This window comes from Megascapheus bottae, chromosome 19, assembly GCF_031878675.1.
Source record: "Megascapheus bottae isolate mThoBot1 chromosome 19, mThoBot2.hap1, whole genome shotgun sequence".
Classification (NCBI taxonomy): domain Eukaryota; kingdom Metazoa; phylum Chordata; class Mammalia; order Rodentia; family Geomyidae; genus Megascapheus; species Megascapheus bottae.
The window spans coordinates 41146310-41290488 of NC_143527.1; the positions used below are offsets into that span (position 1 = coordinate 41146310).

Here is a 144179-nt window from a genome sequence, read left to right on the forward strand (position 1 = left end):
ACGGATATCAAAATCAGCCAAAATTTTGGTGAACGAATTTGGCTAGGGAGATAAACTATTAGGGATCAGGGGTGCCAAACCTATCAGTTAGGGTAGAACTCTAATACAAAGGGCATGGAAGAAAGTGGTTCTGGCATCTATTACTCCTTGAGTTATTCAAAGCAGCAAGGCAAAAAACTAGGTAGGAAACTAATTAATAGTTGCTTCCACAACAAAGACAAAAATTCAATTTCTTTCAAGGTAAATAAGCCCTGATTCATCTCAAAACATTGAAAAATACAAGCTAATAGCAAATGTGAACTAAATGTGATTTTTACAGTCTTACATAAGCTGCATCTAATACAGATCTAACTCAGATAAAATTCTGACAATAGCCCACAAATCAAAGTAATCCCTGGTTACTCCTCTCTGGAAGAAGATAAGATCACTAAGGTCCTTTATAATTTATCATACACAATGCCCAGCATTAGAGTATGAATTAGGGGACTTTCAAGAAGCAAAGTAAGCTGGGAGCTGATGATTCATGCCAATAGTAGGCTGAGATGTGAAGACAGCAGTTGAAGGCTAGCTAAGCCAGAAAAGAATTGTGAGATTCTAATCTCAATTAACCACAAAAATTGAAAATGAAGCTGTGGCTCAAGTGATAGAGTACTTGCCTTGGGTACAAGTTCAAAGGCAATGCCCAGGACCCAAGTTCAAGGCTCAGTACAGACAGAAAAAAAAAAGAAGCAAATTGAAAAGACATACAACAAAAATTCCTATGTAGTTTCTTTGAGGATGGGCTTTTGGAGATTTTTAATTTTTGAACTCAGTATATTTTAGATATGAGGCCCTTATCTGATGCCTAGCTAATAAAAATCTCTTATTCTGTGGGCTTTATATTTATCTTGTTAGCTACTTCCTTTGTCACAGAGAAACTCTTCCTTTTGATGCAATCCCATTTATCTAGTCTTTCTTTGATTTGTTGTGATTCTGGATCTTTACTTAGGAAGCTTCAACTTGGATCAAGGAGCCCAGTACTTCCCCATCTCTTCACATAATATTTTCAGGATATCTGCTGAGGTCTTGGAATTGATTTGGTGCAAGGTAACGGATACGGATCTACCTTCAGTTTTCTGCACATATATTCCTATTATTTTTGTGTTTTTATTTGAATTCATATAATGCTTTTCTTTGCTATCTGCTTCATGTTTTTTTCATATATTTTTATTTTAATTAATAGAAGGGTTACATTATATACACCAGCTAGAAGGTGCATTACTTCACATTGATACCCTTTCTCATGACTGATCCCCATTTCTCTCCCCCCACCCCCGCCCCTCATCTTGTTTTCCTCCCTACCCTATCCAACTTCAAATAACCAAATATATACAATATGTCAGATAACAAGGTGTAATACTATAACAATATGAGATAAACAAGGGACAGCAAAAGAGAGGAGAGATAACATAGTACATTAAGGACAACAATCACTCATTATATGGCTTTTGTTTGGAAGCTCATTAGTAGGGCAACTAGCTGAGTGCATTGTGTCACTCAGTCTCATGTCCCTTGGTAAGGTCTGAGATTAGGGCCAGCAATGGACCTAGCAGGTTCCTCCCTGAGTTTCCTGGAGGTGAGTTTCCAGGGAGCGGAGCTCTGTGAGGGCAGACTGGGCAGGAGATACTGAGGACTCACCCTGCCTGCCTGATGTTTTTAACCTTACTTTCCTGCTTTCTTTTGAAACAAAGAGATATTTTAAATTCAATTTTTACACGCCATTGAATTTATAGCTACCTATTTTACTAATATTTTGTGATTGCCCCAAAGCATAAACAATTTTTGATATTGTTGTTTCATAAAAGTTACCACTCTTCTTACTTAGCAAGAAACTCTAGGATATTAAAACACTTTGAATAAATTGTTCCCCATTTTGTGTGTCATTATTTAGTGTCAAAATTTAGTTCTGTATCTATACCCACTGATCCGTTTCTCTCAAATTTTAGGAAGACCCTCCTGACTCCCTGTAGACTGAACCTCAAATTTGGTCTAAACTACTTGACCAAATACTAGCATCATTTGTAAAAGTTCAAAGCCTTATTTCTAGGATGACCCCACGTCCCTTTAAATGCCTGTCTGAGAAATCATGAGAATGTCAAATAGATTTACCTTGTTTCATCAATCCCAAAAGGATTGAGATTGCTGGCTCTGTGACTCTGTGGAAGATAGAGTTCAAACTCACAGTTCCCAGCTAGCAATACAGCCAACTTGATCACATTTACGCTCACTAACTTCAATTTCCAGTTCACTGGGGCTACTGACCTCCTGCTCAGACCCCTTTTGTTCCCTCAGTCTCCCACTACAATGCCCAGTTACCTCTGAATTCAGGCTGGACCCCCTGCCCCACTGCAACAGCCATTACCAATTGCAATAGGTTCTAACCACTTTCAGTAGCATCTGGCATAATCTCTGATACCACAAGGCATGCCAGCCATGATTGAAAAAGGCAGTTTGGAGAGTCTTTGAGGAAGTAAACATAGAACTATTTGCTATGATACATTCATAGAACTCTTGGCATTTATCCAAAAGATTATAAATCAGGCTACAGTAAAGACATTTGCACATCTATGGTTACTGCCTCACACTGTTCACTATAGCCAAGTTATAGAAACAGCCCAGATGCCCTACAGTGAATGAGTGGAGACTATATACATATATATGTGTATATATATATATATCTCATAATGACTATATATTTATATTATAAAAATATAATTATAAAAGTTATCATGTTAGCTGGGCTCCAGTGGCTCATGCCTGTAATCCTAGCTACTCAGGAGGCTGAGATCTGTAGATCACAGTTCAAAGCCAGCCCAGGCACAAAAATACGTAAGACTCTTATCTCCACTTAATCACCAGAGAACTAAAGTGGTACTGTGGCTCAAAGTGGTAGAGTGCCTGCCTAGTAAACATGGGACTCTGAGTTCAAGCCCCAGTATAGCCAAAGAAGAAAAACATGATTCAGTCATTTGGTTGATCAAGACATACTGTACTCATAAATTGTTACACTGAATTAAATCCTTTTGGTACACTAAAGATAATTTTAAAAGCACATTAATTTTTTAAAAAGAAGTGAGATATGTTCCTACAGTACAGGAAATGTTTTATAACACAGTGGCAGAATTGCAAATATAGATAAATGACCTAACTGTACAGAATAAAGCCCCAAATTAGACATTTGCATAAGTCTAAACCTGTTATATTGCAGTGCTGTTATGTCAGGCTATGGAAGATTAAAACATTTTAAAGTGTTAAAGGATAGTAATAATTTACTATCCTTTCAAGAAAATGGAATGAGATGAATATCTGAGCCAGGTGTCACTGACTCAGACCTGTGATGCTAGCTATTTAGGAGATTGAGATCTGAGAATTACCGGTCGAAGCCAGCCCAAACAGGAAAGTCCAGGATACGCTTATCTACTGTTAACCACCATTTTATAGCAGTTAGTGTAATCTCTCTGACATTAGAGTAACTTTGAGGATGTGAATGTGATTGTTCATTTAGGAACCACAAGTTACAAGTTATCTATAATCATATCAGAGAAGGTATCAGAGTCTGATGGTCAATATACCCACCTCTGCACATGTTTTATGACATTTGCCTTCTTCAAAGGTTGCATTGATGCAATAATGTTGCATTAGAACATGGCAGCATTGGGCCGAGAGTTTAGCCTATTGGTAGAGTACTCGCCTAGCATGCACAAAGACTGAGATTCAATTCCTCGGTACCACATACATAGAAAAAAGCCAGAAGTGGTGCTGAGGCTCAAGTGGTAGAGCTCTAGCCTTGCAAAAGTTCAAGGACAGTGCTCAGGCCCTGAGCTCATGGCCCAGGACTAGCAAAACAAACAAACAAACAAACATGGCATCACAAAACAGGGGACTTTATAAGAACATACATCACAACTGGTGGAGAACTGGCATTTTCCATGATGTCTCCTTCTTGTATGTGATTTGCAAATGCTGATTCACTTCAGTCTTTTATGCTTATCTCCATCTTACCATTGGAGAACTAGATACAGAAAGAGATTGAGCAGTCAAGATGTATCACGTGTCTGTTAGATAGCTCAGCAAGAATTCAAACTGTGGACTAACTCACTACTACATAAGAAAGACTATGTCTCCAAGTACATTGCTCCATCTACATTTAAAATGATAAAAATTAAATCTGACAGCTTTCTGATGTGCATATTCAACATACCTTGGTTGAATATTTTGTCTACTGGCCTGCTCTATAGATTTCAGGCTTCTCCACATTTCACCCAGTAATATACGTGCAAATGTTTAACAGTATAGTATTATACTGTGTATTTGATTCTGTTTTCTTTTGTTCTACAGAAAGCTGACATCTACCAATTTTCAATAAGGAAAAATCACTGCAAGTTAAAGCTGAATTTCACTAAATATCTTTGGAATAGATTCAAATTTTAGGTGATTAAATGTAAATTCTTGTGGATACATAATACTCATAAATTGGCACCACAGGATATTAGAGAATAATAGTTCTGCATTTTGTGCACTGTAATAAACTTTTTTTCCTCTGGTCAATTCCAAGGAAAAGACATTTTGGGTAACCATCACACTTACTAAATCATATTTACGTCTTTCTTAATACTTTTTTATTAAATATGATTGCTCCAGTGATAACACTGGCTTTCTGTGGTTAACATTCTCCATTAACATAAGATTGCACTCACAGTGGGATAATACTAACATGGCCTAGATCAGTAATGGAGCTCAATTATGATTGTACCGATTGTTTTTAATGATACCTCTACTAATCTATGAAATAATAGCACCGGACCTCTGCCAGGAAAAGTAAATCTCAATTTTGGAGAATATGCATGGAAAGGATATCCATATTTCAGGGTCTTTGCTAGATGAACGAGTTCAATAATAAACCCCAACTTCCACAAAAATAAAATATGCAGTCATCTTAAGAATTTACCACCTGTTTATAGATTAACAGTGAAACAGATCATGAGTCTTTCCTCCATGTTCCATAATTACATACCACAATTGTGGAATATATTAAAAGAAGAAGTGATACTATGATTAATGTTCTATATTTGAAAATGCTAGAAAAATAATTTAAAAGGTATTCAAAATTATAAGCTTCTTTGGAATAATAAAGTTCCCAGAGGCATTAACTTGTATATGTGATCTCAATTATTTCCCTATCATTTTAACATTAAAGTTGATTTCACCTAAGAAATATCAATATATTCTAGTTATGATAATTTTCTGTATGATTATGAATAGAAAAATAATAAATCTTTTACTACTCATTCTAAATTGAAAGCTGTGGATGTTATTGTAGTCACTATCACCCAGTTCTTTCACATCCTTAGTTCAGATTTTCCCTTCCAATCCATCCTTTCTCTCTAGAAGTTCTTTCCTTTTCCCAAGTCTCAGGCAGAATCATCTCATCCATTTCCTGTTCTACTTCAAGCCTACTTCTGTATCCATGTGACCAGAATAGAGGGTTCAGGTCATAGTGACAGTGTGGTGTATTCTCCCTTCTCCCTTTCTTCTTAGCGAGTCACAGGAATCACTGTCAAAGGTTTGACACAGTCCCTTTAAATACATCTCCATGGAAAAACCACATTCACTTTTTTTTTTTTTTGCCAATCCTGAGGCTTGAACTCCAGGCCTACTCTGTTCCTGAGCTTTGGTACTCCAGGCTAGTGCTATTTCCATTGAGCCACATCTCCACTCCTACTCCCAGCTGTTTGTAAATAATTGGATAAGAATCTTAGACTTTCTTTCTTTTTTTTTTTTTTGCCAGTCCTGGGATTGAGCTCAAGGCCTGGGCATTGTCCTTGGACTTTCTCAAGGCTAGAGCTCTACTGCTGGAGCCACAGCACCACTCCTGGATTTTTTTTCTCTATGTATGTGGTACCAAGGAATCTAACCTGCGTCTTTGTGCATGCTAGGCAAGTGCTCTACCACTAGGCTGAACTCTTGGCCCAAGAATCTTAGACTTTCAAACAAGAGGTTTATCTTTGTGATTGCTGTTCTTAATGTACTATGTGTATTCCTTTTCTCTTTTTTTCCACTTATGATTAATCTCATGAGGTTACTATATCTGAATTTTCATACTGGCATACTCTATATACATTTATTTGTTTATTTGAAATAGGGAAAGGAAGGGAAAACAAGATGACTGGGAGGGAGTAGGGGGAGGGAAAGGGGGACAAAAACATGAGAAGGAGTATCAAGTTTCGAGAAATAATGCACCTACTACCTGACGAATGTAACTGTAACCCGTTTATACATTATCCTGACAATAAAATACAAATAAAAATATTCAACACAATAAAAATAAAAGAATCTTAGACTTTCTTGCTTGGGCTGACTTTGAACAACAGTCCTTAGATCTCATCATCCTGAGAAGCTAGGATAACAGTTGTGAGCCACAGTCTCCCAGCTTTACATTCATCCTTCTAAATCATTATTTATAATGGTAGTCCAACATTATTTCACATCAACTTGCTTTTGTCAAAGAAAGTTCAGATGATCTTTAAGGAATTGTACTTTTTTAGAAAACATCTCCTATTACATATACATATGCCGGATATGAATGTTCCCAAGTAATATGTTTATGGGTTGGTTTGGGTGGGTGTTTTTTTTTTATTTTTTGAGGCAAGGTCTTGCTATGTGGTCCAGGCTGGTTTCAAATTCATGATTCTTCTGCCTCAGTCTTCCTAGTGCTGGGTTTTCAGGTCTGTACACACTCAGCTTACAAATGCATACTTGTATTTTGCCAATTGTGGGGCTTGAACTCATGGCCTGAGCACTGTCCTTGGACTTCTCTCAAAGCTAGAGCTCTACCATGTGAGCCTCAGCACCACTTCCAGCTTTTTTCTCTGTATGTGGTGCTGAGGAATCGAACCCGGGTTTTTGTGCATGCTAGGCAAGCACTCTACCACTAGGCCAAACTCCAACCCCTACAAATGCCTGCTTTTTTAAAAAAAGCATTTTAAGAAATGGTGTATAAAAGGGATTTTTTTTTGCTCTGAATGATTGCCATAGTTTCTCATGAACTTTGTGAAGTTAAATGAAAAACAAAGAAAAGGAAGGTATTTAGTTTCATAAACACCTCAATTCTGACTCTGCGCTTCCTGAACAAGCTCATTTTCTAGTTGATGACGCCTGCTGGTAGGAAGTAAATACTCTATATGAGATGGATGGAAATTTCTGATAAGAGATGATTGCCACATAAATGCTATTCAAAGGCCTAAAATGTAACATACACTAAACACAAAGGCTTCTTAGAGGACTGGAAATTCCTGGACACTTTTCCATGAACTGAACGGATCATCACTGTAGCCCTCCAGGTGTCCTGTGAAATCACATTTCTTTCTCGTTTCTATTAGACCCAGAATACATCCATAAGAACCAAAGTCAGAAAACTAAGAACCCAGTGATGTTCTATATGAAGTCTGTGATTTTTATTTTCTTTCGTTTTATTACTTAAGACATTATAGGCATAGTCTGTGGTTTTGTATTACTGAATGCAATTTTCACACAGGTGTGGGAGACACAGTATTAACAATTAGCTCCTGTTAGGGTGGAGATTTTCTAACAGCACGTTCTGATAGTCAGTGCGTACTGCTGCAGCTACTTAAGTGGACATGTGCAATGATGTTGATGTCTCAGAGAAAGAAAAGGACAATTGATTTAATTTTCTCAGACCTGATCATCCTTCACTCATGATCATGACAAATCCTCTGACATCTTTATGTCTTGTCTTTCTTCTTACAGAAAGAGCTAAATTACCTTCATTATATGATTTACATATTTGTGTAAGAACATAATATTAAGACATGAAGAGATGGAATATAAAGAGCTCTACAAAATGTCTAACTAATATATATATATATGTATGTGTGTATGAATATAAATTATTATCCTGGCTTCCTAGTATTCTAACTTAACTTATTTAATTTTTAGAAATAGTAAAGAAATTGCTTTGATGAATGCTGCTTGGAGATAGAGATTCAAATTTGATTAACAGAGTGTTGGTTTATGTTTTTAAAAGCCTATGAAGAGGTCAAAAGCAATGAGTCAATTAAAGCTAATTTGATCTCCTCCTTCCTGACTTGTCTAATGCCTACAAAGTCAGAGTCAAGCCTGAACATTATTCCCAAGGGAGCACTTCCTCTATTCATCATAATCAGTGAATTTTTATGAGTCTACACATGACAGTGGTGCCACAGCTGGCATCCTGAGGGTGGCTCATTAACCTATCACAAACTTGACACAGGCAGATGGGTGTTTTTGAAAAGTCTTTATTTGAAGAAACCAGGTCTCTGAACTTGGAGTTGTCAGATTCGTGTGTTCATTTAACACTTGTTACCCACCGTAGCTCTTAAAGTTCTCTAAGTGTTTCTATTGACTGTAGACTCACAGGGGGAACAAAATAGTGGGAAGGGAGTTGAATACAGGCACATTCTATGTGTAAAACTATGTACGTACGTATGTATGTATGTATGTATGTATGTATGTATGTATGTATGTATGTATGTCGATCCCAGGAGCATGGACATCTTCAGCGATACACATATTCCTGTGACATCACTTCCTCGTTCGGGGTGGGGCTTCCCAAGTGTGCTAGGGGAGATTGCCCCTTTTAACTGACACTCTGAATGGAGCTCAAGCCAACATGAAAATTGCTTTCTCTGACCATTCTCTCAGAAAAGTCTTCATTTTTTTATTACTCCTGAATTTTTTTAAAATTGTTTTCCCTTATGACTTCAACTGTCTCTGAGGCATTTAAAAAGCCTAAACTGTATAGGTTTAGGAAACACTATAATGATTATCTAAGTGAGTCATAGCTCACATGCAATGGTTTCCAGAAGCACTTGTTATCTAATAGCAACTTAGAATTGCTTTTCCTAGTAAGTCATCAATTATCTAACCAAAGTCCTTGGCCAGTCATCATCATGTTTTTTGAAAACATTCAATTACATAAAATTTTACGGGACACCAGGGTATATCTTATAGTTTTACTGATTGCACCATAATCCTAGATATTTACCACTATATTACAGCGAAAAAGATTAAGTTCAACACTATTCTCTGTTGTTTGTCCTTAATCCAAAGTCCTAGTAATAAATAACCCATAATATGTGGACATTTCTCCACAAATAATATGATAAATATTATAAATATGATAAATAATTGATAAAACAAAAGTTTTAACTCAATTTTCCAAATTAAACCTCTTGAATTATACCTTGCTACAAACTAATAATTATAGGTTAGTTCAATCTCAAGGCTTTAAGACTAAAAATAATTTTTAAATGCTGCAGGAATGATTATTTATAAATTAAAGTTCATGCCTGCTTCAGAGTGATTACTTTCTTAGCAGCCATTAGTAATAGCTGCTATTTCTGTGTGGGCAAATCTATGTATAAGACATTTGACTTTGTGAAAATTAAAACTATTTCAATGAATACTACCAAGAAAGTAATTTTAAGAGATCAGACAGTAAGAATCAGGGAACTTGAGCTGGCCTATGTTATACTTAATATCTATTCCAATTTGTATGGATGTGAATGGTGGATTCCAGCATTCAGAATCTTGTATCCTGAAGGTTCTTAGGAAGGCTAGAGTGGAGTTCAACTGGCATGCTCGTCAGAGATCCCAGCAGTGACCTATCTAATGTTATTACAAGTGCTACTGCTCGTGACAATGACTACACTACAGCTTTCCTTCAAGAAATTCACATTGGAGATGAGTGACTAAAAAACCTTCTGTAACAAGTTAATGACCATTTGAAAGAGGATTGTTCATTTGTATTTCGAGTAAGCAATGTTGCATGCCCAGACTAAGTGGCAGAAGTTTGGAAACAGTGCATAGCTTCTATGCTTTCTTTCATCATCTAAATACAACTACTCTTCCAGATTCATTTTGTCTGTTTATTAGTCCAGAATAGGTTGACAGAAACTTGCATTGGCTATTGCCTTAAGTTTTTTTTATAATAGTAAAGGTGGAATCATTCACATTTGTTGATATGGATGAATTTATTTATGGATATGAGACACAGGAGAGAATATTCATAAACTAACATTGAGGGCTCTAATTCTGAAAAGAACTGTTTTAGGTTTTTCAGGAGAATTATGAGTTATTTTACAAATCCCAAGGTAGATGATATACTCGTGTATGAGGGGTGTGTGTGTGCATATGTTTGTGTGTATGTGTGTGTGTGTGTGTGTTCTGGAATCCTCAAGAGAAAATTACTTTGCTTATTAGAGACAATTGTAGATCCACTTTTCTCATCTTCTTGTATCTTTGAATAGGACTTCTAATACTTGTCAAGCAATATTTTGGCATGGCAAGGAGGAGAAAATGATAAACTATATCTCATCACATTGTAGATGTGCCTATACAGACTCTTCTACTAATCCCTCATATAATTCTCACTCTAAATGTGATATCATAAAAAAGGAGTAAGTCCTTATTAGAACTGACTTTGAACAGAAAAAATTGTTAAAATGTGAAGAATTCCAAAGATAAGCTGGATATTTACCTACAGAAAGATGTTTAACAGAATTGTCAATGAGAGACAAAAGTTTAGGCTACATCTGAAGAATTGATCCATACCCCATATGTTTTAGCTTACAGGCAACTACAAGACTGTATAGAAGAGTTAATAATCTTTCTGACAGCAGCATAGAATTCCATTGTGTACAAATACCACATCTTGTTGATCCACTCATCAACGGAGGGACATCTAGGTTGGTTCTATATCTTTGCTATGGTAAATAGTGCTGCAATGAACATTGTTGTGCTAGTGGATTTAGTATGTCCTTGTTTCTGGATGATAGGGTAAATGCCAACTAGTGGAATTGCTGGGTCATTGGGGAGCTCTATGTTTAGTCTTTTGAGGAACTGCCATACTGCTTTCCATAGTGGTTGAACAAGTTTGCACTCCCACCAACAGTGTAGTAGTGATCCCTCCTGGCCACATCTCCTCCAGCATCGACATCGTCCCATTTGTTAGGAAATGGAAAAACTTAGAAAAATCATATTAAGTGAAGTAAGCCAGACTCAAAGGAACTTAGGCTCAATGGTTTCCCTCATTTGTCATAATCAGTAGAAACCTTGGGCTCTCCTAGCAGAGATTTGCAATAGAGCAAAACCTTGATACATAGGCCATATAGTATGATGCTATTTGAAAGGACCTCTAGGATATAGAAACAAAAGCCATATAATGAATAATTGTTGTCCTTAATGTACTATGTTATCTCTCAGCTCTTTTGCTGTCCCTTGGTTATCTCATACTGCTACAGTATCTCACTTTGTTATCTGATATATCGGATATATTTGTATTTGGTTATTTGAAATTGGATAGGAAAGGGGGGAAAACAAGATGAGGGGTGGAGGTGGGGAGGAGGGAAATGGGGACCAAGACATGTGAAAGGGTATCAATGTATGTGAATTAATGCACCTTCTATCTGGCAAATATCATGTAACCCTTCTATTAATTACAATAAAAAAATCTTAAAAAAGGAGTTAATAATCTAAGCTCAGAGACTCTAGCAAAGCCATAAAGAATCCCATTTATATATCCCTAACTATAATCTTTCTCAATAGTACCAAGAATATAATAGGGAAAAGATAGTCTCTTCAATAAACTAGTGAGAGAAATTAGATATTCCTACAAAACAATGAAATCTGGCTTTATCTTATTTAAATGTAAGACCTGAATCTACAAAGCTCCTAGAAAAGAAAAACTTCATGACAGTGTTCCTGGCAATGTTCTCTTAAATATCAAACTTGAAGCACAGTCAGAAACAGCAAAAATAGACCAAAGAAACTACTTCAAATTAAAAAGCTCCTATAGGCTGGCCGAGCACAGGAAAACAACCAAAACACAAAATTACCATTTGTTTGTGGCTAAAGGCCATGGTGATTCTATAGCATCGTGAATGTTTCAAGCTAGGAAGTAGAAATTGGAGCATTATATCCTTTTTTGTTTCCTCTTCACCTTTGCCAACCACAAGTGGAAAAACAAGGCTTAGAAAAGGATGTTCCTTCTGAAGCAAGCAGCATCAAAAGCACCCTGAGTCAAGATGAAAGGGAAACCATGCCAATAAGCACATTTTGGATATAAAAAATTTTAAAATCAAAACAAGCTCCTGCACAGGAAAATACATAACAGAGTGAAAGCATCCTCTAGAATGGCAAAAAAAATATATGCAAACTGATAAGAGGTTAAAATTCCTATAATTTAATGGCAAAAGCACAAATAACTCAATCTTAAAATGAACTTATGTTCAAAGGGTTTAAATAGCTATTTCTACAAAGGAGACATAGGAAAACAGCCAACAGATACATGTGAAACTAGTCAAAACTCACTAATCATCAGTAAGATGCAAATAAAAATTCACAGGGGGTATTAATTCATAACTTAGAAGACAACTATTATGGTTTTTAAGAGGATAGCACATTAACAAGATTGTGGAGAAATTCCAACTACAGTACACTAATGGTTTTAGATGGAATATCTGCTATGGAAAGCAGTATGGAGGGTCCTTGAAAAATTCAAAATAAAAATGATCAGGAGATTCATCAAGCCTGCTTCTTGAGACTTAACCAAAAGAACTGAAGTCATGATCTCAAAGAAGTATTTTCTTTTTCTTTTTTATTTTCTTTTTTTCTTTTTCTTTTTTGCCTTTCCCAGGCTTGAGCTCAGGGCCAGAGCACTGTCCTTGGGCTTTCTCAAGGTTAGAGCTCTACCACTTGAACCACAGCACCGCTTCCGGCTTTTTCTATGTATGTGGCACCGGTGGAAACATGCCAGGTCTTTGTGCCTGCTAGGAAAGCACTCTACCTCCTGACCTTACATTAATGTTTATCAGAGAACTCAAGCAATGAGGGGTATCAGAAGGAGGAATGTGGAAGGATATGGTAAGTGTCATGAAATGCTTTTGTTCACATTCTTCCAGCTCTTGATAAGAAGGCAAGATACAAGATTTTATTTACAATTTCACATATAAAACAAGATTCAGAGACCTTAAGTAAAATTTGCTATGATTATATGCTTATCGACAGACCTAGGGTTTCCAAAAATTGATTACACATCATCATTTTTATTTAAAAGCTTTCTCATCCCAGACAAGGATATACACAGGGGAACAAAAGCAACAAATCCTTTCTGTAAACACAAGAAAAACAATTTTTTTAATGAGGCCCACAGATTCCTAATGGAAAACTGTTTCCATTCATGCTTCTCTGATGAGGTGCAATATAGCCATGCCTGAAATAACTTTAGGTAATGAGACAACTTCCATTAATCTACTTATGAAAGAGTCTGTTCATTAATTAAGCTGGACAGCACAAAAGCAAAAACAATGACAGTCTTGTTTCAGAGTGTCAGCCAGAATCTAATTAGAAATTAGGGGCTGAAAGGACTCAAATATTTCCACTTACACTGATACTAGCTGAAAGTACTCAGGCATGATTATAAATCATTTCACGTGTGAGGCAGCTTTGCAAGACGGGAAAGAGGTGGCAGACCACACATCAACGTCAGGTACAGCTCTCAGACAGTCTCCTTTTAAGAGAATAAAAAATAACAAGGTTGTTCAGAAGGTAAAGCAACTTAAAATCACTACCCCACTTCTTGTCTCTAAGTACTTTCCCTATTTTTACACACACACACACACACACACACACACGTCTCTGTATGCTTAATAGAATACTTGTTTTTATTTTAATTTAGGTGGGATTTCTTTTTTCCAAGTTCTGATAAAATGGCTAGTCTTGAGTCCTTCCACTCATAATCATTTTTGTACATGCTACTCAAAAGAATCCTATCAATGATATTTCCTAAATACTCATTTTTCCCAAATTTCCAGATAAAAATGTAAGTCTTCTGAAGGCAGAGTAATTTCTCAGTGATTCTATAGATAACTCATGTGTAAGAGGGATACTCTGACAAATAAACACAAATATATTTGTTTCTCTTTAAAAAATATTATAGCTTTTAAGCCCCTTTCATGTAAATCTGCTTCGAATTATTTCCTTTTCTTTCAGATCTACATTTCCCTAGCTTCTGGATTCACACTTTCCTCTGAATAGTATTGGTTAAAGCAGTTCAGCTAAGTCTAGTTCTCAGTCTTCAACTTAAATTCTTAGTAGTACAGAGATTAGTGCTTTAACTTACATCCCATTTGAGAGTGTAAATTGATTTAAGAAGGCTCTCTGGAAGGAAAGGAGCTATCCTGCAACAATTTACTGCTTTCTAAAGAAAGGTGACATGTAAAATATCTAACCTTGATCGAGATAAAGTAAGCAATATATTGACTGAGTTGATATTTTGGTGTTCATTATTGTCATGAAACAAATATTTGACTACCCAAAACAATGCCCACTGATAGTTTTCCAATATGAGTCTGGTTCCAGATTTGCTTAGACGATTGAAAGCTATCTAGTGAGCAGAATGGCAGAAGGAAAAGGCAAATGAGAATGGAAGAAGATAAATACTATCCAAGAACATATAATATCTGAGAAATTGTTCATACAGACTTAGATGAGAGAAAGGGAGACAATATGTAAAGCAAAACTGACTCAGAGTAAATGCTGAATTTAAAGCCTAAGCTTAGATAAAATTTGAATTCCTATATATTCTCTAGAATTTGGAGGAAAAAATTCTATAATAGCTAATTACTTTTTTTTTGCCAGTCCTGGGCTTGATCTCAGGGCCTGAGCACTGTCCTTGGACTGTCTCAAGGTTAGAGCTCTACCACTTAAGACTCAGCACCACTTTTGCCTTTTTTCTATGTATGTGGTACCAAGGAATCGAACCCGGGTCTTCGTGCATGCTAGGCAAGCACTTTAACCACTAGGCCAAACTCCTGGCCCCTAGCTAATTACTCTTGATGCTTTGCCCTCTCTGCCCAAATATACCTTGATATAATTTGTATGAGTTCTTTTTACATTTTAATTATAAGGCTTCCTCTGTCATGTAAATGTATATGTATATGGAAAGAAAAAGAAAAGGGATTGTGTACATATATGTATGAATGCATGTATGTATGTGTATGCACATATATGTGTATGTATATATTTTTACTGGAACTAGGGCTTGAACTCAGGGCCTCATATCATATTCTGTTATGTTTTGTTGTTCATTTTGCTTCTTTAGTTGATGAGCTAGTTTGATAGATTTTTATAGCTGAACAGATTTAGAGTTGGAGGAAACCATATATTATTGTTATATAGTCTTTTATTAAACTCCAATGCAACCTAAACATGGAACTATAATGGCCTAATGAATAATTAATTACTCCTTAAAAGAATGCAAGGAGGAAGAAACAGAAAAAATAAAAATAAAACCACAAAGACAAAGTAGAGAGAAAAATCTTATAAGTAATTATTTAAGTGAAAATAAACACTCAGAATGTAAAGAACAAATAAATTAAATTAAATGACATAAAAGTAATTTAAAACGCTCAGAAGGAAAGAAATTCACTTTCTATTCAAAGAAACAAATAGATTGCAAGTACAAGAATGAAAACAGTATAACCCAAAATGAGCACCAATATTTGACAGAATAATAGATTTTATGACAAAATTGTTGATAACAAAAATTTACAATTGTAACGTGCTGGTGTCTCACACCTGGGCTCTGAGATCTAAGGATCACGGTTGAAAGCTAGCCCAAGCACGAAAGTTTGTGAGACTGTTATCTCAAAGTGACTACTGACTAGTAAATACCACCACCAACAACAGCAAACTCTCAACAATATCAAATGCTAATAATAATAATATAGATACGTTGGAATCTTCGCATATTAGGGGTAGAAATCCAGAGAAATGTATAGGTGACATTTTCAGAACAAATTTTATCACAGAGCTACCATAGACCAATGCTTCCACACCTAAATATTTACCCTAATAAGAAATAAAATCATATGCACCATGCAAAGGCTTGTACATGAATGATCAGAGGTGCATTATTCATGATAGCCAACAAATGGAAACTGAAATATTCATCCACTGATGACTAGATAAAGAATGTTAAGGCTATATGAAGTTATAACATTCAACACAAAAGAAGTGGAGGGATATTATTGAACATGACAGAAATGAAGTGACCATGCAAATAAACCTTGAAGCTAGATACAACAAGTCACATTTTGTTTGACTCCATTTATTCAGAACATTGAGAATAAGTGAATCTGTGGGAATACAAAGCAAATTAGTGGTTGCCAGGGGCTTGGAGAGGAGGACAGACAGTAATGTGACTGCTTAATAACACAGGGATCTTTGTGGAGCTGACGGAATGTTCTGGAATTAGGTTGTGGTCACGATAACAAACTCTGTCCATATGCCAGCAGTGGTTGGATTGCAAACATCAACAGTATGACTTTCATGACACATAAAAGGATGTATCAGCTCTGCCACAAACCAATGGCCCTATATTTAGTGATTAATTATATATAGTAAAATTTAAGATTGCTGTGTGTGGAGAAAACTGTTATACATTGAGAACTCAGAGTGTTTCCTGTCCAAGAGGTGAAATAAAGTGCCCTGCATCACACTAACAGTTCATGAAGACATGAACTCACACAAACTTGCTTGAGCAAAATTTCTGTTGTAGGTTTCCCAAATGTGTGTAACTGCTAATAAGCAATAATATAGGTAGGTCATTATTTGGACTAGTGGCCACAGATCTGGTTATTTGATATGAAAACTGAAATACATTCCATACATAATTTAAGATCGTTTTGTATTAGCCCAATTTGTTTCAACTATACCCTGAATGAGTCATTGTTCGTATTGGAACTTTCATCTACCGTCTTAAGGTCCCAAATGTGTTTTTATTAATTGTTGGATAATATATAGAGGAGTTACAGTTACATTCATCAGGTAGTAAGTGCATTACTTCTCACATATTGATACCACTTCTCATGCTTTTGTCCCCATTTTCCTCCCCCATCCCCTCCCAATCATCTTGTTTTCCCCCCTTCCCTTTCCTATTTCAAATAAACAAATAAACATATATACAATATACCAGGTAACAAACTCAGATACTGTAACAATATGAGACTGATCAAAGGACAACAAAAGAGAAGAGAAATAACATAGTACATTAAGAACAATAATCATACTAGGTAAGGCTCTTATTTCCATATCCTGGAGATTCTTTCATTTAGTCTCATCCTACATAACCTTATGTAGCTAGGTTTTGAGCTACTATAATCCTCTGCTAAAAGAGTTCTAGATGTATACTAATTATTACAAATGAGGGAAACCATTGAGCCTATGTTTCCTTTGGGTCTAGATTACTTCACTTAATATGATTTTTTCCAAGTCTTTCCATTTCCTTACAAATGAGATGATGCCATTCTTTCTGACAGCAGCATAGAATTCCATTGTGTATAAATACCACATCTTCTTGATCCAATCATCAACTGAGGGGCATCTGGATTGGTGCCATATCTTTGCTATGGTAAATAGTGCTGTGATGAACATCTCAGTTGTGCCAGTGGCTTTAGTATGTCCTTGTTTCTGGACAATTGGGTAAATGCCTAGTGGAATTGCTGGGTCATAGGGGAGCTCTATGTTTAATCTTTTGAGGAACTGCCATACTGCTTTCCATAGTGGTTGAACGAATTTACGCTCCCACCAACAGTGTAGTAGTGATCCCTCCTGGCCACATTCCTGCCAGAATCTGTTGTTATTAAATTTCTTGATCATGGCCATTCTAACTGGAGTGAGGTGGAATCTCAGAGTTGTTTTGATTTGCATTTCTTTTATGGCCAGAGATGTCAAGCATTTCATGTGTCTATAGGCCATTCTTATTTCCTCTTCAGAGAAGTCTCTCTTTAAGTCTTAGCCAGCCTTTTAATTGGATGGTTGTTTCTTTGAGGTTTTGTTTTTGAGAGATTCAAATTTTTGAGCTGTAGGTGTATTTTAGATGTGAGGCCTTTGTCTGTTGTTTGGCTAATGAAGATTTTCTCCCACTCTGAGGGCTTTCTGTTTAGCTTGCTAGCTATGTCCTTTGGCATTCAGAAGCTCTGTAGTTTAATGCAGTCCCATTTGTCCAAACTTTCTTTAATTTGATATGTTTCTGGGTTTTTATTAAAAAAGTTTTGACCTGTGCCAAGGATACCCAGTGTATTGCCTATTCCTTTTTGTAAAGTTTTCAAGGTCTTTGATTCATTTGGAATTAATCCTGTTGCACGGTGACAAAGAAAGATCCAACTTTAGTTTTCTGCAGGTGCTTAACCAGTTCTGCCAGCACCACTTATTGAAGAAGCTGTCTTTCTTCCATTCTATTTTGGCTCCCTTATCAAAGATTAGGTGGCCATAGATCTGTGGGTTAATATCTGGGTCCTCAGTTCTATTCCATTGGTCTTCAGGCCTGTTCTTGTGCCAGTACCAAGCTGTTTTGGTCACTATAGTTCTGTAATAGAGTCTAAAGTTTAATATTTAAAATCCTCCTGCACTGTTCTTTCTACTAAGAATTGTTTTTTGCTGTACGGGGTCTTTTATTATTCCATATGAAATTTTGGATTGCTTCTTCAACATTGGGATATTGATGGGTATTGCATTGAATCCTTCTCTTGGATTAAAAACAGATGCAATTCCTGGACCACTAAACCAGGCAACATTAACATCTTCACAGCCTGGATTATTTTACAGTCAATGCTCAGGCTCAGAAATCTGTGTGTTAGTTAGCTTATTATTATTTTTGTTGATAGCCATTATTTATAGATAGCCTTTGGCTATCTACAATGTCAGTTCTTTTCACAATGTCAATTCTTTTAATCCAGGAGCATGGGAGGTTTTTCCATTTCCTCAGTATGGCTTTGATTTCCTTTTTCAGGTTCTTAAAGTTTTCAGCATAAATGTCATTTACATTCTTAGTTAATTCCTAAATACTTTATTTTCTGTGAGGCTATTTCAAAAGGAGTTGCTTTCCTGATTTCTGCCTCGATCTTCTCATTGTTGGCATACAGGAAAGTAGTTGATTTTTTGAGGGTTAATTTTGTACCCTGATGCCTTGCCAAAGTTTCATATCAAGAGCTTTGGTATTCTTAAAGGCAATTCCATATTGGGGTTTTTAAGGCAAATGTATCCATAAAGACACACAACTACGTAAATATTCAGAATAACAATCTCTAGAATCCACTGCAAGTATTATGGAAATTCAGCTTAATTAAATTCTTGGAAATTTTTTTGGAACAAGTATAGGTAGAAAATATATTTATAGACATTTAACCATGTAAATATGATTGCTAGTATAAATAATATCCTGGTCCTCTGGGAGAATCTAGCCCTAAAAATGTTAAAGAAGATTATTACTTCATAAACATCTGGAGATTGGATTTTACTTGTCTGAGCTTTCCTTTTCCAAATAACATTTGAAAATATAGACAATCCCTGATGTATGACAGAATTGCATCCTGGTAAACTTATTGCAAATTAGAAACTTTTAAAAAGTTGTAAATGCATTTAATATACCAAATCTACCCAACACAGATTTTCATAACATGAAGGGTGTTCAGAACACTTCAATTAGCCTACAGGTAGGCAAAATCAACACAAAATCATTTATATAAAAATTACCCCCAAAATAAATGGAAACGAGGTTAGAGAATTCTCACCGCCTTTATTTAATTGCTGTGATTTTTTTACTTCTGTAGTCAAAAAGTATTTGTTTATTACTGTAGGAATAGCTTTCATTGCAGACTTTTTTCTCATTATGTGGACATATTTGTTGACCTAAAATAAAACATTGTCAGCTGGGATAACATTAAGTGCTACCAGTGTCAGAAGCAGAGAATCACCAAGGACTTTGGAAAGCAGATCTCTGGATGTCCATCACAGTTGGGAGAGGATCTCACTTGCAGCTACCACTGATGACCTTGACATTCACAGACAGGAGTCCCAATAGTATTCTACTCTTCAATTTGCATTGCAGCCAAAGCAATCCATGGATTTTCATTATTTATAAAGTAGTTAGTCATAGTAGAAATGCATCTTAGAGAAATAAATTTAAAATTAAAAGTCCTGAATTCTACAGACTACACCTGTTTGTGTGACAAGAGAAAAAAATGTCTTCTATCCTACAGACATTCCACTTCTAGTGGCAACACTAGAGAAACTGGGCTCTATCATAATTGTAAACAAGAAGAATTCACCTCTCGAATATTAGAGTGTCTCCAAAATTTTTCCTCCTGTCCTGGTTTATGATTGTTATTTTAGTGTCAGGACAATTTATAGGGTACATTGGACACACATGCCACACCTAGCATTAATAATAGATTTGTGACTGAATCTGGGATCTTTGGATAGTTCTGAAGGGAGACAAGTCATCAGTCACTTCTGACACCACTCCACAAATAAACACTGGATGTTTTCTCCACTTCTAACCAACTTTTCCTCACCAGAACACTCTTAAGTAGCTATCCCGCAACTACCATTGCTAACTTGCTAGCCCGCAGAGAGCACTTGTAATTTTCTAACATCACAGTCCACTAGAAAGGATTTGCAAAGCACCAGCCACATAAGAGAACTGAGGTGAGTCAAGTCCTGTCTCTCTGATGAAAGAACTTTGAGATCCCACCAGAATGTCCGAGACAAAGCAACAGCTGGAGCTCCAATCAAACCAACTCAGAGAGCAGAAATATTTTCTAAATTTGAATGCTTTTCGGTTAGGTGATGTCACACATTATTTCCCAGAGTTTCACTCTTTTTTCCCCATGGGCTCTTTCTACCTAAATTGTGCAAAATTATCTCTTGGCAGTTCTCCATACATCATGTAACCCTTTTGGAAAATTCCTATTATCTTCTGCCTCCACAGCAGATGCTTGATCAAGAAAAATGGTTGAAACTTTACCAATGAGGCACCAAAAAGAGAAAAATACCATTCCTCTATGAATAATAATGATGACGGGGTGTTACTTGTGAAAGCTGTTTATTTGCCAGAGAATGTGATCAGCAGTGCTTTTGTGGTCAAGGTAGATTTGCCTGGGAAAGGAGAGAATGGAGAAGACATGGAAGCAGGCATACTAGTATAGAAAAATACCAGTATCCAAGTGGACATCATTGGAGACTTTTCAGAAATGCAAGTTCCAAAAGCTGGAGTGTAGCATGCTGTGTAGGAAATTGCAGTATAGGAATGTAAATGACACATGTCTGTAGGACATGAAATACATTTCAGAAGCTTTGGTAAGATGATTATTGGGAAAAGTGTTCGCCCAGGACACACAAAATACCAGACTTGTGTTACCTCATAGTCTCTCATGTATTTTCTTTTAATTTTTGTGTCGATAAGGCCTTGAACTCGAGGCCTTATGCTCTCACTCAGTATGCTCTTGTATGGCACAGCTGGTGCTCTGCGACTTGAACCATGCTTCCTGCATTTTGCTCATTAATTGGAGATAGAGTCTTGCAGACTTTTTCTACCTGAATTGGCTTCACTTGATGAGCATCTAAGTCTACACTTCCTAAGAATCTAGGAGGATAGCTGTAAACCTATCAGCATTTGGCTCTATCATATATTTTTGACTAAAAACATAATACTAAAAGAGCTCAGTGAGATTTTTAAAATATAACTCCGTTTTAATTGGGCTTTCTCTCCCTCAGTTGAAGAAGCTATGTGCAGTAGCCCACATCTCTCAGCCTAGTGGCAAACCTAAGTTAGGTACCTCATAGACCAGGCATGTACCAGGGTAAAAATAAAGTTCTTATCTCCAAAAAGATTGCTAAAAACAGATCAAACACATGACAGGGTGGTATAGCACCTGCCTAGCCAATAAGAGGTCCTATGTTCAACTCCCAAGTACAAAATAAGTTTTCTGGGAAGAGAAGCATCAAATACTGCGATGATGGGGAAAAGTCAGGAAAGAAAGGAATGGCTCTATGAGTAACAGGAAGTGGGTGGCCAGATATGTCCTCTCTAAAATTGCTGACACTTGTTGAGTACCCAGTCAGGTTTAGTACCCACTCCTGGGTAGAGACTCTTCTCCATGGTTGACTGCTAACTTTAGTGGGACAGCCAGTAATTGAATGGTTTCCTGAGTGAATAAACTGGTATAGATTAAAAACAAAGTAAGTAACTTGTGGGATCAGAAGAGCAAAGAAACAGCAATAAACCACAGATTTTTATAGAACTAAAGACAAGTCAAGTGATGGATGAACAAAGACTAAATTCTGAAGATTACAAATAAAAGAGCTGAAAGTAGGGACATTTGATCAGCAAATCCCAAAGTTTAGTATTTCAGCACAAGGCCTGGATCTAGCCCCAGTGTAAAAAGTGTCATGAATTTAGTGGAATTGTGCCCTAGTACAGTGGCTCAAGTCTATAATCCAACCTACTTGGGAGATAGAGATTGGGAAATCACAGTTCTAGCACAGCCCATGGAGGAAAAAATAGTTTGTGAGACCCTCCACCCCCATTTCACTCAATGGCTTAATGGGGTTATATATGCATGTCGTTCCAAGCTATGTGCATAGCCATAGCTGGGCACACCTCTCATCTCAGCAATGCAAAGAAACACAATAGCATCATAGTCCAGGCATAAAGCAAGACTCTTTCTTGAAAATAACTAGCCTAAAAAGTGGCTCAGAAGTATGCACTGGGAGCTCACATCTACAACCCTAACCTACTCAAGAGGCAGAAATGTAAGGATCCAAGTTGGAAATCAGTCTGTAAGACTCTTATCTTCAAATAACTGGCAAAAGGCTAGAAATGGAGCTGTGGCTTAAGTAGTAGAGTACTGCCCTTGAACAAAAAAAAAAGCTGGATGAGAATGTGGGCCCCTGAATTCAAGCTCTAGTAACAGAACAAAAACAAGGGGATTACAAGAACAGCTCAAATGGTAGAACTTGCCTAGCAAGCTCCAGATTCTGAACAGAAACCGCAGTGCCAAGAACAACAATTATTAAAAAACAAAACAAAACTTTAGAACTGAAGAAACTTTGAATGTCCAGCAATGAACCAGATTTGATTTGAATAGATGCATTGCCCAGAATAATATGAAAATCTGGATTTTCCAGTTTGTGACTACAATGAATATTATTCATGTTGACATGGAATACATGCATGCGCGAACTACTCAATTCTGAGGGATGACTGCAAGAGAGATTATACTGAAGACACTGAGGGAGAAAAATCTACGTATTTACAGGGATTTTCAGAAAGGTTTGCCAAAGAGATGACATTTGATGTCAGCCTTGAAGCTTATTTTAGGACTCAACTACTGCCAGGTGCTGGTGGCTCACACCTGTAATCCTAGCTACTCAGAAGGTTGAAGTCTGTGGACCATAGTTCAAAGCCAGCCCACACAGGAAATTTCTGTGAGACTCTTATTTCCAATTAATCATCAGAAAACTGGAAGTGGAGCTGTGGCTTAAAGTGGTAGATTGCTAGCCTTAAGCAAAAGAGTTCAGGGATAGTGCTCCAGACCCATATTCAGGCCTCCAAACTGCCTAAATAAAAAAAAGTAGAATCAAAATGCTATATTAAAAAACACAGGAAAAACACATTACAGCCTGAGAGTAGAGTATGCTTTCTGATCTTTAGTCTGTGATTTACCTTGCTCAAAACTTGAGTTTTGAAAACTGTTGTTTTCATCTGCTCTATAAGCCAATATTGACGTTTCTTTTCATCCAGGCAAGGTCACTCCTTTTATGGAGCACATATTAACATGTTTGAATAGGCACTTCTGAGATCTACTCATGTTCCAATTATTTTTGTTTCTTTCCTCAAAAGGGAGTCGACATTAGCTTGGCCTAACAACTTTATGGAAAAATGCCTTTAAATGGCTTCAAATTATATAATAAGCATATTATAAATGTAATTCAAGTGATTAGAATTTGAGTTAATGTTGTTTTTTGGAAATTCAATATACAAGTTGTTCCCATTGGACTTGGGGGAAGCCAGTTGTTCAAACATCCCTGGGGAGAGACTTCATAGTGTACAGTCCAAAAGAAACTTGAAACTGAGGTATATGGTTTGAAGAACTGCTGTGAAGTTGGCAGACCAAAATAATTAGTAATTACTACTTGCAGCAACTTCTGTAAGTCAAGACAAATCACAGGGAGGTGAGTGCTTCAATATAGAAGGCTACAAAACCTTTGTTGAGATCATTTTGAATGCCAGTTTGGCATGCGATTGTTAGTTTATTTCATCTCATAACTAAAACCTTACACAATACATAAGTATAAACCCAGTCATACGTCACAGAACATTTTGACCAGTATGGTACCTCATATTCAACAGTGGTATTTAAGACTATACTGGATGAAGCAGACATGTTCAAGTGGTAGGATACTAGCTTTCAGGAAAATAGGTACACCAGAACGTGGAGCACTGATTTGAAGACTAGATAGCAAGCACATGCACACACACACACACACCACACACACACACACACACACACACACACACACACACACATTGATTGTAATTGCAATGGAGCTGATCAAGTCCTGTTTTCTTACACATACTACGGGGTGTTGAACAATATATTACTCATTATACTGATGCTAGTGTAATCAAAACCATTGCTATGCCAGTCATAGATAATATAACATAAATACAGCAGAAAACTTCACAGAAAATAATGCATGATAATCCTAGTGAATAACTGGTACTCATTTGTGTATTTACTATTTACTTTCATCCTTACATTCATCATCACTCTTTCTACTTGTAAAGAAAAGCGTTTCCAGGAAAAGAGCCTCAATCACACAGTGCAGGAGGACTGCTAGAAGGAAGCATTGAATCAGGCTTATTTCCCCAGAGATTTGCCAGAAATACAAGCCCTGGAGACAGAAGATTGATATTGATGTTTTTGAGCCTGGGTAAGCCTAAGCTAATATATGTTATTGTCTTAGATTTAACAAAGAAATGCAAAAAGCAAAATTTGAAAAATAGGCCATACTATGTACACCTGTGGAAGTGTCCATTCCCAGGCTTGTGAGAGAACTGTAGGTTATCGGCACAATGCTAAAAAATCACTCAACAAATGCGTGGGATACACAATGATATTGAAAAACTCAATATAGAAGTCCAGATGTGGGTCAATCAGACATACCTCTGTTCTGATCCCATCTCCCTTGCCCTTAAACACTGTGTTGATAAGAAAACAAAGTAAGATGAATTTTCTGTCACTTAATGCAATGTAAATTGTACCTTTCTCTGAAAAGTAAGCAGTGAGAACTCATTTTTAAAATTTATTAATTTCAAATACTTTGTAAGGATTAATTTTCTTTCTTTCTTTTGCCAGTCCTGAGGCTTGAACTCAGGGCCTGAGCACTGTTCTTCAAGGCTAGTGCTCTACCGCTTGAGCCATAGCACCATTTCTGATGTTTTCTGGGTAGGCAATACTGAGGAATCAAACCCAGGACTTCGTGCATCCTAGGCAAGCACTAGGCCACACTCCCAGCCCATGGATTAATTTTCTATACTTTTCTATACTAAAAAATGAAGCGACAACTCACTCCAGGTATCTCCTAAAGCAGCGGTGAATGTAATTCGAGGAAGACCTAGAAGACATAGCATAGCCTCCTACCTCAGAGTCTGGGAGTCTACCAGAAGGTCAACGTGACCTAGTTAGACAAGGGGAAGGTATAACCTAGCCTTGGTGACTCACATCTGCAATCATAGCTACTCAAAAGGCTGGTATCTGAGGATCATAGTTGGAAGCCAACCTGAGTAGGAAAGTCTGTGAGACCCTTCTCTACAATTAACCACCAAAAAGCTAGAAATGGAGCCTGGGTCATATGGTGAGCACCAGCTTTGAACAAAGAACAAAACCGTAAGTGATATTATTCAGACCTTGAGTTCAAATCCCACACGCATGCACACATGATATTGGTTTTTGTTAAATAAGTCTTCCTGTTTATTATGGAAATACATAATTTATACAAAACCAGAAAGAGAAAGGAATGACTGCCCTTGTACTTGTCACTGACCTCAATACCAGATCATATAAAAAGAAGCCAAACATCTGTATTTACAGTCATTCATCACCCCTTCTCAATCGACACTGAATGTTTTTAAATTGTGGCAATCCCACACCCCTAGAACATGAAAATCACCCAACTAATTTGTTATTTCGGCACCAATGTGAATGAGCACCTCACATCTGTGTGAAGGGAGCTCTCTGGGCTTTCTACTTTATCCTGTTTATTTGTAAGCCTTTATACAAATATCATACACTTTTGATTCCTGACATTTTGTAATGGTATGGTTTGAAAACACTAGGTATGAGGCCTCCAATCTTGTTCTTTCTTGGATTATTTTGGCTATTCAGGTTATTCATGGTCTGCTTGAAATCTGTTTGTAATTTCCAACTTGACTCATTGGCTATCCAAGAGTATAGTGGTTCATTTTCATATGTTTGAGGATGTTCCAGTTTTACTTTTGGTATTGGTTTCTATTTCATTCCACTGCAGTTAGAATAGATCCTTGATATGATTTCAGTCATCTTATATTGCTAACATTTTATTTACACACATGCTATTGTATATACAAGGTCAAAGAGTAACATAGAGGAAGGAGTATTGGATCATGGATTTGAGATTACTAAAGGTTTCTGGAAGCAGAGATATTCTGAAAAAAATTGAGAATAGGTATTTGCAGCAAAAGAAAGAGGGGAGAAATACTTCAAGCTCCCAACTCAGCATTGTTTAAGGACACAAGCACAAAATTATAGGCAATAGTGAGAAAATAGTAAGTGATGAGATCTCAGACTAGATTTTATTTTTAATAAAATATTATTGAATTTAGCTTGAAAATATATCAAGAAAGAAATTAAATACATTTCTGAAGAATGTAGACATTCAATATGAATATTGTAAATGAACACATAAACCTAGAGTGTAATACTTTGCATCACTTGGCAACTGGTAACTTGTTTGTGTTTTAGGAATTAGAAGGTTATTTAGATCATGAAGACCTGAAAACATGTTCAATGTTGCAGTAAGTCATTTGTAACAAGCAGCTACTGGAGTGTCTTAAGAGATTTTCAAGTTGGCTGTAGTGCAATAAAAGCTTGGGAAAATTCCTGGGATAAACTCCATATTGATATTTTTATATGTATATCTATTTTCTAAAGAATCATGTCCTTAAGAGGAGTCAGTCCTCCATGAGGCATAATAAAATTGGTAGCTTCAGTGCTTCAGATTTTCCAGTCTGGGTAACTTTAAAAGGCTCTTGAGTTAAGGGATTGTCCCAAATTATATGGTATCTGGGCTTAAGGGTAATCATTTACCAGGAGTTTGAGTGCAATAGCAGTGAAGGCTTGGCTTGGCTCTGGGGTCATTTTGCATATGTAAGTGAGCATAACTATGGTCACATCTGAGACATTTACTTTTTTAGACTACTTTTACCACAAAAGGAGTGATCTTTCCCTTATAAATGAAGCCCTAAATGGCAGTGCACAAGCAATACAGAAAAGTCAAACATATAGTTAATATACAGAGTACTTCAGAGTCACAAGGAGGGGAGCAAAGAAAACTTATTAGCCATAGCAAGATTTGAAAGTTTGGGGGTTTTTTGTTAGTGGTGTGGTGGTGGTTATTGTTTTCTTGTTTTTGTTTTTCTGTGCTGGTCCTGGGCTTTGAACTCAGGGCCTAGGTGATACTTGGAGCTTTTGTGTTCAAGGCAAGTACTCTACCACTTGAACTCCACTGTAGCTCCATTTCTGGCTTTTTTAGTGGTTAATTGGAAGTAAAAGTCTCAGAGACTTTCCTGTCTGGAATGTCTATGAATCTCAATACTTAGATTCCCCACCTCCTGAGTAGCTGGGATTTCAGTCAAGAGCCACCAGTAGTACCCAGCTAACAAGTTCTAAAGTACAATAAAAGAATCAGGCAGGGAAGCAGGCAAAAAGGCTGAATTCCAGTAAAGTCTTTCAGGGCACATTCCAGAAATTTCAAGAATGTGGGAGCATTTATCCAAGCAACTCCTGCTCTCTATTAGTCAAGGGTTTCCCTGGGGTCACTCACTTCTGAGATTCTCCAGAAATATAATACACAAATTGCTATTTGGAAAAGGTGTAAATGAAAGATATGAGACACATGTAATACTTAAATGGATAAGACCTAGATGAGAAGCAGGCTTGGGCAGAAAAGTCTACAAATTCCATCAACTTAGCAAAAAAAGTCAAACTAGAGACATGGCTCAAAAGGTAGAATGCCAGCCATGAGCAAGCAAGCCAGGCAAGTGTGAGGCCCTGAGTTCAAATCCCAGTACTGCCAAACAAAGACTTGAGATAGCCCACTGAGAATAAAACATGAACTTTGGCTTCCACAGAATCATCTGCTATAGTGGAACTTGAACTTGCTATTTGGGATGCCATGTAGGCTCTGGAGAGTTCTTAGTATAAGGTATGAGCTGATGGCTAAATGCACCCAGGTCCCCCAAGGGAAGTTCTGTGAGGCACTCACTGTGCTTTGAGAGAAGGCATAGAAATCACATCCCTTTGCCTACCACCACGGTGGGGCCTTCACAAAAGACAGTTGAAAGTCACTGACAGATATTTGGTTTGAGATTAGCCCCCCAAGTATGAAGGTCAAGTATGCACTGGGATATTCAAATCTGGAGTAGATGGAAATATGAATTTAAGAAGCGTTGTCAGCATATATAGCTTATATATAGAGAGAATACATACATACACATGTATATATACATATATACACACACACACACACACATATATATATATATATGTAGAAAGAGAGAGAGACAGAGAGACAGAGACAGAGAGGGGGGGAGACTAAAAATTAAACTTTGAAACACACCAAAATTTAAAGAAAGATGCTGAGGAGAAGAGGAAGAATCAGCAAGGAGAGGTGAGTGGTTACCTGTAAGTGACCAGCAGTCCAGGAGATTGTGAGGATATGGCCTAAATGCAAGTGAAGAAAGTATACCAAGGACAGGATAGATCGCCCGCCCTTGGGTTGAGGAAGACTAAAGCTAACTATATTGCAAGGTCACTGATGACTCCATGACATCACCAGAGTTCCCAACTTCCATTAATATTTCCTCTCAGTAATTTAAACACCATTAAGCCAGTGCTTGCCAGCTTTTCTAACACTGTTCGGTCAACTGTCCTTTCAAGCAATGATGAATCACAGAACACAGAGAAGACAATAATTCCTGTTAATATCAAAATGTTAGTTTGTTCCTCCATTTTAAAAAAAAACTACCTTATTTCTTTTAAGTGAAATGGTGATGTCTTTTTCTAGTAAAGTAACATCTGTATGCCTATATATATATAATATATGTGTATATGATATGTAATATATAAAATATGATATAGATGTATGTATCCTGTGTCTCTATATGTATAAGTGAAATCTAAACTCTAGGAGTGATTGTTTCTGCCTACAAAATGCTAACATCAGACAAAAGTAGTTGTACATGGTCAAATGATATCCCGGATAGCAGAAGATAGAAATGCAGCATAGTATATCTACTGATGAGGAAAGAGGACTGAAAATGGAAATATTCTTCCATTCTATTTCCCTGGATTTTAACTACAGTAGCGCGGTGTTTATTTGGTGTAATTTATAGTTCAGCTAAATAAAAAATGATTTTTCTGAAGTTTAAGCTGGCTCAAAGGTTTATTTTTCCAAAGATGTCAGAGAAGCCTGTGAAACACATGGACTTTCTCTGTTGCTTTGATCTTTTATTGCTCCCATTTCACAATTGCTTAAGGTTCTGTTCACTCCATTCTATTTTGCCTTTCTCTTCTAAATTATCCTACAACTTCAAGGATTTAAGAATCTCAATAAGCAGTTCCATAATGACAAGTTATTTCCCACATTCTCAGGTTTAGATCGCATTTTTATTCTAACTGTTTAGGATGGATGCATAGCATGACCCTGATTTTTAGATACACGGTTTTAAACTCCACATTTGTCTAACTTCTATATTTCAAGAGCAATAAACCATGTTAAACACTTAACCATTCAGTTACTATATTTTTCTAGTAGCAAATATATTTTAATAAACATATTGAGTTCAGCTACTAATTCTTGACAGTGTGGTCATCAGATAACATGCGATTGATGATCTCAGTCTCTTAAGATTAGTCATTTGATAATTATACTGTGAGGACAGACCTCCCTCGTGAGTGGAATGAGTGCTCACATACAAGAGGTCTGAAGGAAGCTTCCAGTCCTGTCTATGGAAGGTGAGTGCTAACACCGTTATCTGGGAAGCAGCGCTGAACTTTCACCAAACATCAAATCTACTGAAATCTAAGTATTGGCATTCTCATTGCAAGACTGTGAGAAGCCAAAAAAGAGAGGAACGGCAGCTGCATAGTGTCATAATACTCAATGTATACGTGGAAAAATAGAATCAGGTAACAAGAGGGAGTGGGTGGGACTGGAAAAGATGGGAGGGGCAAGGATGATGGCTGAGGTGACTTTGAGCAAGATGCATGGCCATAGTAGAATATGTTGATTGAAGTGCTTTTGCACGACTACTTAAATAGAATTTTATAAATCAAAATAAAATGTATGAACTTTTGTTGTTCATAAATATTCAGTATAAGTTATAGTAATAAATAAGTAGTAAGCAGAATAAGAGAGCAAGAGAGCAAACAACAATATTAGAAAAATAGCCCCAAGACAGAGAATTTGGAACTTGGGTTTTAATCTAAAAATCATTCAAAGTTCTTGCAGAACTTCAAGGAGAATCACGTGATTTTCTTTGACAGTTGTGGGGCTTGAACTCAGGGCCTGAGCACAGTCCTTGGATTTTTTCTCAAGGCTAGATAGAGCTCTACCACTTTAGCCACGGCACCACTTGCAGCTTTTTTCTATGTATGTGGTACCAAGGAATCGAATCCGGGCCTTCATGCATGCTAGGCAAGCACTCTACCACTAGGCCAAACTCCTGGCCCAGAGAATCACACGATTTTTAAAAACTACCCTGACTTTTAAAATGTTTACTCAGTTGAAAACAGACTTTCACATATAAGAAAAGAGTAGTAACTCTGGTAAAGGACATACTCACTTTAGACTATATTTGCTTTTGTATCCTTTGACATTGTCCTTTAGAACATCTGTTCTGGCCTTGGTTTTTATCTTGGCAAATAACTTTTCTGTTCCTCTAATTAATTCTGAGTCACAGCAACGGATTCACTTAACATGACAACTGATCAGCTGATCTCTTGTGTTCTCTTGTGATAGATCTTCAGCAAAGCTACTAGCCAACAGACTTTTACTCTCCATCGCTGTCCAGTCAGTCCACTGGGAAAGTAGCAAGGGTTGGATCAGGATTCCATCCTATACTGAGAAATTCTTAGCTTGCTGTTTTTCTGAGGATGAGCGGTAGCTTTAGTTATCCCTACCAGAGCCATATTGGTGACCCACCAGAGAGAGGACACAACTGCATGCTACTTTATGCCTGGACTCCAATGCATCTGTGCTTATGGAAAGTCCAGAACTGACTTTCTGCTTCTTTTGCAGCTCTTCTGCTTCTCACCTGTTCATCTTGGCACAGTAGAATAGATGCATTTCCTGTGAAGGAATCAGCTCAAAGAGCAACCTTCCTCCCTGCCTCTCCAATTTTCACTGAACCTGAACCCCTTGTCATTCAGAAGGAAGTATTTTATTCACCTGGATGTTACCTGATGGTGACTTCAACTCTGCCCTTCCAGCTCTCTGGAATAATCCTGGCATTTGACTAAGCAGGCAAAATCCCATTCCTCAATCTGTCCAGGAAAAGTCTTGGTTTTCAAAATATAGACAACTGAATGCAATAGTTCTGGGCATGGTCAAAAGAATGAATGACTGCTGCCTTCTTTGGTTATGCCCCCAAATCATGGATCTCATACCATATAGGATAGAGCAATGTTCTTCAACTGGGGTTCTACCACTCCAATAGATATTTTAGAAATGTGCAGAGGTATTTGTCAGAATCACAAAGGTGTAGGAGAGGGGTTCCTAACTGATGAGTATGGGAGTGGCTGATAAGGACACTTTATGAGATGTAGCCTGATATCTGCTTTATTGTGAATGCCTACACTATTTCCCAGTTGCATGACATTGTATTGACTTTTTGATCTATTTTTAATTATTATATGTGAATTGTGTTTGACAAAGCTAAGGGATTATGTTATAAAATACTAGCTATATTAATGAAGCTTTGTCTGATAAAACTGGAAACAAATTCCTAAGCACAAGGCTATCATTAAACAGACACAGGTGGCTGGATGAAAACTCTAAGCCCGACCTATCACTCAATATGTACTTCTAGTAAAGCCCATTTAGGGCAATACTATCACATACCAAACGTAAAGGGAATAACTTTTGGTAATGGAACATTTAATTTGTACTAGGCACTGTACTTTCAGTATATTGTATCTAATGTAGCATTTTTATTTTTGGTCAATCATGGGGCTTGAACTTTGGGCCTGGACGCTGTCCCTGAGCTTCTCAACTCAAGGCTACCACTCTACCTTTTGAGCCACTGTACCACTTCTGGTTTTCTGGTGGTTAATTGGAGATAATGTTTTGTGGTCAATCTTCTGTGCTCAGGCTAACTTTGAACCACGATCCTAAGATCTCAGCCTCCTGAGTAGCTAAGATTACAGGCATGAGCCACCAGTGCACAGTTAGAATGTAGTATTATTTAGTATTATTAAAGGAAATTGGGGGGGGTATAACTTGCGGTTATACCTTTTGTAGGTGATTTGACACAAATCTATCAAATCCTAAGGCCAGTGACTTTGTCAGCAGCAAAAATGGATGTAACTTAAAACTAAAGAAGCAAAGAAGTCAGTAAGAAGGGGAAACAGAGATAAAACTGAGTCCAGTGAAGTTGACAAGAGAGATTAATGACAATAATTTTTACCTCATACTTGTTAACCTACAAAAATGTCAAGAAAAGATGATAATAAAGTCCTATAGACAAAGTATGTACCTCATTTCAATTATTTATTAATGGAAGAATGAGCCACTGCTTAGGACATAGTGCTAAGATGAAATATTTTATGACCTGAAAACTCGAGTTGCTCATGATGCATGGCCATCTGTGATGGTTTCTCTTACCCTACTTCACAGCTCTGGAAGAAGCTCAGCCTATATGTTTGGCATGAAGACCTGGTCGTGCCAACAAAAACAGAGAGGAGCGCCTAACAATTGCATCTATGACAGTGCGAAGACTCTGTGGAAGAGCACTTGGCTCGAGTCTGTAAGCTCATTACTGGGCTTGTGAAGACCACTCCAGAGCCCTTCCAGTGGACACAGCCAAGTCACACAGAACTGAGAATCCACGCTGCATCATTTCTCTGGAAGAAATGAGGCAAAACACAGCCATATTTTGGAGACAGTTTAATTTCCAACTCAAATACAATCTAATTAAAAATACATTTCTGGAAGCCAGACATGGTAGTTAACACTGCAATCCTAGCACTGCGAGGCTAAAATTGAAAGACAGTTTGAGACAGGGGTGGCATAAGTTTCAGAAGTTATGGAGTGACAATCAATCTCCAAAACAAATAAATAAAAGGTCTCAAAACGCCCCCGAGAAAAAAAGTTCTTTCTGCTCCTGAAATAATTGTACTTAATTCTAATCATTAGGCATACACATACCTGTCTCCACACCTCTGTAAATTTCATAATGACAAAGAGTAGCCTCCATCACAAAATTCACCTCATAGGCTCTGTGACAGCCTTGCAAATCTAGCTATAGGACTATACAACTCCCATATGCCTTAAAACCCAGACAGGATCTCCCACAATGTCACACACCAGCATCACACCAAGGCACCTTGTCTCTAGGAGAGCTGTATCAAGGCACCGTCTTGAGGGGGACCCTTCCTATTGGAGCCTGAGGTGCTTGGGGTACTATGTGAACCAAGCTGCAGCCCCCAAAGACCCAAGATTCAGTTACCACCCAGGGCTTACAAATCAAGGGTATTGGGGTCCTAGGGAAAGACAGAGGCAGACCTAGACAGGAAGAGGTGATTCCGGATCAGAATGCCAGGTGAGAGAAGCTTCACACCAGAGGGCCATTTGAGAAAACAAAGCCTCCAGTCTCAGTGGAAAGCCTGATTACTGACTGATCTGCTTACAAGCTGCCTTCATCCAGGCAGCCTGGGAAGCTCAACCACACCCCAGGGGTGCTTGGAGGTCAGAGAACAATCTGAGATCAGGGTATTCTGGATCAGCTGCCACAGTGTTTGGGTTGGAGAGTGCCACCGGAGGCTGATAAGGAGAGGTAAAAGAGGTTTTAAGCACGCTAAGGGCTCCTGGCAAGAGCTAGAGAAGCAGTGAAAGAAGCCCAGAATTGAATAACCCTACCCAGAAGCAGTGAGAGGTTTCCTTGCCTGAAGGACATTCAAGAAACAAGATACTGACCTCTGCTGGTGGAGAGCTCAGATTGCAGAAGCTGCAGTTCTTTACAAGCAGCCTAAAACCAGGCAAGCCTAGGGACCCAGAGATCCTCAGGGCTTTGGGAAGCAAGGAGCAGTCTGTAGACAGACAGAATGGCCCCCAAGAGGCAGGAGCTTAGAAGCAGGGAGGCTGAGATTGGAGTTCTTGCTTCAAAGTGGGATGAGAATTCCACTTACCAGTCCTGAGACTCCACAACACCCCAGTCAGCCTTTTCATGGGCTGACAAACTCCTGGGTGGGCTGTGGGCGTCCAAGACCAACCGAGCAACAGAAGCATTCAGTTCTCCTGCACAGAGGAAACACAACAGGAGGATCTGTTCAGAAAGTGAGAGATTGCCATAAACTAAAAAGTGCTGAGTAAAACCAGGGCCAGTGATTCACACCTGCAATCCTAGATACTCAGGAGGCTGAGATCTAAGGAGCATGGTTCAAAGACAGCAAGGCATGAAAACCCACGAGACTCTTATCTCCAAACACGAAAAAAGCCAGAAGTGGAGCTGTGGCTTAAGTGGTAAAGGGCTACTAGCCTCAAGACTGGCACAAAAATCCCAGGCCCTCAAACCCCAGGACACACACACACACACACACACACACACACACACGAACAGAGCAGGAACTATGGTGGCTTCCACTAACAACAAAAGGAGCTTCTAAGCGGGAAGTAACACTGAAGTGAATCACTGACACCCTCACTCTCTATTCTACATCCAGAATATAATGAAAAGTAATTAGGAAATGATACATTAAATCCATCCATTTCAAAGATTATGTTCATTGTAAATCATAGACATATATCAATAAAGTATCCTATTAGATTTTTTAAAATAAGACACTTATAAGAAATCAAATTTTAGGAACATAGACATAAACGGTGGTACTCAATAGCAAATATGGTGAAAATAAACTAGACAACTTGTAGGGAGTGAGATTTGGGAGAGAATAAAGGAAGGAATAACATTGTTCACAGAGAATATACTAATTGCCTGACTTATAAACCGTAATTCCTCTGTACCTAACATTATCTTTATAATAACAATAAAAAGAATATATGTACAAGGAGCAGAAGAGAAGAGGAGATAATAAAGGAGGAAGAAGAGGAGGAAGAGGAGGAGAAAGAAAAGAGGACTGTGCGCACGGGAGAGAAAGAGAGAGAGAGAGAGAGAGAGAGAGAGAGAGAGAGAGAGAGAGAGAGAGAGAGAGAGTAGGGGGGGAACAGGAGGAAGAGGAAGAAGTATTAAAGGCATCTTCTCCAATACTAGAGAAGGCATTGATGTATGGCATTGATTCCTAGAGCTGGTCTGTCTATTATTTAGAATAATAATCTAGGAATGTATGTTTGATACAACATTCACAGTTTCATAGCTTTAGTTTATAACACAATGTTTATAATAAATGAAACAATAACAAAATAAAAATATATAGGCATAGGTTAGAAGAGAAAGCATGGGAAAGAATAGACTGCTTAAACATGAAAAGAAAACTGAAGTGGCTGTTAATGTCAAAAGAATTAGACTTCAGAAGCAGGAATATTGTAAAAGATAAAAGGGACATTTTTAAAGCAAATTACACAAAGGGACTGATTTATAAAAAGATATTATGATCATAAATTTATGTGCATCTAATAGCAGATCTTCAAAATACATAAGTAAAACCTGAGAGAACTGGAACTAAAACCAGATAAACATACAATTAGAGTAGAACATCAGACAGAAGATGGCAAGGATAGGGAGACGTGAATAGTCTTATTAACCAACTTAACCTAAGTGACTGATATTTATAGACTAGTCTACCCCAAACAACAATGCAATAATTTCAAATGCATAGAACATTCTTCAGATAGCGAATACCAAGGATAATGAATTGAATGTCAGGAAATATAAGATAAAAAAACCATACATAGCCAGGAGCTGGTGGGTTATTCTTGTAATCCTAGCTACTCGGGAGACTGACAACTGAGGATCATGGTTCAAAACCAGCTCAGGAAAGAAATTCTTCTCTGCACTAAACCACTAAAAAAAAAAAAATACAAAAGTGGAGCTGCGGCTTATGTGGTAGGGCACTAGCCTTGAACACAAAAGCTCAAGGACAATACCCAAACCCAGAATTCAGCAGAAAGAGAGTGGAGCGGGAGAAAAGAAAGAAAGAAAGAAAAAAAAGAGAGGGGAGAGAAATCATATATTATTTATTAGTTCTTTGAGCACAAGAAATCAAATGAGAGATCACTAACAGAATAATATCTGAGAAAAACTCCCAAATACTTGCAAAAGAAAAAACACAAATTCATGTAGCCATATCAAGGAGGAAGTTGCTAAGTCAATTAGAATAGATTTTAAATGAAATAAAAATTTAAATACAACTTGGAGAAATTTGTAAGATGTAAGAGAAGCATTTAGATGAACATTTATGCGATACATTTTTATATTGAAAAAAGAAAGGACTTGTATAAATTATCCAAGCTTCTACTTTAGAACAAAAAAGGAAATAGAAAATAAAAGACAATCAAACTTAAATCAACTAAAAAATACATTAAAGATCAGAGCACAATTTGATAAAAAAAATTAAGAGCAAAAAAGTAAAAATAAATCATTAAAATAGAAAGTAAACCAAAAGAGAAAAGAAAAAGGTTGAGAATCAAAAATCTGGGATAACAATCAAATTGAAATTTCTGAAGCAATGGTGTTCTTATCAAGGAAAGACCCACACTACTCCTGTTGAGGATTGAAAAAAGTTTTTTAAAAAGTCTATAATTTAAGCCAGGCACAGTGGCTCACGCCAGTAATCCTAGCTAGTCAGGAGGCTGAGATCTGAGGGTAAAGGTTCAAAGGCAGCCTGGGCATAAAAGGACCTGAGACTCTTATCTCTAACTAATCCCTAGAAAACGGGAAGTAGGGCTTGGCTCAAGGGTAGGGTAGTATCCTTGAGCTGAAGAGCTCAGGGTCAGCACCCATGACCCACCAAAAAAAAAAAATCTATAATTTAAAAAGGTTTTTCAGGTCCGGGAGGATAGCCTAGTGGTAGGGTGCTTGCCTAGCATGCACAAAGCGCTGGGTTCGATTCCTCGGTACCATATACACAAGAAAAAGCCAGAAGTGCTGCTGTTGCTCTAGTGGCAGAGCGCTAGCCTGCCAAGGACCATGCCTAGGCCCTGAGTTTAATCTCCAGGACTGGCAAAAACAAAAACATAACCAAAAATAATAAAAAGGTTTAAAGGTTTAAAAATGAATTAAAAATCTATAATTACTATAGACAAGAAAAGAATAAGAAAATCTTAAATGAAGTATTATAGTAGATACATTTTTATATTTTTGCTCAGTATTTTTAGGGATGAATTTGTGTTGTGAGTAACAATGGTTAATTGGCCCATGGTAAAATGATACCTCCCTTTGTGAACATATTACAGTTTATTGTGTTGTTTTCTATAAACTGGGTTTTGGGGAAAGCATTATAAACAGAGCTGCTTTGAATACTCTTTGGTCTGTTATTTGGTGTGTAAGCACACTCAGTGCTACAAGATACACACCACAGAATGATGGTTGCTGAATATCCTATATTCAGTGTCAGCGATAGTAGTTTTCCAAATTGATGACGAATTTAAACTTCAACTATTAGTTCACAAGAATTACATTTGCTCTATATTACATGGAATACAGAAGGTGTTCCTTAAGATGTTTGATGGTACTGTACCCTTGATTTCCTCGCACATTGATGGAGGTGAAGAAAATATATAGCCACATTTCTGCTTTTTAGAGAAAAGACTATATAACACACACACACGATGGCTTTTTTAAAAATTAATTTTTATGTACAGAGGGGTTGAAGTTTCAGTGGCTCATGACTATGACCCTAGTTGCCAGTCTAGGCAGGAAGATATGTGAGACTCTTATCACCAATTAATTACCCAAAATCTACAGCAGAGCTGTGGCTCAAGTGGTAAAGTGCTAGCCCTAAGCAAACACAGCTCATTGATAGCATCCAGGCCTTGAATTAAAGCCTCACGACTCTTTCTCTCTCTCTCACTTTCTCTCTCTCTCTCTCTCTCTCTCTCCTCTCTCTCTCTCTCTCTCACTCTCTCTCTCTCTCTCTCTCTCTCTCTCTCTCTCTCTCTCTCTCTCTCTCTCTCTCTCTCTCACACACACACACACACACACACATAAATGGTGCAACATAAAATTTATCATCTGAATCTTTTTTTTTCCAGTCCTGGGGCTTGAACTCAGGGGCTGAGCACTGTCCTTGGGCTTTCTCAAAGTTAGAGCTCTACACTTGAGCCACAGCACCACTTTCAGCTTTTACTATGTATGTGATACCATGAACTTGAACCTGGATCTAGGCAAGTATTCTATCACTTGGCCAAACTTCGGCATTGAATCCTTTCTTTAAAGGATAGTTTGAGAGAGTCTTACTATGAAGCCCAGGCTAGCTTTGAATTTGATATTATCAAAGTTGTCCTTAAACTCTAATTATCTTGGTTTGGCTTCCAGAATGTTAGGATCATTTTACCCATTTGTAACTCTACAACTCACTAGTATTAATCACCCTCATAATGCCATGCAGCCACCACCAGTATCCCTCTTAATCGTTTAATTATCATTCTCCAAAACAACTCTGTACATATTAAACAATGCCTAATAACCTCTCCCCTGATACCCACATTCATCCATTCTTTGTATAATGATAGCTTAGTCAAAACTTCCAAATAAAAACTGCACTACAGGACAAAACTACTTTGTTAACTTGTACTTTTCCCTTTCACTTTAACTGTCTTTGAAACAGTATTCTCACTTTATCCTTCTTAAGAATCAAAAATACATACATACATACATACATACATACATACATACATACATACATACATACATACATGTGTGTGTGTGTGTGTATGTGTGTGTGCCAATCCTGGAGCTTGAACTCAGGGGCCTGGATACTACTCCTAATCTCAAAGTAAACATTCTACTACTTGAGCCACAGTTCCACTTCTGCTTTTTTAAAGTGGTTAATTAGAGATAAGTCTAATGAACTTTCCTCCTCAGACTGGCATTGGACTGTGATCATCAGATCTCAGCCTCCTGAGTAACTAGATTACAAGCCTAAGCCACCAAAGCCCAGCAAGGGTCAGACATGTTTTTGGAAGACTCTGGATTCGTTTTGCTTGCCATAATGTTGCTGGTGTGCAAGCATGTTGCTTTTTGCTGTTGCCATTTAGGTAGCAGACTATTTCCTAACTTAGAGGCGAGTTGAATAACTCCACTGCACAACTATGATGCACTGGGTGGGATGAGTTTTGCCAGAGACTCTCAGCATTGCTCTAAATGTATCGTCCAGCCAGAGAGAGCTCCTCCACATTTGCATGCCTTTTCGGCCTCTCCAGCAAATTGAAGATAATGAAAACGAATGGTAGAATGTTAGACATCATCTTTGTGGTGAAACATGGAGAACCTGCTCATCCGTTGTGATCATTATCTAGGGCAAGTTCTTTTGATATTCCCTTATAAGTGAACAAGACATTCAACTTTCCAATGACCTTCCACCCAGCTAAAGAATGTTATCCCCTCCCCCTCAGGGCACAGCACCCACTGAATAGGAAGAAGCGCGCTAAGGGTGGTAACTCATCTCACAAAAGGGTGCTGTCAGTTCACATTCTGAGCACTGTATATTTTTCCCCAGCAAAATCAGAATGTACACTAGAAAGAACCTTATGAGATCTTATAATCTGTCATTTCAGGAAAACTCCCCAAAGTAGCCGTAGTAACACAGAGCCCATTGGCCCTCAGTTATCTTTCCAAAAGGGCAAGTTGGCATCTTCTACAATAGATAGTTTAGTATTGCAGTAAAGACCTTTAGTAAAGACCTTCCCTGCCTTAAAATCTTGCTGTTTAAGCTGCTCTATATCACAAAGCATTTTTCTTTAAGGGTAAAATTATAAATAATTTAGCTCTTGTGGTCAGATAGTCACTATTATAGCTGTTATGTTCAGCTACAGTATTCATTATAGGACTAAAGCACTTATAAATGATACAAAAATAAAAACTGTAATAAAATTATTATCATAAAACTTAATTTGCATTACAGCAAAGTGTAGGAAGGCAGATAGTAAGATTTTGGCCCATCATTCCTGCTTTCTTTATGAGTACTTGAGTGCTTTCCCTACTTAAACTTGAATTTGAAATGTCTTTACATTAAAAATTATCCTCTGTAGCCAGGTGTTGGTGGCTTGTGCCTATAATCTTAGCTGCCTGGGAAGCTGACATCTGAAGATTGCCGTTCAAAGCCAGCTTGGGCAGGAAAAGTCGGAGAGACTCTTATTTCCAATTAACCATCTAAAAGCCAAAAGTGGAGCTGTGGCTACAGTGATACAGTGATAGCCTTGAGCAAAAGAGTTCAGAGACAGCATCCAGGCCCCCAACTTCAAGTCCTAGTACCAACACACACACACACACACACACACACACACACACACACACACACACACACAGATAATATAATAATAATGATGATGTTGATTATCCTTTGCAGCAGAATGTCTGTGTCTATGAGTGATCACACATCCCAAACTCTTCACTCTTGCATGGTAGACTCCACCAGATCTCTGTTAGCCTGCGTGCTTTTGTGCCTATGACTTTTGCTAGTAGGTGAACACCATCCTGCCCCAAAAGCCTGAATCTCTCTTCCTGAATAAGGGTTTTATCTAGAACAAAGAAACCTATGTATGGGGTTGATACTCAGTAGAGAACACACTTGGACCACTGCAAGCAGAGAGGCCATGGATAAATGAGCCTTCCTTCCCAAGGGAGGTTTGTGAGCTAAGCTCCATGTGATCTTTTGGGGACTCTCCTTCCCATTTCACTTGTCAGGTTCTGAATTAAAAGCTCTTTTCCTCAAGATTATACTATACTCTCTGGAAGCAAGTTTCCACACACAGTCCACACTTCAACAGTGGACAGTTATGTTCTACCACCTTGAGGACTGAGAATGCACCTGAGTGTTCCTCTGAGATTCTTTCTTCTCTTTCCATGTATTTATTAGTGTGGAGTGGTAGTACCTCTTTTGCCTATTTTTATGGAGATAAATGTGATCAGGCATATAAAGTGCTGTGTATTGATTGCCATTCTCACTTCCTTCACAGTTTAAACAAGTCAACTGTAAAGAGCTGAGGGATAACCAAGAGCGATGTATACCTAGTTTCAGGCACTCAGAAGGCTCTTTATCCTTCTTATCTGTAAATATGGAAAGGCACTGATTGTCCAGAAGTATCATTATATTTAGAACACTGAGCCTCTGACATGTAGAAGCAGCAATAGAAACTCTGCTGAAAACTATCTTCTTAAACATAAGGATACCAAAGACTTCCAAATATTACTTTCCAATTTGCCCCCGTATGCATGGGAGAGTTCAATCTCACTCGTATTATAAAGTTCAGAAAACAATTGGTTGAGTTAGTGAGGGTTTGTGACTGTCTTCTCAAAGCAGACCTCATCATGTATGTCCAGTTCTTAAGTGACCCAGAGTGCCTTCTACATTATTAGGCATATTTGCAAAAGACTTTTTTTTTTTACTAATTCACCTACAAAGGAATAGATAGCACTACAACCATGTAAAATGTCTATCGCACAAATGACCTAGGGATGAGACTCTGAAGCACACACGTCAGTGCTGCTCAAATGTCCACAAAGATTTCAGGTTCTTTTTGTTCCTTCTTAGCAGAAGTTATACTTGTAATTTTCTCTCTTTAAAAGTATTATACTTTTTCTTTTCTCTTATCCTGGCAAGATAACATCAGTGCTTCCTCCCAAGCTTTCTATCTTTACTTCCTTTATTCTCAGTCTTTTGTGATACATACTTAGAATAAAGGTGGAGGCCGAGTGCTGGTAAGTAACAATGGTAGAGAAGACACCATTGTAAAGTCAGAGGTACAGAGTTGCACGAGTGGCCCCTCATGCTAGTGGGTTCACCAAGTAGAACCTCTCCATACTAACTTCATCTTTCAAAAAGAAATCCATTCTCTCTAATTTAGCAGAATTAAATAAAACTATTGTAATAGCTGCACTGTTTTGTAGAATTGTGTCTTGAACTGTTTGTAAACAACTGAAGCAGATTCTTGATAGAAACTGTGTACCAAAAGTAAGAAGTCATCAGAATGGTTAATTCACAGATGTAAGTGATTTAATAGAGATTTTTGTTGCTGTTATTGTTTCTTGTGGGGTTTTTGTTGTGTTGTGTTGTTTTGTTTTTGTTATGTTGTGTTGTTTTGTTTTTCCTGGGGCTGGAACTCAGGGCCTGAGCATTGTCCCTGAGCTATTTTGGTCAAGACTAGATACTTGAGTTACAGCTTCACTTCTGGATTTTTTGATGGTTAGTTGGATATTAAGAGTCTCACAACATTTCTTCTAAGGCTGGATTTGCCCCATAATCTTCAGCCCTCTGCTTCCTGAGGAGCTAGAATTACATGTGTGAACCACTATTGCTTGGCTAGAGATTTATATTAAACAAAGGTATGCTTCTATGGGCTTTGATGTGGAAAGGAAAGTGGGCCAGAAGAAAGAAAGAATATATTCTACATGGAAAATAACTACTTACAGAGCTTTATGAAATTTGGAAAGTTATATCAAGTTGCTTCAAAGTAGCAGGTTCATTCTGACACTGAAGAGCTGGGTGCCCTAAGTAGACTGTTTCATCTCTGCAGACCCTAGTTATCCCAATGATGAGTCAAATTCTAGTGGTGTCCTTTACCTCATTCACTTACCCATGGGAATCAATGAGCTAATGTATGCATTCAGTTATTTATCATCCCCAGTGAAAAGCCCATGAAGTTAAGTTGGGAGCAATGTGTCATTTGGTGAGTTCACTGTCCTCTGAACACTTTGTGCATCATGTCATCACAAGTCTGCCTAGTATAGGCCAATCACTGGACATGGCTTTCTGATGGAATTAATGTTAATTAGTGATAAAAATTATAATATAGAAAGTATTAGCATAGTTACTTATTGCCACTATCAAATATTATGTGTATTGTAGCTTTATATGACTGACAGGAAGTAGAGTTCTTTATGCTAGCATCATCCTCATCATTACATACACACAACCATTACATTACACTAATACATTATAACAACTACTAGAACATATGCAGAATATTGTGTGACTACACAATAGGATATATTCATCTCAACTCTAATCTTATGGGACCACCACCTTATATGTGGTCTAACATTGAAAGAATATTGTGTAGGAAATAGACAAAAGCAAAAGCAGATAAAGCAACGATATGCATTTAATAGGACTTTAAAGGAAAAAAAAACCCTTTGGATTTCCATTTTACATCTGGAAAATTAAAAAGGGATGGAAAAAAGTCACATGATGTTCCAAGAAGCACTAGGCAAAATTTGTCTTCGAGATGAAAATAGCGATGAGAAAAATGGGTTGTTGGATATCTGAGCTCATCACATCAGTTCCAATGACAGAAGCAACTATTGTAACCTCTAGTGAACAGAGGGGTCTTTAATTTAAAAGAAAAATTAATGTTAAAGTAGCAAGTTTTCCCTTTGTTAACTCTAAAGTGATTACCGATCAAAATATGCTTTAACTATTGCTGTAAATCATTATTTCCATTTATAATCTACATAGCTGTATTGGATCAGTGATTTGGTTTTCAAAACGTAATTTCACTAAAGAAAAACTTTGATAAAAGGGATGTTTAAAATAAATTAGGTATAAAACTCTTGGAGGAAAAGAGAAGAGGAGGGAGAGAGAGAGAAAGAGGAGAGAGAGAGAGAAAGAGAGAGAAAGAGAGAGAGAGAGAGAGAGAGAGAGAGAGAGAGAGAGAGAGAGAGAGAGAGAGAGAGAGAGAACCAAAACAGCCAGGTGCTGGTGGCTAATTCCTGTACTCCCAGCTGCTTGCTAAGGAATCTGAAATGTGAATATTACAGTTCAAAGCCAGCCATACACCTGGCAATATTTCTCAGTATTTCTGTATAGGAACCAATTACAAAGAAACCATTCTCATTTGTCTGACAGTAGATAAGAAGATCTTTGCTCTCCAGGGAATCCGGAGGGTTGACACAAGAGGAAGGTTTGTTTGCTGCATAGAGGGTCCAAAAAGACTACAAAAACACGGGCCTCTCTGGGTTCTACCTCTGAAACTTTACGTTTTAACCATCAAACATGTGCTACTCTTCACAGTAAAACAAGATGTGCAAATATATATATATATATATATATATTCATATACAAATGTGTGTGCATATATCTGCAAATGGAAATATACACTATATAGAAATACATGCATATATATATACATATGTACGTATAACTAAGAAAACCAGAAAACTAAGGAAATTAATTATAGGAGCATTTTTCTTTCTGCACATGGGATATTTCCTGAATTACTGCAAAAACAAATGAATAAGTGGCTATTTTCTATGTATCTGTGTCTAAAGAAGGTCAAACTAATCATGCATCCTATGCTACTTCGTCCAAATGAATTTTAAAAAGAATAGTCTTAGGATGAATCTAGTATAGGTGACAGAATTTTTTCTTTAATTTTTCAATATACACCACTCTTTTAAGTAAAAAATATATAACAGAAAGCTAGCAACTGGTTAATTCAAATAGGTGCATGAAAAAAATGCCAATCAATTATATTAAAATATAGAGGAATGTGTTTAGAAGTGATCCATTCTTTGCTCATTTTTTTAGAATAGCCTCCACCAAAAGTTCTCATTTCTCACCCTCCTTACTTTAGCCCTCTTATAAGTGCTTTCTTTCTGTGAAAGCCATTTGATGTTCTGAAGACTCAAAGAGCCTTGTCATGTCACTTTGAAACTCTCTTGAGATAATTTATGTCACTTTTAGGCAGTTGGGCTCTATCAATAGGAATTTGAAATCTCTCTCTCTCTCTCTCTCTCTCTCTCTCTCTCTCTCTCTCTCTCTCTCTCTCTCTCTCTCTCTGCAAATTATCATTTTCCTTAGTTCACAAGTACAACCTGAGTGCTTAAACTGGGCCTAGCATTTGAAAAATTCAAAGTAAAGTCCTCTCCCAAGAAACAGTGTGTTCCAATGAAAGAATCAACAGTCTATTTATTTTGGGATGAGGCATGACATTGGACAAGTAGTTAACTAGTGATTCGCACCTGTAATCCTAGAACCAGCCTGGGCAGGAAAGCCTGTGAGACTCTGATATCAAAGTAACCACCAAAACGTCAGAAGTGGAGCAGCAGCTCAAGTGACAGATCACTGGCCTTAAAAAAAAAAATTCAGGAACAGAGCCTTGGCCCTGAGTTCAATTTTTTTTTTTTTTGCCAGTCCTGGGCTTCAGCTCAGGGCCTGAGCACTGCCCTTGGACTTTCTCAAGGTTAGAGCTCTACCACTTGAGCCTCAGCACCACTTCTGGCTTTTTTCTATGTATGTGGCACCAAGGAATCGATCCTGGGTCTTCGTGCATGCTAGGCAAGCACTTTAACCACTAGGCCAAACTCCCGGCCCTGAGTTCAATTCTTAAGGAGAGAGAGAGAGAGAGAGAGAGAGAGAGAGAGAGAGAGAGAGAGAGAGAGAGAGAGAGAGAGAGAGAGAGAGAGAGAGAGAGAGGGAGAGAGGAGAGAGAGAGAGGAGAGAGAGAGAGAGAGAGAGAGAGAGAGAGAGAGAGAGAGAGAGAGAGAGAGAGAGAGAATCGTAAGTAACAAATGCAAACCTCAAAAAATGTAACTTAGAAATCCCTAATTTCTAGCTGTCTTTTTGCCAAGCTATGTATGATTTCTTCAGTCTTAGCATGACCTCAAAAGAAACTAATATTGCTAGAGTAACTGCTAAAGTGTTAACTGGTGTGCAATTTTTAGTTAATTACCAATACTGTTCATATCAGAAATCTAGCTTGTCTATGAACAAAACAATTGAGTAAAACTGTTCCTGTGTCCAACTATATTTGCACATTCTTTCCATAATCAAGTCCTACCAATTAGTTAATTTGGTTATATAAAGCTCTGATGTGAGACTACAAATGGGTTTTCAATAAAAATGGGTACAATGGCCATTTAGTATTTATTATTATTAGGCACTATGTTAATTCAGGCTTATTATTGAGGGTTCTGTTAAAGTGACCCAAAGGGCCAAAACACCATCATGGATCATGAATAAATTTGGAGGAGAGGTGAGATGCAGACCCTGTGACATTGAAGATTTGAAACTTGTGCCTGGAGGGTGTGGTGAGTTTGGAAACAGCTGGGAGCCTTGGTTTTCAAGGCAAGCATTCGGCATGCATTCACTGTATAATACTGGAGGTTTCTCTTGCCAATGCCCACATTTGAATAATTCAGAAATTGGAATTGGAAAAGGCCGTGTTCTGCTTTCCATAATTAATTTCAGTCTCCCATGCCCAAATAGTCTAATCTTCTCTTTCCTTTTCTGTTCCCGAGGAAGGAGAGAATAGAGAAACAGAAAGTGCCAGATGTCTGCTAATAACAGAAAATGTTGCTCAGATCCTTACCCTCAACACTTAACAATTTTTTTCAGATTCTATCCATTATAATTTCTTGGATGACCAAATAGAAACATAAATTCATTGTATCTCCACGCTGTTCACAATTCAGAAGTCAGGCTCTTGTTTCACATTTTTCCCCCAGTGGAAAAAGCTATGTAGACACAAGGAGTTCATTGTAAAGTAGAAACAATTTCACACAGAAAAATGGAGTGGCTATTGATAAGTGATAGTAAAAACTGAACAAGGTTGTGAGATTATTTCTGGTGTGTATCAGGACAGAAACTACCAAGTAATCTGAGTGAGAAAATTTTTGCAATGAATAATTATCATGGAATTGAACTAATGGAGATTTTGGGTGATTAGTGGGAGGGGATCTTTCTGGGTCACATTTCAATCCTTTCAGTTTTATTACTGTATCATATTGTATTGTCTTCATATCCTAAAGATGCTATGCCACAGATTCAACCAATTGTGGATCCAAATTGCTTTTTAAAATTATATCTGTAATGTGACGAGGTTTTATCTTACCATTCCCTAAACAGTATAATAATACAGACTTTACATTTCAGTGTATTTTATAAGCAATCTAGAGAAATATAAAGCATATAAAAGATGGTACATCGTTTAGGGCAAATACTGTATCATTCTACATAAGAGATTTGAGTGTTCTTCAATTTTGATATTCATAGGAGGTCCTGAAACCAGATATAGAATAGCAGTTATTAAAAAATTAGTGCAGCAAGTTTTACTTAAAAAAATAATAACCATCCAAGCACCTGTGCTTCATATTGATGTTAACCATTCAGCTATATCACTATAAATAACTCTTCGTATTAGAGGCCAGTTGGGGTGCCTCTGAGACTCTAATGAGTCTAACAAAAGGACTTAAAATTAATTCCACTCTACTTTCTCCCTTTTCATCTTCATATAGGTTTTATTCTTTCTCTCAGGCATTCAGAGCTGATCACTTCTTTTCAAATTTTAAATTATCCGCTAGTTTTCATCATGCTTTTCAGATCCATGCTATTTTGTTTCATTTTGCTTTATTTTTTTGACAGTCCTGGGATTTGTAGGCAAAGCTTCATGCTTGCTAAGCTGGTGCTTTCTAACTTGAGCCACATCTCCAGCCCTCAAATTCATACTGCAGGATTTAAATAGGGCTGATCTACAGAAACAATGAATACCACTTCAAGATGCATCGGTTTTAACACAGAACAAACATGGTCTCCTGAAATCAGACTTTTTGTGTTCCTGTTGCCTATCCTTCTTGCCTCCTGTCAAAGATGCCTGAATTTCTCCTGAATAAATGAAGTTGTCTAAAATGTAAGAAATATTAATGTACTTTGAGATACTTCTGCAATTTGTAAATGCAAAGCTCTGCTAAACATTAATAGAACTTGGCTGAGTTTGACATAAATTTGGACAGCTGGTGTCACACTGCCTGACATGGATAAAGTACACACACACACACACACACACACACACACACACACACACACACACACACACACAGGCAGAGTTCATCCATCTCCTGCACAGATCTGTGTCTCTACAGACACTTGGTATCTTCCATCACAGCCATTGGCTCGCTTAGGATGGCACTTTGCAGCCTGAGAGATGCTGGCTACTGCAGGAAATTATCCCCTGCACGTCGACAATGCTGGTTACAAGTATGATGACATAGGGGCTAGCCGCTAGCGTGGGAACTGGCACCACATTCTTTATTTCCTCTCTCTTGCTGTCTGCTCCTTCGGGCTGTGACTTCACTGAGCAGGCCCCAGCTGTGTGTTTCAGAATGAGACAAACTATGGTACTTGGAATTGCAGGTGAAAATAATATGTCTCTACCATCACCATAGCTCCTAATGGGACCGAAGGTACTTTCACTTGATCCTGTTGATCCTGTGGTTGGGTTAGGGTGTTTGTATGTGGAGGTTTGGGGCTGTATGGGAGCTTTGTTTTATTGGGTCAGTTTTGATGCCATTCTTGTAGGGAAATGCAGTCTAGCAAAGTCCCTACTGTTAGGGTCTTTGGCATTTATGCAGCTAGCTATGTATTCTCAAGTTGAATTCTAGCAAGGGGAATTGCATGAATTCTAGAAGGGGGAAGAATAGGGATGTGAAGTGTTTACTTACACTACTACACTGTTGGTGTATGGAAAGCAGTACGGCAGTTCCTCAAAAGACTAAACATAGAGCTCCCCTATGACCCAGCAATTCCACTACTTGGCATTTACCCAACCGTCCAGAAACAAGGACATACTAAATCCACTAGCACAACAATGTTCATTGCAGCACTATTTACCCTAGCGAAGACATGGAACCAACCTACATGCCCCTCAGTTGATGATTGGATCAACAAGATATGGTATTTATATACAATGGAAGTCTATGCTGCCATCAGAAAGAATGACATCACCCCATTTGTAAGGAAATAGAAAGACTTAGAAAAAATCATATTAAGTGAAGTAAGCCAGACTCAAAGGAACATAGGCTCAATGATTTCCCTTATTTGTCATAATCAGTAGAAACCTTGGGCTCTGCTGTCCCTTGGTTATCTCATATGGTTAAGTATTTTACCTTATTATCTGATATATTGTATATATGTTTATTTGGTTATTGAAATAGGATAGGGAAGGGGGAAAAACTAGATGAGGGGCAGGGTCAGGGGAGGGAAATGGAGACCAAAACATGAGAAAGGGTATCAATGTTTGTGAAGTAATGAACCTTCTATCTGGTGAATATAATGTAACCCTTCTATTAATTACAATAAATATGAAAAAATGAATTTTCCTTTTTTCCTTTAGCTCTTGAGTTTTCCTTTCTTTGCACTGTGGCTAAAGAAGATACTGTCTATCATTTCAATCTCTTACATTCTTGTTATCACTTGTTTTCTTACCCAAGAAAGTTCTGTCTTGGAAAAAAAATCACATTGGAAAAACTAGAATTACGTATCTTCTACCTAAATGCACCAGTTACTAATACCTGGCTACATTTGCATTTTTCTCATAGATCTACAGACACAGAACAATTATTTTGTTAAATCACTTTAACACACAATCATAGAACCATTGCATTCTTAATATTCCCTAAATTATCATGCATGTCCCTGACATACAAACAGATTAAATTGATAATAGAGAAAGAGATGGAGGTAAGAAAAGAAGGAAGGAAGGAAGGAAGGAAGGAAAGAAGGAAGGAAGGAAGGAAGGAAGGAAGGAGAAAGAAAGAAAGAAAGAAAGAAAGAAAGAAAGAAAGAAAGAAAGAAAGAAAGAAAGAAAGGAGAGAAGGAGGGATGGAGGGAAAGAGGGAGGGAGGGAGAGAAGAAGGGAGAGAAAGAGGGAGTGAGAGAGGGGAAAGAAAGAAAGACAGACAGGCAGGAGAGTGAGAGAGGGAGGGAGGGAGAGAGGGAGAGAGGGAGGGGAAAAAGAGAAGGAAATAAAGAATGAAAGAAAGAAAGAAAGAAAGAAAGAAAGAAAGAAAGAAAGAAAGAAAGGAAAGGATGGAGGGAAATGGAAAAATAAAGAAGTAGGCATCATCTGTCTTTACCTAGGCCATTTTTTTTCTCATTCTTTTATAGATACCATGCCTGCCAGTCTCCAGGCTTTAAATCCATACAAAAGCAGGGTGATTAAGACTAATGCTACAATGAACACAGGAATATAAATATGAATTTGACATGTTGATTTCAATTCTGTTGGATATGTACCCAGAAGTGGGATTTCCGGATCTTATGGCAGTTCTTTATTTTTTTTAAAACAATTTCCATAGTGTGTTCCCAAATACCTCTACCAGTTTCCATCCTCACTTACAGAGTCTAAGGATTCCCTTTTCTCTACATTTTCACTAACACATTATCTTTTATCTTTTTTAATAATAGCCAATCTAACAGGTGTTTGGTTAGGTTTTTTTCTGCATAATTCTCAGGCTCAGTAATAGTAAGCATTTTTTTTTTTTTTTTGCCAGTCCTGGGGCTTGAGCTCAGCACCTGAGCGCTGTCCTTGGATTTTCTCAAGGCTAGAGCTTTACTGCTTGAGCCTCACCACCACTTCCGGCTTTTTTCTATGTATGTGGAAATGAGGAATTGAACCCTGGTCTTCATGCATGCTAGGCAAAGCACTCTACCACTAGGCCAAACTCCCGGCCCCGATAGTAAGCATTTTTGCATGAATAACCTTTGCAAGGAAGGCATGTACACATCAGCAGTTTTACATAGCTGGGCCCTGAGTGAACAATGGGAAGGAGGAAACATTCATTAATTCTGCTTTGCAGTAAAACAGTCACAGTCATATCATCATAACAATAAAAGCCTGTGGGCTCTCAATACTCTCTAGCCTTGGAGCAGAGCATGGTGCTTCTGAGTGTGTAGCAGAGAGACTTTCCCACTGCTGAGGGACAGGAAGCAGAGAGAAGCAGACAGCTCTGGGCCAGGAACAAGATGCATCCTCCAAAGACACACCTGGCAGCCTTCTTCCTCCAAGAGACAGCAAGTCCTAATGTTCCCAGAGTCTCCCCAAACAGTGCCACCATCTGAGAAACCCAGTCTTTAACACATGAGCCTGTGCGGACAATTCCATATCCAAACCATAACATGATCTCTGCCTTAAAAAAAAAAAAGACTCTTTTCTTGGGGCTGAGAGTTTGGCCTAGTGGTAGAGTGCTTGCCTAGCATGCACGAAGACCCTGGTTCGATACCTCAGTACAACATACATAGAAAATATACCAGAAGTGGTGCTGTGGCTCAAGTGGTAGAACTCTAGCCTTGAGAAAACCCAAGGACAGTGCTCAGGCCCTGAGCGAAAGCCCAGGACTGGCAAAAAAAAAAAAAAAAAAAAAAAAAAAAGACTTTTCTTGCTATTGTGCTATTGCATTGATAAAGTTTCGTATACATGTATATATGTGTGTGGATATGTAAGAGGATATATTTGAATAAGAAACCTCATCAGATCTATGGCTTGCAGACATTTTCTCCCCTCTGTGGGCTGTCTCTTCATTTTATTAGTTGATTCCTTTACTGTGTACAAATATTCTTTTTTTGATTTGATATAATTCCATCTGTTTATTTTTTTTTATTTTGGTACCTGTGGTTTTGAAGAAGTATCCAAAACCTGATTGCCAAGATCAATGTTGTGGCACTTTTTTCTCTGTGCTTTCTTCAAGTAGCTTTATTGTTTTAAGTCCCATGTTTAACAACTTAAAGCTCATGGTATGAAATAAGGATTCAATTTTCTTTTTCTGCAGCATGTCAGGTGGAATATTACTCATTCTTGAAAAAGTAGTAAATTCTGTGATAAGTAGCAGTATAGACGAGCCTGGGGGACATTATGCTAAGAGAAATAAGCAGAGCACAGAAGACCAAATAACAGGTGAACCCACCTATGTGTAGAACCTAAAAACTCTGAGCTCTTCAAAGAAGAACAGAATGTTGCTAGGTGAGTTAGGGATCATTTTCCCTAGCTTCTAGGAAGATGAAGCTCCAGGATCTTGAGTCTCAAAATAAACCAATAAACAAACAACAACGACAGGAAGAGGAAAAACTCTGCAGAAACATGGTACCAGAAGCTAGAGGGAGGAAATGGATACCTTTGTTATCAGTGTCTGAAGTTTGAGATAGATAGGAGGAAGAAAACTCATGAGAGACTGTGCAGCAGGAGGGATATGGTCAATACTAATGGTCATATCTTTTGAAATAACTTGGAGAATAAATTTCAAATGACTCCTTGTAGAAAAAAGGAGAATCAAATGAGATAGCAACTGTGTTCCCTTGACTTAATCATTGTACATGGCATCCATATATTGAAAAATCATGTTGACCATGGGAAGGTGTACAGGTACGTTTTGCCAACCAAAACATAATAATTACTAAAAATGTTAAAGCAGGGGTAGTAGAGAATGCCAAGCTATTTTCCTGCAGAAAACTGTAGGGAAACACAGCAAGCTAGTGTTTAAAACATCTTCCAAGACATCTTAACCATTTTGATATGTGTCACTCAGTGGGTATGTATCTAATTCCAGAATACTTTTGTTCATCAGTGGTGATGGCTGCCTCCGCTCCTCACCCAGGGATCACTTGTCCCTTTCTTTGAAATGGGGTATCCTCTAAATTCACAGGCAAATATCACTCCCAAATTCACATTTAGGTAGAATCAAAGTTCAGTAGAACAGAACACAAATTAATATTAGAGCTTCCTTGGTTTCATTTTTTTTTTGCCAGTCTTGGACTTGAGCTCAGGGCCTGAACACTGTCTTTGGACTTTGAAAGCTAGAGCTCTACTACTTGAGCCTCAGCACCACTTCCGGCTTTTTTTCGATGTTTGTGGAACAGAGGAATCAAACCCCGGTCTTCATGCATGCTAGGCAAGCACTCTACCACTAGGCCAAACTCCTGGCCACCTTGTTTTCTTTTTTTTTCTTTAAAATACTATGGATTAAGTTAAAACATTTCAAGCTCTTATTTTCTCAATCAATAACTTTTGGTCAGCTTGTATCCATCATTCAAGAAGTGAATTCAATTATTTCTGAATGAAATCAATTCTGTTTTCTTAATGTATTTCCCTTCTCAGTCTCACTCTGAAATTGGAGGCTGACTGGCTCACACTTTGATGGCAGACTGCCTGGTTTGACCAATTTGGGCAAAAATCAAGAGCAAATCATTCTGATGCAGAGCTTCAGACTTCAAATAACACTTGAAAGAAAAGTAAATTTGGATGTTTTGCATGACAGCTGGATAAGAAGGGGCCTCCTTTTCTTGGCCCACTTCCTACCACCAGTCTGTGATGTTCTTTGAGTTATGTTTCTGTGAGTGTAGCCCCAAACATCTTTTAATTTTTCTCAGAGACATATGAAATGCCACACTCAGTCAGCTCTTACCAGGAGTATCATGATGTTGGTTTCGTTTGTTAAATCATATTGGCCATGTTGAATCAGAGCACAAAACAAATACAGATTTTATAAATCATTTATCCAAGGAAAAAGCAAAGGTGGATAACCAAGGCTTGCATGAAAAAAAATACATGACTCAGAGAAAGTTTCATATTAAACCTCATAAAAGCCTATACATATTACCTGTCAATCAGAACAATTTATAATTAAAAATTTTAAAAGCAGTTTTGCCTGCCTTGCTGCTGGGTTTGGGGCACAGCCCCACAAATACCAGGCAGTGGGATAGATGTTTTCCCTGGTTCCACGAGAACACGAGCTTATCCAGGGCCAGGAAGTTCAAGTTCACTGTTTCATATGATCTACTTAGGTATAAGAGATTTTCCTAGGTGCTGTTATTTTTAAAAATATAAATTAGTAATCTTGCATGCAGAACCAATTCTTTTTGCTTTGTGAATTTTTAATTTACTTTTTTATTGTCAAGGTGATTACAGAGGGGTTACAGTTACATACGTAAAGTAGTGAGTACATTTGGTGAACATTGTTAGCTCCTCACTTGTTTTTCCCAAGAACCAACTTTCTAATGTGCTGGTCCTGGGACTTGAACTCAGGGCCTGAACACTGTCCTTGGGCTTTCTCAAGGTTAGAGAGCTCTACCACTTGAGCCACAGCACCACTTCCGGATTTTTCTATGTATGTGGTACAGAGGAATTGAACCCAGGTCTTCATGCATTCTAGGCAAGCACTCTACCACTAGGTCAATCTCCCAGCCCCTTCCTTAGATTTTTACTTTAGGCTCGTGCTTTACCACTTAAGCTATAGATTCACTTTTGGCTTTTTGGTGTTTAATTGGTGGTAAGAGTTTTGTGGTCTTTCTGGGTTGGTTTCAAACTGTGATCCTCAGATCTGAGCCTCCTGAGTAGCTAGGATTATAGGCATGAGTCATCAATACCTGACTGACAGATCCAATTACAATGTCTTAAAAATATAAGCTTGACATTACAGAAGTTACAAGGGCAATAGGCCACTGTGTCATTCAATTTACTGAGTGAGAGCCAATGCTAATCTTTACAATTGTACAGCATATTACTACTGAACAGCCACTTTTAGACAAATTCCATGTGATCTTGCTAAAATCCTAGTGTGCAAAGCAGGTAGATAATATCTTTATGTTACAATTAAGTAAACTGAGGTTGAAGATACTTAAAGTGATTTGCTCACAGTCACCTAATACAGAATATGTTCAGTACAAGAACCCAGCTACCTTGATAGCTAATTTCCTACAATTAATTGTCATAGCCTCATGACTACATTTTCCTAACCTCAGTAAACTTTACAAAACTTTGCCTAATGAGAAATACAGTAAGTTTGCTTGTAGGAAGTCAGATGTTCATTTAATAGAATAGTAAACATGGAAACAAACAAAAATGTCTCCAAAGAGAAACAGTTACAATCAGGTGCCCATGGCTCCTATCTATAATTCTAGCCAACCAAGAGGCTGAGATTGAAGGATCACTGTTCAAAGCCAGCCTGGGCAGGAAAGTCTGTGAGACTCTGATCTCCATTTAACCAGTCAAAAGTCATAAATGGATCTGGGGCTCAAGTGGCAGTCTCTCATCCTTGAGCAAAGAGGCCAAATAAGAGCATAAGGCCCTGAGTTTAAGCCCCAGTACAGGAAAGCCAGAAAGTAAGGGGAAAAGGAAGGGAGAAAGGAAGGGAGGAAGGGAGGGAGGGAAAGGACAGAGGGAAGGGAAGAAGAAAGGAAGAAGAAAGTCCTTACACGGATTAAGTGAAATAAAACTAGTGAAAGGCAAGTAGTAGAATCTAGGAAATCTCTCACCCATTCAGACAAGTAGACCTTTGTAATTAGTATTTGTCAGTTTTGTGTATAAATGGCATTGCTCATAAATAACTGTGTCTTTTTCAGTTGTGAATAGTTTTGCTTGAGCTAGTTAATGAGATGAATGTAATTCAGCCAAACCCTAGGAGAATCATCACCAGATTAAAATCAGTGGAGCTGAGTCCATGTTTTAATGGTCTTATGAGACTTTTGTCTCAGTTTTCCTGTAGTTAAACTATTACAATACTTTTCCCAAGGTTGGGCCTTCAATTTTCTTTTAGATACTATGTTTTAAATCCCCGTGGAAATTAAGTCGGATTATAAAAATAAATGACCAATGCTCAGTTTTATAATAAGGCTACTGTTCATATTCATTCTTAGTGATAGTAGACCAGATAGTCATGACAGCCCTAATCTCACATTCATCCCCAAAGGAAAATTCAATATTAGGAAAGTAAAAGCAGAAGGAAACGGGGGATTTAGCAACCTCTAGGGGTCTGTAGCAGCTACTTTTCCACAGCTAACTACAGCTCTCCAGGATGGCTCTCTCTCCATTCCAGTTCTTCTGTTTCTCTATTATTTTTTGCTCCTGGCTTTAACTTTACTTTTTTATTTTATGTTTGGGGTGATGTACAGAGGTGTTACTGTTACATTCATCAGGTAATAGGAACATTACTTCTTGATCTGTTTCTCTATTATTGACTTAGAAGCAGACCTGTTATGATATATCTTTACTCTGTTAGTGTTCAGATGTGAAGGTAATGATGCTGTGAATCAAGAGGGAGGAACTGCAAAATATAACTCATGGCACTATTTACCAAATGAGATATACAAACCTTGAAACAAAAAGAGGAACAAAACACTCATGGTAGAGTGCTTGCCTAGCATGCACAAAGACCTGGGTTTGATTCCTCAGTACCACATACATAGAAAAAAAGCCGGAAGTGGTGCTAGAAAAAAAGCCGGAAGTGGTGCTGAGTCTCAAGTGATACAGAAAGTCCAAGGACAGTCTCAGGCCCTGAACCCAAGCCCAGGACTGGCAAAAAAAAAAAAGAAAATAATGATTAAAAATGAGGGGTAGGGATGTCAAGGCATAAAAATGGAGCTTAATTTCTGGGGGAAAAGAAATGAAGATACCCCACTGATTTAATCTTTAAAAACTGATTCTAATGTGAAAACCTCAACCAGTCTGGCAGTAAATGTTTTAAACTCCTACCAAGGATTCGCCAGTCTCTGAGCTGAGCATGGTCTCCACTTCTTGTGTGGCTTCTACCCCCTTGATCCTCCTACATCAACCAAGAATTTGGCATCGGGCATTGGTAGAGCACATTGTGATCCTCAAGAAGCTGAGATCACAAGATCTCCATTCAAAACCAGCCTGAGTACAACAGACTGTGAGACTCCTACCCAAAAAAGCCTAAATAAAGGTGTGGCTTGAGTGGTAAAGCACCAGCCTTGAAAGTGTGGAGGGAGCCAGAGTATCAGGCCCTAAGTTCAAGCTCCACTACTGGCACCAAAAAATAGACAGACAGACAGACAGACAGACAGACAGACAGACAGACAGATCCAGAAGGTTGGACTCCATCTAGCAACCATCCTGTCTTCAACGATAAGGAACATGGACAAAAGCCCAGACCGAGCATTATAACCTCAGTCCTGTCCTCTCCCCTGGCTTTTCCAGAAAACCCCTGCTCAATCTGCCTTCCTCCAAGAATCTGCCGCCTGCTTATCTCAGACCCTTTCAGCTTGGCCTTTCACTTGTTGCTCTGACTTCTCTGATCTTTGTCCCATCCCTGTTATTTGTTCTTAAAGCTACGCTGTTCTATTACAACAGCCCTACATCTGACTTCTAGACTTCATGCTTAGATATGCTTATCTCCTTCCTCATGGAGTCCCTAAGATCTCCCGTTGCTACTGCATTGTCCCCTGCTCTAATGCTTTTGATCACTTGCAGAATAGTTGTTTCTGAAGCACAGCTTCAAGAGTGGCCTGTTCCATCAATCCCTAACCTCTCCGAAGGATCTTTGGAGACACTGAAATCTAGTGGAGGCTCCTGCAGGCTCTTCCTGGTGCGTGTGTGCCATCAGGTGGACAAATGCAGTTACTACAGAGTCTGTCCTCAAACACCTAACTAAAGACTGAAGGCTTTTTGTTCCATTCTTGAATAACCAAGTACCCTAAGAGCTACCTCCAGCTCTACCTTAACTGATCATTAGAGTCAAAGGGGAATTGTCTCACTTCTGTATTCCTATAGGTCTGTTCAAATCCTGTCTTTCGTGGAACATAAAACATCTTTTCCAAACTCTTCTCTCCTGGAGAGAAGCACTATGCTTTTCACAAGCACTAAATAAATGTTGTGGAAAATTGAAAATCTAACTATTCAAACCATGGGCCTATAATTAACTTGGAGGCAATTCATTTTAATTGTAAGTCAAATGCTGGAGGTCTTTGCTTACCAATAGATTAGACTCCAGAAGCCTATTTTTAGATCCTTGTATTTTATGAGAAATTTGAGTTTGCAGTCTCCGGGAGGAATTTCCAGAAGAAGACGAAGAAGACGAAGAAGACGAAGAAGACGAAGAAGACGAAGAAGAAGAAGAAGAAGAAGACGAAGAAGAAGACGAAGAAGAAGAAGAAGAAGAAGAAGAAGAAGAAGAAGAAGAAGAAGAAGAAGAAGAAGAAGAAGAAGAGAGGAGAAAGAAGAAGATGGCAAAGCACTTCTTTGATATTTGGGGTAGTGGGGAGAAGAGGAGAAGGAAGAGGAAGAGGACATGGAGGGGGAGAGGAAGGAGGAGGAGGAGGAGGAGGAGGAGGAGGAGGAGGAGGAGGAAGGAGGAGGAGGCATGTTCTCACTCATGTTCCTTGTGGTCACTGGTCTTTTCTAGGTTTCCTGTGCTCTGGATTTTTGATGAGAAGGATCAGGAGAGGATGGGGTGCTATGAACTGAAGGTACAAATACCCTCAAACTCCATGTATTGAAACCCTCATTGCCACTGTGGCTGTACTGGAAGAAGGGAAGCAGTCATGGTTAAATCGTGCCCTGTAATCCTAGCTATTCAGGAGGCTAGGATCTGAGGAATAAAGTTCAAAGCCAGCCAGGGCAAGAAATCCCATGAGACTCTGATCTGCTATTAATTACCAAATATCTAGAAATGGAGCTGTGGCTCAGGTAGTACAGCAGTAGCCATGAGGAAAAACAAAGTCCAAAAGGGGAAAGCCCTAATTGAGCTGTATTAGAAAACTTATAAGGAAAAATCTACCCCCCACCCCTTAATTCCCCACCTCCTTCCTGTCCACAAAGAGGAAAGGCCACATAAGAACAAAGCAAAGTGACCTTCAGAAAGCAAGGGGGTGAAGCTGAATTCTCCTAGACCTGAACTTTGAACTTCTACCATTTAGAATGAGAAAAAATTACCTTTATGTAAACTACGCAGTGTGTGGATAAGCTTCAGCTGACTGACCCAAAAAGTCGGGTTCTATGCACTCCTCATCCCCAAGTTTCTCCCATGACTATAGATGTACTGGGCTCAGCTCACACTAATTCCTCCACACCTTGCAGGCCTACGAGTGGGAGCAGCAGGTTAATGGTGGCCTTAATACCTTCCTCCCTCCTTACCAGCAAGTCAGCAGGTAACGTCATCTCCTCAGTTCCCTCTACATCATCTTGCCTCTGTGTGTTTGTTTCTCTGTACTAAGCTCTCTTGTGTTGTGTGTGCAGATTCTGGGCTTGAACTCCCAGCCTGGATATTGTCCCTGAGCTTTTGTGCTCAGGGCTACTGCTTTACCACTCTTACCACTCGAGCCACAGCTCCACTGCTGGCTCTCTTTCTTTCCTTGGTAGTAGTTAATTGGAGATAAGAATTTCATAGGCTTTACTGCCTAGGTGGACTTCAAACAACCATCCTCAGATCTTGATAATGAACCTATGCCCAAATAAGGTTAGTGTCTGAAACATTTGAGATTAAGGTTTCAACATATGAATCTGTGAAGGATGCACCGCCACCCATCACACACAGTGAGAACAGAGCAGATTTCAAATTAACTTGGCAAATGGAAACTGTGTCGTAGGACGGCAGGAGTGGTTAGTCAGCACTGTGTCACCATAGCGATGCCCCCAGGGATGATTCACTTGGAAAGAGAAGAATTAATTTTGATCAGTTTTGGAGGCCGCAGTCAGGGATCTATTGGTTCCCTTCCTTGGCTCTGTGGCAGGCAGAATGCCTCAGTGGAAGCCTGTGGTAGAGTAAATCTACTTCCTGCATAGCCGGGTGGCAAAAGGAGAAAGGAGAAAAGTCTCCCAGTCACCCTTCAGGGTGCACGCCAATGACCTAAAGCCCTCTCACTAGGCCCCCCTCCTAAAGGATCCAGCTCCTCACAGTAGCACTGCCCTGGAGGACAAAAACCTTCCACACATGGGCCATTTAGGGCATTTGAGATGAAAACTATAAGGGCAGTGATAGAGATGGGAGACTGCAAGACTGAAGTAGTGGTTATTTGATCCAAAGGTAAAAATATGTAGGGTAGTTTGGCGTCAAGGGCTTGTGCCAATAATCGTAGCTACCGAGAAGGCTGAGATCTGAAGACAGAGCTTTGAAGCCAACCCTAAACAAGAAAATCTATGGGACTCTTATCTTCAAGTAACCACCAAAAATACAGAAGTGGAGCTCTAGCTCAGGTGGCAGAGTGCCAGCCTTGAGTGAAAAAGCTAAGGACAGCACCCAAGTCCTGAGGTCAAGCCCCAGTACTGACACACACACAAAAAAAAGGGGAAGCAGAAGCAGAATAAGGGTCTCATAATAGATAAGTCTGCCCAGGCCCAGAGTTGCCCACAACCAACACACAGAGAAGAAAAAAAAGAAAAGTGCCACAATTCCTGGCTGCTTCTAAAGCTTTAATAGAAAGTTAGAAACCTCTGAAGAATGTAGCAACAATGTTGCTATGGTGGGCTAGAAGAAAAAGCTCTGATGTTCAGCAGGGGCTAGTGGCTGAGGTTCCCATGGAGAACATGATTGTTCTCCTGAGGTAAATGACTTGAGCGCACTGTGGCTCCTTCTCCACACATATTTGTCCCAGCTCCCTGTGTTCTGACCACACACACAGGCATATTTCTCTGGTCTAAGTCAGAGCAGTGAGGAACTCTCCTGAGTCCTTCAGATGGGCCCTAAGCTCATAGATCCATCCCTCTCCTAAAATTCCACACATCATTCTGAAGTATGGGCTGGAAAGGAATCATTTCTGGAAAGAGACCTGGTTAAAAGACCATTTTTTGGTGAGAACAGGACCATTCTGTCTAGAGATTTGCCTTACTTTCTAAGAGGTGGTATTGCACGAAGGTCAAAAGCCCTGTTTGTAGATATGAACACTACTGAAATGTTGTCTCCCTGCTTATTCTTTTAAATGCTTTTGTAAAGTTATTAAATTTTTTTTGCTAGGCCTGAGGCTTGAACTCGGGGCCTGAGTGTTGTCCTTGGGTTTTTCCTCAAGGCTAGCACTGTATCACTTGACTACAGCACAGCTTCTGGCTTTTTCTATGTATGTGGTACCGAGGAATCGAACCAGGTCTTTGTGCATGCTAGACAAGCACTCTACCACTAGGTCAAACTCCCAGCTCAATTTTGCAGTTATTTGAGTTTAACTTCCTTATCTAATGTATATAAAGTAGATAACTATAAGACAATGATAGCTATTGTTATTCTTCATTTTAAATATCTCCTGGTAGGTAAAATTTAACTACCTATTCATACATTCTTGCTTTTACATACAGTCTGGAAGTATACATTTTGGAAATGAAAAATGAAGGACAAAAAGAAAACTCCCTCAATACATGTATCTCCACACAAATATGCATACCGAAACCATCAAAGACATCAGTGATGTTTTCTCTTACTGCAATATATTAATTTGTACATTGTAAGCTATTTCATCACAACCGTTCTACTCATGGGTAGAATGTACTTTGATCATGTTTGATCTGATTATTACTCTTGGTCTTTTCTGTCTCAGGCAAACTCAATCTATCACCAGCTAGGTGCTGACGCTCATGCCTGTAATCCTAGCTAGGCAAGTCACCCTGAGCAGAAAACTCAATTATATGCCATTTCCAAAATTACTAGCAAAATTCTGGGCTGAGTGGATGGTTCAAGTGATGGAGTACTAGCTAAACAAGCAAGTCAAGTGAGTACCCTGCACTCGTTTAATTTCAAACCTCCAAGCGAGAGGAGAAAAGAAAAGTAGAAAGCAAAGCTGTTGCCAGCCACAATATCTGCCTGTCTGGTCACCAGGCAATGGATATGGTACAGACAGCCATGTATAGTTCACAGCAGATGTTCAGAAGCTGCAGTTGGAGTAGAGCTGGCATGTATACTGAATTCTCTGTGAATCTCACTAGAAAGAGACAAAAGATTGCATGTCTAGTCTTTAGAAGTAACTGTATAAAGCTATACGTGTCCTCCTTCTGTTTTGTTTTGATGCTTTTAAAAGACAAAGAAGCCGGGCTGGGAGTTTGGCCTAGTGGTAGAGTGCTTGCCTAGCATGCATGAATACCCGGGTTTGATTTCTCGGTACCACATACATAGAAAAAAGCCAGAAATGGTGCTGAGGCTCAAGTGGTAGAGCTCTAACCTTGAGAAAGTCCAAGGACAGTGCTCAGGCCCTGAGCTCAAGCCCAGGACTGGCAAAAAAAAATTGACATTGAAAAAAAAAAAACCAAACAAAGAAGCCGTGTTATACTCCCTAGTCCCTTGACAAGTAGAGAAGATATCAGACACACTACAGAGGGGGCTTAAAGCAGGCCTGAGCTTGCTTGTTTAGCAAGCTGTTGATGTCATAATCAGTGAAGCTCACTAGGTCTTGGCACTTCAGATGCTTCATAAAAGAATTCAGAGGGATTTCTATTCAGAGACTAGACACAAGCACCTTAGTGATCCTGAAGTGTTGAGACTTGGCAAGAAATTCCGCAGAGCACAAGCTGAGAACCACCTCAAAGAGAAATGGTGGAACACAGTACCAAAATGAATCAAGAGCAAGATGGTGCCTTCTCCCAGGGGAAGAACATAGGATCACAGGCTCCTTTTCTTCTACATTTGATTTTTTCTGACCATGAGTCAGACCCAGCCTGCGTGCATTCAGTTCTGCAAGCTCTCCCTTAGCCCTCACTCCAATGATACTTCTCCTTCTGTTTTGTCCAAATCCTGTCTTGACAATTACCCACAATCCTATACTCCCACTGTCTATTGTTACATCTTTGCTTTTGACAATCAATCAGAAGTGATCAAAATCTTTGAGATCAATTGGGCAACATAGTTCAGTCATTAAGAGCAAGGATTTTAACACCAGATGCACCTATCCTAAGTGCACTGTGAGTCTTCTTAGTTCTTCATCTCTCCGTTCTCCCACTTGTAAGGATGGGAATGGGAGTGGAATTGAATTCCCAACCATGTAACAAACACTAAGTGACATTGTTCAACTACAGCTCAGCATACTGTGTGGTACATGATAACAGTCAATAAATCATGAACAAAAGAAAAGTCTCATGATGTCTTTACTTCCTTAAAACTACAGCCATTTCTTACATCCAGACAAATATAGTATCTGGAATTAGAATAGGTTGGATTCTAAGGTCAGGTGCAGAGAGTGGCCATTTTCATGAATGAAAATTAGTGTTCATTAGGAGCAGCTGTGTAACTTAGCAACAGCACTCCCCCATGCCCATTCACTAGGTTATTTTTACTTGCATGGAATAGTGGTGGAGTTTCTCTCCCCTCACTGGAAAAAAAATCACCATGCACCATGAATGGACAGGATCTATTAGCAAGGTGAGATGGGTAGCTATCAAGACTGGCTGGCATATCAGGGAAACCTTCAGTGTGTCTCAGGCAGAGGCTTCTTCTTCCAGGGAAACACTAGTTATGTGAACTGATTACCCTGTTAAAACAGAACATGGAGCACTTGGAATCTGGGGAGAGCCATGCAGAGCATCTGTGAGACTCCTGGAAGGTCGGGACATGATGAAAAAGTAGCTCCCTGCTCTCTGTGTCTGTCAAAGCTGGCTTTCTGCCCTGGTATTGAATTAATGAGCTGGGCATTGGTGACTCACACCTATAATACCAGCTACTCAGGAGGCTGAGATCTGAGGATCACAGTTTGAAGTCAGCCCAGCAGGAAAGTCCATGAGACTCTTATCTCCAATAAACTACCCAGAAAAAGCTGGAAATGGCATTGTGCCTCAAATGGTAGACTGCTAGCTTTGAGCACCAAAGGGTCTCAGGGGCAGTACTCAAACCGTGAGTTCAAGCCCCAGTACCGGCAGAAAAAGAAGAAAAGAAGAAAAAAACTCCTGGGTTTGTGGGATTATACCAAAAGTGTGCAGTTTATTCCCTTTTCCCCAGTTTGGTCTTGGCTCAAGGGATCAAGAGCCCCTACAGGTTCTGGGTCTGCCTCTTTGCAATGATAACTCACATTTGTCCTGAGATAGAATCCTCCTGAAGGTGGGATTTCTGGTGGAACACAATAACAACAGAAACAGCCACATCTGTCAATAAGGTCAATAATAATAACCAATTACTGTTGGAAAAATTATCAATATTGTATCATTCATCCTTCCAACCTCTCCATGAGGGAGATTCCAACAAAATGTTTCCTGTTTACCTGTGATGAAACTGAAGGCCAACAAGGTTTAACAATCTGTCTGTGGTTCATAGCTAGGATTTGAAGCGCTCCCTGGATGGCTTCCATAACCTTCTTATTCCAGTAATACAGTTCTAAGAAGGCGTAGACCTGGGACCACCTGCCTGTTGAGTTAGTATAAAATGTTAATGCCCCAGTTTCCCATCTGTAAACTGGAGCAGCCAAATATGGTTTCTCCTCATGGTGCTGGAGCTCTAAAATTCTTTGATGGTCCCTATTTCAGGGGTCAGGGGTCAAGAAAGGGAGGACCAGGTAACATCCCAGCAGATATAACTGTAGTATCACAATATGGTCACCAGATGACAGCATTGTCCCTTGCTTTATTCTAGCTCCCAAAGTCCTGCTTCCCCAGATAAACTGCACGCACATGATTACTGTGCAAAGAAGTCATTTCCTTCTCCTAAAGGCTTGGTGCTAGTGAGGGTAGCCAAAATGAATGTGGCATAGATCTTGCACCAAAACAATACATTCTCACCTCTTCCTCTTCATTATTGTAAAATATTTGATCATTCTAGTACATTCTGGGGGGAATACAGTTGCCAGATGCTCTTTAACAACCCACAGCTTAAGGTCCCCTCACATCTCATGAGAGGTGTGGGAGCAGATAGCTGCCCTTCCTATCTTAGGACAGGGGTAGAGAGGAAATGCTTGGGTTGATCATAGCCTCTAGAGGCCCCAGACTGGCTTTGCAACTGAAGCCACTCAAGGATTTGTACACAAACACAATGCACTTGCACCTTGCTCTCGTTTCTCAGCTTCATTCAGGCAAAACTGTAAAAACACTTTTTCCTCAGGCTAAATCTTCAAACATGCTTTTAAAAGAAGTCGAAAACTTGAATATAAACATAACTACATAAACATAAAAATATATGATGGGATATAAACTCTATAGATATAATGTTATATAGATTGATATGTATCTATGACATATAAATCCTCAGCTTAATTTTAATTATGTTCTAAATCTATGTGCCAGTGATTGTATATAGAGAATCCCTTCTTGAATACTTGTTTGTTAAACATGACATTTGAAATATGATGTAAAATTCAATGTAAATAAAATCATTTAAAAAAAAGAAGTCAAAAAATTCTAGAAAACTGTTCTAAACAGGGAGAGGCAAGCATCTCATTTACTCCAACACCAGGATTCCTTAGTTTCTAATTAATGTAGATCCTCAAACCTCCACCTCTAAGCTGGGAACACATAGGTATCTAGGAACATACAATCCCAGAATGTAGGGGGCCCACCTGCTTCTAGAGGCAGTGACACCCAGGAGAGATTGAACACGAGGTTAATACTACATAAAAATCTGTTGTGCATGTCAGAACTGAGCTGCAGGATTTAAATAATTAGAAGGGAAAAAAACCATAGACACATTTTTTTCTCACAGAAAAACATTAATTAAGCAATGCATCAAAGACAAAATACTTACTTATAGTGACATAGGAATATTATTAAATGGAGAGAGATTTTTTACCCCATTGATAAAGAGCCCGGAAAGCTCTGGGTCCTTGGGAATAGAAACATAAACCTACAACATAGCTACAATTCACAGGGAAGCTATTTAAAAAAAAAAAAAAGAATGGCTAGGTTGGAGGTGGTGTGGCTTAGGTGGTAGGACATTTACCAACTAAGTCCCAATCTTAGGGGAAAAACATACAAACAAAAAAACAAACAAAGCCATTTAGATTTAAAATTCTCTCCAAGCTACCCTTCACAGGACTGAGAAATATACAAATGAAGCTAGATCTGAAATTTCTATCATATTCACACACCTCTTTCATTCTCTCATACTAGATTTGACCTACAGAATGATTGCCACAATCTTAGCACTCCTGTGTTTATTATGATTAAAGATAATGTATCATTCCCTTATTTTATGATTTAAAAAATCTATACTAAGCCAGTGAGGTGGTTCACGCCTGTAATCCTAGCTATTCAGGAGGCTGAGATCTGAGGATAAAGGTTCAAAGCCAGCCCAAGCACAAAAGGATCTGAGACTCTTATCTCCAATTAACCTCTAGAAAACACGAAGTGGGGCTTAGCTCAAGGGTAGTGTGGTAGCCTTGAGCTGAAGAACTCAGGGACAGGGCCCAGGCAAGTTCAAGCCCCATCACCCCTACATACATACACACACACACACACACACACACACACACACACACACACACACACACACACACACACAAAAGAGTTTCACGTTCTTTAGTGTGGGCTGGGTTTGAACCACAATCTTCAGATCTCAGCTTCCTGAGTAGCTAGAATTATATGCCCAACTGATTAAAATACTTTTTTTTCTTTTAAAATCATGTTTTCTTGTTTCTGGGATTACTTTTCAACTTTCCTTAACACTATATTTTCACCTTGATTTTAAAAAAAATTATTATTGCAGAGATGATATACAGAAAGAAGGGTTACAGTTACAGAAATCAAATAATGAGCATATTTCCTTTTAGACAGTGCCACCTCCTCCCTCATTTTCTCCCAGTTTTTCCCTCCTAACGTTTTTCCACCATAAGTTGCATAGTTCATTTTCAATATGCCAATCCTGGGGTTTGAACTGAGGGCCTGAGCACTGACTGTCCCTGGGCTTTCTCAAAGCTAGAGCTCTACCACTGGAGCCACAGTGCCAATTCCAGCTTTTTCTATGTATGTGGTACTGAGGAATCGAGCCTGGGTCTTTGAGTATGCTAGGCAAGCACTCTACCACTAGGCCAAACTCCTGGTCCATAAACAATTTTTAAAAGAAAAAGAACATTAAGTGCAGTAGAAAGTAAATAAACCATAGCCTTTTGTTGACCAAAATTGAGAGAAGACTGTATTGCATATCTATAATCTATTTATAAATTAAAACTACCTGCTGCCATTTGGAAATAAAAAGCCTATATACAATGGTTCATATATATAATAGTATAAGCATATTGAACACATGACTTTTATAGAAAAATCAAAATTATCATTACATACTCATTTTCTTTTATAATAGTAAAGAGAATAGTAAACTCCACTGGGAAATTTTGTTTTTCCACAAATCTTATTGATCCATGAGTAAGACTGTGGCAGGTAATTCATTTGCTATCAGACGTGATCCTGGGAGAAATCTATCAACACCCTCGGCCAGCTCAGACAACATTTTCCTTTACAAAACTTTGTTTGTCTGACCTGCAATATCTGGGGCTCTGGAGTAAATGGCCTTCATTTCCTGCTATTTATAAGATGTTCATAAGACCCGACAAATTCTGACAGTCATTTTCATATGTTTATGACATGGCTCACCACAAGATCTGTTCGTGTCACTTGGACACATCCTCATTTCCGCAGCCTGGTATTTTCACGGTTTCTATGCCCTAAAGGAAGACTATACTTCCACCATGGCAACACTACAATTATTTTTTTTAAATGATAGTCACAAGAGCCAAAGTCTTGCAGAGGCACACTCCTATGAACAAGCCTGTGGTTTACACTCCCAAATTAACAAGAAGTCTACCTCATGTCTGCATGTATTTTATTGGATATCTACAGAATCCCATCCCTGCAGTGGTGCCTGTCCTTAACATCTGAGAATCTACTTGAAAAGCCAAGTCTGATGCATGTAGATCAGCAGCTACTGTGGAAGACATGCTGAATCAAGCAACAGGGGTTTTAATGGGTTTGCATACGAGTCCCACAAAAATGTTCAGCCTGGTCTCCTGCCATAGATTCTTCAGGAAGAATAAAAAGAGCAGAGAAATCCATCAGGACTAGCTGGGCAGAGTGGCTCACGTCTGTAATCCTAGCTACTCAAGAAACTGAGATCTGAGGATCAAGGTTCAAAGCCAGCCCCAGCACAAAGGACCTAAGACTCTTTTTTTTTCTATTTGTTTTTTATTGTAATTAATAAAAGGGTTACATGATATTTGCCAGATAGAAGGTGCATTAATTCACATACATTGATACCCCGTTTCACATGTCTTGGTACTCATTACTCTTATCTCCAGTTAACTTCTACAAAATAGGAAGTTGGGTTTGGCTCAAGGGTAGGGTGTGAGCCTTGAGCAGAAGAGCTCAGGGACAGAGCGCTGGCCAAGTTCTAGCCCCATGAACCACAGAAATAAATAGAGAAAGAAAGGAAGGAAGGAAGGAAGGAAGGAAGGAAGGAAGGAAGGAAGGAAGGAAGAAAGAAAGAAAGAAAGAAAGAAAGAAAGAAAGAAAGAAAGAAAGAAAGAGAAACAAAAGAAAAGAAAAGAAGAAAAAATAAAAGAAATCCATCAGGACTAAAACAGGCACTACAAGACCAGTCCTACTTCTCTCTCCCCAGATCTAAAGAAATCCAAGGATTATTCAAAGAGTTTATTTTTTAATGGAATGACAATGACATGTTCTTTGTGGATTCTTAAGTTGTAACAAATGTGCTACTCTGGTGGGAGATGTTAATGGAGGCTGGGTATACATAGGAGCAGAAGGTTTAAGATTTATGTGAAATGTCTATTCCTTCTTTGATTTAGTTGTGAGCCTTTAGCTTTAAAAATAAAGTGAAGCAAGAAGAGGAAGAAGAAGAAGAGGAAGAAGAAGAAGAAGAAGAAGAAGAAGAAGAAGAAGAAGAAGAAGAAGAAGAAGAAGAAGGAGGAGGAGGAGGAGGAGGGGAGGGGGAGGAAGAGGAAGAGGAAGAAGAAAGGCGGTGGCGGAGGCGGCGGAGGTGGAGGAGGAGGAGGAGGAGGAGGAGGAGGAGGAGGAGGCGGAGGAGGAGGAGGATGAGGAGGAGGAGGAGGAGTTGGCACCAATAGCCTACACTTGTAATCCCAGCTGCTGAGAAGACAAAGAGAAGATCATGGTTTAAAACCTGCCCAAGCAGCATGCTTTGAGAGAAAAGGTGTGAGTTGCATGTCCTTGGGGACAGGACACCACCCTCCTAGCATCTCCAGGTGCTCAACAACCAAGAAACCAAGAAACTCAAAGCCTTCGCGACCAAGGCATGATTGATTGATTGCCAACACAGTAGCCAGTGCCTAACCTCTTTCTAGAGGACAGATGATGCTGAATCACAGGCTGGTTCTGCTGGGAATGAGCCCACATCCACGAGTCATTTCATTAAAATAAGACACTCCTGTCACTCAGGAAATTTCCAGGGATTAGGACATCTGTGACAGGAACCAGGGTCAAGGACCAAATTTTAGAACAAAAGATATACCTAGCACTGCTGTCGCTCAGAAATTTACCACCATTTTAGGAGTTCTGTGAGAAAAACTGAGGTTAAGGGCAGAGATCACAGCCTCTCTCTCTCTCTCTCTCTCTCTCTCTCTCTCCTCTCTCTCTCTCTCTCTCTCTCTCTCTCTCTCTCTCTTTCTCTCATGACACTACAATGATATTTCATTACATTTTGTTACATGTATTTTTTACCTTCCCATGTTTGTTATATCACCTTCCTGCAGTGAATGAATTTCACAAGTAGTGCTTTCTTTGTAACCTTAACTTAGAAATGCTTTTCAAAATACCCCCTATTTAAAATTTGCTCCATTGGTTATATTTGAACAGGCTTTTCATAAAATAGTGCTCATTAAATAACTCATGCTGTGAGCTTATAGAATCTCTGGTTTGCATAGAAGAGGACACGAAATTAATTCATCAAGAGTTTTGTTATTGAGGTACTATTTGTATATAAAAGAGGTTAGAAAATATTTTTGGGATGCTGTTAAAGCAGTACTCAAGACAAATTTATAGCTGAAAATGAATATGTCAGAAAAGAAGAAAGGCTTAAAAATCAGTGGTTTAAGTTATTATCTTATAATGATAGAAAAAATAACCAAAAGCAAGGAAAAGAAAGGAAATAATAAGTTAATAACAGAGATATATGAAATGGAACCAAGCATCAGAGAAAATTAGCAAAACTGAAGTGTGGTTTCTAAATCATCAATAATATTAAGCCTCTAGCAAGATTGTTGAAGAAAAAAGAAAGTAAAAATTATCAATATCTGTAAAGAAAAGCTCTCAGTAGAGATCCTACAAGGTAAAATGACAAATGAAGGAATAATATAGCAAATCTCTGCCAATAAAATACAACTTAGATGAAATGAATAATTTCCTGAAAAATGCAAAACTGAGGCAAGACATATTAACAAAATATTAACATAACAAATAAATCAATATTAAATATATTAAACAAAATTTTTTCTCACAAAATCCAACTTTAGATGTAGGTAGTTTCACTATGAATACTTAAGAAGAAATACAATGATTTTATGAGGCCAGAATAACCCTAGTACCAAATGTAGGTTTAGGTATTACACAAGGGGAAAAGCTACTTGTACAGTACTCATAGTAAATCTAATTTTGAACATGAAAAAAAACCTGTCCAAGCAAAAGTTAAAATGCCCTATCTTAAAATCAAGCTGAGTATGGTGGTACACACCTATGATCCTAGCCTACTTGGGGGTCAGAGGTGGGATTTTTTTTTCTTTTTGTTAGTTGTGGAGCTTGAACTCTGAAGTGAGAATTCCCTTGCTCTGCACACTCTATCTGAAAAGTAAACTAAAAATAAAAGGCATTGGCATGTCTCTGGTAGTAGATCAAGATCTTTCATTCAGCTTTCAGAATAAATTGATTAATTCACTGCCCTACAAACTGTTCTAAATATAGCAACTGCATTTCAGTACTGATCTCAAAGAAGAGAAATGTTTATGTAAAAATCAAACATGAGAATGTACAAGTCAAAAGGCAGTAAACAGTAAATATGGGATCTCCAGGTTCCAGGTTCCAAACAAACTGAATTTGGGGTGCTAAACAGAACTTATACCAAGCCCTATCCCAAGGAAGCTACTCAGCAACTTGAACTTACCCTGTGATCTGCCAACCTCTGGGTCATATTCTAAGTGACAACATGATGGGAAAGACATAGATTAGGTCAAACATTATTCTGCTCTGTCATCGTCATATTTTAGTTTTCAAAAGGCCATGTGCTACTACTAGTAATCACCACTGGCTCTCATAATCCTAGCTACTCAGAGACTGAGATCTGAGTATTCCCATTCAAAGCCGGCCTGGGCAGATAAAACCATGAGACTCAACTTTCTAATTAACTACCAAAAACCCAGACTTGGAGGTATGGCTCAAGTGGTAGAGTGCCAACCTTCAGGTCTCAGGTAAGCTGAGACCCTTAGTTCAAACTCCACTACCAATGCTGATTCCAGAATAGAGAATGACCTTGAAAATAAAATGGTGGGAGGTACAGCATGCAAGCCTTTCTAGGTCCTGAAGACACTATCTCTGCCACTTCAACTCACCTGTCTCAGCACCTTTCCCAGTCTCTCTGCCACCCCACCTGCCCCAGCCAGGAAAACTTAGTTCATATACAGACCTTTTCCTAAGAGAGGGATGTGACTAATTCCCAAGCTTGACGTGCCATTAACTGAATTCATTGAGTACTTGCTTTGTACTAAACATTGTGGAGGTACTGGAGAGTTAATACAGTGATGTGCCTCTATGTCATGATTCCTACAACTTGTTGAGGAATCAGTAGTGTATCTATGAAGTAAGCCATGTGTAGTTCCAAGACAGACACTACAAATGGATCTCTAGTTTCTTAAAATCTTACTCTATAGGTATATCCTATAGAATATATATACATAAATATAAATATAAATATATGTAGTGTATGAGAGACAGAGAGAGAAACCTAAACTGAATTACAATGATCTTATGTCCTATAAGATACCAACATTTATTTGTTGGTCATTTCAAAATCATTTCAAAAACTGATCATGCCTGATCTTTGTGTAATTCTGGTGCTGGTGGCTCACACCTGTAATCGTAGCTATTCAGGAGGCTGCGATCTGAGGATCACAATTCAAAGCCAACTCGGGCATGAAAGCCTGTGAGACCCTTATCTCCAATTAACCACCAGAAAACTGGAAATGGTATTGTGGTTCAAGTGGTAGAGCACTAGCCTTGAGCTGAAGAACCCACAGACAGTGCCCTGGCCCAAAGTTCAAGCCCCACAACTGAGAAAAAAATAATTCATTAATATTGAAATCCTATAACTATAGACTTGAATCTGTGATTAAGCCTATCCTATTTATGTATGTATATCATGGAAGAATTAGATCTCTGGGATTGTTCCCATATTCCTTCTTTCCATGGGAGAATGGAGAGAACTGATAAAGATATGTATTGGAGATGTCTGAGGTCTGATTGGCAGAGCACTGAGGATAAATCTGCAGGAAGCAAACATGCTGTGCTTAAGAAAGATGACTGTTGAAGAAGGAAATTGTAAAAAGAGGTCCTGGCAGGGTATTTGTAGTGATTAATTTTATGTGTTAACATGGTGGGAATTATAACATCCAGATGTGTGGCCGACCAGCAGACTATAGCTGCATCTCTGAAAATATTTTGTATTTATGGTTAGTACTTACAGATGACTGGCCTTAAGCAGATTATCTGATAATGTCAGAGAGCCACTTCTAACCAGTAGAAGACTTTAATTAAAAGCAAAGACTGCAATCAGCCCAGAAATTATTCTTGAATTTTCAGCCTGTCCCATAGCTTTTTAGACTTGACATATGCACAGTCATATCAATTTCTATAACTAATCTCTCCTCCTCTTCTCTTTCTTCTGTTTCTTCTCCCTTCTCTATCCTTTTTTCTCCTTTTTCCCATCTCTCCCCCTCCTTCCTCCTCTTCTTCCTTTTCTTTTTCTTCTCTGTGTCTCTGTCTTTGTGTGTCTCTGTCTGTTTCTCTCCCACTCTCCCTCTTTCATTAGTTCTATTTCTTCTCTGGAAAATTTTAGCTAGTACAAAATTCATTTAGTAAAAAAGAAACTAGTTAAGTGACTAAGACTAAGAGATTTGCTGTATTGCACTGAGTAGTGAAGAATTAGGCCAACACTGTGAGATCCTTTTCTCAGAGTGCTGTCCTAGGAAAAATTCTGGGGTCTTGTGTGGCCCAAAATGGCAGGAAATGGGAGGTAGTACCTGAAGTCATTAATTGAAAATCTACTATCTTCAAGTATACATAAATATATAAACCAAAATAAAGTAAACTCCAGAGGGAACTCAAATGATGTAATTCCTTAGAAAAGTTAACTCAAACTCCTACTAAATTAACACAACGAAATGAGCACCCTAGACAAAGGTGGGAGGAGCCAAAAGAAAGAGAAGTGGGATGGGAAGGAGAATGCAGTCAAGAATTCAATGCAGGCCAGGAGTTTAGCCTAGTGGTAGAGTGCTTGCCTAGCATGCACGAAGACCCGGGTTCAATTCCTCGGTACCACATACGTAGCAAAAAGACAGAAATGGTGCTGAGGCTCAAGTGGTAGAGCCCTAGCCTTGAGAAAATCCAGGGACAGTGCTCAAGGCCTGAGCCCAAGCCCAGGACTGGGGAAAAAAAAAAAGAATTCAATGCACACAGTCTATAACATTAAGAGGCGTGAGGAAGGGGTGAGGTGAGATTGGGAGGGGTGGGGGAGAATGTTGAAAGGGATGACATCGATCAAGATGCATTGCATTCACTGCCTTGTTGAATGCAACCTCTTTGTACAACACTTAAAGATAACAAAAACACATTTAAAATAATAAAATAAAACCTGGTTTGGATTGGGAGTTTGGCCTAGTGGTAGAGTGCTTGCCTAGCATGTACGAAGACCCGGGTTCGATTCCTCAGTACCACATACATAGAAAAAAGCTGGAAGTGGCATTGTGGCTCAAGTGGTAGAGATCTATCCTTGAGAAATCCCAAGGACGGTGCTCAGGCCCTGAGTTCAGGCTCCAGGACTGGCAAAAAAACCCCCAAAAACTGGTGTCTTCAAAGACAGCTGTTCCAGTTTGCTCTTTATCAGGATAAACTCAAGATGAAGCTCTATACTGCAGAGTGTCACTAAAATCAAGTCACTGACAGCACTCATGCCCAGCAAAAGCAATAAGTCGGGCAGGCAGCGCAAGCCAGGGTCACCCTGCTGTACTGTAGGTGAGGATTTAGCCACTGTGTAGGGATGCTTGGAAATTATGAAGTGGTTTAATGTGTGCAGACAGTCCTGCGTGAGCTCAAGAAGCGTCTGTGTAACAGTCCAACCAAACAGAATACTGCCAGGGCACTGTCACTAAACCAAAATTAACTGGAGCATTTGGAGGGAAATAGCCTCTGTGGGGAGACTGTGAGCTTAAGTACTGTTTTTAATATCATGTAATTCCCATGTCTTTATTCACTATTCAAAAGCATCAATGCCAATATTGGCTACCCCAGGACTAGTGGCTAGTCTATAATGAGGTTCTTTTTTGTTGTACTGCAGGTATTAATACTGGAAAAATCCAAGTAAAATGATCATTTTTTATTGCCACCAATTGAGAATTGCTTCCTTGCTTTGAAGTCTAAACAATTTCAAAAACTCTTCACAGACTTTAACATGAATAAGCACACAAGGCCCGGGAAGAGCCTTGCTGCCCAATAGAGACTCATTCAGTCTGTGACTATAGGAGCCCAAAGCTCACTTATGCTTCTGCAACTGGGCTAGAGAAAGATCAGCTTTTTCAAAGTACTTTTCCTAACAAAGCATTGAGGATTTCAATACAGAGACGCTTTCAAAGTTAGCATCATTGTGGTTTTCCTTTTTTAAAAAAAATTCTGCTCCTATCAAAGTAGAGACAACAAAACAAAATCCAGAATTACAATTTTACAAATGATTGTATGAACTCTTTGACCACATACTACTTACTGATGCAAATATATGTAAAATAATGCCCGCATCTAAAATGCTTTCTTTCTCCCCCCCCCTCCCTTCTCCCTTTTCTCCTCTCTTTCCTTCTCTTTCTTCCTTTTCTCCTCTTCTTATTTCCTCTGCCTCTCCATGCTTCATGCAGGCACCTCCACCTCCCTCACTTCAAATCCTAGACTCTTTCCTGTCAATAGACAATCACCAAAATAGAAAATAGTATCAACAGAGAATCCATTATTAAATCTAGAGCACAACTCTCCAGATCAGTTACCTACTTTGGATTCTAGAACTGAGAAGGGGGAAGAGGGGGCGGAAGACATTCTGCCCCAGATTCTGAAACATTTCCACCCCAGGTGTTCTCTGGGAATGAATGTTCAAGACACCAATAGCAGAAGTTGTTTTCATGCAGGAAACCACCGGACATTGATGAGTCATTAATCCTTGGGAAGCAGTGAAGTTTTAGATCCCTCAAGGTTTACTATTCAGCAAGAATTAATTGGATCTATCCAGCGTCTTACACTGTACTTGCTCCGTCCCACTCATTGTCAAGGCTGCAGACAATACAACAATGGACAAGACACAGGGGGTTCTTCCCTAAAGGAACATGCTGCCTAATCATGATTTTTTTTAAAAGGTAGCTTCAGCTATATATAGTATTTGGTTTTATTTTTGGACTTTATTAAGACTTATAATACTTTCAACATGTATGACTTTTCTTCTGTCAGTTTTGCCCTAGGCCCAGCATGCATCCTTGCCTTCTGCTGCCTGTTCTGCTGCAGACTCCTGACTGCAACACTGATGGAACTTAGTGGAAGAATAGTAATTCTAGACTCCTTCATATTTTTCTATGCTCTTCAAGATCACAGAGCCTTGTCAGAGTTTTTCAAGTCAGTGTCATTCTTGGCAAAGCCTAGGATCTACTGAAAAGGTCCAAGTTCTTAGAGTAGTAAATTACCACAAATCTTTTTTTTTCAGATTATTTCCTTTGGATCTGAAAAAAAATAATTCTTGCTTGAACAAACTCTAGCCAGGATCTTTCAAGCTTTCTTCTCAAATAGGCATCTACCTCAGTGTATAGACTTGTATAAACACTAACGTAGTTCTTAACAATTCACTGTTGAATCTCTGAGATGATTCCAGGACCCATGAAAGGACCTTTGTCAGAAAGTTTCTCAGGATCAAAGAATTCCCAGATGTTGATGACAGCCAACACCTGAAGATAAGGCCCTGGCTCCCAATTCCTGTGACATGAAGGAGCCTACTGTCACTAAACCCAAGTTAGCAAGCCCAGATTGATTTATACTCACAAATCCCTTTCCACTGTTGGTAACTTGATAGGTGTCTTGGCCTTGGCTCACCCTACTTCTGACTCCCTCCTTTGTACCTTAAAATACCCAGTCACTTCAAAGTTGAATTTAGCTCACACTGAATTCTTCCCCTTCTTGTGGTATTTGTTACTGATCAAATCTATCTTCACTGCTTTAATTTTTCATTGGTGTCTGATCTTACTTGTATTTGACAGGGTCAAGACAAGCTATATTTCGAGGAGATCCCTTTTAGGGGAAGCCTCCTCTAGTACAGATGAAATAGACTATGCTACAGTGAAAATCATCCTCACCATCAACCTTTACCAAGGGAAGATGTTTCTCACACATGTTACTCCTGTAGGTGTCCTCAGACTACACCATTTCATGATTTGTTCTCTCGACAGGTAAATGCTCCACAGGTTCTACTCAGAAGATGGCTGGATTCCAGCTTTATAATAATAATAATAATAATAATAATAATAATAATAATAATAGTAATAGTAATAATAATAATAATAATGAAAGGGAAAATGTTAAAGGGGGTGACATTGGTCACAGTACATTATATTTCTGAACTGTTTTGGAAGCTCCTTTGTATAACCACTTACAAGATAACAAAAAAGTTTAAAAAGGTATATAAAGGAAAGAAGGACATATTATTAGAAAGCTAAGTATATACCCGAGTCTCAACTTTGACAAATTAAGTAAGAAAAGAAAACAAAGTAAGTTAGTCGAATCAGTTGGTTTCCTACTAATATCTCAAGTCTGCTTCCTAACTCAGACAGGACAAGGCTAGAAAAATTTAGCAAGAATGAAGTTTGCAAGAATGCTTGGAAAGTACAACGTAACCTTAAAGTCAACTCATTTAAGACAAGATTGGAAGAACTTGCCATTGTATGCTTAGAAAATGCAATGTAATTTTAAAGTCAACAAATACACCAGGCAAAATATTCTAAGAAAAGAAGGGAACTAACAATGAATCCTATCAAAGCCTGTGAATTAATTGCAAATACTTGCAAGGAAAGCAATAAATTGCTCCAAAGAAAGGAGTTTCATTTCCTCTGAAAGAAAAAACTATAGTCTTCAAATTTCCCTGAACTAGTGGTTCTATGGGTAACTGAAACCCAAACTAAATGATAAATTTATCCTATGAGAACGAATGTAGAACCCTTCTACATTAAGAATCACTTGTCAATATCTACTAAGATTTTTTTAAATATTCACACCTTTTCCATTGGGGGGCTTATTCTTAGTAAATAAACTGACTTTGAAAAATAAAACTCTAAGCACAAAGACACTCATTTTCTTGAACAATTGTAAATAATACAGTTATTTTATCAAGACAGGCAAATAGACTGGGAAATTATATGTCCATCTCTATCAACCTTAAGCTGAACAAACACATTGCTCAACAGATCTGCTCTTTGAAAAGTACACTCAAGGTATCATTCTAATTATTCAATAACTACTTTTGTCAATCAGTGGAGGCTAATGCAGGCTATGCCCTTCATTGTGTTCCTAAAGTATGCTTTCTTTTTCATATATAGTCATGTATTGTATAGTAACCTTTCAGTCAATGACATACGGTGGTAGTCCCATTAGATTATAATGGATTGTAAAAAAAATCCTATTGTGAGCTGGATGCTGGTGGCTCTTACCTATATTCTTCACTATTCAGGAGACTGAGATCTGAGGAGCATGGTTCAAAGCCAGCCTGGGAACAGAAGTCCATGAGACTCTTATCTCCGATTTACCACCAGAAAACTGGGAGTGGCACTGTGGCTCAAAGTCCTAGACCTGAGCTGAAGAGCTCAGGGACAGTGCTCAGGCCCACAGTTTAAGCCCCATGACCTATAAAAATAAAAAAATAAAATAAATTCCTGTTGCCTGGTAGCACTTTATTTGTCCTAATATTGTAGCACAACATATTTAACTTGTGCTTATGGTGATTCTGGTGTAAACAAACTTATTGCATTGCCAGTGCATAAAATGGGAGGAGGGGGAAGAAGGAGAAAAGGAGGAAGGAGAAGAGGGTTGAGGAAGAGGAGGAAAAAGTGGAAGAGGAGGTAGAGGAAGAGGAGGAGGAGGAGGAGGAGGAGGACCTGTACACCTACTCTTCCATTTCTATAAGTCAGCCACATGGTTTTCAACAGCTAAAGTGCCTCCTAGTGTCAAGCTAGAGACGTGAGTCAGCTTTCGAGTGTAGTATACTTTTACCACTTCTGCACTTGCTTCACTTGCTTCAGACAAGCATTAAACTGTACCTTCTATGACTCCTCTCATCTCCTATACATTAACGGAGCTTTGTGAGTAGAATTGTTAAGTTATCAGCACTGGCAACTTAAGTAACTGCTTTGGTTAATTTAGCTTGTGAGAACATGATTGAATTAAGAAATAGCAGAAAGGAGGGGATGGATGTGGACATGGCTGAGCTAATGAGTGAATGCATCAAGTACCAAGTTTGAGTCTCAGTCTTGAAAAACTAATAAGCAAAAAGAAATAAAGAAAAAAACAAAAAATGGTCAGAAATATTTAAGAGATTAGTAAAGTACAGCTTCTGGGTATTCCTGTGATTGCAATTCTAGAACATAATGGTTCTGACCTAATGAATGCACTAGACTCTACACAGGTTCATAAAATTAGGGCCGGGAGTTTGGCCTAGTGGTTAAAGTGCTTGCCTAGCATGCATGAAGACCCGGGTTCGATTCCTCGGCACCACATACATAGAAAAAAGCTGGAAGTGGTGCTGAGGCTCAAGTGGTAGAGCTCTAGCCTTGAGAAAGTTCAAGGACAGTGCTCAGGCCCTGAGCTCAAGCCCAGGACTGGCAAAAAAAAAAAAGGTTCATAAAATTATGGCACCTTCAGTAGGTACTGCCTAACAGATAGGAGTGTTTAGGAGGAAAATGGGTCACTGGGGACACAGTCTCAAGGTGATGTGACATTCTAGCCCATCCCAGTAACCCCCTCTCCTATTCCTCATCAGTAGTAATATGTTCCTGTATCCACAAGATCTTATGTTCTACCTGAATGTAAGGGCCAAGAGCCAGTGGACAGAGCTGGATGTGGTAGTTCATGCCTGTAATCCTAGCTACTCAGGAGGCTGAGATCTGAGGATTGCAGTTCAGAGCCATCCTGAGCATGAAAGTCCATAAGATTCTTGTCTCCAATTAACCACTAGAAAGCCAGAAGTGGAGGTGTGGCTCAGGGATAGGGCACTAGACTTGAGCTGAAGAGCTTATGGACAGCACCCAGGCCCAGAGTCCAAGCCTCATGACTGAGAGAGAGAGAGAGAGAGAGAGAGAGAGAGAGAGAGAGAGAGAGAGAGAGAGAGAGAGAGAGAGAGAGACAGAGACAGAGACAGAGACAGCAAGAGACAGAAAGACAGAGAGAGACAGAGAGACAGAGACAGAGAGACAGAGAAAGACAGAGAGAGAGAGAGAGAGAGAGAGAGAGAGAGAGCGAGAGAGAGAGAGAGAGAGAGAGGACAAAACCTTCTGTAACTCTGAGCCAAAACAAATCCTTCCTCTTCCAAGTTGTTTCATCAAGTATTTTATCTTGACAATGCAATAGAGAAATTTAACATGTTTCTTAACATTCAAAAGATGACATTACCTATTTATCTTCAAATTAAAATGTATTTGCAGTAAATAAACAGTTCAGACCCCAGTATCAGGGGTGGGGGGAGGGAAAACTGGGCCTCCATGACTCATGTCTGTATTTCCAGCTACTCAAGAAATTGAGATCTGGGGTCAAGAGTCAGACCAGGCAGATACACTTAGTCTGAGACACCAGGCTACCTAGGACCTGTCCGAGGTGCTGAAGTCTCCCTGCAAACAAACATGAAGGTGATTTCCTGCCTTGTGACATTTTAGAACCTGCAATAAATTGCTGAAGTCGTAGTTTTTATGTGTGCACAATGAAGCAATGATACTTAATGTGACTGTGTTGAGGATTAGAGCAAATGATACTTTGAAAATGCATAGACACAATACAAGCTTTAGAAATGCTGTTTGTGAATATGTCACCATGTGCTTTGTCTGGCACAATGTCTTGTGTTAAGATCTCTAATTGTTGGGTGAAAGCTGGATCTGAATCCTACATCCCTCCTCTTTCCCACTCTTCCATGAGCTTCCTCCTCAGATTTACCTCTGTCTCACTCTATCCCAAGCATCGCATCTCACAGAACCAAACCTTTCACTAGGGAAGCACCCAACTTTCCTGGAAGAAAAGCTTTCTCACTGACTGGACCTCTGTCAGGAAGAAGGAGAGCAAGCATTCTGCTAAGCACAGGTAACAACATTTCACCTACTCTGTATCTATGCCTACTCATTGCTGCACAGCTCTGTTTCATAGTTCTCTTTGGATTCATATTTCATGCATGCAGTTGATTACCATCGTTGAAGGCCAGAAATTTATAGTTCATATTGTAATGCTGTATGTCTGTAGAGGAAGTTTATCTTAAGAATTTCACAAGTATTACAGGCATGTGCTAACTGCTATTTTTTCAAGAGTTGATTTCAATACATCCATTTTTATTTTTATTGTGTAATAAGTAGCTAAATATTCAATAATCAGAAAGTCATCCAAGTGTATGAACTAATTTTTTTACAGTCCTTTCGCCTGAACTCAGGGTCTGAGCACTGTTCTTGGGCTTTCCTCAAGGGTAGCACTATACCATTTGAGTCACAGCACCAATTCCGACTTTTCTAAGTGTATAGTATCAAGGAATTGAACCTGGGTCATTGTGAATGCTGGACAAGCACTCTATCACTAGGCTAAACTCTTGGCTTCAATATGAACTAATTTTTGAGGAAAATTTTACAAAGAGTAAAACTAAAACTAAATTATGCCCTAGGTCTTGTCACTCACACCTCTATTCCTAGACTTTAATCTCAGGAGGCTGACATCTTAGGATCAAGATTCAAGAGCAGCCCAAGAAGAAAAGTCCATGAGATGCTTATATCCACTTTACCAGCAAAAAGCCAGAAGTGGAACTGTGGTTCAAATGGAAGAGGATCAGCTCTCCCCTTGGAGGGCTCAAGGACCTGAGTTCAATCCTCAGTTTGGGACATAAAAAAGAAATTAAAAATGAAGAAAAGGAAAACAAACAAAAGACCAAAACATAAATCGTGAGTTCTATAACTGACTCTTAAGCCACTCTCCACACCCAGTGGCGTGTGGATAAGGCTTGGTTCTCAATGTGTCATTAACAGAGTCTCTTGAGAGGCATTAGGTGATTTAGAGCATGTTCTAGAACAAAACAAAGAACTGAAGCCCTTCGTCTAGCTTTTTTTCACTCCTTTGCCACGAGTTGAGATGTTTTCTTCTGCCATGCCTTGCCACTGTCATGTGCTATGTCACCCCAAGCCCCAAAATAATGGAACCAATTGATCATGAGATAAAACTTCCAAAACTGTGAGCCAGCATAAACTTTTCTTCTTCCTAAGTTGATTGTTTCAGGTATTTGCTACAGTAATAGCGAGCTGGATAACAAAATGAACACAAGATGAACATTTTTTCAACATATCATGTTTTTAAAGTTGAATAGGACAGTATACATACAGATTGAATTAAATTATACATCATTAGGATTTCTGTATAGCAATGGCAATAAGCAAAAATTAAAATATTTTATGTCTTTTTTCTTTAATTTTATTATTGTGTTTGGGCTTACTGGTGTTTGCTATGCAAACACTCTACATGGCTTGAGTCACGCCCCACCCCTCATCCTCCTTTCAAAAGAAAATTTGGAAGGGAAAAACCAGAAAAAAAGAAAGAAGAACCCAAGATATAAAAAGTGGTAATAAGAGAGTCATTTTTTACATTTTTTGCCAGTCCTGGGACTTGAATTCAGGGCCTGAGCACTGTCCTTGTGCTTTTCTCAAGGCCAGAGCTTTACCACTGGAGCCACAGTACCACTTCTGAATTTTTCATGGATGTGTTACTGAGTACCTGAACCTGGGTCTTCGTATATGCTAGGCAAGCACTCTACCACTAGGCCAAACTCCTGGCCCATCACTTTTTGCTTTTTAAAGATCTTTAATATCAAGCCACAAGAATGACATTTCAATGGACTTGTATATATGTTTGAATTGATAATAATTACGAATAAATAATATTTTGGAATTTAAACAAATTTTGAAATTCAGGGAATGGAAAATTAGCAAATGTTTCATCTCTCAAAAAGTAACTATGAGCAGGGCACAACTGTAATCCTAGGTAATCAGGAGGCTGAGATCTGAGGATCAAGGTTCAAAGCCAGCATGGGCACTAAAGACTTAAAGACCAAGAAACTCTTATCTCCAATTAACCATTAAAAAAGGGGAAGTCGGGGGGAACAAGATGTGGGGAGGGGTGGGAGGAGGAAAATGGGGACAAAAACATGAGAAGGGATAGCAGTCTTTGTGAAGTAATGCAACTTCTATCTGATGAATATAATGTAACCCTTCTATTAATTACGATAAAATATATATTTAAAAAAGAAAAGGGGTTGTGACTCAAGGGTAGAGCAGTAGCCTCGAGCTGAAGAGCTCAAAGGACAGCTTCCAGGTCCAGAATTCAAGTCCCATGACCCACACCCCCCCCCAAATAAAATAAAATAAAATAAAAAGTAACTATGGATTGAAGGACTTGATATTAATGACCAACACATTTTTCAAGCAAAATATTAAAGAGATGTTTAGTGTATAATAAATTATAAAATGAAATCATGGGAAAAATTTTTATCTTATTGTTGTTTTTAATGTACTACGTTATTTGTCTTCTCCTTTGTTGCCCTTTGGTTAATCTCATATTGTTACAATGTCTGACTTTGTTACCTGGTATAATGTATATATGTTTATTTGTTTATTTGAAATAGGAAAGGGAAGGGGGAAATCAAGATGATGGGGGGTGGGGGTAAATGGGGAGAAAAACATAAAAAGGGGTATTAATGTGTGAGAAGTAATGCACCTACTATCTGGCGAATGTAACTGTAATCCCTCTATATATTACCTCGATAATTAAAAAGAAAAAGAAAAAAATTATCTAAAAATAATAATAATGTTGTTAGTATTATTAGTAGTAGCATGACTAGTAAAGACATTAGCCAGTAGTGGCAAATTAGGAATCAAGGTATTTGAGTTACTGTTGCCACAGGGTGGTACGAAATAGACTAAATAGACATAGATTGTTACTAAATATTCCAAAGTATTTTTCATCAAAGTTACTAATACAGGGGTTACCAGGGTCCTGTAGTGAGCTAGGTTTCAAAAACAATCAATTAAGGAAAGATTGGTATTTAATGTTATTAAAACCATCTGAGTCCATCCATACTGTCAGATGTCAAAAGCAGATCACTGTGTGCCATTTTCCAACATGACTGGCCCAAGAAGAATTTTCTTTCACAGTATCTTAGAGGACAAAGAGCACTACAGAACTCAGAGATAAATACTTTACTTACTCATCTTCTCAGAGGTAGCACCTTATGACTATAGATTGTTAATCCGAAGATATGAATGTCACCTTGCCACCCTTTCTGCAATCAAATCCTAGGCTTTGGGAATGCATTTTATTCTCACACAAAGGAGATGGAAATAATGTTTTTAAGTACATCATATTTTCCTTACTCGGAACTTATACATTAAATGACTCATGACTCAATTTCAAACCAAATCTTACAGCAACTTTAGTTTAGTGAAGCTTATTTTCCCATTAGTTTTTGTTCTAGGAGCTATTAGAACATATCTTCTGGTGGGTAATAGATCATGCAATTGAAACTGCAAGTTAATTCACTTATTACAAAGAAACAAGTGGACAGAAGTGGAGGGTGGGAAGATATCCATCCCTTTATAATTCAGTTATCTAATCTCACATCCTTAATTAGATGAGAATAAGAATATTTTGACTTTGTCCTGAACTTGAAAGGAACAGAGCAGTGTTCCAGATATGGCATGAAAGGAATAGCAAGTAGACAATAATGTTCTATACCTGCAGATATTGTCCAATAAACATTTAAATTAGGAATATGTACTTTGGGGCATTTTAACAAACTATTTTACATCTTTGATCAGCAGTAAATTTAGCTAATTAACATTTATACTATATGTATGTTTGCAGGTTCTACAAATACCAGTCCCTCTCTTTTTCTCAGAATTTCTCTCCCTCTCACATTCTACTCCCAGTGCTCTTGACTTTAACCAAACTTTCTAAAAGAGATCTGAGACTCAAATCCTCAGATTTCTCTGAGCGATAGCAGCCTTTCCGCCTTCCCCTTCTGTCTGTATTTACCTAGCATTTCTAAGATGTGCCCTTCCTTCTTTGACCAATGCTCTACAATCAACATGGTATAATAACATCTTTCCCTCAGTGTCCATGGGAAATTGGATCCAGGATCTCCCATACATACTAGGGCTGCTCTTACATATAAAATATGATTTTTTCATATAACCCACAAACTTTGAATCATCACTTGATTATTTAGAGTACCTCCTACAATGTAAATACTATACAAATAGTTGTTATTTTGTAATATTTAGGGAAGAATGACAATAAAAACTGTTGGTAGTTACTTAATACAGATATCCGATTTTTTTCAAAATCTACTCTGCTCCTGGTATTTTTTTCATTTTTTGTAAAATATTTTATATTCTGTTTTACTTTCACATCTAGTTCTCACAATAATCCAGCAAAAGATGGAGAGGGCACTGCCAAGTAAGGACCTTGCAGGTGGGCAAGATCAGCATGGAAAAACAGAACCCAATACAGCACACAGCTGTGGTCACGAGTCACAAATGCTAGCATGTTTTCCTTCCACTTCTAATCTCACTGTATATTAGAGAGGTATTCTGATGCAGGTGTCTCAAACTTAGACTTTCCAAATGTATAAAGTAGACCTACTATACTGAACATTCTATAAACAGAACTAAGGAATAAATTGGTTTTTAAAAAAAAAGTAACCATAGTTTTTTTGATCTTTATAATTTAATGGATTAATTTCTCTACTGATCCTTAATTCATTTACTAATCCAATAGATATTGAACTTCTACATAATGCCCAGTGTTACCGTAAACAGAATGACTTTATGTGATACCTTGCACCATCCTGAATGCATTCCAAGAAGAAACAGCAATAACACAAGTTGCCCCCAAGAGGGAGCTCACAGCACTTCTTGATGCTCCACCAGTAAAGAATTGTGGGTCAAGGACAAAAGACAATACAAGATTATCTATAACTGAATCTTTCCCCAAGGGATGTAGCTTATATGGGAAGAAGTATAAATAAAATTAGACTGGAGAAAAATGCATCTTTTCTTGGAAATCTTCCAAGCAAGTGTTGATGATCCCTTCATACCCTGCGCAGGGTGGGAAAAGGTCATACTTAGGATTATCCTTCTCCTGGAATGCAAGAAATAAGTGGAAGGCAGAGCTAGATATGTGGGCCTCCTTCTAGTCTAGGAAAAAAGCAGTGTCTTGACATTGCTACCTAGCCAGTAATGAGGATGAATTTTCCTGAACAGCTTTCTATTCATTCCCTCTTTAGCCCTTTCCAGTGCCTATTTTAATGACACCAATGTTCAGATAATACCATTATAACATTCAAATTGGCTAACAGACAGGATTCATCCAGGCCTCAATCTCAGGGCCCTGTGAGGACAGTCTTGTGGTTGTAGACTGAGAGACTCTGTCAGTGGCCAGAACATACTGGGCTGAGCCTCAGTGCTTTTCTGTTTGCAGCTTGGGATATGGTGGAGTTTAGCCCTGAGGCCTATCCACCGGGCATCCCATAGAATCTTACATGACTCCTCTCCTTACCATTGCCCTGTTCTATCTCTTTGAAGTCACCAGCTTAGGACATTGGAAATTGTGGTTAAAGGGATACAGGACTGGGCACCAGGAGGCACAGAGCCCATCTGTATCTCCTCTAAGGTGGTGTGGCTGCTGCACCCAGGGCTACCTGGGGAGAGTAGTATTGAACAGTGGCTGAAACTCAGAATGGAGGAGGTCATGCTCAGGACTAGCAAGTGGTGAGAAAAGGGGTCATCTGGGGAGGGTGTGTCAGAAGGAAGGGCTCAACTGAAGGGACCTCCACAGATGACCTCACTTCCTTCACAGTGGAACTTAGAACCTTGGTATCCTGGCAGCCACAGTCAACACAAGCCCCCAACTGCTCACTTGTGTGCCAGACACAAGTCTGGGAGAGGCTCGGGCCTCATGGAAGAGCACAGAGGGTGCCTGGCCCACGTCTGTCCAAAGAAGGCCAGGCCTGGCCGTGGACACTTCTGGAGATGCTGTTACTGGACCCAACAGGTGACATGGGGAGGTTCAGGGCAGTGAGAGTCTGGGTAGCTGAACATATGTAAATTTCCTGGTCATTAACAGCTCTCCTCTCCCTATGTGTGTGTGTGTGTGTGTGCTTGTGTGTATGTGTGGTTAATAATTCTTTAAGTAATTCACCTGACCCTATGTTTGCATATTCTATGTGGAGCAGGACGAGAGTGGCCCTGAGATGAGCAGCACAAACACCACTGCAGTGCAGTCAGACAGCAATGTGCAGTCAGCTCCCTCCTCCAGCTCCTACCCAGAGCTCATCAGGAGCATCTCACAAACATCCTCAGGAGACCCGAAAAAGGTGACTTCCTGTCTTGCCCATAGTCCTGCTTTCCAGTGCCTGAGAGGAAAGCCCTAGACCTGGTTGGAAACCTGGACTTCTCCTGATGTTGCTGTCATCCACAGGTCCAGGGATCCTCCTCCCAGTCCACTGGGGTGACCAGTTTGGCCTCTGCCAGCCAATCCTCACCCACAGACACCAGCGCAATGGACACCAATTCAGCCAACACTCACAGCGGCACCTCAGGGCAGAATAGTGGCAGCTCATCCGCGCCTCCCCATCTCAGGCTGGGAGACTCATGTGTCATCAGGGTGGTGCTGCCTGTGGAAAACAGACGTCTATGCAGAAGCATTGAGGTGAGTTGGGCGGCTGCATTTCCTTCTGCTCTTCTGACCTAAAAAACAGGGAGGGAAAATTATGTCCAGTCTCCAGGCAAGAATAGATCCTCAGGCAGGGTCAGTGAGGAGTCCCGAGAGGAAGCATGCGGACAAAGATTGGGGAAATCCTAGGCTCTGGAGGGCATAGTTTAGATACTTCACTTTCCCCAGGAAACAACCTAAAGGCTGGTGTTTAATCACAAGATTAGTAGTGAATGAACACGATTGCCAGTTGAGACTGTTTACTGTCTCACAGACAATCCTCGCACATTACTTAGTAGGCTCTTCTGACAATCACATCTGGGTTGGAGGACAGCAAGACATAGGGATCCTATGTTCTGGGAAGATGAGGAATGTCTAAGGCAGGGTGCTGCAGATGATGGAGCTCAAAGATCTGCTCACAAGTAAACTCCTCACAGGAGAGAGAGATGTCTGCTCTTCTAGCTACTCAACTGGGCAGATGACATTCAGAGCCCCTCCTTCCTCATGCTGGGTCTGGTGTCTGCATCTGGTTCAGTCCTCTCACCAACAGGAAGGAGAATGGGTGTCATGAGCAGTCATCTGGGGAGGCAACGACTTCCTCTCTCCTGGACTCTCAGTGTTAGTGGAGTTGATCAAGGCTCCACGGGGTGTCGTTCATCACTGCATCCTCCAACTCACCCCAGACCTGGCTAGGAGCAGGCACTGGGCACTTGGCTGGCTCCTCCCTTGCCTGGGGTTTCTGGAGTTTATTGTGTATTCCACTAAATCTCAGGGGCCCAAAATTGGAAAGCAGATCCAGGAAGAGCTGGTAAACTCTACTAAGAATACTAAATAACCAACTTCAATGCATGGACTCCTCTTCAGGAAGGAAGGGTTAAAACACACCCATGACACCCCATGGCATTTCTCATGTTTAACACTAACATGGTTCCACAGAAGCCCTGGATACTGACTTCAGGGAGGGACCCCTGGGACCCAGTTCTCAGGGCCTGTTTCCTGATCCAACCCAGGTGACCAACCAGGAGAAGACCCGAGATGTCATCGTGAAAGCTATGAAGAAATTCCAGGTGCGTGGATACAAGCCAGAAGACTTAGAGCTGGTGCAGATCATCACACAGGATCAAAGTGAGTCCTAAAACAATAGCTAGGACAGGCAAATAAGTAAGTTGGCAGGGGCCCAGGAGTTTGGATCGGTGGTAGAGAGCCGTCTAGAATGCAAGAACACCAGAGTTTGATTCCTTGGAAATATATGCATAGGCAAAAAAAAAAAAAGAAAAAAAGCCAGAAGTGGTGCTGTTAGAACTCTAGCCTTCAGAAAGCCCCAAGGCAGTACTCAGGCCCTGACTTCAGCCCGTAGGTCTAGCAAAAAAAGAAGAAGTTTGGCAGGAGAGAGTGTCCTCACCCACCAACCCCTCCATCAGGGTATGGCAGCATAAGGGCAGCCTTAGACACCAGGCCCAAGCCAGCCCTGGTTGCTGCACAGCTATTGCCCTCATGGACATGCTTGTTCTTGCCCTGTCTGAGGAGGAAGTAGCCAGTGCAGAGACCATCCGTGAGGACTGGAGACAATACAGCTCATAGGACAGAATGGCTGGCTTGCTCACCAGAACGGTCTTTGTCATTCTCCAATGTAAACACATGGCTTCAGAAAATACCTGACACTTGAGTGTCACTCAGTTGTAACGTGTGTGCCGAGAATTCCTGAGACCTTTGCATTGTTCCCACACCATTAAAACTATGCCTCCAAACATTACTCACCCTATATCATGGACTAATGCAAGCCCTGAAAGAGCTATTGAGAACTCATGGGCAACTTCCCAATATTCTCTACCTATGTGTTTTTCTTCCAAATGAGTTAGAAGCCAGGTGCCTAGGACTCAGCCTACAAACCCAGTTCATTAGGAGGCTCACCTGAGGCTCTAGGTTGGAGGTCAGCCTGGGTTAGAAGTCTCTGATTCTCTTTCTTCTATCAACCACAGTAAAAGCAGGAAAAATCATATGGCGCCAGTGGCACAACACTTATCTTGAACAAACAGGTCAGGGGGAGAACCGAGTCACTGAGTTAGATAAGTGAGCCAAAAGTTGACTTACTCATAAAAGATATAAGTTGAAAAGGTAGACAAAAGTTTAGGTAGATGAGACAGACAGAGAGACAGGGATAGGGACAGAGACTGAAGTAGCCAAAGAGACAGGGACAGGCTGGGAATTTGGCTTAGTGGTGGAGTCCTTGTCTAGCATGCACTAAGACCCGGGTTTGATTCCTCAGTACCACATATACATAGAAAAAAGCCAGAAATGGTGCTGAGGCTCAAGTGATAGAGCTCTAGCCTTGAGAAAGCCCAAGGACAGTGGTCAGGCCCTGAGTTCAAGGGCCAGGACCGGCAAGAAAAAAAGAGACACAGACAGACTCACAGATGGTAAGAGGAGACAGACTCATGCAAGACTCATGGAACTCAAATGATAATGAGCCACAGTGGTGTTGCTGTCTTGTCTTTGCAATGAGGTGCAGAATCTGTCCAGTTCTTTGTGAGGTTGACCAGCACTGATGACAGATTACAAGTTCCATGCAGGATGTGTTCTGAATTCCTTCCTACCTTGTGACCATTCCCACTATGCTGGCAGCATGGGGTTTTCCCTCTCACAGCATAGGGTTTTCCTCTCACAAAGAGTGCAGGATACAGGAGATTGGGGAGAAATTGAAGGCCAAAGGCAGGACTTACAGTCTACTTGGGGCACATGGTCTTAGAGGACCCTGGAACTCACTGCAAGAAGCCTGAATTAGGCCTTGCTTTTTGTGGTCCTGAGGGTCCATGTTTGTAGGACAATCTTAGGAGAGCTGGTTTGCACATTGCAAAGCCTGTTGTGTCTGTGATGCTGATAAGGCAGCAGCGAGGTCAGAAAGGGATTGGCTTGTGCCTCCTTCACCCTGACCTGGCAGGACCTGAAGTCCAAAGTTGTCCTCTGAGAAAGGAGTTTTCAGCAGTTCTTTCGCATGCAGGAATCAGAGATTGGAGGCATTCGGGGTCCTAACCCACAGTTGATCTCTAAGTGCATGGGAATGGCAGTGGTCTCAGCCCCAGGTTGGACAGCTAAGGTTTGTGTCCCTCTTCCACCAGAGCTGAGGATTCCTGATGATGCCAACGTTTTCTATGCCTTGAAGACTATGGACGTCTACCATGTGGTGCTGCGGAAGTACACCTTCCCCCGGAGGACACCTGCCAAGCAGAGATCCAGCTTCAGCCTCTTCCACAGGAAGAGGAGGGGAAGCAAGGCTTAAGGAGAGCTCCACGTGCGCATGCCTCCCTGGGTCCTGCTGACCATGATGACTTGAGTGGCCCTGGCCACCCTGCACCTTCTTTTACTCCAGCCCAGGATACCCACACTCCACCTACAAAACCACCCTGCCGTGCCCAGGCTACTTGCATTAGCCAAACTCCCCTTCCCTCCTTGGACTCCCCGAGTGCCTCGGGCACCCTGTGCCATCACAGGACAACTGTACCCACCACACTATCACCTGACATTTTGGACTCTATTACAGGTCATCAACACTTGTGCACTTGGCTCTTCCACTCCCAAAATCATAGTTCTGTTCTTCAAAGATTCACCAAAGGACAATTCCCCACCCTCAGCCTTTCTAATCTTTGTTAGGCTACACCAAAATCCAAGCCTCTGCCATGAGGCTTGATTGAGACTCACCAAGTGATGGAAACCACACACTGCAGAGCTGTGGTGTGGAGGAAAATGCCTCAGAACTCATTCTTACATACACATGCAGACTCATTGGCCCATTATTCGCATCAAGGTCATGCAAACACCATTTCACAGAGCAGTACCACAGACACTGGAGACCACTGAAGATTGGAATTTCAGGAAGCATGGGCCCTTGCTCTGTATATGATTTATTTACAATGAATATTTGTGTACATGCCAGAAAGTAAAAATACTAATGGGACTGGAGGGGTTTTTTAGAAAGTTAAGTTAGATTTGAATGTTCACATTTAATTACAGTTCTTGTTCTCTGCTCTGGTTCTTGTGCTTTTCTTCTTTTATCTGTATGTTACAGAGACAGTCTTCCATCTGACAGAATGGAAGATATTTATAACAAAATTTAAATACACATCAGACTGTTTAACCAATTTACCATCTATTACTTTGGGGTTTGTTCTGAAAAACACCAGCTCCTGCTCAGTATTTAACTCAGGCAGATGGACTCTGAACAAAGGCTTATCCAATTTCCCTGAAACAGATGCAAATCATCAGTCATATCAGTTTTCCTTGACACAAAATGTGACAAGCTACTGCCTTCATTTCTCTTGTCAGGGGGGGCAGGCCTGGGCACTGTCCTTGGGCTTTCTCAAGGCTAGAGCTCTACCACTTGACTCACAGCACCACTTCCACCTTCTTTCTATGTATGTGGTACTGAGGAATCGAACCCTGTTCTTCGTGCATGCTTAGGCAAGCACTCTACCACTAGACCAAACTCCTATCCCTGCTTCAGTTCTGTCCATGGAGAAATAGATTCAGATGTAAGAACTGGACTAAAAGTAGGTCCTTCCAAGAATCACTAATGGGAAGGAAATGAAGAAAATGAGAGAGAGAGAGAGAGAGAGAGAGAGAGAGAGAGAGAGAGAGAGAGAGAGAGAGACAGAGAGAGAGACAGAGAGAGAGACAGAGAGAGAGACAGAGAGAGAGAGACAGACAGACACAGAGACACAGAGACAGAGACATACAGACAGAGAAAGAGAGACAAAGAATTATTCTGGGACATATCTCAGAGTTGACCCATTAGAGGAGTAAGGAAGCTGGGATATTTTATGCACTAGCTCATATTCATTATTGTTTAAGGGCTGTCATGGAGCTTTAATGCCTAAGGGACTTTCAGATTGCCCCTTACATAGGCTGAGCATGCTACTATACGTAAAAAAAAATGTCCACAGGCAAAGAGTGACAGTAATTTGCAGAAAGAAGCCACCTGTGCATAGGGAAATGACATGATGAAGACATGTGGAGGGATGGCAACCATGTTGGTTCACAAATAACTCAATTAGAGCATTCCTGTAAGAGGGTGCAAGAGCAGTGACTCTCCATGCAAGGGTCATGTGTGGAGTGAGGCACTAGTTACTCAGTTAAGTTAAAATCAGCTGAATTGAGGCATTATAATGACTGTATTGCTAGCTACCTGGGAGGTGGACTTTGGGAGAATGGTAGCTTGCAGCTATTCTGAGTATGTAGGTTTATGAGACCTCTTATTTAATACATAGCTGACTATGGAGACTTCTGCCTATCATCTTAGCACACGAGGCTAAGATGGAGAGGTTTGTGATTCCAGGACGCTCTAGGCACATGGTAAGCAGGTTAGGCCCATGGTCCGTTTGCTCTCTGGAATACTTGTTCAACTCTGCTAGCCTGGAGTTAGCTGGAGATGACATGTATAATGAGTGCTTATGGCTTTGCTCCAATAACAATGTATTTGCAACAATAATAATAAAACAAGGTTGTGGGTAGATTTGGTCTGTAGGCCATTGTTTTTCACTGCTGATCTAGATAGGAGTTTTCTAAGTAGAAGTCCACTCAACACTTCTTTCTTTTCCTTAGTTAAAAACAATTCTTACTTTTATCTGGGTCACTGTATAACTAGATACAGCTAAACTCTGATCAATGAAGTGGGAATATTTAGTGACAACTTCTGGAAAAAGATTTAAGAGAGAACAGGCAGGATAGATAAGGCCTTTGCCATCTTCCTATCTGGCTGCCTGTAACTCTGATCTGATGGTCGTGATGACGAAGGTGATCACCAATAGGAACGGTAATTAAGAACCCAAAGGGAGGCCACCCCTCTCGTGGCCCTTTCATTCCCTGCAATATGCTCCTCATCTACCCTGAGACAAGCTGGCCAACAGATATTCCAACTGGAGCCAAAAGGAAGCAAGAAAAAGAAAGGGAAGGCAAGCAATTTCCTTCCAAGGACTTGTCGCAGAGGTTGTGAACGTTTCGATGACATTCTGTTGGAGGAAACGTAGTCACCTGGTCACATCCAGCTTCAGGAAAGGCTGAAATATCGGCACGGAATGGGAAGCCATGTGCCCACCTAGTTCTAATGCTAGAATGAAGAATTAATGATGCTTTAAAAAAAAGAATTAGGGATGTGTAAATTTTATTTCCACACAAGGGACACACACACACACACACACACACACACACACACACACATCAGGTCAAATCTGATATGCAATGAAGACAGCTCTGTCTACTACCATTTTACAACATAGCTGTGCAAACAATTTTAAAGATCCATGCTTGCTCCACGAAAGAGTATCTTAGTCAAAATACATACGTGTCCATTCTAAAAGGTCCCTGCCCCTGCTATGCAGCTCTTCTGTCATTAGATAGAGAAAAACAGAGTCTATGGAGAATAATAAACTGGATGTTTAGAAATGGAGAAAATAGAAAACCTACTCTTAAGTGTAGCTGTGACCTAATATTTGAGCTCCAACTAATATAAATATAAATCGATCAAATGTCAAAGGAAATATGAGAACCCTTGGGTGCCTGAAAGTTTGGTTTAAAAAAATCCTCTCATCTGTCTTTATTACTCCCTTTGACCAACATATCAATGACACCTTAGTAGAGGATATGGGATAAACAGAGCCAAACATGCATGAACTGGGAAAAATAAAGACATGAGAAAAGCCACTTAGAGCATTTAATAGACAATACAACATAAGGCAGGCACCAGTGGCTCACACATGTAATCCTTGCTAAGCAGGAAGCTGTGATATGAGGACTGCAGTTCGAAGCCAGCCAAGGATAAGGAAAGCCTATGAGACTCAGTTCCATGCCTTCTGCCCCCAACACCATTTTTTCTATTCTCCTGGCATCCCCCTGACTTCGTGGAAATGGCTTACTCTTGTTTGTGCTCATTCATGCCCTGTCTCGTCTTTATAATTTGACTGGCTGCCCTTTCCCCAGAGGGCATCCAGAAACTGGCTGGCCTTTGGCATCTGTTCAGCTGAAATTCAGCTGAGAACTTTCCAGATGCAGCATTACCACTATCCTCTCTAGAAAGCTGTCATTTGGTGCTGGCAACACCTCAGGTCAGCTGTCCCGTGCCCTGCTTCTCAGCCGTTCCACTTTACTGGAGACCCAGAAACAGTAAAATGAAGCCAGGAATCACTTCACCCCTTGCAGAACAGGTATTGGTCACCAGTGGCCTCTGATCAGGATCTCAGATGCTCCAACCATTGAATTGCAAGGACCCAGTGTAGTCTAACCCTTAAGGTGAGGGCAGAGAGAGGACACTGTGCTGCAAGCCAGCAGAAGGCAGAGCCAGGTGCAGAAATCCCGGGAGCTTCAGTACTTACTTACAGGTACTTGTTTACCTTACTGCAATGCAATGAATCATCTAGATGAGGTAGGTGGCCTACTGCTCAGTTGTCCTCTAACTTCATTAGCCTTTGCTACCCCATTCTCCTGTTCCATGGGAGATGACAAATCAATGTTTTTAACTGAAACTCTAAATGTCCAGTATATATAAATACACTGAAGTCAAGAATGTGGTGTAACTAAATTTGTATTTCTGCTGAGAAATGTTATCCACCTTCCTTTACCTCTGATAGCCCTGTTTTCTGGTGACCTCTCAACCTCAAACCAGGGTATAATTCCCTGCAGCCTCTGAAAGCTTCCTGTTCCATAACTCATTCTCACCTGGAGAAGAGGGCTGAGGAACTCATTTCTAATGTGGTTAATAACAAGTCTTAATCCAGGCACACTGGTGGCTCATGCCTGGAATTCTACCGCCTCAGGAGTCTGAGATCTGAGAAGCAGGATTCAAAGTCAGTCTGGATAGAAAAGTTCATGAGATTCTTAGCTCCAATTAAAAACCCAGGAGAACCATGACATGAGAAAGGGTATCAATATTTGTGAAGTAATGTACCCTCTATCTGGTGAATATAATGTAACCCTTCTATTAATTACAATAAAAATATTTGAAAAAAAATGAAAACAGGGGAAGAGGACTGCCTTAGTTGTTAGGACCCTAGCCTTTGGGTGAAAAAAAAAAAAACTAAGGAAAACTGTTCTGACCCTGAGTAAGCCCCAAGATTGCCACATACACACACCCCAAAATAGTAATAATTCCTTATATATCATCATTAAAATGATGCTTCCAACAACTGCAAGTCATCCAGTGATGGACATTCTCATGAGACAAGAAAGGACCCACCACCACTTAGTTTACCACACTGCTAAGGGTCACCAAGAAACACATTTGTACCCCCTCTCTGAAGGCCTGAGACTGGAAAGACCATTAGCATTCACCAGTGACCAATGTGAGGAACACACACACATACACACAGATTTAGTCTGGCTTCTTTAATAATGGTGGAAGAGCTGCTCTGCCAGCTCTGTAACTACAGGGATTTTCCAGGAAGAACCAGATAATAGAGTTCACCCACAGAGCTCACAAAGCTATCCTGGCTGCACAGCTTTGCAACTGAAAATGCTACAATCTCATCCCCAGGGTCTCCAATTTCCTGCTCCTCCCACGCTAGTCTTCCACCCACCACCACTCACAAACCATACCATCTCACTCTCCACAGGTTCCAGTCCCAGTAAATAGGCTTGAACTCTCAAAGGGAATTCAAGATGGGCAGGTACAGGAAATTTGAGTCATGTTGGAGTGATACCCTTTTGTTAACATGGCTACCTGTATCAAGTCAGTGGCAGAGCATCCAGAATACTCTTGATTTGGTCTGCAGAGGCCAGCAATATTATTGCAGAAGGATCAACTCTCAACTACATGGAAATCTTTATGAAATGTTTCTAAGAAAAAGGTAAGCTGAATGACAGGGATGTTCTGATGCACCTCTCTTTCATGGTACTATGTATCGTAGGTCATTAGGGGAAAGTGTTTCCTTCATTCATTCATTCATAAAGTGTGAGCAAGGAATGACATCATCCCATCTGTAAGGAAATGGAAAGACTTGGAAAAAAATCATATTAAGTGAAGTAAGCCAGACCCAAAGAAAAATAAGCTCCATGGTTTCCCTCAGTTGTAACAATTAGACAGGCCAAAGACTTAAAGAGAGTCTTCTCTGAAGAAGAAACAGAAATGGCCTAGAGACACAGGAAGAAAAGCTCGACATCTCTGATCATAAAAGAAATGCAAATCAAAACATCTCTAAGATTCCACCTCACTCCAGTTAGAATGGCCAGGATCAAGAAAACTAATAACAACAGATGCTGGAGGGGATATGGCCAGGAGGGATCACTACTACACTGTTGGTGGGAGTGGAAAGCAGTATGGCAGTTCCTCAAAAGACTAAACATAGAGCTCCCCTATAACCCAGCAATCCCACTACTTGGCATTTACCCAACCATCCAGAAACAAGGGCATACTAAATCCAATAGCACAATGATGTTCATTGCAGCAGTATTTACCGTAGCAAAGATATGGAACCAACCCAGATATCCCTCAGTTGATGAGTAGCTCAACAAGATGTGGTATTTATGCACAATGGAATTCTATGCTGCTGTCAGAAAGAACGACATCACCCCATTTGTAAGGAAATGGAAAGACTTAGAAAAAATCCTATTAAGTGAAGTAAGCCACACACCAAGGAACATAGGCCCAATAGTCTCCCTCGTTTGTCATAATCAGTAGAAACCTTGGGCTCTCCTAGCAGAGATTTAAAATAGAACAAAATGTAGAGACATTAGGCCAAATCTATATTGGAGAAAAGGATTGTATAACATTGGCATTACTGCTGATGAAACATAACACGACTGGCACACGACATTGTGCCTGGGCCCAGGACCACAGTGCACATATGACACAACAGGGCAAATAAGCCACACTCTGCAGTCTCTGGAGACATGGGTACCAGTGTGAGGTGTGTGTCACTGATTCTCACAGTGTACCCCTCTGTAGGGAATGTTGGTTGTGGGGGAGACTGGGCCTGTGTAGGGACATAAGAAGTATCTGTCATTTTCTTTTAATTTTACTGTGAACTTAAAACTACTCCAAAGTATTCAATTCTGACCTGGGCACCAATGGCTCCTGCCTCTCATCCTAAACTACTCAGGAGCCTGAGATCTGAGGATTCAAGGTCAAAGCCAGCCCACGCAGAAAAGTCCATAAAACTCTTATCTCCTGTTAACAAGCAAAAACCCAGAAGTGAAGCTGTGGATCAAGTGGAAGCAGGCCAACCTGTGTGACCAAGTGAGTGGCCCTGGCTGGGACAGGCAGGTAGGAGGAGGCTGGGTAGCCTTGCATTGGGTGGGTGAGGTGCGCCGCCTACTGGATGGTAATGGAACAAGGTACTATGGAACTAGCACTGGAGAAATAAACACCTTTATGCATCTCAGCTTATCTGTATCATTATTGTGCTCCCTACACAGCCTTAAGCAAAAATGCTAGTGGACATGCCAAGACCCTGAGTTCAAGCTCCACTAGCAGCGTACGCATGCATGTGCACGCACACACACACACACACACACACACACACACACACACACACGTGAGATATCCCTCTGTACATGACCTTAATAATAACAATAAAAAAATGTTTAAAAGCCAAATGAAAGCTCTAGCCCTGAGTTTAAGCCCTAGTACCAGAATGAAGTAGTAAGATAATCAAGCTCTTTGAATAAACTCAAACCATCTTTGTGGCCTGACAGTAGGCCCAAACTTCTTAAGCAACACAAAAGTAACAACCATTAAAAAAAGAAGGAATGGGGGTGGGGGGAGTGAAATGGGGACCAAGACATGAGAAAGGGTATCCATGTCTGTGAAGTAATGCACCTTCTATCTGGTGAATATAATGTAACCCTTCTATTAATTGTAATAAAAATATGAAAAAAGAAAGAAAAAGACAACAATCATTCATTATATGGCTTTTGTTTCAATATCCTGGAGGTCCTTTCAATTAGCTTCACATTATATGGCCTTATGTATCAAGATTTTGCTCTATTGCAGATCTCTGCTAGGAGAGCCCAAGGTTTCTACTGATTATGACGAATGAGGGAAACCATTGAGCCTAAGTTCCTTTGAGTCTAGCTTACTTCACTTAATATGATTTTTTCTAAGTCTTTCCATCTGCATTTCTGAAACTCTAACACCATACAGTCATTTGCTTCCTTCTGAAACATATCCCTTGAAGGAAGATGTATATCTTCCTTGCGCTGATATACACTTTCATAAAATTTAAGTAATGACAACTTATTTTTCACAGAATTTCCTAACAATCAATGTCAAATGTCAAATGGAAGGCTGGATTTATTGGTCTAAAAGCATTCTGCTCTAGAAAACTAAAAGTGGGCCAAAGTAAAAAAAAATTTCTCCCGTGATGCCAAAATGCCGTGTTGATATATTGACCAGTTTTCTGAAAAACAGGGTATTTGACAACACAACAGTATTTATTTTATTTTTCACTTACATTTAAAGTAAGTAAACCTAGTGTCTACTCTCAAAATAGTCAAAGAATTATCATCCTAAAAGAACCCAGAACTTTATTGCAAATATCTTGTCTGAAATTCTCTAATTATTATACATTTGGAAGTGAGTACATAGCATTTTCAAGGCAATTATACACACTAAATGGTATATAAAAATTAAGATTAAATAAACCTAACCCTACCTGTTGTTACTGTATGCATTTATTTGAAATAGGGAAGAAAGGGGGAAAAACAAGATGACTTGGAGGGGGTTGGGGAGCAAAAGAGGGAGAAAAGCATGAGAAGAGGTATCAAAATTCAAAAAGTAATATACCCACTACCTGCCGGGCGTAACTGTAACCCCTCAATACATTAGGCCACCCCAACCATTTTTTTTAAGTCTACCCCTAAGGCAAAGTAAAGCCCCACCAAAGTTCTAAATCCAATCACCAAACACTTAGTTCTTAATCCAAGTATCTTATATACATTACACACATTCTTTAAAGAAAACTTCCACCTAAAATAAAGCCCAGATACAGAAAAGCACACATAAGAGGTATTCGGCTTAATGCATTACACAAAGGCCAACTCCACTGCACCACAACTAGGTTAAAAAACAAACGGTGGAAAAACAAAAACACCCTGCCACTTCAGAAACAAGATAGCAATCACAGCCTTCTCCTTCCTAACCTATCTTTTAATGAAATAAGTTTCCTGCAGATTCTTTTTCTTAATGTAGTCTTGCCACCCAAGTTTGCATTCCAAGACAGCAAATATTTAACTTATAAAGGCATAATTTCATTGAAATTGTATCTCTTAACAGACAGATGTATATTCCTAGACCGCAAATCTTAACAATGCTTTTCAAAATGTTTTACTAGGCTTCTTTCTTAATTGGACTAATAAGGGATGTCCACGGAACTGACTGACTAGATTAAGACCTAAATATATTTGTGTGGGTTTTTTTTTTTTTTGTTTTTTTGCTAGAGCTTGAATTCAGGGCAAGGTCTCACTTGGCTTTTTCACTCAAGACTAGTGTTCTACCTTTTGAACCATGCCTCCACTTCTTGCTTTTACTGGTTAACTGGAGATAAGAGTCTGCTCAGAATTTCCTGCCTTGGCTGGCTTTGAACTCTGATCCTCAGGTCTCATCCTTCTGACTAGCTAGGACCAAAGGCTTACACCACCAGTGCCCAGCGTAAGAGCTAATTATATTTTTAAGGAAAAAAATTACTCATATAAAAAGTATGTGTAACTTAAGATCCACGAAAATGAACCATGAATAAACAAGTTGGATTGGTAATAAGTATCTTATTCAGTCACTGCTTTTCTTTTAGTATATTTATTCTTTTACTACTACATATAATAAGATACAAATTCATTTATATAAACACTGATTTTTTTTTCAGTTTCAGGATTCCTGAACTAGACATTTTCCCCCAACAATGTATTACTATTATGTATACTCTAACCATAAGACAAATTCCACCTATCCCAGGAAGACAGATAAAAGCTGTAATTTCACTTTCAGTCAAACAGAAAGGAGTCCATTTTGTGGTTTATGAAGGCAGCAAAACTAACTGGAAATTAAAGCTATTATAACATTACGGTAGTTATAACTAAGTACATATTTTAGGAGCCCTTTCATCTTTTATCCTTGAAACATGTATATGAACAGTCTTGTGTTTAAGATTGCGACCAAAAGCAATTGGTTGGGGTTTTATTTTTTTTCTAACTTTAGGACCCTCTGTGTCCTCAACAAGCATATCAATTTTTCACTGAGGTTCAGCTAGTGTCTAAAAATTCTGATAAAACTAAATGTTGATATGGCAGGGTTCGCACATAATTTTTTTTTTAAAAAAATTGGCCTTGGTGCAATGTAACTTTGCCTCAAAGTATAATGTACGAATATATGTGAAGAACAGAAGAACCCTGGCTTCTAGTTCAAGACATTCCTTTATTACCTATTCCATTCAAAATGTTTCCTGTCTGCTGTGTGCCAAGGCCCTGTGTTAGTTGATATCCTAGATTTAATACGTATTTTCTCGCAAATGCAGTCACATGCCCACATTGAGCAGTATTTTCCTAAGTGTGTAATTTAACTCTTAGGAAGTGAATGGTATACACACTTGGAGCACCACCATGCACGTCTATAGGACCACGGCATACATTCTTGAAATTACCTATGACAACCTCCCACATCAGCAGATGAACTAAACGGCATGCATGTGCTAGCTTCAGTGCTACTAGAAGACTTTTCACTGACTGAGCAGCTTACAAGGTGACCAGCCTGCACGTCACTCCACGACTGGTTCCATGAATTTTGCAGAAAATAACCCAGGCTGAACTGCGCCGCGTCCACTCCACTCACACAACAAAAACTACAGCGATCCCTCCAAACCAGACGCGATTTTCCAGGAGCTCCTTACAACAACTCTGCCCAATAAAGCAAACGCTGGCAGCGATTACCAAGAAGAAAACACACGCACACACACTTTTAACACAAAATGTCCTCGAGCCCATGTGGACCGACACCGAACGCGAGGGGAGGCGGCGGAGCGGCCGGTGCTGCTCGAGTGGCCGCGGAAGGGTGGATCTCCCCACCCCCCAGGAAAACAAAGGAACACTTGACACAGGTGGCGGTTTTCTATCCAACCCGCCGCCCGGAGCTCCCCCCACCCCCGCTCGTCCCCACGCCCAGGTCCTCCCAGCCCGGCTCAGCGGCCCCTGAGCCCGGCGGCCCGCGGACCTCCGTCCACTCTCCAGGGCAGAAAGGAGCCGCTCCCCGCGACCCCTGATCGGGCTCGGGGATCCGAATGAAGGCTCAACGCCCCCCACTCACACCACACATTGCCCACCCAACCTCCCTCCCCCACCCACACGCACTCCTCCTCGGGGCGGGGTGGGCACAGGACGCCCCGGAGGACGCGGGCAGGGACCGGGAGGCCCGGGGTGGGGCGGGCACCGAGGCCGCGGCGAGCAGGGAGCGCGGGCAGAAGACACGCGCCCGCCGGGCCGGGGAGGGGAGAAGTTTCTCCCCAACTTCCCGACTCCGGGCCGGTGGAGAGCGGCGATCCCGGAGTCGCCTTCCCAGAGCAGGGCGCCAGGGTCCTTACCTGCCCTCCAGCCGCGCTCGAAGGGTCGCTGTGGCCGCTGCTCTGGCCCGGACGGAGAGGGGGCAGCGGGCGGAGCAGACGCCCGCCGAGGCCCTGCCGCTCTCCCTCCTCCACCCGGACCACCTCCTAGGCGTGGGGGCGCGAGGCGTGGGGCGCGGGGCGGAGGGCTGCAGCGAGGACTGCGGAGCCGGCCCGGGACACCTGACTTCAGGAGGGAATTCCCAGGCTCCCGCAGCCCGCGACTCCCAAACCACGCCCCTTCCCGGGGCCACGCCCCTTGCGCCCTCCTCGGGGCGGGGCGGGGCGGGGCGGGGCGGGGCGGGGGCTGCGGCTCCCTGCTCAGGGCGCCTGCTCACCGGGACTCCTGCGGCGCCACACTCCTCCAGCGCGTGTTGGAGCACAGGGGCTCTCGGGGCGCCCGGCTCCCGCGCCCCGTGGCCGCGGGGTGGTTGTAAGCTGCAGGCCCCCGCGCGGGCGCCCGGGGAGGCGGTGCCCAAGCCCTCCTCACACCCTGGTCTCCAGCCAGAAGCGCTGGAGTCTCCTCCTTCCGAGCCGGGATCCTATCCCTGCCTGGGAGCTTCCCGTTGACCGTGGGTCGCACCAGCCTTGCCGGGAGGGGAGCGGACGCGCAGTTCCGTGGGCAGCCCTCCCGGGAACGGCGGCTTCCACTTGCCCTGGCACCGGGCATGCACGGAGCACCCTGGCGACGTTCCAGGCCGGCCACGGGGGACAGGTGTTGAGACCCTGCGGAGGGGCCCACAAGTGGCACCGCCCGAGCTAGACTGGCACTGCTCAGGGTCTTGTGCACCTCTCCTGTTCTCCTTTGCAGAAAACCGGGAGGGTCCAAAGGAATGGGGGTAGAGGGTGGTCCGGGTGGAGACGGGCTGACCCTTGAGGTGTCGTGCTAAAGTTAACTTCTGCTTTGTCAGACTCCTAATCCCCCCTCCTTCGCTTTTTATTTCCTGTTTAGTGGGGTTACCTGAGTATTCATGTGGGATGGTTGGTTTCCTTCCTGGGTTTTAGTGAAATTCAGAGTCATCTTCCACGAATAAGCTGTGACACAATCGTCTGATGACTGAGAAGCCAGCTCTCCCCCTGCCTCCTCATACAAGGTTGCTTGCTTCTTAGCAATTATTCCAACCACTAACTCTGTCAAACTACCTTTCACCCTGGTATTGCCACCTTCTCCTGAGCCCTATTGGAAGATGAGGTACCTTCTAAGGCTGGAAGATCAGGTAAAGGGAAAATATTTCTTGAGTGTTCTAAGTTCAATGAAGCAGTGCACTAAGTCACCAATTTGGTGAAATTGACTTGAGAACTGGAGCTCACAGGTTACAGTTTTCACCACCTGTCAGCTTGGTCACACGAAGACTGAAAGAACCACATTAAAAGACACATAAAGATGTATTCCACAGTGAATAGTTGTCACAACTGGCAACCTTAAATGAGCTTCAGCAAATATACTTTATCTTACAGTCTTCTGTTGCTTTGTCTAGTTTTTAACTTTTTGGATTTTAGTCTATAACCTTTGAATTTCATTTGTGCTAGCTATTTCTAGCAATCTAATCTTTGTCATCTCCTTTGCTCATCTCTTGGTTTATTCTCTGATGGCAATTCTTTCTGTCTTTCTTTTTCTCTTGCAGTTTTTTTTTCCTTTCTTTTTTTGTTGGTTGCGGGGCTTGAATTAACTCTGTCCTTACTCTGCCACTTTGAGCCACAGCACCACTTCCAGTTTCTGGTGGCTAATTGGAGATAAGAGTCACAGACTTTCCTGCCATGGCTAGCTTTGAACTTTGATCCTCAGATCTTAGGCTCCTGAGTATCTGGGATTACAGGCATGAGTCACCAGTGTCCAGCCTGACATCACTAAGTCTTATATCTACCCAAGCCCCTAGTTTCAACAACAGTCTGTTGCCTTGCTGCCTTTTCCTTAGTAGGAAACTTAAACTTAGTGGTAAACTTAAACCAGCTTCAAACTTTCATAGTCCTAGTTTACTTCTCACTACTCCCTGACCATTTTCTAAGCTAGATGGGCACTTGAAAGTCCTGTCGAAGGCAGGACTGAGCAAAATACATCAAGTAATGAATGAGATATCTTTTTAAAAGGGCTTGTTCTCAGGCAATCCAAATAACCTCCTTTTCTGAGAATCCTCTACTAATAGCTAAAATGTAAGCCAGTGATCTGAATGCCTGAATGACTAATCCAGGCTGTAACCTGGAATTTGAAGGTATTTGGTTGGTTGGTCGCAGGAAAGTTTTATTTGTGGGTGTTTTATCATGGGGCCTCACTGTGAACACAGGCTAGACCAAAATATGCTGTGTGGCCCAGGCTAGAACACTCCATTTTTCTGCCTCATCCTCTGGATTACAGGTGTGTACTACCAGGGCTAAGTTGGAATTTTTGAGTTTTGAAGGAATGATGCACGTTATTTTTGGTGGCTGTGGTGGCTATGGTAGAGTTGAGAGTCCACGACAGAAGATGAACATCAATGGGTAGGAGCATGCAGTAGCAGTAGGAATGTGTCCAGTGCCAATGATGCCTACATCATAAACATTCCATTCCAATGTATGACCTGGACTCAGCCTTACCTCCCTTGATTCCTGCCCAAGCCTGCTCCTCTAATCTTCTTGTTGATTTCCTGAACTTCCTCCAACAAAGTCCTCTTCTGCTTAAATTAAAAAAGGACCATTTCTTCCTTTCTCTTTTATCAGTCATGGGACTTGAACTCTGGGCCTGGGCCTTGTCCCTGAGCTACTGCCCTACCCCTTGAGACACAAGGCCACTTCCAGTTTTCTGGTGATTAACTAGAAATAAGAGTCTCACAGACTTTTTAGTTCCTGGGGTTGGCTTTGAACCATGATCCTCAGATCTCAACTTCCAGAATAGTTAGCATCATTGGGGTGAACCACTGCGCCTGGCAATTAGAGACCATTTCTTTCTTTTTTTAAAAAAATGATTTCTTATTATCGAGGTTATGTATAGAGGGGTTACAGTTAACATTCACCAGATAATGGGTGCATTACTTCTCACACATTGATACCCCTTCTTATGTTTTTGTAAATAGGGACCATTTCTGTTCTTAGCAAATAAGAACCACAACTTAGTCTGCTATTTAAGTGGTTGACAGTTGATTGAGGTACTGTAAGAGCTGGAACTTGTGCTATATGTACAAAAGCTATCACTAAGGGTTTATCCTATACTTTTCTGATCTATTAATCTGGTATGCAGTCCTCATGTCAGTGTCACTGGCATTTGAACATATTAAAATGGCTAAGATTTAACCCACTGAAATTGCTACCAGTAATCAAATTGCTACTAGTAATCAAATTGCTACTAGTAATCAAAGAAATCCAGCTGCATTTAGATCTTTCAGGAAATACTAGCTTTTTAAAATAAAAATTAATATGTCAGTTAATTATCAAAAAAAATGTTACTAGGAAGCATACTCGAGTGTCACAGTGGACACACTAATCAGATCAGGGTGATAGGAGGAAGGGTAAAAGAAAGCATCCCCAATAAACTTAAAACCAGACTCTGCAGTTCAAGTGTAACTGAAAAAGGAGCCAGACTTCTTGGACAGAGAAACAAAAACCCCAGTAGAACCTAATAACTGGTGAATATTGTTTACCTACGAGACAGATCACAGGCAAAAACCCAACAAGAATCTCACAAAACACTGGACCAGAGCACTCCTCTCTTAACCACAATGACCCAACTTTTGTTGCCCTGGCTACAGAACTCCACTGCCTAGTGAGGGGCAGACAAACAGGGTATTCACACACAAACAAAGGGACGAAGGACAGAACACAGGAGTTTGCCAGGTCTACAGAGGCAGAGCAGAAGGTTTTTATACAGACTTTAAAAATGAAGCTATAACTGATAAGAGGAGCTATGTATTAGAAGGCAGGAAAGACAATGTATCTGAAGGAAACCACAGGCACTCATATCAAGGTTAGTGAAAATAGCACATGGTGTGGTTTTTGGTCACACTAGGCCAGCTGGCTACTTGCTGATATCTTCTCTTGGGATGAAACTATCAAAATCAGGAATCCAGAGATAAGAATCATGAATTTGACTCTCCTAGTGTAAGAATTGTAGGCGGTGGGTCCTTCTTTCTCTCTGCCTTTGCCCTGCAATACTGAACCTGCTACTGCTGAGGAAAGACTTCACAGAGTTACTGGAGCATTTATCCAGCATCCACCGCAGGCCAGGCCGCATGTGAGGCCTGCCCCAGCCACAGGTTGTGGTCATGAAGATGCTGCTGGAAAGTACAGGATGCTTTTGTTTTATTTATTATTATTATTATCATCGTCATCATCATCATCATCATCATCATCATCATTATTAACTTTAAGTAGTTGTACAAAGTAGTTGCCATTGAACAAAAACATTTATGAATACACCATAGTTGAAAAAATGTCACCCCTGGATAAAATCAAGCCAGTGATTCCAAAGTCACAAAGCTCAAGGTTGATTTTTTTGTGTGTTTACTCAGTCAACGAGCTGTCAAATCTGGACTGAGGAATTGCTTATCAATAATTCATTTTTGTAGAAGATTGAAGCCATTATTTTCAAAATTATGAGTCTTACCTGTGGCTTTCATCAACAACTTCCAGAGATCTCAAGCCAGGAAATTAAATATCATTTCCTGGGTTGTCCTCTTTAATTGTAGTTCACAGACAATACAAGACACATTGGGTTTTGGTTTTAAATGGAAATGGAACTCTACCAACTACAGTAATCTGTGGATCAACAGAAGTCAATCAAATGGCAACTATTCAAATTCTACTTCGTTGTAAAGCTAAAGGCATTGATGCCTGAAATACCTCCTATTAGAAATTCCCCTATATGAAGTGTTTCTCCTCTACATATGATCTGAATTATTATTATTATTACTCTTTTGCCAGTCCTGGGACTTGAACTCAGGGGAGCCTGGATGCTGTCCCTGAGCTTTAGGCTCAAGGTTGGCATTCTACTATTCGAGCCATTTCCAGCTTTTTTGTTGGTCAGAGATAATAGTGTTATGGACTTTCATTCCCAGGCTGGATTTCAATGGTTATTCTCTGATCTCAGCCTTATGAGTAGCCAGGATGACAGGCATGAGCCACTGGCACCCAACTTGAATTCCTTCTTTGTTAAAAATATGTATATGTATATATGCATATGTATGTATATATATATATATATATATATATATTGCAGCTGGGAGTTTGACCTAGTGGTAGAGTGCTTGCCTAGCATGCACAAAGACCAATGTTTGATTCCTCAGTACCACATACATAGAAAAAAGCCAGAAGTGGTGCTATGGCGCAAATGGTAGAGCGTTATCCTTGAGAAAACCCAAGGACAGTGCTTAGGCCCTGAGTTCAAGGCCCAGAACTGGCAAAAAATACATTACAGCCCTGAGTTCAAGGCCCAGAACTGGCAAAAAATACAACTATGTTGAAAGCAAAATATACAAATTATGGATGGGAATGGGAAGGAAAAACTGTAAAAGACAGGGTGACTCTGTCCAGGAAGAAATGTACTTTTTACCTGGCTTATATAGCTGTATATGACCTTTACAAGGTACATTTTATTTAAAAGGTCACCTTCTTGGTTGATCTGACTATTCAACTGGAGATGAGAGGCAAGAATTTGAACAGCTTTTAAGAAGCATGAAAAGTAGTAAACACACTTTCAAATCTCATGAAGCATAACCAGGTAAGTCAATGCAGAACATTTGCAAAGGATACAAAAATGCTGGCAGAATTGTAATCAATATGCCTATTCAAAGGCTAGGCAATATGACTCAATATCTTTTGAATCCATCTGGTGGTATACTTACATGAATCACATAATGTACCGGGCAGTTTATTTTCAAAATCCATTGGTACAATTATGCCTTTTTAGAAAGTAGATGGGGGACGGTCAGTTCTAACCAGCTGATGAACAGAAAAAGACCATTACAGATGGACACTGGTGGCTCAAGCCTAATCTAGCTATCCAGGAGGTTGAGATCTGAGTATCACCATTCAAAGCTAGCCTGGACAAGAAAGCCATTGAGTCTCTTATCTCCAATTAACCACCAAAAATCCAGAAATAGAGCTGTGGCTCAAGTGGGAGAGGGCTAGATTTGAGCAAAAAGCTTAGGGATAGCTCCCAAGATCCTAAATTTAAACCACACACACACACACACACACACACACACACACACACACACACACGACAATTACATATTTGAATCCATATACACACATATATTGTATACATACTGAGTAGACAATAGGTAGATATTCCAACTGTATTTTAAACATATTCTCTAACCATGTACAGAAAATCTAGGGCAACATGAAGGAAAATATGGTTTTTTAAAAAACTCACCTCTAGGGCCGGGAGTTTGGCCTAGTGGTTAAAGTGCTTGCCTAGCATGCATGAAGACCCGGGTTCAATTCCTCGGTACCACATACATAGAAAAAAGCCGGAAGTGGTGCTGAGGCTCAAGTGGTAGAGCTCTAGCCTTGAGAAAATCCAAGGACACTGCTCAGGCCCTGAGCTCAAGCCCAGGACTGGCAAAAAAAAAAAAACTCACCTGTAATGTAAAATGTAAACATAGATGATTATATAAAATCATGTTATCCCAAAGTTTTATCAAAGCAAGATGATAAAGGATGAAAAGTATACTTGCTCATGCCACTACTTATTTTTATAAAGATCAAACAATTGAACAAAGTAGAGAAATGTTTCATTTTTTTGTAATTCGAGTTATAGTTATCACAATTTGAAGTCAAATTCAGATTGTACACATTAATTCTTTATCTCAAGAGCAAAATTTTTCATTTAATGAGAAATAAAAGTATAAATATACCTATCAAGCCTAGGAAAAGCAAGTACAAAATGTGTCACTTAAAGTCTGCTTCATTATCTTCAACCTAAATTGATTTCCTTTTTTTTGTAGGGCTAAGAAGAACAAGGTGAAGCCTATAATCAGAATAAGCAAGAAGTCTGAGTCTCTTTTAGAAATACAAATAGTATCTGTCAGAGCCCTCACCCACCCAGCCACCCAGGGGTATCCCTCGATGCTCCCAAGAAACCCAACGGTGGAAGGGGAAGAGCACAGGACATTTTTAACCACAACACTTGCAAACCTTCAAGCCACCTGCCTTCCAAATCATAGAGAGTACATGCATAGATGTCATTCTCAATACTCAGGGCAGCCCTTTTACATCACCCACCTATCACCTAAAAATAAGTTACACAGAATGCATTCCCAATGATGAGGAGTTAGGAAATCATTCCTTCACTGGTCTGTATGAAATTGGTATTACTCATAATCATTCAATTATAACTAAAGATAACAAAAAACTCGTAAGTAACATCCTCTGTGATTTGTATTAATTTCCAACTTTCTAGCCTACTGATTGAACATGTTTCAAGTCACCATTTCATTTCCTGCTGTGTGCACCTGGTGTGGTGTCTCACTTATGCTCATGCCAATCTAACACAAAGCCAAATAAACAGGTTATAGACCATAACCACTAACCAAGGCAATATGAATCAGCACAAGGATTCATTAAAAGAAATATGAATCCAGGAAAACATACATCTAGAAGTTTTTAATTTTTTTATAGGTCTTAGGACTTGAACTGGAGGCCTGGGCACTGTTTCTGAGCTCTTTTGCTCAAGTCTACTACATTGAGCCACAGTGCCACTTCTGGTTTTCTGGAAGTTCATTGGAAATAAGAGTCTGACAGACTTTTCTGCCTGGGCTGACGTTGAACTGCAATCCTCAGATCTCAACCACCTGAGAAGCTAGGATCCCAGGCTACCAGTACCCCACTTCTGGAATGTCTTAACATGTGTGTTCCAATTACAAAGAGAAGATGTCATCCAGGACTTGAATTGCTAGCTTTACTGGTCTGTGTATACACAATGGTCCATCAGCTACTGGCTCTGTTCCATGCTCACTGGGGCATGACGCTATCTGGCAGGTGTCTGTTAAAGCTCCAATAAAGAAACACTACAGGCATCACAGACTCACAGACATCACTTCCTTATCTCTTTTCCGTGATTTCTATATGAAGGCAAACCCCTAAAATTCAGTTTTCAAATACAGCACAGAAGGTTTTCGAGTTCTGTGTCAACTTTCATGCTTTAGCCTAAAACCAGGAGCATTACCTACAGGTCTATATGGCTTAATTAGAAGCCATCATAGATAAGCTAAGGTCGTCTACAAACTAGTGTCCGGGAAGAAAAGTGAAATTATGGAATAGCACACACAGGTGCTCGTTTCAAGGTAGATGCTGCTAGCCCATTATGCAACGTGTTTATAGGAAGCAAAGCCATTCCTGGGATCATTCTTTGCATTGCATTTCGAATGGCCTGTGTCCATTGATCCTGGTAGAAAGCAGCTTCTTGGACAATGCAACCACAGGAAGCTAAGCATAAACACCTGTATTTGCCTTCCCCCACTTATCTAATAAATGAGTTTCACCATTCATATCACCCACAGGTTCAAGTATCCTTTACTAAAAATGAAAATCCCCTTAAAATTCAGTGCTCACAAATGTGCCATGTGATTGTGGTAAGACACTATTATTTTCATGATTTATCAACTATTTTGTTGGCTTTTGTTTTTCACTTTCAGCGTTTAGCGGGTTAATTCTAGCTAAGAATTTTGTGTAGTTTTATTCCCAAACTTGTTTGGTCATCTTCACACCCCAGCTTCTAGAGTTGTGGGGATTATAGGCAGAAGCCATGGCCCCTGACTGAGATTCAGGTCAGATAGGAATGTATTTTGTTTCTGATTTGAAAGAGCAAAAATATTGGTATTTCTGCTTTCTTGAAGTAATAGTTTTGACTCTTCTCACACCACTTGCTAACTTTGTTTCTTCACATTTATCTCTCAGAGGTACACAGAGCAAAAGTGTGTGCCCTTCCTTCTGTCCTCCACATCAGACACACAGAAACTTCAGTGTCATGTTACGGAGCAATCTATCACTTTTCACTGAAAAAGTAGAAAAGATCTGAGGATCAAGTTTCTAAGCCAGCCCAGTTAAGAAAGTCCCTGAGACTCTCATCTTCAATTAACCACCAAAAAAAAAGTCAGAAGTGACACTGTGGCTAAGTAGTAGAGCACTAGCCTAGAGCAAAAAAGCTTAGGGAGCTGGGGTGGTGGCTCACGCCTATAATCCTAACTACTCAGGAGCTTGAGATGTAAGGATCATGGTTCAAAGCCAGTCCAGGCACTAAAAAGTCTGTGAGACGTTTATCTCCGATTAACCACCAGAAAACCAGAAGTGGCACTGTGGCTCAAGGACTAAGGTGGTAGCCTTGAGCTGAAGAGCTCAGGGGCATCCCCCAAGGTCAGAGTTGAAGCCCCATAACCAACAACAAAAAACTCAGGGACAATGCCCAAACCCTCAAGCCAGCCACAGTTCTGGCACACGAACACACACACACACACACACACACACACACACACAATTTTAAAACCACTTGTCAAGAAAAACATGCAAAATAATAATTACTAATAAAAATACATTTCAGACAGGAGAGTGCACTCAACCTAGAGAAAAAAAGTCAGACTGAGATTTAGTCCTCTGGTTCTTACTTCACTGTGGTTCAAAATGGGTAACTGATTAAAACTGTGTCCGTAGTGATTGACAGAGCATGATTTAAGGTGGGAACACTGAATCACAGTAAACATCTCAAGTCACTCCATGCCTGAGTTCATGGAAACATGCAGACATCTGCTGCCCTCCACCTCAGCCCAGCCTGTGACCATGTTTCCACAACTGAAGTTGCGTGTTCTGTGATGTTTTACACAACCTGTAATATGTCCCATGTGGTTGGCGTTAGTGACCGGGATCAGCCCTTGCTGGCTACCACACATACATGCAGTAATGATTCAAGAATAATCCCTTTTCTCCTCATGTTAACAAGCAGCTGAGTGCTGGTGGCTCACCTGCAAGATCTTAGCTACTCAGGACGCTGTGACCTGAGGGTGATGATTTAAAGCCAGCCCACATCAGAAAGTCTATGAGACTTTTATCTCCAATTCACAAGACTGAATGTCTGTGTATCATCTTCAGAATGAGAAGTGTCCAGCCTCCTCTAATGCACTGACAGCACAAGATGGGTGCAAGGAGAATGTAGTAAGGTGGGCAAGAGAGTGGCTTGAGTGGGATAAAGCATGGCTCCACTCTGTGCCTTAGGCCAAAGGTCATAAGAGGGAATGGCTGAATCTAACGTTTACAAGGAGTAACCCCAAACCCTCTTTCCTGTCAGAAGCCCTTGGTGGCAACACCAGCTTTTCTCAACACACAACTTGAGATGGACTGGAAGAAATATACAGAAATATTGGTGTTTAAGTTTAGAGATGTGTATGGGCCTGGCACTTCATTCCTCTTTCCATAAAATAAAGGATACTCTCTCATTTCTCAACTATACTATTGTAGGTAAAATTGATTCGTTTTGATACAGAGCAAATTCTCTGGTCTTCACAGCATTACATTTGATCACAACTATATTGCACGTTTCCCCCAGATGACAGGTCTTTAGATAGGGACTTTCACTGTCTTGGCTGAAAGTCATGATCATGGGAGATGTGGTGAGAAGACATGAACATTTTCTAATGTCTGGTGAATTGTGTCTTCCATGGTATTGCCTTCCCAAATGTTTCTCTTTAGAAAAAAAACAAACTTCTTATATAACCCCACAGGAAGAGCAGTGTCCAAAATAGGAAGAAGGAAGCAAAAGTCAGCCACAGTTCAGCATGTGTGCTTTTGAATTGAGTCACATGGATTGCAAGGGACATTCCTGTCATACAGATCAGAAGGAGCAGGAAGAGAAACTTCAACCACAAACTGCACAAATTCAGTTCACAAAGGGACCATCTGTGAATTCATCTCTGTCCACAAGATACAATCTACGACAAAGAGTTGGTGTGTGTGGCAAATTTTACTCTCTGTTGTCTTTGAGAATGAACACACACGCACAGACACACAAACAGAAAGCCTCGTATGACAACAGGCACTGATATCCAGTGAGGACACAAAATTGTCCAATGTCATCAGAGAAGAATTGCTTTTCCTTTGGTTTTGGAAGTGGATGATGGATGAACTGAAAAGTCTATTGCCCACATTAGTTGGAAGTGTCATTAGTTCAAGCTTTTTGATAACAGCTGAAAAATCTTGAACTAGAGAGCAAGCTATGAGATGAGGGTAACAAAGAAAGGTATCTTCTAGAGATGAGACATGGAAAAAGGGAGCAGTTTTGGTTTTCTTTCTTTTCTTTTTCTTTTTTGTTGGTCTTTTTGCTTGAATTCTAGACCTGAGTGCTGTCCCTGAGTTCTTCAGCTCAAGGTTACTACCCTATCCCTGGGCAATGTCTCTGAGCTCTTCAGCTCAAGACTACTCCCCTGGCACTGAGCCACATACATATTGTCCATGGTTTTTTCTAGTGATTAAGTGAAGATAAGATTCTCATGGTCTTTAGTGCCTGGGCTAGCTTTGATCCATGAGTCTCAGATCTCAGCCTCCTGACTAGCTGGGATTTTAGGCATGAGCCAGTCTGTCCCACTAGTCCAGAAGATGGAAGCAGCTTTGATTGTAACAAGTCATGGAATAATGAACAGTGCAGTTAAGTAACCTCTAGTCGTTGTTGTAGATACTTACCAATAGTTTCTTAATTTCATCCCCCACCATCCTCTCCAAATGGGTACAAGAGTAGAATTTCATTATGCTGTGAAAGAGAAATGTAAATAAAATAAACACACACATGAAGAAAATGAAACTGTCCTTAGAAATTTTGTTTCAAGGAAGCATTCATCTCCTAAAGAAAAATAAATACACGTGGTAAATGAGCACAATGTCTTAGATGTAGGAGGCCAACATGTTTCTGAGCTTTACATCCTATTCAACCATGGACATAGTTATCAAGGGTGTGGTTTCAGTTAATGTTCCACACATCGACGTGCAAAGTGGAGGTTCGGGGCCGGTCCTGGTCCACGAAGAGGTCGTGGACTGTTCAGAGGGGAAACCCAGTGGGAGGTTAGGTGACTAGGTCGGCGGAGGAGGATGGAGGGGACAGGCAGGAGGGTTGGGGAGGACGGGACAGGGCTCACCTCCCCTCCAGTCTATTCCCCATCCTGGCCCAGGAGGACCCGCGTGGACGGCTCCAGAGGGAGGAAGGGGAGTCCAGGGCGGTGAGGACCCGCGCTGTCAGCCATGGAGACACTGGACCTGCGGAGCCGTTATTTCTGGGTCCTCAGCGGAAGGGGCGGGGAGATCCGGGAGGAGCAGAGTGGACTTCCGGGGTGGGTCCTCCAGGGTCCAGGCCAATCAATTCTCTACCTAACGACGGGGATTCCCTTCCCCCTGCAGAACAAGGTCCAAACGTGTACAATGTCTGTGAGCAGTGGAGGAAGAATGAGGACCCTCTGGGTTCTTCTCTGTGTCCATTCAGCTTCATGTGGACTCAGACTTTTCCATGGCAGCTAATCCTGAAAGAACCTTCCAGAGCTGAGGGTGGCTCAGGAAACAAGGCCCAACTGACCCTGGGGGAGAAGTCCCACAACAATGAGGCCCTGCAAGCCTTTCTTCCATGGGCCTGGCTTCTCTCAGCTACTTGCTGTAGTGCTGGAATGCTGCCAATGAACAACAATGACCACATGCCTCTTGTGTGCGCACTGGTGCTCTGTGCATCAGGGCTGGTTCTGTGTCCTGCTCCCTCCTTTAGCTCTCTCTTAGACTCCTTGTCTCCCTGTACTTAAGTCTCCATTTCCATAAAAAACTTCTTGGCCTCCACTCAACCTATGCACTCATCCATTGAACCCTTATCCTTCTGGGCTATGTGTTTAAAGAAGTCCTGAGTGATTGTGTTGGAGCAGGTCTTTCCACCCAGAGCCAGCAGCTGGTTGCCTGCCCTCCCCCAGTGTTTCCATAGGGTCCCACATCTTATGACAGCACAAGCTGGTCTCAGTGTGTCACCAGTCCCAAGTGGGCTTCTCAGGGACCTCTCCCCAACAGGAACTTACCAAATGCTGACATTCCTACTATCTCCCTGAGTTCCTCAGTCAGGAAATTTGTATCACTCTATGCTGTGTGTTGCTCTGGATGGACTTGGAGGGCTTTATGGTAAAAAGCATTACAGATATGGCACTTTAGTTCCTGGAACACTGTGATCATTGTGGTCATAATTCCACCTCAAGTCTGTTTATTTCTGATGTTTTTTTCTACCTCCTCCTCAGTTTCTCACTTCATCCTTACCTAATCTCCTGGACGACTCTCCCTCTTCTGGCCTACCATGACCTCCCAGCACAGAGGCGCCCTCCTCCTTTCTTGTCTCTGTTGGGTATGGAAGGCTCTCATGTGCCCCTCGTTGCCCATCCCACTTCGCCCCTTGACAAAGACAGGTGTCTTCAGCAAAAATAAATTTGTAAACATAATGAAATTACTCTGTTTTTTCCTGAAATATTCTAATGTGGCATAAGACTTTCCGACGATCTTCTATTGGAACAAGCCATATATGTATTCTCACAACTCCAGAGCATCCACAAATTTACCCTCAGTTTCAAGTTTCTTACAAATGTCAACCATCTTGCTATTTGCTTTTAGTTGACGTGGTTCCTTTTCTTAACATTACTATGTCACTTTGAATCACTTTTCCATTCAGGGCTGAATCCCAACGTAACAGATACAGTGAAACACTACACGATCCACCAAATTTTGTTTGTATTTGCTACCATCTCTAAGGGGGAGACCAAGATGCTGTTGTCATCTATGTTTTGTGGAATAAGGAAATGGTTTTTATATAAATTGCTATAAAGAACAGGAGGAGATGCTAAGGTACAGAGAGGGATGATGACATTGTTTTCATTCCGGATCCAGCTAATTCTGTCCATCCAGTTTTCTTGATGTTTCTTCTGGGTGAAGAGATTGCAAATGGGTCACTCTTTGGAGGGAATATTGCCCTCTGATCATTTTCTTTATTCTTCTATCCTTACCAAAGGTTTGTGTGTATGTGTATGTGTGTGTGTGTGTGTGTGTGTGTGTGTGTGTGTCTATGAGTGTACCCCTGAAAGGATTCATATAGATGCCTTATATCTGTCTTAGAGTTCCATTTCTGTTTGACACTTCTACCTAGAGTCACCTTCATCTGCCTTGTGGCAAGAAGTGATGCAGACATCACAGATACATGCCCATGTAGTACTTCTTGCTGTGCTGGTTCTGCCACTTGAATAGGAGAAAGGGCCTTGAACCTTTATGCTCAAGCCTGCTAATCCAACACATTGGCCATGAATCAAATTTCCTACTTGCTGATTAATTGAAGATGAGACTCTCATAGACTTTCCTGCCTAGGTTGACTTTGAAACATGTTCTTCAGAGGTCAGCTTCCTGAGCAATTAGGATTGTGTGAGCCATTGGCATCTGGCAAAGGACAATGTGTGTGATTCTTGTTGCATGTCCTGTCTCAGGACATGGATGTGAGTAGCTTCTCTATCTCCTTTTGTCACAACATGAACGAACGAAATTTATTCTCTGTCAAGACAGAATGTGCAGGTATCTCCTCTACATGAGAGCAGTAAAAAGGCTGATAGCAGCTCTCAGGGTTCACAAGCTCCCATGAGCACTGTGGCAGAGACCTGTGTGCCAGAGGTAGAGGCTCCAGAAGAAGGAAGATTTGCATCAGATGTGAGTCCTTTGCTGGAGGAAGAGGCAGCTTGCCTCCTTGCTGGAGAGGCAGCCTGTCTCTGCCCAGCAGGGGAAGAGCCTGAGCCACCTGTCAGGAACCTGTGCCACCCACTGAGGAGGAAGCCCCAGGTTCATCTGTACCCCTGGAAATGGATGGCGAAGGTCTCAGGGAGGTTGTTTGTCCACTAGCTGGCAAAGGTCAAGACCATGACCTGCCAATCTCTGAGGACACCATTTCTCCACTGCTCTGTGCTTTGGAGCTAGAGCCTGCTGAACCCCTGGCTAGAGAGGCAGACATGGCACCTGAGAGAGACCCAGCTCCCTGGGAGTCCCTGGTAGTGGGGGATTTTCATGTGTCCTCCAGGGTGTCATCCCGGATTTCCTTCTTGAAGTGAAATGAGGACATGAGCACAGCACATTTGCTGGAGTGGCTGCCTGACCTGAAGGCCAAACAGTTCTCGCTCATGGCTGTGGTGAGTAGCTTGGCAGCCCTGGGCATGCAGTCTTTTCCTCTCCGCTCTACTGCCCACACCCACCATTTCCCTGTGCAGAGAACATTTTTACTACACATCCCAGCCTTCTGGGTGCAAAACCCAGGACCAGGTCTGGGTTCACCAAGTCAAGCCATCTTGATTTCTTCAGGGACAATTGGAACCACAGAGTGTCCAGGGATCCTGATGGCTCAGGGAGTAACAAGGACAAGCAGACAGAAGCCCAGGCCCCTGGTCTGTCCAGTGGCCTTTGAATCCTTAACCCTCACTGGGGCCTGGTGGCTGTTGAGATCCCATGGCACTCAGCATCTGCCACAGGGTGGAGACAAATGCCTGTGGACTGCAGACAGAAAGGGCTGGTGGAGAAAGGCAAATGTGCTCTGCCTGGGACATGTAGGCCGAGGCACCTCATGATTGGCAGAATGAAATTGGTCCAGCCCTGCCCTCCTCTCTAGGCCCTCATGCTCATTTTAGGGACACACATGTGCCAGGGGCTCTCAGAGGTCCAGGAAGGAGCATGGAGACACACCTAGACATGCAGCTCTGCTTCCTGAGACCCAGTGCCTAGTCCTGCCTCCCATCCCAGGCAGAGGCTCTGGAGGCCTCAGGCAGAGTCCCACTGACCATTTGTTTTCCCTTTCCAGAGGCTGTTCAAAGAGCTCAGACCTTATCATTGTTTGAGCTACATGAATTCCTACCCGGATAAGGAGTGTCAGGTTCTCCTGGCACCTACAGTGCTCGCCATTTTACAACATTGTCATCAAATGGCAAGCTGTGGCATTACAACGTCCTTGTTGGACCACAGCGCTAAGGCAGCAGACAGGGCAGAGGTCTTGGAGCACTGGATGAAGGTGGCTTTGGTATGCTGCAGGAGGGGCCTGGGACCCTTCTTCCCTTTCCCATCCCGACCAGCAGGCTGCCTGCTCACTCACAGATGCTTCCTGAGTCCGCAAACCCCTCCTCAGGCTCGGCCCAGGTTCCAGCCATGTGCCCTCCTGCTCTGCTTCCACTAGGATGGAGTCATCTCCCCAGGCTCCCTAGCATTCATCCCAGTAATCAAGGTGGAGACATAAGATCAAAGCAGGACCCCGGGGGCTGCTCCACAGTTCAACTCACACATTCCTCATCTCTAGGAATGCCACCAGCTCAAAAATATCAGCTCCGTATGCGCCATCTTATCTGCCCTGCAGAGCAGTGCCCTGCAACGCCTGAAGCAAACATGGAGAGCTGCGCAGGAAATACAAGGCAACATGCCAATGAGCAGAGAGAGCACAGAAAGAGCATCAAGTCCCATGCCAGTGCTACACATAGGTTTCTTGGGCTATTAAAAATTCTCTTTGCAGGGCTGGGAGTTTGCCTTAGTGGTAGAGTGCTTATCTGGCATGTAGGAAGACACGGGTTCCATTCCTCACTACCACATACAGTTAAAAAAGCTGGAAGTGGTGCTTTGTCTCAGGTGGCTGAGCAATAGCCTGGAGCAACATCCTGACTGCATCACCCCCGGGTGATGGGCCTCCCTGATGTCTGAGAGTCAGGGGTAGGGACCTGGATGGTAGGTTACTGGACCTGTCAGTCTTGTGTCTTCAACTTGGGACTCTCTAGGTTCCTGTGACCTTGTCCTCTGACCTGAACCTGATTCATGATCAGACAGCCCAGCAGCCATTAAACCAGGCCTCATGTACAGTACCCCATCTCCTGGCTCTCCTCAAATCATCAAGGTGTCCCACTTTAGCTCTCTACTGGATTGATGTACGTTGTTGCTATTGGTTTTCGGCTCTTTCTTTCCTTTTTACTCTTTTTTTTTAGTAGGTTGATATTATAACATTTATTAAAATAATGCTATGGGTTAATAGAAACAGCAAAAAACCAAAGAATTAAAATGCAAGCTATGTAAAATCCCAACTAAAACCCAAAAGTGTCTAATGTATTCATTCATTAGCTAACTAAAAGCCCAAGAAAGACAAGACACCCAATATAATAAAGTACTGCAAAACAATTGGCAATATTCAGTTATCAAAATTGTGGATTTTGCATTTGTATCCTTTTCTCAATCAAGAAAAAAATTATTTTTGAATGTTATATAACATACATATAAAACAAGACAGAAAAATACATTATAAACTTGTAACAATGGCTGTAAATACATTATCTTACATGTTTCTCATAGGCAATAGGTTGGTTATGGTACATACATAGCATGAAACTACTAAGATAATAAAGAATAGACAAAAATACATGTCAGCTGTACGGTAACATACAAGCGACACTCCCATCTACCCACACTAAAAAATTACATAATACTGTCAGAAAAAGTCTTAAAAAGTACATACTTTAATAAGAAATAAATTCAATAAAGAATGATAATACTGAGAACCAAGGCATTCAGAGATTTCAAAAGTCATGCTTTTTTTCAGTTGATCCAAAATTTTGTCAACTAAGTTTTCAAAAGTTTGTTCAGAGCCAACATCACTCATAAATGTCACACATTTATTGTTTCATACATTTACTTTCTTCCCCATAAAAGACCTTTGATAAACATCTAAAATGTCCAGGTACAACACAGTTGAGATGAAACTGAATCAAATACTGGTATTATTTTGTTACTATCACCTCAAGTGTTTGAGTGTCGCAAATTTATTTAACCAACCAAACAAAATAAAAACCAAAATGGCACAGCATATGTTGTAAATAAATCAAAACCAAAGCTAGCTGAGTTCGAAGCAATGTCTATCGCATAGTAAATAAACTGAAAACGGTTCCAAGTGAGACAAGATGATAGAGGTCACCTTGAAGGTGCCCACCAGGCTGCTTCCAGCTGTTGGGCGCTCAGTCCTCTCGGTCCAAGGATTCTCCCCCACGAAACTAAACTCCGTCCAGCAGCCGCTCCAGGTGGTTGAGGATCCCGCAGAAGCTGGGCGGCTGCTCGTGAGCTTCTCGTCCTTCATCAGCTGCACCAGGGAATCCGGGGTGGGCTTCGGCTTCTCCTTCCTTTCCATTTCCCCGACCAGATTCCAGGCTTCGCCGAGCTCTCAGCCTGCTGCTGCTGCTGCCACCGCCAAGGAGGTGGAGGAGGAGGACCAGGACCAGGACCAGGAGGAAGAGGAGGAGGGAGGGGCGCGGGCCGGCCCAGGCCATCTGCCTCTGGGGACCCCGGGTCCAGCTCCGCGCCAGCTCCAGCTCAGGCTCCTCCGCCAAGCCCCGGGGCGGCCAGTTCCGCACGCCTGCCCGCCCGCCTCCCGCACGCACTTTCCACCAGGCCTCTCAGGGTCTTTCATGCCCCAGCTGGCTTTTAGGACCTTGATTCTCAGATCTCAGCCCCCTGAGTAGCTAGGATTATAGGATTACAGGAAAGAGCCACCAGCACCTGGCCCCATTTTTGATGTTTGCTCTCACTTGACTCCTTCACTCAGAACTGGTACTCTGTCACTCAGTCCACACACACACGTCCTCTTTTTTGCTGGTTGATTAAAAATAAAGAGTCTTACAGACATTTCTGCCCAAGTTTCACATGTGAGAATTCAGTGAGTCACAGGTGGAATGAAGATTATTAAACATATACAAACTTTCTTTTTAAAAAAATACGTTTTCCTCAAGAGCTTAAATGTAAGTGACTGTTATTATTTATGTATTATTTTTTTCACTCTTGTATTGTCCTCTGGTTAATCTCTTATTGTTACATTATCCCACTTTGGTACCTGTTGAATTATAAAGATGTTTACTCGTTTCTTTGAAATAGGAGGGGAAAAATGAGGTGAGGAGGTGTGGGAGGGAAATGGGGACAAAAACATAAGAAAGGATATCAGTGTGTGAGAAGTAAAGCACCTTCCATCTGGCGAATATAACTGTAACCCCTCTATACAATGAAATAAAAATAAATATAAAATAAAAAATACGTTTTCCTAAAGAACAAAGCATAACAATCTACATCATATAAGGTATGGTGGGACAACACTGAAATAAGTCAGTCTATATCAATCGAACACCAAGTCTCCCTCATTTGTAATAATCAGTAGAAACCTTGGGCTCTCCTAGCAGAGATTTACAATAGAACAAAATCTAGAGACATTAGACCAAATAGTATGACACTAAATGTAAGGACCTCAAGGAGAAGGAAACAAAAGCCATATAATGAGTGACTGTTGTCCTTAATGTACTACGTTATCTCTCATCTCTTTTGCCATCCCTTGGTTATCTCATATTGTTACAATATTTCACCTTGTTATCTGATATATTTTATATATACTTAATTGGTTATTTGAAATTGGATAGGGAAGGAGGGAAGTCAAGATAAGTGGGGGGAGAGTGGGAGGGAAATGGGGACCATGTCATAAGGAAGAGTATCCATGTTTGTGAAGTTATGTACCTTCTATCTGGTGAATATAATGTAACCCTTCTATTAATCACAATAAAAAATAAAAAAATAGCCTGTATCTGTCGATTAAGTCCATTTGGTTCATAGTGCCATTCAATTCTGATGTTTCTTGGTTCATGTTTTGAGTCCAGGAGTGGTCTGGGTATCCTGCCTGTTGGAGACTGAGGCATCACCACACCCAACTAACACTAGGTTGGACTCCAACTGCACTAGCAAATGCAGTGCTGTTTGCTTCATTAGTTTAGATGCACCAACATGAGAGCTACATGTGTAAAAATTGTTAACACTTCTTAAGAGATCATTTTCTTTATTGATCTGAAATGATGTTCCCATGTTTCTTTCAGTTTGTCTCTTGTAATTTTCATATTCCTTGTTGTGTATGTTCAGTGCTTGAAATATAGAGTATCTAGTCCTTCTTTTTTCTGATCTTGTCTGATTGGGATCCTGAAGGCCTCCTGTAGGCATCTCAATGGAAAACTCACTTCAAATGGAGAGTCAGATACCTGTCCCCAAACAATTGAGAACATCCACTGAAAAGGAAAACGGTTTATATTGCCTCATGGTTCAGGTCAATGTATCTGTTGGCTATGTTGCTTTGTGCACAGTACATCAAGATAGCACCATGTAGTTGAAGAGGAGGCCTATGTTATATTGTATATACTTTACTTGTTTAATTGAAATAGAGAAGGAATGGGGAAACACAGATGACTGAATAGGGGTTGCGGGAAGAAAAATGAGAAAACAACATGGGAAGAGGAATCAGTGTTCAAGAAGTTATGTACCCAATGTGTGAAGAATGTAACTGTAATCCCCCATCCATCTCCCTGACATTAGAATACAATTAAAAGGGGAGGTCTTTCAGACCTCACAGGGTCTGGATGAGATACGGGGAGAGACAGAGAGAGAGAGAGAGAGAGAGAGAGAGAGAGAGAGAGAGAGAGAGAGAGAGAGAGAGAGAGAGAGAAGGAGAGAGAGAGAGAGAGGCACAGAGAGACAGAAACAGAGACAAAAGACCCCCTCATCCCAATATCCCATTTAAGGAGTGACCTAATTGCTTCCCTCACTCCTCAATTACCCCAGTACTGAGGACCAGTGGAAGAACATAGACCTGAGTTCAAACATCCAATAAAGCATTGGAAAAAACTTAATACCATTTGCTGATAGGCTATATCAGGTCCGTCACAACGTAGAGAGGAAAAGTATTCCAGTCCTGTCTCAGGCTCACAACAACAACAGCAAATCCTAGGGAGTGGAATGGCATCATCACTGCTTGCATTTTCCTCGGCAGGCCATGCGAAGGTCTATGACATAGAGTCCACGAAAGGACCTTCAGATATTGGCCTGTCAGGAAGGTCACGACAACAACAGTGGGTCCAGCAGTTGAAAGGAAAAGGAGATGTGATACACAACAGTGAAAATTCATGATAGAAACCAGGCGCCAATGAGGAACCACTGTACTAATAGCTTCTCAGGGGCTGAGATGTGGAGACTGAGGTTCCAAGCCGTCTCCAGAAGAAAAGTTCCTGACACTCAAAGGTCAAAAGTGGAAGAGTGGCTGAAGTGATAGAGTACCAGCCTGGAGCCAAGAGGCTCAAGGACAGTACCCAGAACCAGAATGTAAGCCTCACAACTGGCACCAGGAAAGAACACAAACATTAACCATTTTATATCTGTCTTCCAAGCTCCATTGGAGGCATAAATAGGAGCATCCCAGTCCAGAGGTCAGTGTGGATGAGGGGACATGAAGGGACAGGTGTCAAGGAATATCACAGGGCCTACAAATGACATCACCTTTCCAAGCTGAAATACAGTGTCCCCTAACCCACTGCTGATAGCCACACACTTGGACGAAATCAAATTCTCCTAACTCCATCAGACAGACAGGATTCAGCCAGGCCTCAATCTCAGGGCCCTGTGAGGACGGTCTTGTGGTTGTAGACTGAGAGACTCTGTCAGTGGCCAGAACATACTGGGCTGAGCCTCAGTGCTTTTCTGTTTGCAGCTTGGGACGTGGTGGAGTTTAGCCCTGAGGCCTGTCCACCGGGCATCCCATAGAATCTTACATGACTCCTCTCCTTACCATTGCCCTGTTCTATCTCTTTGAAGTCACCAGCTTAGGACATTGGAAATTGTGGTTAAAGGGATACAGGACTGGGCACCAGGAGGCACAGAGCCCATCTGTATCTCCTCTAAGGTGGTGTGGCTGCTGCACCCAGGGCTACCTGGGGAGAGTAGTATTGAACAGTGGGTGAAACTCTGAATGGAGGAGGTCATGCTCAGGACTAGCAAGTGGTGAGAAAAGGGGTCATCTGGGGAGGGTGTGTCAGAAGGAAGGGCTCAACTGAAGGGACCTCCAGCGATGACCTCACTTCCTTCACAGTGGAACTTAGAACCTTGGTATCCCGGCACCCACAGTCAACACAAGCCCCCAACTGCTCACTTGTGTGGCTAGCAGACGTTCAGGAGATGTTTGCCCGATTTTTCTCAAATGGGAGAGGCTCAGGCCTCACGGAAGAGCGCAGAGGGTGCCTGGCCCACGTGTGTCCAAACAAGGTCAGGCCCGGCCGTGGACACTTCTGGAGATGCTGTTACTGGACCCCACAGGTGACATGGGGAGGTTCAGGGCAGTGAGAGTCTGGGCAGCTGAACATATGTAAATTTCCTGGTCATTAACGGCTCTCCTCGCCCTATGTGTGTGTGTGTGTGCTTGTGTGTATGTGTGGTTAATAATTCTTTAAGTAATTCACCTGACCCTATGTTCGCATATTCCACGTGCCTTTTTCTTTTAGCATAGAGCTGTTAAGTATGCTTTGTCAATAGTCATGTGCATGCCTACTAAATGAATGACAAACAAAAATCAGAGATGTGTACTCATGTTCGTTGACTCTCTGGCTAATCCACACTCCTGTAAACATGTGATGACACACTACTCAGGATGAAACATAAGGAGTGTGCTTGGTCTCAAAAGGGAAGGCCAGGTGAAAGTCATCCTAAGGGAACACAAACATTGCCAGGGGCTAAGTTCTTTTTGCTAGAGTCCCCTCAGCTTTCCTGTCTCAGGTTAGTACTATACCGCATGAGACACACGTTCCTATGGTACCACGTGGATACTTGGACCTTTAACTCTCACAGAATTTCCTCCATAGGCTGCCTTTGAATCTCCTTGACATCTCAGACTCCATAGTAGCTAGAGTGCAGGCATAAGCCGCTATCACTGAGCCTGTTACTTTCTTTTTTTAAAATTAATTTATTTATTATACATTCATTCATTTCCTTACTTATCCTGACACCCAAAGTACGTATTTTTTATATTTTTATTGTAATTAATAAAAGGGTTACATGATATTTGCCAGATAGAAGGTGCATTAATTCACATACATTGATACCCTTTCACATGTCTAGGTATCCACTACCCTCCCCCCCCCCCCGTCTTGGTTTTCTCCCTTTCCCTATCAAATTTCAAATAACCAAATACAAATAAATTCAATATATCAGAAAACAAAGTGAGATACTGTAACAATATGAGATACCCAAGGGGCAGCAAAGGAGATGAGAGATAACAGAGTACATTAAGGACAACAATCATTCATTATATGAGCCTGTTTCTTTCATCTTAGAAAAGGAATGAATCAAAGCAGGGCAGGACGGATGATTTTTGGATTGTTTGTTTGCTTGGTTTTGTTAAGCATTGAACTCGAGACCTTATTCTTAAGATAGACAACCCCATGAGCCTGTAAACCTTAATCACTGTTCTTTTTTCAAAAAGTGGACTCCTCGTTAGTACATTGTTGAGTATGGAGGATACTCAATGGGATAGGGGTACCTTGCTTCAATTCTCCTTATGAATGGTGGTCATCCCATAGGCATGAGGTTCAAGAGACCCGTGGTCACCCACCCACACAGGACTGCAGCCTCTCAGAAAATGTCACTGGAATTGCAGAGAACATACACTGGACTTACAACACATGGTATTCCATTTAAATGCACAGGGCCGGGAATGTGGCCTAGGGGTAGAATGCTTGCCAGGCATGCACAAATCCCTAGGTTCAACTCCACAGTACAACAGAAACAGGAAACCCTGCAAAGAGGTGCTGAGAAACAAGAGGTAGAGCCTTGGCCAGAATCTCTAGGAAACACTAAACCCCAAATAACTACTCCAAAAAAAGCAGGCAGTGACCCTGTGGCTCAAACGCTAGAGCTCTAGCCATAGGAAAAAATAAAGTTTAAGGACAGCTCCCAAGCATGTATTTAAAGATATCCAGACTGGTAAAAGAAAAGAAAAATTATATTTGGCAATTCAGTCTAGGCTTCTGACAATTACTTACATATATCCATAGAAGAGAGAGATGCACAAATATATAAGTATATATAAGTGTGTGTGTGTGTGTGTGTGTGTGTGTGTGTGTGTTCTCAAGAAACTCAAGGGTATGATGTAAGATAGTGGAGATAGAAAGCAGCTGCTCTATGTAGTCGAGAGTTCCAGCATCCCTAGATCTAATGACTCTCCTCAGTGTGTAGGCCTTCTACTGTTAAAGACGCTTCATTCTTGTACAGATGTTCCATGTCTGATGATGTCCTGTACTGCTGACTTCTATGCAGTCCAATAATTGCTAGAAAAGTGATTTCACTGCAGAAAATGGACAAACATATTTCTGAATTCAAATAATGCCAAATGGGGCTAATAGGCCTCAAAGGAGTATGTCACCAGATGACCATGAAACTCACATTCAAGAAGCTGCACACAGAACACTCTCCAACAATGATCCACTGCTAGGATACACAAATAGCCTAAACAAATACCAAACATGCACATCATTCCTCATATCTGGCTGAATGTGGGGTTTCTATGAGGTTACACCATAAAATAGACTTCTGATTCAAACCAGTAGAAAGAGATAATGAAGGACACTGCATATTAATGAAGGGAATGATCTAAAGGGAAAACACCCAAGAAGAGGTAAATAAACATTGATGCACAAACCAATGAATCAACTATGTACAGTCTAAAACAGTGTTTTGAGGCTACCCAAAGACGATGGATCCGTTCAACAATAGATGTTAACAATCTACTCTCAGCAAAGTAAATGTTAACCCAACTAAATCATCTGTGAAGACCAGGCTGAAACATCTGACAAAACAATTACCCCATATACTAATCTGTTTGCCATATATATATACATATCTATATATATAAATAAATTGATAGATAGGTACATATACGTACTCAGAAATGTATCTCTATGAACGACACTGTATAGAAAAACATTTTTTTCTTGTTGGGTTTTGCTGATTCTGTTTTCTTATTTCTTTCTGTACACTTGTTTTGATGTCTATCTTGGGTAGGAACATAGAACTCAGGACAAAAGTGTGAAAATGTTCATCACTGATGTTCAATAGACATTGTACTGAAAGAAATCTAGACAAGTCACATGTAGAAGCAGAAGTAGGAAACTGATAGTTTGCGGAAGGAATGACACTGGACCAAAGGAAAAGAACTCAATACATATCCTATGTAACTGTAACCATTCTACGCATCTGTGAAAATAATGTAACTTCTTTACATAGGGATAAAAATCACAGTAAGAGCCTGGTTGGTGCCGGTGGGAGGCTGAGATCAGAGATCATGGTGCCTGTGCAGAAAAGTCCCCATGAAATGTTCCTCACACAGAGCCACTGGAGCTTAAAGCTGTAGTACTCTAGCTTTAGGCAAAAAGAGCTCTAGAACAAGATCCAGGTCCTGAGTACAAATTCCTAAAGACAGGAAGGGCAAGACTGGAGACCTGGACAATACCCAGGTGCTCATGGGATCCAAGCTATGTGACCGCAGCTGGGAGAGCCTGTGGGCTGCATGGGTTCCTCTGCAAGCTGGAGGAAGGAGGGGTGCAGTCCTCCACCTCACTCCTGAGGGCAGATGTCCATTCAGCCTCTCAGGCCCCTGCCAAACTCTCTAGGAATAAGTGGGAGAATGTGGGGGGAGAGATGAAGACACCAGGAAGACAGCAGAAGCACACGTGTGTCCAGGAGCAGGTTAGAAAAGAGGTCCCTGTGGCTGGAGAGACATGACACAACACACTTCCCAGACCAGGAAGTGGCCGCACAGGTCCATACTGAAATACAGTGTTCCCCAAACCCACTGCTGACTGCCACAAAATGAGGAAGTCACACTTCCCTTGAGACCACACTCAGCCAAGCTCTACCCAGGTGTCAATCCTCCGGTCCCAGTAAGGAAGGGGTTGTGTCCTGTCTAGACAACAACTGTGTATCAGGGACAGAGCACCTTGGCCTGAGCCTCAGTGATTTTCTACTTGCAGCATGGCAACTGGTGAGACTTGACCCTGAAGCCTGACCACTGGGGAGTCCATAGCATCTCTCAGGAATCTTCATCTTAAGGTTTCCCTTTCGTGTCTTAGAAGACAAGTGAGGAGCAGAGTGGGACTTGAGAGAAAAGGGGTTTAAGGTTGGGTCCCGTGAGGCTAAGAACCCAATTGTGTCTCCTCCATGGTGGTGTCTACTCCACACAGATCTACCCCGGGACCATGGAATTGAGGTGCTGGGGTAACACTGGACAGCTGTGTCCTGCTCATAGCCTGCACAAGGATAGAGAAGGGGACCTTTGGAGAGGGTGTGTCAGAAGGAAGGGGTCAATTGAAGGGACCTCCACAAATGACCTCATTGCCTTCACAATGGAACTTAGAACCTTGCTATCCCAGCACCCACAGTCAACACAAACCCCCCACAACTCACTTGTGTGGCTAGCAGACGTTCAGGACATGTTTGCCAGTTTTTCCTCAAATGGGAGAGTCTCAGGCCTCATGGAAGAGCACAGAGGGTGCCTGGCACACGTGTGTCCAAACAAGGCCAGTCCTGGCAGTGAAAACTTCTGGGTCATTGGACCCCATAGGTGACATGGAGGCCCAGGCCAGTAAGTGGCTGGAAAGCCCCCACATCTAAGTCTCCAGTCATTACCAGCTCACTTCTCCCCCTGTGTATTTGTGTGTGTGTGTGTGTGTGTGTGTGTGTGTGTGTGTGTGTGTGTGTGTGTGTGTGTGTATGTGAGAGATAGAGCAGGGGCAAGGCAGACAGACAGACAGACAGACACAGACACAGAGAGAGGCATACAGACAGACAGAAAGACATGGAGACAGAAGGACTGACAAAGAGTGACGAGAGTAAGACAGAGAGACTGAGAGAGACAGGGAGAGAGGTAAAGAGACAAAGACAGCAAGACGTACATAGAGAAAGTAGGAACTTATTTTAATGTAATTCCCTGGACTGTATGTCAGAGTCCTCTTTGGTTCCCTAGTTTCAGCTTAAACTATTCCCCTGGTCCCACTCCAGGATGAAGCTCCAGCCAGGACGAGGGCTGCAGAGCAGGCACCCTGGAGCAGCTGGTGGAACACTTGGTGCCTGCCCAGCTCACCGGGGAACACTTCTTCATCCCCACCTTCCTCTCCACTTACCGAAAATTCACCAGCACCGAACACGTCCTGGACCTGCTCTTCCAAACGTGAGTACCAACTGCAAGGGCAGTGGACTCTTTTTCTCCACGGGACCCTGGGAATGACCTGCACAACTCTCAGGGCTACTGTGATCCTGTGGAGTGGGGGTGGGCAGAGAAGCTCTTAGGTTATGCCAGGGCCATGGGAAATGCCTTGTGTGCTCCCTAGTAGTGTAGGCTCAGCCCTGTGACCTTCTTCCTCAGGACACAGCTTTCTCCCTCCAGCTCTGAGCCCTCAGACAAAGCAGACTTTCCCTGTTTGGAGAATGGTTCCTCAACTACATGTAGACAGAGCAGGGATAGCTGAAGGCAGAGTGAGAGACCCTCGGCCCACAGGATTCTCAAGGGAGAAAAGGCTTGTCCCTTTCCATTGCACATAGGTTGAAGCCCCTACGGGTCTGGACATGTTTGTAGGGAGAAAGCACAAATAAGACACACTGTTGCAAGCCGGATAAAACACAGGAAGAGACAGCCAGTAACTGTCCAATTCCTCCACAGGTTCAGTAGAGGTGAGGCCTTCAAGGACTCCTCTACACAGGATGAAATCCTGCCTTTCTCCAGCCAGGATGGCATGCCACAGGACAAACTCAGAGAGTGAGTGGACTTTCCTCACAAAGGAGGGCATCTGTGTGCACAGTGGAGCCAGGTTTGAGTGTAGCGTGGTGGGCAAGCTCAGGATCCCAGAGATCTTGACGTTCTCACCACAGGGTTGAAGTGTGGCATATGTATGCAGGAGGAGGCTGACCCATGACCTGGAGTACTGCTGGGATCACTGGTGGAGGCTTCAACTCAGAGCTGAGCCCTGTGCCAACTCATCCTCTCCACAGCCCCTGATGCCCAGCCTTGTCTGTCCTCACCATGGCCTCGCAAACAGGATTAGAGCATTGATGTCATGTTTTAGGACTTCTACTGACCCTAGGAAGGCTGGCAGAGTAGAAGGCCTGGCTGGGTCACCAAGAGAACAGTGAGGTGGGGAGATAGCCCACGTGTGGCTCTTGGAACGGAGGCAGCAGTCACCAGTGGATGTGCACCAGCAGCCAGTTCATGCCAGGCATACAACAGACCCCATGGAGACTCCATGCAGTGGGGAGGGATTGGACAGCTGCAGGAGTATGGGGAGCTCCCTGGAAAGGGGAGAGTTGCTCATCCCATGATTGGGTGCTGGCTCCCTGGAATTCCCTTCAATCCCTCCTTGGTTCCTGAGCACTGTCACTACCTCCACCACCAAAGAAGCTTGGCTTGGGGAGATACTGATGTCCATGTTTCAAATGAGTGCTGAGAGTGTCTGGGGTAGCCGCTGGCCAGGTTTCTGACTCTGCTGCCCACCATCTGCCCCTAGTGCCCTCTATTCTATCCTGGACATGTGGCTGGACGAGTACGGGGAGGACTTCTGCCAGCCTGCACACTCTGCCTGCCTCAAGCAGTTGCTGGCTCACCTGAAGAGGCACATGACTGGAACACAGGTGGAGAGCCATGCACAACTGCTCCTGGCTCAGATGGAGGCCCAAGAGCCCAGCCAGACACAGCCTGATGGTGTGGAAACTGGGTGGGAAGGCAGAGGAAAGAGGCGGGATGAACGTGGGCCATCAGAGGGTGGAGAAGGCTCTAATATAGGCCTTGTGCCAGGAAGAAGAAACACGCTGGAACATAGAGACTGTGCAGAGAAGTTGAAAATGAGGATGGGTAGAGGGATCCAGGTTGGGAAGTCAAAGGGAAGAGGGTCTTTATTCTCTTTTCAAAGACTCAGGACAAATCCTCATGGAGAGGGCCTTGTCTTCTCCTGCAGCTCTAGCATTAGCCCAGTGTTTGTCTAAGTATAAGAAGAGGGCAGCATTGAGCTCAAAGCTCTGGCGTGCAGCCTAAATGCAGGAACATTACCAGGGTTACAGCAACACCCAAAGTCCGCCTTGACTCTACTGTACCATGACATGGGAGCAGCAGCATCAGGTGTGGGTGGCAGCCATGTCTTCCCGGGACTCTGAGGCTATGTCACATGCAGTACCAGCCTCCTTTGCTCTGCTGACTGGGAGCCAGTTCAAAACTTGGCCTCATGGCAGACTCCCAAGGGAGCCTGGAATTCATATCCTGGGAATCAACATGCTGGCCCCTAGTCCATAGCTTGGGTGGGATCCCTTAATTTATGGAGAATCGAAATAGGACCTGGCATGCTTTCCTCACAGGATCTTCCTGTCCTTCTTCAGGGAGCACAGGGGAGGGACTGAACAAGGAGAAGAATGAGGTCTTAGATTTCCCTCCCCTGTTGGTGGCTGAGCAGCTCACCAGGATGGACTCGGTGAGGCCCTGGGAAGAGCAGGGTGGACCGGGCTTCCTTCTCTGCATGGCTGCCTTCTCATCAATCTCCTTCCCCTAGAGCCCAAGCTTTCATGCAGCCTGAGCTTCACCTTGGCTCACGCTTCCTAGCATCACTCTCTTAAGTGCAGACACTAACGTGCACATGAGACCTCTGTGTCCCAGGAGCTATGCGTGGAGAGGTGCAGCCAGAATCGCAGCTCCTCCGCACTTGGCAGGGACCACATGAGCTGAAGCAATTATGAGGATTCTGGTGTGTGTGCCAGAGCCTAGTGCAGAAAACAGAAAGTGCTACAGAAGCAGCATCAGTGGATATGAACCAAAGGACAGGCATGGGGTGACTTGGGGAGGGCAGAAATTCGGCCTAGGCCAAGGAGGAAGAGTCACATTGCACAGCAGACCCTGACATGAGGTAGGGACACTCAGGTGCCCTCCAGGGTTGCGAAGCGGCATGACATCCCTACAAACCCATGCTCAAGCCTCAGAGACCCCCACACAGCCAGAGTTCTCAGCCCAACTACGGGACCCAATCTGGGGCTGGGCACTGTGCTGTGTGCCAGGCAAGGAAACACTCCTTCCTTTGGCAGGGGCTGTTCCTGAAGGTGGTGCCCCACCACTGCCTGCATTCTGCCATTTCCCAGAAGGACAGACACGACATGGAGAACTTGGCCCCCACCATCCGGGCCACCTTCACACAGTTTGACCAGGTGTTCTCCTGCGTGCTCACCACCTGCTTAGGGGACCACAGCATGCAGCCCTGCTCCAGGGCAAGGGTGCTAGAGCACTGGATCTCAGTGGCCAAGGTAAGACACAGCTGCTGCCTAGAGACTCTCCCTTCAGGGTCTTATATTCTGAGGTGTGCCAATGTGCTCAGAGCCCTGTGTGGACTCCAGGGCCTCCTGCCCAGGGCCATCTTGTCTGGACTCCCACATACCACACATGCAATGGTGCTCACTCCTTCCTCACACTCAGGAATCAGGGGCAACTTCACCCAGGCCTGGTCAGCCCTCTCTCCCCTCTGAAGCCCTGTAAGCAGCTCCCCAGTATCCTTGTACTGACCCTGGCTTAGCCCAGCCACCAAGGTATCAGGTGGCAGCAGTAGCAAGCAAGGCTCACACACCCTTCCCATGCAGGAATGCAGAGTCCTCAGGAACTTCTCTTCCCTCCATGCCATCCTCTGTGCTCTTTGCCTCAGCAGATCTGAGGGATGCCATGCTGTGAACTGGCCTCTCTCTGCCTGCTTCCTCATCCGCAAACGCTGCAAATAAATAACTTTCCTCTGAGCGCTATGGGATCCAGTGGTTTCTCCCAATGTTGGTGCTGTTCTGAGTCTCTGTGCCTATGCCTTCTCTGGACTCCTGGAAATTTGTTTCTACTCATTGTCTCATCAATCATCCAAATTACTCAGTCTTCACAGGTGAGAGGAGGGGACCAAGGAATAGGAAGGGATGATGGCCTGTCCACTTCACTGTAGGCAATCATAGAAGAGACACTCTAACTCTGTGAGCAGGGTACAGTAAGTGAGTGCTCCCATAATTGTCATGGGCCGGAGGGTAGAATAGTCCAGGAGGGAGAGGATTATGGACTTTCAGCTAACTTCCTAAAAAAAATTTCTGGGATTTCCTCACCTAGGAGAGGGGCTCTGAATCATGAGAAAGTTTCTTTCCCACAAAGCTCTTCCCTATGTGTCTGTGTCCTGGCAGAAATCTTTCTCTATGCATCTGGGTGGGGAGTTCCCCAGATATACTGTAGTGGATAAGCGGGTCAAGGCATTGAGGAGTGCAGTCTGTAGCCCTTCCCACTGAGGCTTCTGGAATCGTGTGTGAAGGAGCTCAGTATGTTGGAATGTAGAGGTAGATACATCTTTTACTTTCTTGATTTGTGTGGGTGACTCTATCTGAACGACTAGTTCACTTGGGGGGTTTCATGGTTGAGTCTCAAGGTTTGGGCTCACAGTCATGTCCAGCTGAGATTTCAGGGCTGAGTGAGCAGTGCCTGGCCTCCCTTGTCAAGAAAACCCCCAGCCACCTTCAGTTCCCCTGTCTAGTCCTTCTCTGTGTTTGTATGGCGGTGAGCAGCATCTGCTCTAGGGAGAGCACAGAGAGACACAGTTCCTTCAGGTAGACATTCTTGGTCTGAATGTTAAGATCCAAACCAAGTGTGTGCTATGTCTGTTTGGCTCCAAGGACAGCTGTGAAAGTTCCGATGGCAGAGCAACTCACTCCTGATCAGGGCAGGTGACTTACATACCAGGTACTCAAGAGCCTGAGATCAGAGGATCCTAGTTCAAACCACAGTCACTGAGTCTGTGAATTACAATCTACTCCAAACATGGAGTGGGCTTGTGACTGAAAATGAAGAGCACTGAGTATTAAAAATGGTGGACAACAGCCATGCCCAGAATTCAAGATTCAGAATGGAGAGAAAAAAAAACGGGAAAGCATTTCTTTTTTGAACTGGATCCCACTTTTGCCTTCTTAGCCCTGTTCTTTCTGACCCCTTTCTCTCTACCTGAAAGAGTAGCACTTTGGTCCGGAAGTAAGAGCGTGAAGGAGAAACGATCCCTAGAGTTTCTCGTAAATCTGCATGCTGTCTCTGTAGGAGGGACAGAGAGAAGTGACAAATGGGAAAGTGAGAGAGAAGGGAGACAGGCTTGGTTTTGTTTTAGAGCCAGGCCTGCAAGTTGCCTGAAGAGGAGGTTTTCAAATGATGGCATGAAGCTCCCAAGGACCCAGGAGCTGGAAGCAATTTCTTCTTCATGTCCCAATGGAGTCCATCACAGTTGTATTAGACAACTGTGCTCGGATTTCAATTGGACAGAAATGTAGAATTACCACAGAAATCCTGGACAGCTCCTCTGGGTCTCTGTCCAGCTTCAGTGAGACATTGCAATGAACATTTGCCGATGCATGAACAGGCATAATGCAGGCACTGTCCCTGTTTTCCTGGCTAGCAGCCCAGGTCCTACAGGCTTGGCTCTGTGGCTGGTGGTGAAGCTGGCTAGTCCCTGTGTGTGCACAGCATCTGTGGAGAGAAGGACCCACGTGGAGACCTCTTGCCATGTGCTGTCCAGGCGCTGGACAAAGCAGAACAGAGCAACAGGTGGCACTAGCTTTGGCACCATCCATGCTCAGGTCAGGGACAAAGGTTCAGTGGACACATGTCTCAGGAGTTCTGCTCTCAATTGTGACAGGAGCCTGGTGACTTTGCCCCCAAGGAGAAGAAGGCCAAGAGAGGCCAGAGGCAGGCTGAGGACATGGTGAGTGACTGTGTCCTGAACGCACCAAGAGTGCCTGTAAGAGAAGAGAAGAGAGGTCTGCTTGCTCATCTTACCTCTTGTTCCCCTGCCTGAAATAACTCCATAGACATGGGATTTGATTCTGATAATCCCTTGTCCTGAGTGGCTGCCAGAGACAAAGGAGGAGGAGAAGCCAGAGCATGGCAAAGCCTGTGTGGCAGGTGGCCTTCAGAGGCTCCTTAACCTGGGGAGGTGTCAATGACACCTTTATACTGTTTATTATCCCAAGTGCAGAGAAGGGGCTCTAACAGATTGGCCAGAAGGTCCTCAGGTGACTCTGATAAGAAAGGCCCTGGATGGAGGCTGTCTGGGGAAGCCTGCAATGGGGTCCTAGGCCATGGCACATCAACCCATCCAATGCCACAGGTTCACATCAAGGGCACCGTGCCCTATCTGAAAACTTTCCTGGGAGACTTCAACATGATAGACACGGCCTTTAGGGACTTCCTGGATGTGAGTAGTGTGGGCATCACTGAGCTGCTGGGGTGGGGACAGAAAGTCGCCAGCTGTGTGCTGAATTCTGGCACAGTGAAGAGTTTCTTAAGATAACACTGCATCCATCTTACTAAGGGACATCCAGAGCTGCTGGGATAAGGAGCTAGGGCACAGAGCACAGCTGGGACTCAAGTCCCTCTGGGCACAGTGGGCAGTTGGGATTAGTGGAAAACAAAGGACAGGCCAAGCAAGCACCAGTGATTCCGGCTCAGCTGAGCCCTCAGTCACCCCATGTTCTCAGAAGGTTTGGAGAAGATGATCCCAGAACCTCTTTGGAGATGTGTCCAGGTCCCATCTAGGACTTGGTTCACAGGCACATGTAGATGCCCTCTGTCCCATGGAAGAGGACCAGCCCCTGACAGGGAGGACTGAAGGGGGGAAGGGTGGGGTTCTCCTCACATTGTTCTCTGCCTTCTAGGAGGGAGTCATCCATTTGGAGAAACTGAGAAAGGTGAGTTTCAGGTGCCCTCCTGGCTGGATGGGGACCAGCAGCAGAGTCAGCTTCAGTCACCATGACCGGTAGGGAAATTTGGTTCAGAGTGCAGATCTTTCCTGACGACAGGGTGGGGATGTGAAGTGGGAGAGGAGAGCTTCCTGTGAATGAGTGTGGACACAGTTGTGAGAGCCACAGCACCCTGATGCACTGAGGCTTCCCAGAGCAAAGCCTGGTGAATGGTCTTCCCCTGGGCATCACAGCACAGCCCTCCACTCTCCTCATGCTCTCCCTGGCCAGGAATATGCAATCATGGAGCAACTGAAGCAGCTACAGGCAAGCTGCAGCTATGAACACATCACCCCAGACGAGAAGTTTCTAGGCTGGTTCAGAGACCTGGAGAGGCTCAGCGAGGAGGCCAGGTGAGCTGGGAGGCACTAGGACAGGGAGAGTCGCCTGTCACTGGGATGTGGTGCCAGCCTGAGTGTCACATGTCTGGACTTGAGGACTTACACTCCCTAGGGGCAGTGACCAGGTGGGTGGCAGGCTCAGAATTGAAGCAGAACCTGGGAGGTCCCATGCTTCAATTTGGTCAGCTCACCTCATACCCCTTGCCTAGCTATGACCTGTCATGTACACTGGAGCCCCCGGGACAGAATGACACTGCAAGTCCTCCAACCAAGAAGCGCTTCAGCATCTGGAAGGCCTGGAAGAAGTAAGGACCTGGCCACGGATGGGCAAGAGCCAGGGAAGATGATGGGATGGGTGTGGGAATGAGACAGGCTGTGGATGAGACATTTCCATTGAGAAGCCAGGTCTGGCACTCAGTTCTCTGGGGTGTCTGCCCCTCTGCTTACACTGAGTTCTGTCTCTGTGATTCATCCATCACATAAGGGAATGGGAAAATGTTAACTGACCCAGATCATGGAGTGGAGATTCAGGTCCCCAGTGTTTGAGGTCTAGGGTCTTGTGTGTGTCCTGAGAGAAGTTCCTTCAGTAAGCTGACCCCTCTCGAAAGCCACCAGACCCAGAGTACTGCACCTAGTACCAGTGGCAGCTCCCAGTTGAAGTTGATGGACCAGGACAAGGCTGGCCCTGAGATGAGCAGCACAAACACCACTGCAGTGCAGTCAGAGAGCAATGTGCAGTCAGCTCCCTCCTCCAGCTCCTACCCAGAGCTCATCAGGAGCATCTCACAAACATCCTCAGGAGACCCGAAAAAGGTGACTTCCTGTCTTGCCCATAGTCCTGCTTTCCAGTGCCTGAGAGGAAAGCCTTAGACCTGGTTGGAAACCTGGACTTCTCCTGATGTTGCTGTCATCCACAGGTCCAGGGATCCTCCTCCCAGTCCACTGGGGTGACCAGTTTGGCCTCTGCCAGCCAATCCTCACCCACAGACACCAGTACAATGGACACCAATTCAGCCAACACTCACAGCGGCACCTCAGGGCAGAGTAGGGACAGCTCATCCGTGCCTCCCCATCTCAGGCTGGGAGACTCGTGTGTCATCAGGGTGGTGCTGCCTGTGGAAAACAGACGTCTATGCAGAAGCATTGAGGTGAGTTGGGCGGCTGCATTTCCTTCTGCTCTTCTGACCTAAAAAACAGGGAGGGAAAATTATGCCCAGTCTCCAGGCAAGAATAGATCCTCAGGCAGGGTCAGTGAGGAGTCCCGAGAGGAAGCATGCGGACAAAGATTGGGGAAATCCTAGGCTCTGGAGGGCATAGTTTAGATACTTCACTTTCCCCAGGAAACAACCTAAAGGCTGGTGTTTGATCACAAGATTAGTAGTGAATGAACACGATTGCCAGTTGAGACTGTTTACTGTCTCACAGACAATCCTCGCACATTACTTAGTAGGTTCTTCTGACAATCACATCTTGGTTGGAGGACAGCGAGACATAGGGATCCTATGTTCTGGGAAGATGAGGAATGTCTAAGGCAGGGTGCTGCAGATGATGGAGCTAAAAGATCTGTTAACAAGTAAACTCCTCACAGGAGAGAGAGATATCTGCTCTTCTAGCTACTCAACTGGGCAGATGACATTCAGAGCCCCTCCTTCCTCATGCTGGGTCTGGTGTCTGCATCTGGTTCAGTCCTCTCACCGACAGGAAGGAGAATGGGTGTCATGAGCAGTCATCTGGGGAGGCAACGACTTCCTCTCTCCTGGACTCTCAGTGTTAGGGGAGTTGATCAAGGCTCCACGGGGTGTTGTTCATCACTGCATCCTCCAACTCACTCCAGACCTGGCTAGGAGCAGGCACTGGGCACTTGGCTGGCTCCTCCCTTGCCTGGGGTTTCTGGAGTTTATTGTGTATTCCACTAAATCTCAGGGGCCCAAGATTGGAAAGCAGATCCAGGAAGAGCTGGTAAACTCTACTAAGAATACTAAATAACCAACTTCAATGCATGGACTCCTCCTCAGGAAGGAAGAGTTAAAACACACCCATGACACCCATGGCATTTCTCATGTTTAACACTGAGATGGTTCCACCGAAGCCCTGGATACTGACTGCAGGGAGGGACCGCTGGGACCCCGTTCTCAGGGCCTGTTTCCTGATCCAACCCAGGTGACCAACCAGGAGAAGACCCGAGACGTCATCGTGAAAGCTATCAAGAAATTCCAGGTGCGTGCATACAAGCCAGAAGACTTAGAGCTGGTGCAGATCATCACACAGGATCAAAGTGAGTCCTAAACCAATAGCTAGGACAGGCAAATAAGTAGGTGGGCAGGGACCCAGGAGTTTGGACTGGTGGTAGAGAGCTCGTCTAGAATGCAAGAACACCAGGGTTCCATCCCTTGGAAATATATGCATAGGCAAAAAAAAAAGCCAGAAATGGTGCTGAAGCTCAAGTGATAGAGCTCTAGCCTTGAGAAAGCCCAAGGACAGTGGTCAGGCCCTGAGTTCAAGGGCCAAGACCTGTAAGAAAAAAAAGACAGAGACAGACTCACAGATGGTAAGAGGAGTCAGACTCATGTAAGACTCATGTATACCTGGAACACAAATGGTAATGAGCCACAGTGGTGTTGCAGTCTTGTCTTTGCAATGAGGTGCAGAATCTGTCCAGTTTTTGTGGAGTTGACCAACACTGATTACTGATTACAAGTTCCATGCAGGATGTGTTCTGAATTCCTTCCTACCTCTGTGACCATTCCCACTATGCTGGCCGCAGGGGGTTTTCCTCTCACAAAGATGCAGGACAGAGGAGACTGGGGAGAAATTAAAGGCCAAAGGCAGGACTTGCAGTCTACTTGGGGCACATGGTCTTAGAGGACCCTGGAACTCACTGCAAGAAGCCTGAATTAGGTCTTGCTTTTTGTGGTCCTGAGGGTCCATGTTTGTAGGACAATCTTAGGAGAGCTGGTTTGCACATTGCAAAACCTGTTGTGCCTGTGATGCTTATAAGGCAGCAGCGAGGTCAGAAAGGGATTGGCTTGTGCCTCCTTCACCCTGACCTGGCAGGACCTGAAGTCCAAAGTTGTCCTCTGAGAAAGGAGTTTTCAGCAGTTCTTTCCCATGCAGGAATCAGAGATTGGAGGCATTCGGGGTCCTAACCCACAGTTGATCTCTAAGTGCATGGGAATGGCAGTGGTCTCAGCCCCAGGTTGGACAGCTAAGGTTTGTGTCCCTCTTCCACCAGAGCTGAGGATTCCTGATGATGCCAACGTTTTCTATGCCTTGAAGACTATGGACGTCTACCATGTGGTGCTGCGGAAGTACACCTTCCCCCGGAGGACACCTGCCAAGCAGAGATCCAGCTTCAGCCTCTTCCACAGGAAGAGGAGGGGAAGCAAGGCTTAAGGAGAGCTCCACGTGCGCATGCCTCCCTGGGTCCTGCTGACCATGATGACTTGAGTGGCCCTGGCCACCCTGCACCTTCTTTTACTCCAGCCCAGGATACCCACACTCCACCTACAAAACCACCCTGCTGTGCCCAGGCTACTTGCATTAGCCAAACTCCCCTCCCCTCCTTGGACTCCCTGAGTGCCTCGGGCACCCTGTGCCATCACAGGACAACTGTACCCACCACACTATCACCTGACATTTTGGACTCTACTACAGGTCACCACCACTTGTGCACTTGGCTCTTCCACTCCCAAAATCGTGGTTCTGTTCTTCAAAGATTCACCAAAGGACAATTCCCCACCCTCAGCCTTTCTAATCTTTGTTAGGCTACACCAAAATCCAAGCCTCTGCCATGAGGCTTGATTGAGACTCATCAAGTGATGGAAACCACACACTGCAGAGCTGTGGTGTGGAGGAAAATGCCTCAGAACTCATTCTTACATACACATGCAGACTCATTGGCCCATCGTTCGCGTCAAGGTCATGCAAACACCATTTCACAGAGCAGTACCACAGACATTGGAGACCACTGAAGACTGGAATTTCAGGAAGCATGGGCCCTTGCTCTGTATATGATTTATTTACAATGAATATTTGTGTACATGCCAGAAAGTAAAATACTAATGGGACTGGAGGGATTTTTTAGAAAGATAAGTTAGATTTGAATGTTCACATTTAATTAAAGTTCTTGTTCTTCTCTGCTCTGGTCCTTGTGCTTTTCTTTTTATCTCTATGTTACAGAGACAGTCTTCCATCTGACAGGATGCCTATGACTTTATGTATGAGTAGTGAAGGCTGCCACCCTCAGTACTTGAGTGAAGGGATAGGCCTGCCCCCCACCCCTAGGCAAGAGGTCAACTCTATTTCACTACAGTGGGGGCTGCCATAACATGGTTTTCAATAAGTGGGACTGGAGTTTGCAGGTGATCTCATACATGGTGGAATACACTCTGAAATCTGAATGCTTTGAAAAGAATATTTGTATTCGGTTATTTGAAATTTGATAGGGGAGGGGGGAAACCATGACGGGTGGGGGATGTGGGGGGGGAGGGTAATGGGTACCAAGACATGTGAAAGGGTATCAATGTATGTGAATTAATGCACCTTCTACCTGGCAAATATCATGTAACCCTTTTACTAATTACATTTAAAAAAAGAAAGAAAACAAAACAAAACAAAAAATATTTGTAAGGCAAAGCAGCAGACTGGGAAGTTGCATGGCTGAGTCTTTCCAAGGAAAGCAGGCATTAACCTTGAGAGTGTTCTCTTGTCTTTCCCTTTCTCTCTCTCAGCATTATCTCTCCATCGTATGGTTTGTATGGTTTTAATTGGAAGATGATGATGAGGCAAGTTGGTAGACATTAAGAAAGAGTTCACAGAAGGTCAAATAAAGAAAGATGAACACATCAAGGAGCTGTAATCTAATAGCTCCAGGTATCTCTATTACTCCCCACATAATTGCAAGTGACTTTGATCTTCACAAATGTTTGTCATTGCAGACTACTTCCTAAAAGAAAACAAAAGTATTCAAGGTTGTCCCCCCTGTTGGCATTCTAAAATAGATCAAATGGAAAATTGTATTTCACTTCTATGTTTGACCTAAGATCATAAACGATCTTTAAGAGTAAGTCACGAGTAACAACTTGTCTGCTTCAGGGAGTCAATTTCCATTTCTTGGAAGGCTAATCTTAATATTAGCTCCTTCTGCAGAAAGTATTCAAATGGAGCAATTTCAAACTGTATCCTCAAGTACAACCGAGTGAAGTCTATGAAATAGAAGGTAATTGAACCAAACACCAATTTGGGAAGTCCTGTGGCCCACTGATTTCTCTTCTTTGTCCTAATCCTGGGGTTAGAACTCAGGACCTGGGAGATGTCTGTGAGCTTTTTGGCTCAAGGTTACTATTCTCCCTCTTGAACCATAGCTTCACTTCTGGCTATTTTTGCTGGTTAATTGGAAATGAGAATCTCATGAAGTTTCCTTCCTAGGCTAGCTTCAAACTGCTATCCTTATATCTCAACCTCTCAAGAAATTAGAATTGCCACTGCCCCCAGCCTAGCTGGATGGATTGATTCTGGATGAAGAATGGAGGAAAAATAAATCATGAAAGGATGTGAGGGCAACCTCAGTGTGACCTGTCACTGCCTTGATCACCAGGGCTGATTTGGCACATTTGGCTGGATAGGTATGTATCCCCTTCCCCCCTTATCACTCCAGGTGCTTCAGCTACACCCAGAAATAAAGTACCTCATGGTAGGTAGGCTAGCGTGTTTCCAAAGACAATTAGAGCACCAGGGACTTGGCTAATCCATGGACTGATCACTTATTTAATTTTTCGAATATGACGGCATTATTGTGAGGCCACGGTATATGTGATAAGAGCCTTCCTGAGGGATTGCATCACCAGCCACCAATTTCTCCTGAGGTTGAGTCTGAGGATCATGGTTCAAAGCCAACCCGCATGAGAAAGTCCATAAGACACTTATCTCCATTTAACCACCAGAAAACTGGAAGCAGAGCTGTGGTTCAAAGTGATAGAGCACAAGCCTTGAGCAAAAGAGCTAAGGATAGTGCCCAGACCCTGAGTTCAAGCCCAACAAGGAGACCCAAAACACACACAGACACACACACACACATACACACACACAGACACACACACACACACAGGCACGTAAGCACACACACACACACGCAAGCATGCAAGCACGCATGCATGCACACAGGAAAACTTGCTTCTAGGGTAGGTTGAGGGAGGCTCTTCCTGTAAGATAGAGGTCTAAACTGTATAGCACATGCAGCTGAAAGAGCATGGGCTCTGCCCACAGGAAGGGCTCACTGACCTGTCCTTAATGATTCAAAGCCTCCCTGAATCCCCCCAATTGAATTCCTTGTATACATGTACCATATTTGGAAGGTACTGGGTGTCCTATAAGCTCAGTAACTGTCTTAAACTGTTCTCTGTTCATCTGGAAAGGTAGGATGAGAAAGACAGATGCAACACTTCTGTTCTAATCATTAAAGGTACCCAGATCTTCCTCTACCAGATCACTGAAGAGTCTTTCCACCTCATTAGATTGCTATCTTCGGTTGAGAAGAAATACTGTGGTGTGTGGATGTAGAAACTGCAGATGGGCTAACCAGGAAGCATGAAGCAGATGAGGCTAAGATCCAGCAGAGGCCCCTTGTTCTCTACAAACTGGGTTGTGATGCATTGGGATAGGAACTCAGGCCCAGGCGCTGGTACCCCTAGGTCATAGTGCTGGCATTACTTGAGGTGGCGGGGGCCATCTGTCTGTGGATGATTTGGGTGGCATATTTGGACAAGTAGCAAAGTGGGAGCTTGGATGATGAGAAATAGATTGTTGGTGAAATGAAGCTTTCATTTAGGAACCCAAAACCTTAATTTCTTAAACCTTGAGCCACATACTCTGCTTGAACTGTATGCCTTTTCTGGTCGATTTTTACTGAGGCTTGTCGTACTGAAAAGTGAACTTAGTTACATGGCCTACTGTACTAGAAACCTGAAAAACTGACTTGAATTCTAACTTTTGTTCTATGTTTTAGAAGACTTTTTTTTTCTTTTTCTTTTTTTTTTTTTTTGCCCAGCCTGGGCTTGAACTGAGATCTGAGGTTTGCAGTCTGATGTCAGTCTCAGCAAGCAAGTAAATGAGACTTTTTGTGGTTTTTGTGCTAGTCCAGTGGCTTGAACTCATAGCCTACTCTCTGTGTCTGAGCTTCTTTTGCTCAAGGCTAACACTCTACCATTTGAACCACAGCACCACTTTTGGCTTCTTTTGAATATTGTATTGGAGAGAAGAGAGGCATAGACCTTTCTGCCCTAACTGGCTTTGAACTGTGAGCCTCAGATCTCAGCATCCTGAGTAGCTAGAAGGACAGGCCATGAGCCAACAGCACCTGGCAGTCCATGAAATGCTTATCTGCAATTAAACACCAAAAAGCCAGAATTGTTGATATGGCTCAAGGTGTGGCTAGTTCTAAAGCATTAGCCTTGAGAAGAAAATTAAAAGTTCAAGACAGCACCTAGAACTTGAGTTCAAGCTGCAGTACAAAGACACACACAGACACACACACATACACACACACACACACACATACACACACACTCACACACATAAAAATTGTTTCCTCTACATTAAAATTGCAGTTCTTTAGATTCCTATGTTATATGGCCCAGTGGCAGTCTCCCCGCCTTTTTCTTTTAGTATAACAGCCTCCAGTGTCTATTTGATGTTTATGTGAAACCAGTGGCTAGAAATTAGACAGCTTAGAACAACAGAACCAAGATAAATTAATCTCAAGATAATGAAGATATTTATAACAAAATTTAAATACACATGAGACTGCTTAACGAATTTACCATCCATTACTTTGGGTTTGCTCTGAAAAACACCAGCTCCTGCTCAGTATTTAACTCAGGCAGATGGACTCTGAATAAAGGCTTATCCAATTTCCCTGAAACAGATGCAAATCATCAGTCATATCAGTTTTCCTTGATACAAACTGTGAAGCTACTGCTTCACTTCTCTTGGTTGTGGGGCTGGCCTGGGCACTGTCCTTGGGCTTTCTCAAGGCTAGAGCTCTACCACTTGAGTCACAGCACCATGTCCACCTTCTTTCTATGTATGTAGTACTGAGGAATCGAACCCTGGTCATCGTGCATGCTTAGGCAAGCACTCTACCTCTAGACCAAACGCCTATCCCTGCCTTCAGTTTTATCCATGGAGAAATAGATTCAGATGTAAGAAGTGGACTAAAACTAGGTCCTTCTAAGAATCACTAATGGGAAGGAAATGAAGAAAATGAGAGAGAGAGAGACAGAGAGAGAGAGAGACAGAGAGAGAGAGACAGAGAGAGAGAGACAGAGAGAGAAATATTCTGGGACATATCTCAGAGTTGATCCATTAGAGGAGTAAGGAAGCTGTGATATTTTATGTAATAGCTCATATTTCA

At 41.5% G+C, this 144179-nt stretch overlaps 2 protein-coding genes, 1 long non-coding RNA gene and 1 other non-coding gene across 4 annotated transcripts; 3 read left to right on the forward strand and 1 right to left on the reverse strand.

Moving 5' to 3' along the window:
- The first annotated feature begins 1486 nt into the window (after window positions 1-1486).
- On the forward strand, window positions 1487-1765 carry LOC150049897 (Nuclear RNase P). Its single transcript, XR_016538931.1, has one exon.
- Window positions 1766-13146: 11381 nt separating this feature from the next.
- Window positions 13147-89459, reverse strand: LOC150049898 (uncharacterized). The gene is made up of 4 exons (XR_016538839.1): window positions 89149-89459; window positions 87112-87272; window positions 34611-34719; window positions 13147-13606 (listed from the first exon to the last, which is right to left on the reverse strand). It is a non-coding gene; the product is annotated as an uncharacterized LOC150049898 (long non-coding RNA).
- Window positions 86423-91258, forward strand: LOC150049899 (uncharacterized). Its single transcript, XM_090353421.1, has 5 exons — window positions 86423-86577; window positions 86759-86899; window positions 87004-87234; window positions 88248-88362; window positions 90354-91258. Exons 1-5 carry the CDS (start codon window positions 86482-86484, stop codon window positions 90512-90514), a joined length of 744 nt encoding a protein of 247 aa, XP_090209547.1. The 5' UTR covers window positions 86423-86481; the 3' UTR covers window positions 90515-91258.
- Window positions 91259-134788: 43530 nt separating this feature from the next.
- LOC150049900 (ral guanine nucleotide dissociation stimulator-like) lies at window positions 134789-139913 on the forward strand. The gene is made up of 6 exons (XM_090353539.1): window positions 134789-134884; window positions 135345-135377; window positions 136385-136582; window positions 136687-136917; window positions 137930-138044; window positions 139002-139913. Exons 1-6 carry the CDS (start codon window positions 134789-134791, stop codon window positions 139160-139162), a joined length of 834 nt encoding a protein of 277 aa, XP_090209665.1. The 3' UTR covers window positions 139163-139913.
- The last annotated feature ends 4266 nt before the right edge of the window (window positions 139914-144179 follow it).

Excerpts from the sequence above, each read along its gene's own strand:
- LOC150049900 (XM_090353539.1), top strand. The coding sequence starts at position 134,789 with ATGCCACAGGTTCACATCAAGGGCACCGTGCCCTATCTGAAAACTTTC. Across the intron at positions 134,885-135,344 it reads CCTTTAGGGACTTCCTGGAT|GAGGGAGTCATCCATTTGGA; the intron begins GTGAGTAGTGTG and ends TCTGCCTTCTAG. Across the intron at positions 136,583-136,686 it reads CCTCAGGAGACCCGAAAAAG|GTCCAGGGATCCTCCTCCCA; the intron begins GTGACTTCCTGT and ends TGTCATCCACAG.
- LOC150049899 (XM_090353421.1), top strand. The coding sequence starts at position 86,482 with ATGGAAGAGCACAGAGGGTGCCTGGCCCACGTCTGTCCAAAGAAGGCC. Across the intron at positions 86,578-86,758 it reads GCTGTTACTGGACCCAACAG|GACGAGAGTGGCCCTGAGAT; the intron begins GTGACATGGGGA and ends TATGTGGAGCAG. Across the intron at positions 88,363-90,353 it reads GATCATCACACAGGATCAAA|AGCTGAGGATTCCTGATGAT; the intron begins GTGAGTCCTAAA and ends CTCTTCCACCAG.